Genomic DNA, 139,258 nt, shown 5'->3' on the forward strand with positions numbered 1-139,258 from the left:
CGTGATCAGTCTCAAATCAAATGAAAGAATATTTAGAAAAAGTTCTTAGCACTGTTCCTGGCCCAGAGTAGGAAACGTGTTTCCTTTCCATCACACAGCAGCCAACAACCCGAATGTCTGACTTCCACAGTCCACTGCTAACTCATCCTAAGGGTAGGCACCTGTTCCCTGAAGAGCTGACAAGAAATCCCTCTGAGGTGCAAGGTAAGGGGGAATGCATTCTTTATGCATGCTTATATTTCTGATCGCATTCTAAGTTCTCATAATTTGTGACCCTTTAAGGGAAATTTCTGAACCATTTCAGTTCCCATGGAGATATTTTGTATCTTGTTCTTTAAAAAAAATTCTCTACTAGGTGTTTTTAATTGATTTTTCTAAAGTTTTCTAAATACATGATTACATCTTCAAATAGAAATCATTTTTTGTTGTCTTGGCAGACATTTATTATCTCAGTTTCCTTTTAAAAAATTTATCACTATATATTGGATTGTTTGCCGTCTGGGGAAGGGGGTGGAGGTAAGGGGGGGAGTTGGAACACAAGGTTTTGCAAGGATCAATGTTGAAAAATTGTCCGTGCATATGTTTTGAAAATAAAAAAAACTTTAATAAAAATTTATTGCTGTGCAAAGAAGGGAATTCAACCGAATGAATGAATTAAATCACCCCACCCTATTTAAATTTACATCTTAATGAGGAGAGAATGGCTCAAAATAATAACCAATTAGTCAAAGTCTTTAGCATAAATCTGAAATTAATCTTTGATAAATAAGTGATATACTGAGTGTTCTAATTGGCTGAGGAAACAATCAAATCCCAGAGGTTTTCTATAAAATCCCAGTTTCAGACTGAGAATTGAGAGTGAGCTCAAATCAGAAGGAATGGTTTGGGGATAGGATGGTTTGGATAAGTGTGTAAAGGGAAACAGGTAAGGAAAACAAGACAGAGGGGAAGCTCTGTCAGTAACTTAGCTGAGATCACCTTCTATTCCACACAATTAAAAAATAATCCACAATCTACAAGAGGGCTTGAGTACCCTCCGTATTCCTTTTAGAATATTAGTGACGTCCCTGGAACACCTGGCAAAAGTATGTGCTTTGAGAAAGGAGAACAAATTTCCAGAAGTTGTGATACTTGTGTTTGTTTTGTAATACTTGTCTAGACCTGAATTCATTTTCCCCAGGATTCTGTATTTACTGGTGAGATGGTGTTGGATAGTGGTAGATACTGAGATAGTTTGGAGAAGAATTTTTTAAATCAAGAGAACCTACTATACAAGCTTAGTAAATACCTCTTTCTAAAAGCTAATTATGCATTAGTGACTAATTGAGAATCAACCTATAATCATAAAGGGAAAGCATAGAAGTGGAGCCTCTAAGTCATATGATATTAGAAAATTACTCCAAGCTTTCAGAATTATCCCTGAAGCTTTTAAGAGAGATATAGAAACTTGCTCTGAGACTTAGCTTGTCATTATGAGGGAGAATCAGAGTAGATATCTTAGCATAGGGGTCCTCAAACGTTTTAAATAGGGGGCCAGTTCACTGTCCCTCAGACTGTTGGAGGGGCAGACTAGAGTAAAAACAAAAACTTTGTTTTGTGGGCCTTTAAATAAACTTCATAGCCCTCTGTGAGGGGGATAAACATCCTCAGCTGCTGCATCTGGCCCACGGGCCGTAGTTTGAGGACCCCTGTTTAGAATATGTGCCATATCTATAATAAACATTTCTAGTATCATGGCCAAATATTTAGTCTCCAGGTATCTCCTGTCTTCTTCACTGGAATAGGAGGCTAAAAATGGGTAAGGAGGGATAGGGCAGCAATGTGGAAGAACAGAGAGCTGAGTCAAGAGCTGGAAGACCTGGCTTGGGTTTCTCTCAAGATGGAAGTCTTAATTAATGGCTCATTAATCATGCTAGTGTGGAGTTAGTAGATCATGGTTATGTTGGGAAGATTAGGAATTAATGGATGGTTTTGTGGTTAAATGGATGTAATCGGGGACAAGAAACTCACACATATTTTTACTAGGTAAAAAATGGTGTTCGGCAGGTCAGCAACCAGTCTGTGTGACTATTTTGACCACATACTTCTTGTTTCAGTCCACTTCCCCAGTAAGCAGCTTTGGTCAAAAACGTGACTCCTGTTCTATGAAGACTTATGAAGAAAGCCATGGCTCAAACAAATTCTCTGCCCTTTGCTTCCTTCCTTTTCCCTTGGAACACCTGCACCCAAACCAGAGGCGATCAGGTGCTTCGGTGTCCACACTACAACACTTGGCTTAGTCAGCAGGACTCCTGGGAAATGCCCGGGAAGGAAGAAATGCTCCAGGAAGGTGCCCAGTGGCCACCCACAGCAATGGGGGCACCAGTCCATTGAGTGATGGATTTGTGATTTAGGGGGTGGGGGAGGGAGAATACCCCCAACACCCACAAGGGCTGGGTACTATTCTAGCCGAGGGGAAATCACCCCAAGGTGGAAAAGAGGCTAGATCAGCAATGTCAAGGGTAGAACGGTCACTGCTGATTGCCTTGCCATAAATTACCAAGGGAAAATTAGCAGCTGGGACTTCCAAGACAGGTAAGAGTGGAGATCTCTTAACCACTAAGAATTGAGGCCCTGGGACATGAACCCCTTGAGAAAATATATTCAGATGAGAGTGGGAGATTTCAGGAGGAGTTAGAAGGTACAGACCCTCTGCAACCTCATCAAGTTAGACTGGTATTAGCCAGGTAAAGCAGGGGATGATCAAGGCTCTTGACCTCCAGCACAAGCTGTCTTGAGCCTCTACCCCAAGAAGTCCAATAGATTTAGTAGTCAGATTCCCTGAGAAACCAAAGGAGTCTATTCCTGACTGGATAGTTGAATTATGGGATAGTGGAGAAGATGGAATAAAGTCATTTGGTCCAAGGTGGAGGAAAGGAGCCTCATGACAGAAACTACATGGTCCAAGATGAATCCAAGAGGATTGTTTACTTTTAGAATGGATTATTGGGATGCTTGGCTGGACTCTCCTCAGACGCCGGTAGAATGGGCTCCTTGGAGGAATATGGAGGAAGTCTAGGACACAATTAGGGAAGTGATCACATAATCTATTTTGTATATTCCTGACACATCTGGGATGGAGAACAAACTTTTAACATTAGCTCCTGCTCAACGGAAGGTACCTCTGTTAGTTGCTTTAGCATCTCTGGAAGCAACATTAACTAATGATTAGGGAGAAGCACTGGCTGATTTAGCTGAGATCCGAACTCTAAACCCTCATCAGAGTAAGATCCATGAAAAGGAAATCATAAAGGACTTCTACAATCAGAGAGCCAAAGAGGGTTACTGAGAAGCAAACAGGGCTTGATTTGATATTGGCCATGAGAAGAAATAGCCAAACAAATGAAGTTCTATTAATAAGATAAATTATACTGAAACCTTACAAGTTTCATCTTGAAGAAAATAAAGCCCCAGACATGAGTAAGGAAACAAAACCTGTACTTCTCCCCCACTGCCTAGAAGCCAATGAAATCTATAAGGGGTAAAAAGTGGGGAACCTCTCTCCAAAAGTGGGGGGACTGAGGGAGCCCATAGGTCTCACAAAGAAATAATTTTTCATTGGCCAAAGCATAATTGACAATCCTCGCTCTATTCGATACTGGGATTGAAAGCATCCTTTTTTATAGAAATCCACATAGATTCCTGGGTTCCACAGTTACTTTGATGATCCTAGGGATTCTGCAGCTCCAAGATTGTGTTGCAAATCAAGCATTCACCACCAAGAATATTCTGTGCATATCTTACCACTCCCTAAAAACATTAAAAGAATAAATTTATAACTTGGGACATTCTTGCAAAGGGACATTGCAGAAGAAGTCAGCGTGAAGATTATGGGGGTCAAACACAAAGGGATGGCTTGTGGGTTAAGTGGGTGATGATCACAATGGGGAGCACTATGGATAAAATGCATCATGAGTACTGAGAGAAAGTGGAGGAATCCCATTTATGGGTGCGATGGGTAAAAACAACCTTTCGGGGTTTTGTCAAATGTTCCCTTGCTTCTCTCCCCCTCTACCACAGAGGGTAGTGACCATTAAACAATACAGGTTACTAACAGGGCACCATGAAATATCAGAAACCACTCTGGAATTGGCTACAATAAAGAGAAGGAAAACCCAGAGCCCTAGAAAAAATCCAACAGTGACAGTAGATTTATGGTGAATTACAAGGCCCTTCCCTCAGTACATGTTTCTGTCCCAGAATTACTACCTTAGAAAGAATGATCACAAAAGTAGGTCAGTGACACATTGAGCTGGATTTAGCTAATGCCTCTTTTAGTATTCTCTTGGCAGAAGAATCACAAGGGTAGTTAGTGTTCACACGGAGTGGACAACAATGGACTTTCCATGGTCTGGTCGGCCATGATCTAGATGCCATCCCCCTTTTGACTTTACTACTGCCAGTGTTTTGACTCATTTCAAAATATTCTCTTCAAATAAACCCAGGAAAGGCAAGTTCCTAAGTATGATATAGTCAGATATATAAGGTATATAAAGGTGTATACCTATATAAAGCATATAAGATATATAAGGTATACAAATATATATAACATATAATACATGTATTATATATGTATGTAATATATAACATATAATACATATAATAATAATACAATAACATATTGTATATGTGTAAAATGTGTATATTATATATATTTGTGCATATATATATGATATATAAATTATATAAAATAAGCATTATATCCAAGACTGTAATGAGCAAAATTCAAACTTCATTTATTCCTATTAAAAAAAAAAAGATTATAAACCTTTTGGGGAATGTTGGGAGACTGGAAGTGCTTTATCATCTTTCTTTCTCAATGCTCAATATCTGCTGTCTGCCATTATTAAGACAGAGAAAGAGTGGGAAAAGGGCAAAAACTAACAATCTGTCTTCTTTGATAAAGTCCAGGCATTGGTGGAATAGGAAAGTGATCTCCCATAAGAATTAGATGTTGCTACATTTAATTAGGGGTTTGGTTGGGCCCCCAAATCTGAGATATAGTAGCCTTTTAGCTTCTGGTCACTGTAAAGGGATGGATGGGTAATAGTTTGCCAAAATCCACCTCTTCCATGGCACGAAGCCTGATCCTGATTAAATGGCACCCTTACCTGGGAAAAGAAAACTTTCTGTCCAATTACACTTTTATCCATAATACTCTTTTCGCTCCCTGAATATTGAGTTTATAAATCTGATAATTGCATTTATCTGATCCCAGTGGGAACGCAAGGACCGATGCATACATTTGGTGCACTATTTATGTGGCTTTGAGGGGCAGGGCTGCTGCTGAATCTGTATGGCTGTGTCTATCCAAGGAGCATCTTGGTAGATGAAGCTCTGAGAGCTAATGACTCTTGGATCTAGAGATTTTTGTTAATGAAATTAAGGTCATGCAAAGCGCTCTAATTCTTCCTATATGCCATGCATAAGGTGGCATCACCCCCAATGCTTGCTATCCATCCCAAGGTTCTGTTACAGGGGCACCTGTAAGTCAACTCCCTAATAAATCTTGGACGAATCACTCAAGATTTGTGTGATTCCGGCAACAACAAGATTATACGATGATCAATTCTGATGGATGTGGCTCTCTTCAATAATGAGATGATTCAAATCATTTCCAATTGTTTAGTGATGAAATGAGCCATCTACACCCAAAGAAGACTGTGGGAACTGAGTTTAGTTCACAACATACTGTTTTCACTCTTTTTGTTGTTGCTTGCTTGAGTTTTATTTTGCTTCTTTTTCTATTGGGTTGATTTGATTTTTCTTGTGCAGCAAGATACTTGTATAAATATTTATGCATAGGTTGGATTTAATATATATTTCTATCATGTTTAACATGTATTGGACTACTTGCCATCTAGGGGAGGGTGTGGGGGAAGGGGGGGGAAATTGGAGCACAAATTTGTGCAAGGGCTAATATTGAAGAATTATCCATTACATATGTTTGGAAAAACTTATTAAATTTATTATTTAATATATTTTAATTAATAAATTATTTTAATATATAATATTAATATAAATTAATACTGTTTTAATTAATAAATAATAATTTAATAATAATAACATTTATTATTAAAAAGCTTTAATTTAAAAAAAAGATTTGTGTGACTCTTTCCTTGCATTCCTTGCAACAGAAGCAGATGCAATCAGACACTCTTGATTTCCCCATCCACAATAGACAGTTCCCAATTGCCCCATGATAGTTTTGTAGACTCAGACTTGAAATCCTCACAGGAAGTGGGCAATTTCTTATTTTTTTTTTTTTTTACTTTTCTGCATTTGATCATGACAGAATAATAAAACTTCAGTTTCATAAGAGACCACAAAGGCTACCCAGTCCAGTCATTGACCGAGTATCTCCTCAACACCCAAAATAATAATATATATAATATAATATCTAAGTTTTGCTTTGATACTTTGTCCTCCATTTTTTTCTCTCACCTCACCAATCCATAAAGTATTCCTTGTTCTTGATAGAGAAAATAGATTTTTAAAAAGGAGTGGATTTCCCTTCTTTAATTTGTCTATTACTGTCCTCGCATCCCTTCTTTAATTCTCAACATAGATTTATTTGGCCTTTATTGTTGTAATTAGCAGATAAAATTAATTTATTTCTTAAAAAACCTGCTTCAATGACTTCAGCTTGTTCTATGAGTTTCCTTACAGGATCATACTATACATTTGCATTGATCCTTGTGGACTGCAATATAGAGCATAGGATGATGTTTTTTTGCTCCTTTTTTTTCAGCACTTAGCACAGGAATTGGCACATTTTCTTGTTTACTCCCATAAACTTTTTGTGACCTCATTTGAGGTTTTCTTGGTAAAAATACTGAAGTGGTTTGCCATTTCCTTCTCCATTCGCTATTTCCTTAACAAAAAAATCTTCATAAATGTTCCTAAATTAAATCAAGAATACCTAACCGAGTTCAAATTCACGTGACCAAAGGCAAGTCACTTAACCTCAATTTCCCCCTTTGCAAAATGAGGATATTAATATCTATGTTTCCTTTCAGTTTTGTTGTGAAGATCAAGTGAGAGAATAAATGTAAAATGCTTCAGGAAAATTACAGAGCTGTGTAAATAAATATCAATTAGCACTATTATTCATCTGTACTCGCCCTTGCTTCCATCTTGTAACATTAAAAAAACCTTAACTTAATTAATTTAAAACCTTAGCTGGATGATAAGTTCTTTATCCATCTATACCACTTTAGAAAATTCTCGTTTTTCTACCATATAAAATTTGTTTCTCTCTGAATCTTAATTTTTGATAGCTTTCCTTTGCTCAACTTCTTGAATTTTAGGTCATAAATTTCTACCTATCTTGTGCATTTTCTTTCCATATATTTTTTGCGTATGTCACACTATGTCCTATTTTCCTCTCCTATATCATTAATTCTAAACAGAAATAATCACTTCTTCCCAAGTTTCCATAATTTCTACATGAGCAATTAGGTCTTTCTTACTGGCTAATATCTGATCCACAGCAGCAGGTCTCCTTATTACTTCCTTTACCTTTTAAAGATAAAATAATTATTAAGGGAATTAATTAAGGCAAGCAAAAATCATCACCTTGGAAAGAAGTTTCAGAAGAGTGGCAGGAGACAGTTACTTGTGGGAACCTTCTCACAAGGATCCAACCAAACAACTACAAGGGGCTCAAATTATTCATTGGATCCTCAACCAAATGAAATCACCGTTCATGGGCCTCAAGTGATATCTTTCCTTTTACTAGTTTGCTAGAATGTAAGATTAATTCGAAGCAAAAACATTTCATGAAATAATATAGTAAGAAAGTTTCAACTGAAACTCTTTAATCCCTTCCCCTTTACACAACCTGCCACCCAAACCCTAAATATCCACACATTATCAATGAGAAAGTGGATTGCAGAGGAATTACGAGGGGACGGCACACGGTGTGTCACTAGCAGATAAGCATGCAGAGGGGACTCATGATGATTATAATATAAAGCTACCAATATTTTCTAGCGATGTCATTGCATTGGCTGTTTTCCCACTCTTTGAGCTTTGCATTTCTGCTTTTCCACAGTAAGAGGGTGTTGGAATCTTTACAAACTGTTATGGGCCAGAAGAAACAAGGTACTAAGTGGAACTGAGAACAATGCTTTGTACTCACTGGAGTTCACATGTTTGGGAGATTTCGGGGTTTAGTATGAGATATCTGAATTCACACTTCCCTTGAAGCTCTTAGGGCCAGAGAGCACTCTGGGAGATAACCCATAATCCCATTCTCTCAGAGGAGAAGTTAACCTTTGGGAGATCATATATAGAGAGGAAGCTTTTAGAGTTTAGAGAGAGTTACTTCAGAATATTGACTGGGGTTGGAGAGGAGCATTCTGGGAGGAAGCCCACAAACCCTCTCCCCGGGGCAAAAGAAATTCACTGCATCTTCCACCTTGGTGCTGGCTGGCTGAAGAAAGCAGAGGCAAAAGCAAAGGACAAAGCTGCAAGAGCTCTTAGAACCAAACAGAAAAATAGGCCACTAAGAAAGCTAACCGGGCTATATTGGAGACAATAAAAGATCTGAACTTTCAGCACCTGGATGTATTTGGAGTGATTAACTGAAACTAAGGCTGCCTCCCCGAAAACCTCCCCAAGAAACCCTCTCCCCCAGAGAGAACCTTCATCTTATATTATAAAGAAGAAAAATACCATCAAGAGGGACACTTCTATTTCTCCCTGTTTAGTGGGTTATTTATGTTGTTCTCCAGCAAAATGGGAAACAATATCATGCAAAGGCCATAATATTAACAAAAGGACCCCAAAATCATGATTATTTCAATACTTGTAGAAAAAAGCTTTCGATAAAATGTAGTACCCGTGGGGATAAGTAGAACTTCTCTTAAAATTATTATTACAAGTATTCAAAATCAAGATCCAGTATCACCTGATAAACTAGAAAGCTTTCCGATAAAATCAAGTGTAAAGCATTATTATCATTATTATTCAGTATCTAACTAGAAATGCTCGGGATAGCGATTAGACAAAAAAAAAAAAAGAAATGGGAGGAACAGAGATCATGAATAAACAAGGACTATCACTGGTTACTGATATGATAGTGTACTTGGAGAATCCTAAAGAGACAATTTGAAAAACTAATAGGGACAATAATAATTTCAGCCGAGCTACAGGATATGAAATAAACCCGCATAATTCATCAGTATTTCGGAATGCTACCAGCAAAACACAAGAGGAAGAGAAAAGAGAAATTTCAATTAGAATAACTCTAGTTTGCGTAAAATACTTGGGAGTTTACTGCCAAGACACATACAGAAAGTATGTGTGGGTGTATGTGTGAGTATATATATATTTATTTTTTTTTTTAATTTTTAATTTTTTTAATTTTTTATTTATTTTATTATTTATTTATTTATTTTTTTGCTGAGGGAATTGGGGTTGTCACTTGTCCAGGGTCGCACAGACAGGGTCACTTTGTTAAGTGTCTGAGGTCATATTTGAACTCAGGACCTCCTGACTTCAGGGCTGGTGCTCTATCCACTGCGCCCCCTAGCTGCCCCTATATGGATATATCTTAAAAATGCCAATTTATACAAATAAAGCTAGATCTAAATAATTAGAGAAGAATTGCTTACGAGTAAGCAAAGCTGATACAATAAAGATGATACTTCCTAAATTAATTTTATCAGCGCCGTATCAAACCACCAAAACACTATTTTATGGAGCTAGGAAAAACATTCATTAGTAAGAAAAGTCAAGCGGGATTTGAACTCGGCAATTCCCAACTCAAGAAGCGCAGGATTCTCTGCCTCATACCACCCATCCTCCTCTAGGAAAAAAAAAACACTCCATCCGGTGTGACGTCTGGCTGCTTTAAGGCTTTAGGTTTCTAAAAGAAGGGAGGGAAGTGGCGCTGCTAAGTGGCGCAGTGGATGGCGCCCCAGCCCTGAAGCCACGAGTACCCGAGTTCAAAACTGTCCTCAGACACTTCCTGGTTGTGTGTCTCTGGGCAAGTCACTCAACCCTAAATGCGCGCGCTGCCTCAGGGGGAAAGGATGGAGGAAATTGGAAAGGAAGGGATGTATAAAAGAATGATGGTTGAACTTTCTCATGATGTAGAACTAGTCCCGGCTCTCGGATGCTTCCTAGGCCTAGTATGCCTTCCCTGGGCCCAGGGTTCTTTACAGGTTATGTGTGTATATATACATACGGATGGGAACTCTCCCCCTCAGACGTAAGCTTTGGGGGGGGGGGGGTCACGTAAATCTCCTCCCGCCCATTCTCCCATACACCAGGGGTACTTCCGGACGCCCGTTACTTGATTGACACCTGCGCCCCCAGGGAGGGTGAGTAGAACGGGGCGGGGCGCTGTGGGGCGGACGGAGAATCTGGCCTCCCGTCTCCCACCTGCTCGCGGAGGGATTCCAATCTAGCTGCTTCTTCGGGATCCCTGTTTTCCAAGATGGAGCGGCCGGAGCGGGCGGAGGACGGAGGGTGAGACGGGGCCCAGCGAAGCAGAGATTTGGAGACGTAGAGACGGTCAGAGAGGAGGCTGGAGGGCTCGGACACCGACGGAGACTGACCTGTGGGGGGAGGGGCGCCCTAGGTGGGGATCCTGGGACCGGACTTCGGCCTGTGCTCCACCCTCAACTCCCTCAGGGACCTGACTCAACGGGGAAGTTAGCGCAGGTTTATTAAGCACCTACTGTGTCCCGAGGCAGGTGCTGGGGAGACTAATGAGATAAATGAGACGGCCCCGACCGGCTAGAAGTTGGTCAGTTCCTTTTCTCTGGAGTTGTTTGACACCCCCTGTTCTAAGGCCCCTCCCAGCCCTGACACTCCCTGTTCTAGGTCCCCTCCCAGCCCTGACACCCCCTGTTCTAGGAATCTAATCTAGCAGTAGAAGAAGATTCAGGCAAGGATGGGCCAGGGGGCGCAGCGAGGGAAGCACAAAGAAGGGGCTTTCTGCTCTCTGCAGGGTGAGAGCCTGACCTCTGGCCATCTCTCGTTGCAGAAGCGGCCTCTCTGAGCCCCCGAAGCCTCCAGCCTGCGGCCCTGCTCCCCAGACGCTGGCCCTGAGTCAGGTGGGGGCCGGGCCGGTGATGGCGCCGGGATCCCTGCTGCCCCAGCTCCTCCCCGAGGGTCTGGCCGCCCTCACCATCCCCATCCGCCTGGATGCCCTCTCCTACCTGCTCCACAGTGCCCTGCTCGGGGCCTACAGCCTCCGGCCTGGCCCAGCCGTTTGCCCCTGCCACTCTACCCCTTACGGGGTCTGGCCGTCAGCCTCGGGTCAGCCAGCGGCCCAGGACGCCCCCAGGCAGCACTGGCCCAGAAGCCAGAGGCAGAGGGAAGTTAATTGGTCGGAGGAGGGGGAGTTCAAGGGTGGCAGAGAGCTGGAAGCCCCCGTGGGCGCCCCCAAGAGACGGGCGCGCCCTTCCCCCATTCGGCCCGCCCTCAAGGACCAGGGGAGTGAGTCCTGGCGGCGAAGACCCCTCGCGCCCCTGCCCAAGCCCAAGGAGGAGCAGGAGAGCAGGTACCACCATCGCCGAAGCCCCGCGGCCTCCTGTGCGTCAGCGCCGGCCGAGCGGGAGAGGGACTATCAGCACTGCAGGCCTCCTGTCCCTCCTTCCCCGCCCCGGGAAGATTCCGAGGGTGGCCACCACCGTCCGAGGGCCCCAGCTACGGCCAGCCCCCCGCAGGCTGAGGACTGGGAGACCGAGTACTATGGAGCCCCGAGTTCCGGGACCGCGGACCCCCAGGACGCCCCCTTGGGCCGCTCCGAGAGCCTCCTTCTGGATCCCGAGGACAAGGAGAGCAGCCCCGACGCCCGGGGCCGGCAGCTCTGAGCAGCCCCCAGCATCCCGCCGCCTTCGCAGCTCTGTAGGGGGCAGCAACGGTGGAGTCGCCCAGCCCCGGCCACCTCCTCCACCCATTGCCGTCTCCAATCCCCCCACCTCCCATAGCCACAGCCATATAACTTACTGCCCCCCTCCCCCCCCCCCCCCACTCCCATCCTGACTCTGACCCCAGCTGGGCGTCCCCGACCCCGACTCCAGAGACCGGGTCTTCGTCTCCCACTTGTCCAGCAGGTCTGGGCAGCTGGTGTATCTCCTTTGACCCAAGTTTCTCAAAATTTTAGCCGAATGGGGTTCTGATCTCCGGCATTGAGTCCCTCTTCTGGCTCCAGCAAAGGAGGCAGGCATTTCACTCCCTGTCAGTGCCTCCAGCCCCCATCATCCCTGATCCCTTAGTTCATGACCCCTAGGGACCCGAGCATCCCCATCGCTAGTTCACTAATAAAGCTGTTCTGATTGGCCGTTTCTGTGTCCTGGGTGTGTGGGTTGGCAGCAGGGGGCTAAGCAGGTAATTCTGAGGGTCTCCGATTAGTTGAGGGAGATCAAAGGAAGGCAGGGGAGGCCCTGAGGAGCTGGGGCCGGGGCCCACCCTTTCCCCCAAATCAGTCGTCTCAGCAACTCCCATTTATGGCCTTTGCCAACTCAGCAACTCTAGGGACTAGAAGCTGCTGGTAGCTGGGCCTATTGTCCTGAGGGGTTAAGGGATTTGGGGGCACCCGGGGGGGAGGGCATTCAGGAAGGGCTGGGACTGGGCTGGGACTCAGTCTGCACCAGGGGGACGTGATCATCGGAAGGTTCAGCATCGTCTCTGAGACTAAGGTATGGAACTAGGCCCCAGCTCCTGAACCCGGAGCCCCATCTCGGGCCCAAGGATCCTGAATCCCAGCTCCTCAGGGCTTTGTATCCCTAATCCCCACCACCATCATCTTGGGGACCCAAGACTCGACTCTATCCAGTTCTGGGGGGAGGGAGGGAGCTAGCGAGATAACCCATCCTCCTGACAATACGACCCCAAGTCCTTTATGGCTACCCATCATTCCCTCTTTGAAGATCCAGGTGTCTTACATCTTTAGATGTACACAGAGAGACAGAGATAGAAACAAAAACAGAAATAGACAAATGGAGATAAAAGACACAAAGAGAGGAAAGAGAGACAGACATAGAGACAGACAGAAGGGGGAGAGAAGGAAATAGGTGGTAAGGTGAGGAAGGAAAGAAAAAAGGAAAGGGACACAGAGGAAAAGACAAATAGAGAAGGAGATGGGGTGGGGCAGGAAAAACCCTAGGGGAACTGAGATGGAGAGGGAGAGAAAGAGATACTGAGGTACATACCTCAATGACACATCCTAGGGGATCTAGAACCCAGCCAATTTCCCCTCAGAAACCAGGCCCCCTGATTTCCCAGCCTCCACCCCTGACCCTCTAGGGACCCAAGAATACTGGTTCCCCAACTCCCACTCCCTATCCCAGGAGCTAGTTACACCCCTGGGTCCCAGTGCTCTCTAGGACCCAGTGTGTGATGGGATACTCAGATGGCCAGCCCTCCTCTGCCCAGCCCAGGACCATTCAGGACCATTGGCGAATCCAGCATCTCCCCATGTCTTTCATTCTCACCTCTCTAAAGGACCCAGATATCCAACATCTCTGCTGCTGTCAGAGACACAGAATCCATCACCAGCCTTGCCTCCCTCAATCCAGTCTACAAGGACCCCGGCATTTGGGGGCATAAATCCCAGCCCGTCCCAGACCCAGGCGCAGCCTCTGCCCCTCAGATGCTCCCGGCCCCCTGTGCTTTTAAGAGCCAGGGCCCTTAGGTCCCCAGCCTGGGCCCCCCTGCTCTCTGAGGCTCCCTCATTTCCCTTCCTCCTTTCCCCTCTCTCTCCCAGGACACCATGTACAGCTTCATGGGTGGGGGCCTCTTCTGTGCCTGGGTGGGGAACATCCTGCTCGTGGTTGCCACGGCTACGGACCATTGGATGCAGTACCGGCTGTCCGGGGCCTTTGCCCACCAGGGCCTGTGGCGCTATTGCCTCAGCAACAAATGTTACCTGCAGACTGAAAGCATTGGTAAGGGGGCTGGGGCTGGGGGGGGCAGGGCCACAGGCTGCTGGAGCCCCGGGCACTTGGCTATCACCGGGCAGAGCAGCCCGGGCGGGCACCGAAGTGGGGGAACAGGTACAGAATCCAGGGGGATCCGGAGGTTGGCAGAGCCGGAGATACTCAGAGAAGGCCAGAGTGAGGAGGATTATCCTTAAAATGGAGAATGGCGGGGATGTCAGGACCCTTAAAACAGGGAATGGCAGAGCTGGGGGGGCAGAGAACAGACAGCGAAAGTTCTAAGTGAGAAGAGTTGCAGAGATGAACAAGAAGGAGAAAGAGAGGCAGGAGGCGTGAAAGAAAAAGAGAAGGAGAAATCAAGATGGAATGTAACAAAAAGGAAGAGACTGAGAGGGGCAGGAGCCAGGACACTGAGGCAGAGATGGGGAAACACATATGGGGAAACAGACAGGAGGAAGGCAGGATGGGGAGACAGAGAGAGGGAGGAGGAGGAAGGGAAGCAGAAAGAAACCAAGATGGATTATGGGGGAAAACAGAGAAATCAACAGAGACAGAGACAGAAAAGAAACAGAGACATATGAAGAGAGGCAAAGACAGATACAGAGAAAGAGGAGAGAAACAGAGAAAGACAGAGACACAGAGACATGAACAAAGCTACCTGAGAGACGCGAAAGAGGGAAAGATCCACAGAGACAGAGACAAACTCAGACAAAGAGACACAGAGAGAAACAAAAACAAATAGAGGCAGAAAGAGGAAGATGAAAGACACAAAGAGAGGCAGAGAGGAAGGAGAGACAGAGACATAGAGAAAGAGACAGACAGAAGGGGAGAGAAGGAAACAGCAGGTGGTAAGGTGAGGAAGGAAAGGAAAAAAGGAAAGGGACACAGAGGAAAAGACAAATAGAGACGGAGATGGTGCAGGACAGGAAAAACCCTAGGGGAACTGAGATGGAGATGGAGAGAGAGGAAAATGAACAGAGACAGAGAAACAGAAAAGGTGAAATGGCTCACGGGAGAGGAGAGCAATCGAGACCAGGTCAGGGTCTGGGAGACTAAGCCTGCACGCTGCCAGGCACTCTGCCAAACACAAGAAGTACAAGGGCAGGCAAGAACCAGCCCCTTCCCTAACTCAGGAGATCTGTGGGAGACCCTGTGCCAACAATCAGGTGCCAACAAGGCACCAAGAGGTAACCTGAGGGGATGCCCTGAGGAAGGCAGTAGCATCAAGGGAGATGGGAACGGCTTCTTACAGAAGACACAGGCTGGGGCAGCCTGGAAGTAACCTCAGAACGCAGATCACTGCCCCAAGAAGCCACGGCCTGCAGTACATCCCAGAGGAGAAGAGCTAGCCTCCGTTCTCCGCCTCTGCTTCCAGCTTCAGAAGCCTCCCCGGGCTGCAGTTTCCCTGGTTGCCAAATAAGGGATTTTCTCTAAAATCTTGATCCCAAAGGTCCCTCCCTGCTACTTCACCTGTCAAAATGTAGCTTCTCCATATGGAGAACAAGCCCAACTTCATGGGGCACAAAGTGGGGATATTTGTACTAACATTTGATGATCAGAGGAGGCTCCACGTGTAAGGAGAATCAGATGAGCTATTGGAAAAGGGCTCCGTAAATGTCTGTTTTATTATTACCAAGTATTCTTAACCCAGTTTCTATGAAATGTGATGGTGGGTTCATTTGTTGCTTTATTCATGACATCACATTTCCTGTTTGAACAAGTCTGAGACAAAGGGGAGGAAGAATTAGACTCAGGGTCGAGAACTGAGTTCAAATCCTGCTTCAGACTCTTGTGTAGCCATCACTTTTCTTGGTCACAACCTCAAGTTTGTTCATCTGTTAGGTGACTTTTGGGAGCATCAAACCTAATACATTGTGGTGTCCAAGCTTTAAGTGCTACATAAGCATCGTTATTATTATCACTTTGCAAAAGAAATAGATGCGTGGGGAAGGGAGGAGAATTCTCAGAATCACAGCATCTCAGAAGTGGAAGAGAATTAGAGCTATCTCTTTCAAGCAGCATATAAAAAAAAATAATCTTCCCTTAGAGCATTCTCAGTCAGAGGTCTCTAGCTTCTTCTGAATTATGTCAGAGTGTCAGGGGACTCACTACTCCTAAAGTAATCTCACCTACAACATACCTAATAAGGGGTTCTCTAATTTATTTTTGAATACCCCCGGGGGTCGGGGGACTCACTACTCCCAAAAGAGCCCATTTTCCCCTGACCTTAAGCTTAAATCTGCCTCTTTATGCTTTTTGCCCATGACTGCTGCCTTCTGGTATCAATTAAAGCAAGTGGGCTCTTCAGACACTTGATAGCTAGTAGGGCTGCCCTGAATTTTCTCTTCTTTAGATTAAATGTTCTTAGTTCCTTTAACTGCTCTTCATATACCATGAACTCAAATTTCTCTACCCCCCCTAGCTGACCTCCTCTTGGACACTGTCCAGCTTATTGATGAGCTTTCCCTGGGGTACCCAGTACCAAACACAGCGCACCGAGTGGTTCTTACTAGAGCACGGTATATTGTCAGCTCCCTAGTTCTGGACATGAGGTCTCCCTTGCTAAACCTAAGGAAGCACTGAATTGCTTTTCCAACTGCTGAATCCTATTGTTGATGCATTCTAAGCATGCAGTCCACTAAAACCAAAACCAAAATAAAAATAAAAAGCAACCAACAATCTGGATTCTTCTCAAACAAAATGTTGTTCAGTAAAACCTCTTTTATCTTCCACTGGGGAAGTTAATTTCTTGAATCCAAATATAAAACTTTAAATATTCACTCATTCATTTCTCCTGATGAAATTCAGCCCCATTGGTCTAGTGGGCCACTATAGGACTATCTTCCACTGATGAAGTTGATTTCTTGAGCCCAAGTGTAAAACTTTACATTTATCCCTCATTTGTTTCTTCTCATGAAATTCTCTGAGACTGTGTCAGGGGATTAAAACAAATCCAACCAGTCCTGCCAAGCTGGGAAAACCTTCTGCCAAGTCCAACTAACCTTGCTGAGCCTTGGATAGGTTTGTCACCAAAAGGTTGGCCAGAAGGGGCCAGGTTCTACAGGAAAACAGGGAGAGGAAGAGAACACTGTGATTCTGGAGGATTGGGGAGGGTTTTCCCATAGACTGTGTCTATCCTGAGCCTGGGAGGAAGAGGAAGATTCTCCAGGGCAGAGACAAGGAGAGAGGGCTTTTCCAGACACGGGGAATGACCTGTGGGTTTGCAATGAACCAGAGGAGGTAAGGCTGAAGATGAGAAAGCCCTCCTCACCCAAGCAAACTAGAAATGTGGGAGGGGAATCGGGGGGGAAAGGCAGAAAAGGCCAGTCCTCCTAGCTGGCTCCATAGAGAAGCAATTGGATCTGAAGCTACAGACCGGATTGTGTAACCTCTCGTAAAACTTGGGGCTCTTAAAAGAACCCAGAATCTAGAGTCGGAGGTCTTGGGATTGAGTTCCAGGTCTGCCATTTAATGACATGACACTTAACCTCTCTGGGCTTCAGTTTCTCATCTGTAAAATGAAGCCCTCCGAGGTCCATTCCTAGGCCTGCTGCCATCAAGTGATATTGTGTATGGAGAGCTCTTTGTGAACCTTCAGGTTATAACTTTTTATTCTCTTTATTAAACCCTGGGCTGCTAGTCTGTGCTTTAGCCTCTGGGGGAGAGGGAGCCACCAGAGGATTATGCGCAGGGGAGGGAAGAGCAGGAGGATTCCTTTGACCAATGTTACTGGTATCCATGAAAAAAGGCAGTTGCAGGAGACTGGAGGAACCAGGGAGATGGCTGATGACAGAGGGAGCTGAGATTTGTATTGGAGGGGGGATGGAGGGTGGGGAGTTCATGTAGGGAAGGAGAAAGGGTATGAGGGCTAAGAAAGGCCATTAATGGGCAATGGTGGTGAGGTCAATGGCTGAAGAGCTCCGTGGTACGTTGGGGAGTGGGGAATAGAGCAAGTCCAAAGGTGGGCGTAGGTTATGGAAATGGGGGAGTGGGGTGTCTGGACCCTGCACCCCAGAAATACCCCAGCACCCTATGGCCGACACGTGAGAATGGAAGAAGTGAGCAGCTGTTGCCCCTTCAATAGCATATTGGAACGCGACACGAGCCTTCATGATCCTGGCCGCTCTCTGCTGCTTTGTGGGGATTGTCATTGGGATCCTGGCCTTTGCCCAGCTGCCCACCTTCCACCGGCTCACGCGCCCCTTCTCAGCGGGCATTATGTTCTTTATCTCCAGTAAGTGACCCCCGTCTTTCCTCTCTGCTGACCTTCACCCTCCCCTAGCTCTGTCCGGACCCTTCCCAAGGACAGCTGTGACCCACTCCCCGTCCTCAGTCCTGTGCTCGAGCCCATCCCCAGCTCTCGCCCCAGTCCGTCCCTGACTCTAGAACCAGAAATCCTACTTTTAGTCCTAAATCTAGCACCATCTCCTCCCCTCCATCCCATGTCCATTCCCATTTTTAATCATCTCACCACCCCCTCCTCCCATGCTTCTCTCTGAGGGGAGGGTCAGGGCTCTCCCAGCCCCATTCCCCTCCCCTACCGCACCCCCCATCCCAGCACCCCGGCCCCCCTTCCCACCCCAGTTTCTAGCCTTCCCCGCCCCCGTGGGGCTCTGTCTCTGTCCAGCTCTGTTCGTCCTCCTCGCCATGGCCATCTACACCGGAGTCACCGTCAGCTTCCTGGGCCGCCGCTTCGGGGACTGGCGCTTCTCCTGGTCCTACATTCTGGGTTGGGTGTCCTTGCTCATGACCTTCTTTGCAGGTAACTATAGCCCAGGTGAGAGGCGGGGGCTTGGGGCCCCTCTGAGAGGGCCTGGACTCTTGGCTTGGGTCCCCTCAGACCGTCCCTCTTTGTAGGGATATTTTACATGTGCGCCTACCGAATGCATGAATGTCGCCGCCTTTCCGGACCTCGCTGAGCCCTGGTGCCGTCCAGGGGGCCCTGGAGCTTTCCTGTCCCCGACCCCGGCCCCCTCCCCATCCACGCTTGGAGCTGACTTCAGTGAAGAAGCAGCAGGAAGTCCGGGTCTCCGAGGGGCTGGGGTAGGGTGGTCTGGCGGCTTGAGTCTCTGAGGGGAGTAGAGCTGGGCTGGCAGAATCAGGACGCCTGGATCTGGGGGAGGGGAGAGTGGGCTCCGACATCGGAGCCCCGGGGGCCAGTCACAGCAGCCACGTATCGGGGCTCCCCAAGAATCTGGGGACAGGACTCTGAATGTCTGGGAGCTAGACTGAGGCAGGGGAGGGAAGGATGGAAAGGCTTGTTCTGACCTCTAATAAAACTACTGCGAAGCCCACTTGTGGTCTCTAAGTCAACATTTGTCCCAGCGGTTATTGGGCCCCCCAAGGGCCTGGGGACCCCTGAAACGAGTCAGGAAACCTGGCTGCCCGACCGGCCAGATGTGAGGTTCGGGGGCTGGGGATCACAGTGTCTGTGCCTCTGGTGGGAGTGTGGGGGATGGAGGACCGACGTCCAGGTCCCTCAAAGGGTGGGGGCTGGGGAAAAGAGTTCCGTGGCAGTTGAGGGAGTCTTCCAGGAGCTGTGGAGTCATAATCATCAAGGCCACACTAGACTGGCCAAGATGCGTTTCAACCTCATCTCCATCATCCCGGCGTTACTTTTCATCAAAAGCATCAGCATCCTGGTCGTCGTTTTCTTTAACCCCTCCTGGGCTCTCTTCTATAACTATGAATACGAGGCCTTGGTGATGGCCAACCCATGGATCATATGTGTGAGGAAGCAGTGTAAGATCATCAAGAGCATAGGTAAGGCCCCCAGTCCCCGTCCTCACCTCCCTCGCCGCGTTCTGGGCTTCCTTCTCACCCCCACCCAAATCCCAGCCTGTGACCTCTCTCCTCCCTTCTCCCCCATGTGTCAGTGATCTCTGGGCCTGGACGCTTTAACTCGTCATGGATGTGTTCCAGTTTTCAACATCGTCCCTGTGATGGGGACTTGGAACCTGCAAACACAGGTGTCATGGGATAAGGGCTAATCCCTGCCCTTCCAAAGGGACCCTTCCCTTTCCTACCTGACACCTACCTGAACTCCTCGCTCCTGATTCCTGACCTTTGATTCCCTTCCCTTTCAGCATCCCCAGAACCGATCCCTTGGTCGGGCCCCCCTTTATTAATCATCAACTCCCACCCATCACCTTTAGTTTTACTCAGTAAGATTAACCTTTATCTCTTCCCTAACCCCTCGTTGATTCTCATCAACTCTGGGCAAAGAACAGACCAGGATATAACCTTTTGGCAACCTGGCTTGTTTGTAAAAGATAGAGACATTAAGGACAATTCAATTCCACACACATTTATTGAGTGCTTATTATGTTGGTATGTTTGTACTTGTTCTAATTAACATATTATGTCAATAATAGCTCACATTAATATAGTATTTTAAGGTATCCAAAGGGCTTTCCACATATGACCTCTTTTATTCTCAAAACATGAGGTTATTTTTATTCCCATTTTACAGATGAGGAATGTATGAAACAAGTTTCCAATTCAGTTCTTCCTAACTCCAAGACTTTGCACTCTAACCACCAATTGAGAGCTTTTATTTTCTCACTAGAGTCTTTTGAGGAACCCTGGGTTATCTCCTTGCCATGACGAGGTTGAAATCTAAATGAGGGAAGCAAACATTGATTAAGCACCAACTGTGTGCCAGGCACTATGCTTAGTGCTTTCCAGGTATTATCTCATTTGATTTTCACAACAACTTTGAAGGGAATTGTTATTATTATCCCCCATTTTATAGTTGGGAAAACTGAAGGTGGAAAGAGGTTAAGTGACAAAGTCACACAGCCAATGAGTGTTGTACAAATCTGATTCAGGTTGTCAAACAAAACATATATCCATATTGGTTATGTTTGTGAAAGAAAACACAGATTGAAAAATATGAAACATAAAAAAACTAAAGCGAAAAATAGTATGCTTTGATCTTCACACACAAGTTCTTATTCTGGATATGGATAGCATTTTTCATCATGGATATTTTAGAATTGTTTTGGCTCATTGTTTTGCTGAGAAAAGCAAAGTCAATTATAGTTAGTGTTACTGTTAGTATGCATAATGTTCTCTTAGTTTTGCTTAATTTACTTTGTATGAGTTCATCTAAGTCTTCCTAGGTTTTTCTGAAATCATTTCATTTACCATTTCCTATAGCAGAATAATATTCCATTACAAACACATATAAAAACTTGTTCAGTCATTACCCGATTTACAATTCTTTGTCACCACAAAAAGAGCTTCTATAAATTTTTTTGTATAAATTGGTTCTTTTCCCTTTAAAAAATATCTTTGGGGAATATGAACAGACAGTTTTGCGAAGAAATTAAATGAAAAAGTGCTCTAAATCACTATTGATTAGAGAAATGCAAATTAAAACAACTCTGAGCTATCACTTCACACCTTTCAGATTGGCTAAAGAAAAGGTAACGATAAAAGTTGGAGGGGATGTCAGAAAATTGGGACACTAATGCATTGTTGGTGGAGTTGTGAAAGGATACAACCATTCTGGAGAGCAATTTGGAGCTCTCCAAAGGGCTCTAAAACTCAAAGGTCTATAAAACTGCGCATACCCTTTGACCCAGCAGTGTCATTACTGGGTCTCTATCCCAAGGAAATCATAAAAGAGGGAAAAGGATCCACATGTGCAAGGATGAGTGTTGAAAATTATCTTTGAATGTAGTAGGAAAAACAAAATAATATTTATTTTATTTTTACAAAATAATATTTAAAAATATCTTTGGCATATAGAATTTCTACTGCTATTGCTGGTCAAAGGGAATGTACAATTTTATAGTCCTTTGCACCTAGTTCCAAATTGATCTTCAGAATAGTTGGATCAGTTCACAATTCTAACAATGGTGTATTAGTGTTCCAATTTTCCTGCATCCCCTCCAATATTTATCAGTTTGTTTTTCTGTCACATTAGTCTACTTGATAGATGTGAGGTACTTGGAGTTGTTTTAACATGTATTTTTCTAATCATCATTGATTTGGATTTCTTCATCTGAAAACTGCCTGTGTGTATTATTTGACCACTTATCATTTGAGGAATGACTTATTTTCTTATATATTTGATTCTGTTCTCTTAAGTATTCGAGAAATGAGGCCTATATCAGAGATATTTGCTATAAATTCCCCCACCTCCAGCTTTCAGCTTTTCTTCTAATTTTGGCTGTACTGATTTTGTTTGTGCAAACCCCTTTAGATTTAATATTAACATTATTCATTTTACATCTCATAATTCTATCTCTTGTTTAGTCATAAGTTCTTTCCTTGTCCATAGATCTGATAAGTAAACTATTCCATGCTCCCCTAATTTTCCTATGATATCACCTTTTCTGTCTAAGCCCTATACCAATTTTGACCTTATCTTGGGACACGGTGTAACATGTTGGTCTATACCTAGTTTCTGTCAAATTACTTAACAATTTTCCCTGAAGTTTTTATCAAATAGAGAATTCTTGCCCCCAAAGCTTGGATCTTTCTGTTTTTCGAACACTACATTATTGTGATAATTGACTACTGTGTATTCTGAACCTGATCTATGCCACTGATTCACCCCTCTATTTGTTAGTCTTTACCAAATTGTTTTGATGGTTACTAGTATGGATAGAACATCTTCTTTCACATTTCCCCCATTGATTTCCTTGATATTCTTCACCTTTTGTCTTTCCAGATGAATTTTATTATGTAGTTTGATTGGCATGGCACTGAATACGTAATTTAATTTGAGTAAAATTGTTATTTTTATTATACTGACTCAACCCCATCCATAAGATATTTTTTTCTGATTGTTTAGATCTGATTTTATCTGTATGAAAAATACTCTGTAATTGTGTTTTTATAGTCCCTGGATTTATCTTGGCAGGTAGATACCCAAGTATTTTATATTGTCTACTGTTAAGGGACAGATCAGTTCTCCGAGAGCCTCCACAGCTGTGGATCATAGCATCTGAAGGAGTCGGAGGGCAGCCTTTGCTGACACAGGTGTTGCAGATTGGGAATGAGATAAATTGGAGGCCAAGGGAAGAGGAGAGAGGTCAGATACTGCAAAGGCCTCTCAGTCAGAGAGGTCAGCCACTGTCAGGTGGTTCCTGTGTATTCCAACAGATTTTCCATGTATTTGAACAGTCTACCTCTACTTAAAATGGAATTTCTCTTTGTATTTCTTGCTGATGGACTCTGTTGTCAATATAATGTTCATTTATGTGAGTTTTCTTTATATCCTGAAACTTGGCAAAGTTGTTAATTATTTCAACTAGTTTTTTAGTTGATTCTCTGTTAAGTTTACCATCATATATATCATTTGCAAAAAGTCATGTTTTGCTCAAAAGTTTTGTTTGTTCACTGCCTATTTTAATTCCTTCAATTCCCTTGTTATTATGGTTAACATTTATAGTAACAATATTGAATAATTGTGGAAATAATGGGCATCCTTGTTTCAATCCTGCTCTGATTGAGAAGGCTTTTTAGCTTATCCCCATTACAGGTAATTCTTGCTGGTGGTTTTAGATATATGTTACTTTAAAGAAGCTCCATTAGTTCATATGATCTCTAGGGTTTTTCTTTAATAGCAATGGGAGTTGTATTTTGTCTAAAACTTTTGCATCTCTTGAGATGATCACATAATTGCTATTGGTTTTGTTATTGATGTAGTCAACTATGCTGATAGTTTTTCTAATATTGAATCAGCCCCGAATTCCTGGCATAAATCCTATCAGGTCATGGATTCTTGTGATATTTTGCTGTAATTCCTTGGCTAGCAATTTATTAAAAAAAATTTTGTACCAATATTCATTAGGGAAATTGGTCTATAGTTTTCTTTCTCTGTTTTGGCTCTTTGGGTCTTAGGTATTTTTAGTTCCATGTTTGTATTTTTAAAATAATTTGGTAGGCTCCTTCTTTGCCTATTTTTATTTTTTTTCAAAGATTCTCTTTTTGGTTACATTTTAAGTTCTGAACTACCTGTTTCCTTCCCCAACTAGAGAAAGCTACCACTTGGCACACACATTATATATAAATACATAAAGGTAGATAGAGAGGTATATGTGTGTGTGTGTGTGTGTGTGTATAAAACCTGTTCAGAGGACTTCTTAAAAAAACCATTCTCTGCATGCTTCTATTTATTAGATTCTTCTCTGGAGGTGAATAGCATCTTTCTTCATAGCTCCTTTGTGGTTGATTTGAGTATTATAATATGCAGAATAGCTTAGTAATTCATAAACTTTCTTTGAACAATATTGTATACAATTTTCTCTTGGGTTCTGCTTCTGTAGTTTCTCCTTTGCCTGCTCATTAAAAAAAAAATAGCTTGTTAGTGTAATCATCTCTAGTGCTGGGGTGAAGAGTGGGGATGGTGCCTCTGGCTTCAGGTGTTCCTTCAGTTCAGCCCTTTGGCTTGGAATCCAAAACCAAGAACTCTACCCTCCTGTAAGTATCCCTGCCCCTACTATGACTCCACTCACCAGGCATGTGCTGAGCCCTTCTCCCCCAGAGCCTATTCCTTATCAGCAGAGGTTCTTCAATCTTCCCAGACTCTGACCTGCAACTCCCTACATTGTCTGGGAGATAAAAGTTCCTGTGGTTGGGGCTGAGGATACCTCCCAACCCAGCTAGCCCCAAAGCTCTTTGCTTGCTGTTTCAGCAGAACTAGATGGAGATATTTACTTGTTTAGTGAAATTCACTTGTACATCCAAATGGTCCTGACACTTCTGTTTTCTCTTGTGTTAATCTAAATGGTTTATCATTTTCATAAGTATTTTTCCATTTCACTTTAAATGTTTATAACTGGGCAAAGCAACTAATAATTGCTTTGCTGTCATCTTTATTAGTGGTATAGTCAACCTTCTCATACTTGATACTAGAGATTTGGTTTCTTTCTCCTTTTAAATCATATTAACCAATGGTTTATTTTATAAAATGTATTCCTACTTTTATTTATTCAATGATTTTTATACTCAATTTTATTAATTTCACTTTTGATTTTTATCCATTTCCAATTCGGTGTTTAGTTGGGGATTTAACTTTGTCCTTTTTCTTTAAAAAAATTTTTTTACACTTAATTTGTTCTTTTTGAACTTTATTTTTTTAATGTTGCACATATAACTCGTTAGTCTGCTCTTTTTACATTTTATTGATGCAAGCATTTAGAGATATGTTTTCCTTTGATTAGTGCTTTTGTTGCATTCCATTGGTTTTGCTATTTTGTTTCATTTTCTTTATTGTTCTATGACTTGTTCTTTTACATTTTTTTAATTGAAGCTTTTTATTTTCAAAACATATGCAAGGATAATTTTTCAACATCGACTCTTTCAAAACCTTGTGTTCCAATCCCCCACCTCCCCTTCCACCCTCTCCTCTCCTCTACATGGCAAATAACCCAATATATGTTAAATATGGTAAAAATATATGTAAATTAGGCAGCTAGATGGTGAAGTAGATAGTGCACCAGCCTTAAAGTCTCCTGATTTGAGTTCAAGTCTGGCCTTGACTTGAACTTGACCTTGAAGTTAAGTGACACTTAACACTTCCTAGCTGTGTGACTCTGAATAAGTCACTTAATCCCAATTGCCTCAGGAGGAAATTTTATATATATATATATATTCAATATAGGCAACATTTATACAATAATTGCACAAGAAAAATCAGATAAAATGAGAAAGGGTTGGTGAATTTTATTTTCTTTCTCCAGTTGATAAATGGTCAAAGGATATGAATTTTCAGATGAAGAAATTAAAACTATTTCTAATCATATGAGAAGGTGTTCCAAATCACTATTGATTAGAGAAATGCAAATTAAGACAACTCTGAGATACCAGTACACACCTGTCAGTTTTGGCTAAGATGACAGGGAAAGAAAGTGACGGATGTTGGAGGGGATGTGGGAAAACTGGGACACTGGTGCATTGTTGGTAGAATTGTGAAGTGATTCAGCCATTCTGGAGAGCAGTTTGGAACTATGCTCAAAAAATTATCAAACTGTGCATACCCTTTGATCCAGCAGTGTTACTACTGGGCTTATATCCCAAAGAGATCTTAAAGGAGAGAAAGGGATTCATATGTGCAAAAACGTTTGGGGCAGCCCTCTGTAGTGGCAAGAACCTGGAAACTGAGTGGATGCTCATTCAGGTGGAGAATGGCTGGATAAGTTATGGTATATGAATGTAATGGGATATTATTGTTCGGTAAGAAATGATCAGCAGGATGATTTCAGAAAGGCCTGGAGAGACTGATAGGAACTGATGCTGAGTGAAATGAGCAGAACCGGGAGATCATTGTACATGGCAACAGTAAGATTACATGATGATCAATTCTGATGAATGTGGCTCTTTCCAACAATGAGATGATTGATGCCAGTTCCAATGGTCTTTGTGATGGAGAGAGCCATCTGTGCCCAGAGAGAGGATTTGGGGAATGTGGATCCCAACATAGCATTGGCACTCTTTTTGTTGTTGTTCATGTGCATTTTATTTTCTTACTCATTTACTTTTTATAACCTGATTTCTCTTGTGCAGCAAGAGAATTGTATAAATATGTTTATTATATTGGGTTTAACATATATTGGATTACTTGCCATCTAGGGAAGGGGAAGGAGGAGGAAATGTGAAACACAAGGCTATGCAAGGGTCAAGGTTGTCAAATTATCCTTGCATATGTTTTGAAAATAAAAAGCTTTTTATACACACACACACACACACACACACATACACACACACACACACACACAAGATTCAAGCAAACAACAAGAAGAGAAAATGCCATGTTGATCCATACTCAGTTCTCACAGGCCTCTCTCTGGGTGTAGATGGCTCTCTTCACCACAAGGTCATTGGAACTGGCCTGAATAATCTCATGGTTGAGAAGAGCCAGGTATGATTTCTTCTTCAATCCACTCATTCTTTCAGATTAATTTAGTCCCCAATTAATTTTAATGTATTTTCACGATTTCTTATTTTATTGCAGCATCTGGAACGGATGCATTTAATATTTTATTAACATTATATAAGCATTTAGAGATACACGTTTTCCTCTGATTACTTACTGCTCTTGGTGCATTCCAGGTTTTGTCTCATTTTTTGTTTTTATCACTTTCTTTATTTTTTTTACAAGTTGTTCTTTGGCCCCTTCATTCTTTCAGATTAGTTCATTTAGTCCCCACTCACTCTTTCCGATTAGTTTAGTCCCCGATTAATTTGAATGTTTCCATGGTTTCTTATTTTATTGCATTATGATCTGAAAAGGCTGCGTAGAATATTTCTGCTTTTCTGCACTTTGACAAGGTTTTGAACGTCCTAATAGACGCCAATGTTTGTAACGCAACCTACCATCCGGGTTCCTTTCTCCATTCGGTTTTCTCCGGAGATGTAGCCTTCTGTCTTTTCTACAGCTCCCTTCACCTCCTTATTTTGAAGTGTGTCTGGCTCTGGGAGGGGAAAGTTGAGTCTCCCATGAGCAGTTTTACTTTTGCCCTCGGGGAACTCATTTAACTTTTAAAACAGGAAGCCTTCTTTCCGGGCTCTCTCCTCCTGCCTCACTTTCCCTGCTTTTCATGCCGTTTTCACCTCTAGAAATGCAGCCTCCAAGGCGGCCCCCGCCCCTTGGCCCCACCCCTGCTCCTTTTCGTCTCGGGTCCCGCCCCCTCTTCTCCCTCCTCCGGGGTTTCGGGGTCCCGGCCCCCCCTCCTGAGGCTCTCTCCGCCTGCCGCCTTCCCCTCCCGTCCAGGACAAGCCGAAATCTGTCGCGTGTGTCTGGTGATATCCCTGATCCTGTCTTTGCCTCTGGGCATTAGCGTGCTGGCCCACATCTTCGGCCTGCTGTCCAGCTCGCTGCCAGAGACCATGCCCTTCTTCACGAGCATCCTCTGTCTGACAAACGGTGCGCCCCGGCCCGGGGAGACCGCGGCTCCGCCAGCCCTTGGGGATGTGGGCGGCGCCGCGGCCCCCTCCCCTTTTCCCTCCCCCCTTCTCCGCCAGGGTGCTTCCAGCCCGGCACCTCCACACCCCGCTGCCCCTCCCGAGCCCGTACCACCCACCCCGCTGCCCCTCCCGAGCCCTTAGCACCCACCCCGCTGCCCCTCCCGAGCCCTTAGCACCCACCGCGCTGCTCCTCCCACCCCGCTTCCCCTCCCGAGCCTGTAGCACCCACCCCGCTGCCCCTCCCGAGCCCGTAGCACCCACCCCGCTGCCCCTCCCGAGCCCGTAGCACCCACCCCGCTGCCCCTCCCGAGCCTGTAGCACCCACCGCGCTGCTCCTCCCACCCCGCTTCCCCTCCCGAGCCCTTAGCACCCACCGCGCCGCCTCCCCCGCCCTGACTTCCCATCCCGCTGCTCCGCAGGTGTGATCATGTTTCTCGGCTTCATCTTCTTCCACCTCCTGGTGACTCAACTTAAGTTCCTACTGAGGATGTTCGACATGTGGCTCAACTGGCCCTCCTACTTGATCCTGGTGTCCTCGGTGATCTACATCGTGGTCGGTGCGGCCCGGGAGCGGGAGCCGGGGCAGGAGGGGAGGGACGCGGATGGGGCAGGAGAAGAGAGGAAGGGGAACGGAGGAGGAGAAGCGGCAGAGGGAAGAAGGAAGAGGGAAGGCGAGCTTGTTGAGGCAGAGAAAAGGAAGAGTTGCAGCGGCAGGAGACCGCTGCGGAGGAGGGGACCACGCAGAAAAGGGGAGGATGGCAAACAGGGAGTGGAGAAGGTAAAGGGGATGACTGAGGAGCAATGACAGGGAAGGCCACGAAGTGGGAGAAACTGTAGAAAGATGAAAGAATGAGGTGTGAAGGCTTTGACCCAGGCTGCTGTTGGGAGGTAGGGAAGACACCTAGATGGGATATAAAGGGGGAAGGGAGGCAGCAAGGTGGCCCCGTGGATAGAGCACCAGTTCTGAAAGCAGGAGGACCCGAGGTCAAATCGGGCCTCAGACACTTAACACATCCTGGCTGTGTGACCCTGGGCAAGTCACTTAACCTTAATTGCCTCAGCCAAAAAATAGAGGGAGGGAGGAGGGAGCTGTCAGAGAAAGAATTAGTGAGCAGGAGGAAGTAGAGAAGGTAGAAGGGATAGGTGTGGACCATGCAGAGGCAGCTAAAGGGTGACTGAAGTGAAAGGGTCTTGAGTTCAGATTTCACCCATCACTTTTAAACGGTGTGAGCCTGGGGAAGCCATTCAACTTGTTTCCTTGTCTGTAAAATGGGGATAACAGCCCTCCCTCCCAGGGTTCTGTGGGTCAAATAAGATATTTGTAAACTGCTTTACAAACCTTTTAGTACTATGTAGATGCCATTATCTAGGGCAGAAGGCAGCAAAAAAAAAAAAAAAAAAAAAAAAAAAGGGGGGGGGGACAGCATATTGAGGCAAGGGGTTTGAGAGTATAGACCGGGGTGGAAGAAGCAGGCAGGTAATGTTGGTGGAGAGCAAGAGAGATGGGCAGGGAATATTATGACCATGATGAATGCAAGTAGATCTTGGGGTGGAGCAGCGAGGCCAGGGCAAGAAAATAAGGGAAATGAGTTGCCTCCTTCTCCTGGGGAGCACAACTGTTACCTCTCTCTTCCCTAGGGTCCATCATATTCCATTATCACCTTCATCTCCTCACTTCCAAGAAACAGCCTTTAGAGAAGGAGGAGGTTTCCCAAAACACAATTGTCTCGAAGAGTTTGAAAAGTTTCTTTGCCTCCAAAATGACTGAAAAATCTGTTGCCACAAAGACCAAAGCAACCATCACCAGAGGTCTTGATGTCTTCTGGCACCCAAAGTTCAAAAGATCTCGAACTTCAACTCATGGGAAGTTCCAACTCTTTAAAAGAGCTTCTATTTCCCAGCTGTCTAACAGATCCTGGATCTCTGAGCAGCCTTGGGTCTCCCAAAACCCTAAAACCTCTTCCTACCCCATGGGCTTTAAGGTTCAGCCGATCATTATGAATCCCCTTCCCTCTGTGGTTTCTGATATTCAAAGTACTTCAAGTCACACAAAACCCTAAAGTCTTGCTCCCAAGAGCTTAGACACCTCTCATCGTTGCTCTCTCCCTACGGTCACGATTCTCCTTCTGGAGGAGTCCTTCCCCCCATCCTGATGCTGGTGGAGGTGTCTAACCTTTGTCCTTTCCCACATACCTCCCCTTCCCTGAGCAAGCCAAGATTTGCCCTCTCTGTGAGATCCATCTCTACCCTGTTGAGGTCCTTGTGTAGACAGGAGCATGGATCTTGACTGTGGTGAAGCCAGGTGGAGCAGAAAATAAGGAAGATGTGTGAAGACAGAAGGATAAAAAGAGATGGATGTCTATTTCCTACAACGTGTTGTCATTAAAGAAAGCCTGAGGCTTCTTCCTGAGCCACTGTTTCACCATCTCCATTATGTTCCCCATCTACATGTCTAACTCCGCTCGCCACCTGGACCCCTCCTCTATCACATCCCTATCTTTAAGTCCAGTCCCAGTTTGATCATTATTAACTCCAACCTGATGTCCACCCTAACCCCACTTCCTGTAGCCCCCAACCCATATTCTATTTTTCCCCTCATGCCTAGCTCCCACTCCACTATCCTCCCCAAGCCGTAGCCAACTCGCCACACCCCCAAATTCACACCTAGTTCCTACCTTTTACTCCATTTCTACCTCCAAGCCCCACATAACCTCCCATCCTCTGCCATACACTGGGGTGAGGGTGATGATGTCAGCCTTGTGTATCTTGGAAGGTTCTGTGACAGTTGAGGCCCTGGAGGGAGTGGGGAAGATCGGAAAAGCCTGGAAGGGGGAGCACAACTGTTGTACCTGAGGAAAAATCTGAGGGGACTAAGAGGGACCTGAAGGGATAAGAAGAGATCCAGACCTGGGAAGGAGCTAAAGAGATGGGAGATAACTATGACAGAAATAAAAGAAACTAAAGACCAATGTTAGGGCCTGAATAAAGAGAGGAAGCAAAACCAGATAAGGGCAGACCCGATGGATGGTCCGGGCTCCCGGTCCTGGGCTGGGTTTTGCCTGCCTTGTACCCAGCAGCCTCTCGGCCTTTAGTGGAAAATGAAGAAAAAGCATTCATTAAGCCAAAAAGATGAATTGGTGCCCTTCAAAATGGCCCTAAACACCCTTTGCCTTGTACTTCTCCTCCTCACTGTGTTCTTGCCCTATTGGCTGAAGATACAAAATTCTCAAGAGCATTTCCACATGGGCATATGGAAATCCTGTGAGAATAAAATATGTGAGAAACTTATGAAGTCAGGTACATGGGGACGGGGAGAAGAATGGAGGGCAGGAAGTGGGGACGAGGATTTCGAAGGAGGTAGGGAAGATGGATGGGGTCAAGCATCAAGGTGGAGATGGGAATAAAGACAGAGAATGGGAGTCAAAAGGACCCTCGGGCTTACAGGATGTGATTTAAATGTGTGTTCCGTTAGTCTAAGAAAGTTTCTTTCCATGGGTGGGCAAATAGGCACAGGAAGCTGATTGTGGGGACTTAAGGGGTGTGTGAGTGAGTGAGTGTGTGTGTGAGAATGTGTGTGTGTATGGCTATTGCCATCACTCCCTCTCTCCAGTCTTACTTAAGGCAGTTCAAGCGCTGATGGGCTCAGCCATTTTAACTGGCATCTTGGCTCTTGTGAACATTTTCCTGCTGCTGATCAGTGCAGTGAATGATAGGACCTTCTTCTTCCTTTCCTCTGCCCTGTGCAGCTTTGTCACTGGTAAGATTCGGGGCCCGTGGGTCTTGGTCGCGAGGTGCTGGGAGGCTGATCGCGTGCTGATTCTGGGGCGGTGACCGCATCTGATTCTCCCCGCAGCCTTACTGGGCCTTTTTGGTCAAAGCATCTTCATGGTGATCACCAACACTTCAACTCTGGCTAACATTGATTTCCTTTATTTTGACTGGGCCTTCTACCTAGGCTGGTGCACGTACGTCCTCTACCTCCTGAATGGTGAGGCTGGGATAGGGGATGAAAGGGGCTGGGGACGAGGAACGGGATTGGGAAGGAGGCAGAAGAGGGGAGTGGGCAGAAGATGGAGAGAGGGTTGGAAAGGGCCACAAAGGTGAGTTTGAAGACGGGTGTGGGGATGGGGCTGGGCTGGGCATTGAGGTAATCTGGAGATGGGGATGAGAATGGAAATTTAGGGGCCTCCTCTCTCAAAGGGTCCCTGATCCTGGTGAGGAAGCACTCCACCAGGGTGAAGCCAGCAAGGCAATCTACAGACAAGTCGATGCAAGAGTGCAAGTCGATGTCCACATGAAGGCAGCTCAACTCCTCTGTCCTGGGATGGACCGTGTGTGTGTGTGTGTGTGTGTGTGTGTGTGTGTGTGTGTGTGTGTGTGTAGACTCTGGGGCTCTTGAGTTTGTCTCCATTCTAACAGTTTTTTGCCTCCAGGACCCCTTCCTCCTCATTGCCATTCTTCCCAAGAATCTGCTGGGCTCTCTGTGCATGGTGGGGAAGGGAAGAAGGAAAAGAAGTGGCTGAAGCAGCCTCCAAGCCCCACTGGGGATCTGCTTTTCCAGCTAAGAAGTCATTTATATAAATAAAAACAGTCAATAGCCACGTCCACAGACAGTCTCACCCGTAGTGTCTTTGGGAAACAAACTGAACCTCTGATGGTTGTCCTGGATGTTTCAGGTCAGGTCCCAAAGCTACCCAGTCCCCTTGGGGCCTAGATGTCTATCCCACAATGCCTTTGGCCCCCAGATCCTAGCCCCCTGTGAATCTGCCCCACATTGTCGTAGGCTTCTCTGTACCCAACCCTTTTGGGGACCCAAGTGTCTGCCTCTAACCTCCCTTCACTTAAGGGACCTTGGCATCTAGTCAGCCCATCCCCTCCCCAGGACAGAAAGGAAAGGGGCTCCGTGAGTCAGTTCTGCCGAGCCTCTGCTGTTACTAGCCACATCCCCTCCTACCCACATCCTGGCCAGAAGGCCACTGTTGTAAGCTGCTCATACCTCCTTCGGGTGCCTCCTTGCCTTTCAGGGAACAGGAGGGAGAGGCCTCTGCCCTCAGCTCCTGACCTTCAGTACCTGGCGGAATGGTCCATCCCTGCCTTTTGCCTCACCCCGCCCCCACCAGCCCCAGGCAGAGTGAAGTGAAGTTTGGGGGAAGGAGTATAAAGATGATCTGAGTCATCAATCTGGTGTGAAAGCCCCCACCGCTTCCCCTTCCGGGACCCAGGCCTGGATCCCCCAACCTCCTGCGGGCTTGGCCAGGTCTCAGTCCCCTCCTCGCCTCCCAAAACCCAAGCATTTGGGCTCTGATCCTCCGACTTCTCGGGTCCCAGCTCCCGGCCCCCCGACCTCCCAGGAATTCGGGCTGTCATCCCAAACCTTGGTTGTCCAAAGTCCCTTTTCCTCTCTGACTTCCGCTGCCTAAAGCCCCGGGCACCTAGTCTCCCGGTTACTGCCCTCTCGTGAGAACAAGGCACCTCCAGTCCCCGAGGACCAGGTCAAGGATGCAGCTCTGCGGGGTGCTGGCCCTGCTCTCTGGGAGTCTTGCTCTGGCCCTGCTGCTGGTCGCCCTGAGCACTGATAACTGGATCGCTGCCGAAAGCTCTTACTACTGGGCTCACTCCGGCCTCTGGCATCCCGACGGGGATTCTGTGAAAGGTAAGAGGGGGCGGCCTCTGGCCGGTGGGACTGGCCGACGGGAACACTGGCTGAGGTCCGAACCCCCGTTGCAGATTTCATCCTGGCCACCAGAGTCTTCATGATCCTGGCTGCTCTGGAGGGTCTGCTGTCCATCTGCTGTCTGATCCTCTTCCTCACTCCAACCCTCTGCAACTCCAGCTTCAGCCACTTGGCCTCTCTGATCTTTTGCATCACAGCCTTTGCTGCAGGTGAGGTGGCAGGGGAGGGAGACGCCAGGGGGAGGGGGGGGACTGGCAGGTTGGGGGGAGGAAAGGGCCTCACGGCTCCCATCCACAGTCCTCTGCAGCACCGTGGGAATGACTATTTACACCGGAGAGCGATGGAAAGAGTCTGGTCAGAATCCCAAGATTCAGACGACCTTTGCCTGGTCCTTCTACATGGGATGGATTTCTGTCATCTTCTTCCTTTTCACCGGTGAGGGGGAGAAGTCAGATATGGGGAATGGGTGGAGGACCAGAGGCCTCCCATCCTGGGAAGGTGGAGACTGGGCAGAGCGGTCCTCGTCTCGTGGGCCTCTGAAGGGAGGCCTCGGATGGGGAGGATGGAGAGCGTGACATGAATGGGGGAAGGGGGCACGAGGCGGCCTGGGGCCGCTGGGGAGATCAGCGGCGTGAACTTCCTCTGAAACCCGCCTCCCTCCGTCACAACAGGGGTCCTGAGCCTTGTGGTGCACTGGAGCGCTCCCCGGCCCAACTACGAGATAACAGCTTGAGAACCAGTCCTAGATTCGATGAATAAACCAAAAGTTGCTCATTGGATTGATGGGTGTCTCATTACTCCCAACCCTAACCCTGATGTTCCCTCTGCCTGGGTGCTGGGGTCTCTGAATGCAGCGTGTCTCGATCTTTTCCCTCTTCAGTCGTTCTCCCCTCTCCCAGCCGCATGTCCTTTCCCACTCTCCCTCCACTCCTTTGGGGTGTCTCCCGGAACACTCTAGTTTAGGATTCACAAGTACTTTCCCTCCTTTTTCTCTTCTCCACCACGTGGTCTTTACTTTCAGCCAGTGTCCCAACGTCCCCTTCTCCCCCTCTCCCAATACTCCGTAGCTCTCAGTGTCTTCTCCCCGGGAGTCCTTTGTCTCCCATCTCTGGCCTTTGCCATCCTCCCGTTCTGCTGCTGCTCCCCTCCCAATTTCCCCGGTCTCTGCCCAGCCCCTGTCGCCCTGCTCCTGCCTTTGCTCCCGTCCTCCATAACCCCGGCCGGTGGGTCACTAAGCCCAGGGCTCCCTCTCCCAGGGAAAATGCCGTGTGTGTGTCTTTAATGAGGTAGAGGGGGGGTTCTGGAATCGCTTCCTCATAGAGACCCGGGCCCCCTCCCCCACTCACCCTCCATCCCCCCAGCCCGGGCGGGAGGACCCCTGAGCCGTGTGGGGCTTCCCTCCAATGAAGGGACTCGTCCCGAGGAGCAGGCTAGCGGAGCTGGGCGGGAGCCTCGCAGGTGGGGGCTCCCCTCGAAGGGCCGGCCGCGGGAGCCGGGCGGGTGGGGGCCGGGGTGGGGGGAGGGTTCCCCGCCAAGGGGAGGGCCCCAGGGGTTCCGGGAAGAAGGGGGTGGGCGGCGAGGGCCCCTTCCCGCGCCTGGAGTCCCAGCCCTGCCGCTCCCCCCCCCCCCGCCTGCAGCGGCCCCTGGATGGGGGTGAAGAGAAGCCTGCAGAGCGCCGGCCTGTGCCTGGGCATCTTGGCCAACGTCCTGGTCGTGCTGGCCACCTCCACCGACTTCTGGAGCCGCTTCTCCGACGGCCACAACGGGCTGTGGAGACTCTGCCGAAGAAGGAACTGCACCAACTCCCCCTGCGAGAGTGAGGGCCCCTCCCCCCGGGGCACAGGCGGGGGAGGGGGGGGTCACTCCGTCCTGCCGGCCTCGGGCCTGGGTCTCCCGAGTCCCTCCCACAGCGAGTAGTGGTTTCAGCTGCTCCACATCATCACCGCCGGGTCCCGCTACACGCGGCCTCCAGTCCTCCTGTAGCCTCCCAGGCACAGAGCGGGCCGAGGGCGACCTCTGGGGGGTGGGGTGGGGGAGGCGGGGCCCAGGAGGGGTTCCGCGGCCACCTCCCCTCTCCCCTCTTTCCCCAGCCATGCTGGCGGCCACAGCGGCCTGTGTGGTGCTGGCCGCCGGCTCGGGCCTCTTGGCCTCCACGCTGGCCGTCAGGGTCCTGCTCGCCTCCAGGACCGGGAACCTCATCCCCCCGCGTGGGCGGAACGCCTGCCTGGTGTTCTTTCTGAGCGGTGAGAGGCTCCGAGCCCGAGGGGGGCGGGGCCGGGCCCAGGGGGCGGGCCCGGGCCCAGGGGGCGGGGCTCGGGCCGGGAAGGCCGGACTCAGCCTCCCTTTGCGAAGGGGCGAAGGGGAAGGGGAGGCTCGGGTTGAGTGAAGGGCCCAGCCGGGCTGACAAAGCCGGAGGCCGGCTGGGTTGGGAGCGCATCCTCCGAATGACGGGTTCCGAGCGAACGGAGCTCGCCGCTAAAATGGGAGGGACCGGCCCAGCCCGGGCCCAGGGAGGGGGCGGAGCCAGACCAAGCAAAGTGGGGGGGCGGGGCCAGACCAAGCAAAGCAGGGGAGGGGGCCGCAGCCGTCGGGAGGAGTCGCGGGGTGCCTCGGCCCCCCAGCTCCGCTCACGCAGGGCTCGGGGTGGGGGCAGCGCTGCTGCTGCTGGCAGGCATGGTGGGCTACACTGCGCGGGACGCGTGGAAGGCGGACAGCTTCTTCTCCTGGTCCTACTTCATCGCCTGGCTGGCCCTGCCCTTCTCCATCCTCGCAGGTAGCGAGGTGCAGGTGGAGACACGCCCTTCCGCCCGCCTCAGGGACGCCCACTTTCCTCTCTTAGATTCATCAAGCGGCCCCGCCCCCACACACTTCGGCTGCCAGGGACTCCCAGTCCTACCCTCCGGTCATTTGGATCGCTCCTCCACAGACACGTAGTGCTAGGAACTCCAGCCCTGCATGGGATTCCCCAGGATCCTCAGCCCTCCCAGCCCCCTCCCCGGGACCCCCTCCCTCAGGACCCTCCGTCGCCTTCCCAGAGGGACCTATCCCCTCCCCTAGGCTTCTGCTTCCTCTTCGCGGACATGATCCTGCAGAGCACAGACGCCATCAGCGGTTTCCCTGTGTGCTTGTGAGCTGCTGGGAGGACCTAGACTAATAAAGGCGCTTCCCTCCCCTTGTCTTGCTGGATTTCCCTGCTCCGGGAAGCCTTCCCGGATAACCCCTGATGGGGGAGTGGGGGAAAGGGATGGAAGGACTTAAATTGTGGAAGGGGAGGGGAAAAGGGAAAACACTGATCCTCCCCCTCCTCTCCTCTCCATGTGGCCCCGCCTTCCCCCCCCCCCCCCCCCCCCCCCCCCCCCCCCCCCCCCCCCCCCCCCCCCCCCCCCCCCCCCCCCCCCCCCCCCCCCCCCCCCCCCCCCCCCCCCCCCCCCCCCCCCCCCCCCCCCCCCCCCCCCCCCCCCCCCCCCCCCCCCCCCCCCCCCCCCCCCCCCCCCCCCCCCCCCCCCCCCCCCCCCCCCCCCCCCCCCCCCCCCCCCCCCCCCCCCCCCCCCCCCCCCCCCCCCCCCCCCCCCCCCCCCCCCCCCCCCCCCCCATGCGCAACGAATGCGGAGTCTGGCGAAAAGAAGGGAGGGGCTCCAGGAGGTCCACTCTACCGACTGCGTGCCCTTTGCCCGCTTTTGGCGTCCAAACCTCGCCTCTGCACACACCTCCTCCCTTCATTGGTCCGTGGTCGCGCGGCCCTCCCCAAGCCTCCAAGATATTCGATCGCTGATTGGATAACGGGCTGAGAGGGGGCGTAACGAGATCATGATGCCGTTTCTGATTGGGGCGGGGCGGTGTAGGAGTAGGTGTAGGTGTTGGGGAAGAGGCAGAGCAGTTTTGGAGGCGGGAGAGAAGAGAGGCGGATGAATTAATGGTTACTGATTGGTGAAGGCCGAAATCAAGGGGCGGAGCCTAGGGACAGCCTCAGTCTCTGGTTGGTGAACAGCTGTAAGGGCGGAGCGCTCGAGAACCTGAGCTGGTACTGGCCCAGCGGTCACAGAGTTAGGCCCGACGGCGACGGAAACGTCAACATGGCGGAGTTGCGCGCGCTGGTGGGAGTCAAGAGGGTCATAGACTATGCGGTGAAGGTGAGCGCGACCTCTGACCTCGCTGCCGCATCTCCCCTTCCTCCCCTCCCCTCGACCGCGCCTGCCTGACCCAGGAGCGTGAACGTGCGGGGTGACCTCACGGCCGAGCGAGGGCAAAGGTCGGGGGGGCTGACTTTTAACTTCGACGTCTCCCCACCCCGCTCGCTCTCCCAAGCTGTCCCCCGATTTCGGATTAGAGTGAGAGGAGGGGGCCTGTTCCCTGCCACAGGCCGGGACAGAGACTATGCGTGGGCGAGCCACGCGTGCGAGAATCCCCGCCCCTCCCCCACAGGGGCGCCGGGAGGGGCGGGGTTCCAGAGGGGTGTGCTTAGAGCTCACTCGGTCCGACCCGGGCCCGGAGGCAACTGAGGCCTCGAGAAGGCACCTGCCGGGAAAGGGTCTCCCTGGGAGGGACGCCCTGCGGAGGACGTTCTGGGGGGCTGGGGAGGGGGCTCACACTCCCTGCAGAGGACATTCTGGGGAGGGGACTCACAACGAGGGGTGAATATTCTGGGGTTCGGGGGAGGGAGTCCCTCCTGGAGTGATCTCTCCCCTGTACCCCAAAATATTCTCTACGAGTGAGTCTCCTCCCCAGAATATTCTGGGGTACAGGGGAGAGGTCACACCGAGAGGGACTCCCTGCAGAGAACATTGTGGGGTGTGGGGGAGGGGGCTCATTTCAGAGGGACTCCCTGCAGAGAACATTGTGGGGTATGGGGGTGAGGTCACCCCGGGAGGTGCTTTTCTGGGGTGCAAGGGAGGGGGTATTCTGGGGTACAGGGGAAAGGGGTCTCCCTGGGAGGGACTCCCTGCAGAGGACATTCTGGGGTGCGGGGGGAGGAGGCTCTCACTCCATGCAGAGAACATTCTGGGGAGGAGACTCACTCCGAGGGGGACTCCTTGTAGAGAATATTCTGGGGTACAGGGGAGAGGTCACACCGAGAGGGACTCCCTGCAGAGAACATTGTGGGGTGTGGGGGAGGGGGCTCATTTCAGAGGGACTCCCTGCAGAGAACATTGTGGGGTATGGGGGTGAGGTCACCCCGGGAGGGACTCCCCTCCCCGCTGAGCAGGAGACAGATAAGGGGTGGTGGGGAGGCTTCCTGGAGAAGTGGCCCCCAGTGGGGATCAGAAGCGGGTGGCTGGGGCTGCCGACCTCCTGACCCTGCCACCCCCAGATCCGAGTGAAGCCGGACAAGAGCGGCGTGGTGACAGATGGGGTGAAGCACTCTATGAACCCCTTCTGCGAGATCGCGGTGGAGGAGGCCGTGCGCCTGAAGGAGAAGAAGCTGCTGAAGGAGGTGATTGCCGTCAGCTGCGGCCCCAAGCAGTGCCAGGTGAGCATCTGGGGCCCGGGGAGGCAGGGCCGGGCCGGGAAGCGGGAGGGCGGCTGGCGGTGACCTGGGCCCTCTCTCCGCCCCCAGGAGACCCTGCGCACAGCTCTGGCCATGGGTGCCGACCGCGGCATCCACGTGGAGGTGCCCGAAGGCGAGGTGGAGAAGCTGGGACCCCTCCAGGTCTCCCGGGTGCTGGCTGCCCTGGCCCAGAAAGAGAAAGTGGGGCTCGTGCTGCTGGGGAAACAGGTGGGAGAGTGGCGACCTTTGCCTTCCCGCGCCGCTTCTGCTCCTCAGCTTTGCCCCACTTCCTTCCCCCCTCCTCAGGCCCCCCTTTCCTAGGTCTCCAGTTAGGGATCTTCTTGCAGCCTCGGTCTGAGGGACGGCCCAGGACAGGCCGGACCAGTGGGAGCCTCAGGCTTGGCGCCCCAGGGAGCCCCTCCTCCACCCCTCTCTGTGAAAGGAAGGTGACTCCTGAAGCTCCTTCCAGCCCTCAGCTTCCACCCTCTCCATTTCCCTGGCAATTCCCTACATCTCCCCTCCTCCTAGGCCATCGATGATGACTGTAATCAGACCGGACAGATGACGGCCGCCATGCTGGACTGGCCTCAGGTGAGCAGATGTGGGAGAGGGCGTCCATTCCCAGAAATCCCCCTGAACATCCCTTACTCCTGTGTGCTGCTCCCCAACTTCAGGGGCCCCGAGGCCTCCTCGGGGCTCTCTGCTCCCTCTCCTGTCTCAGGCAGCTTCTGGATATATGGAACTGCTTTCCCTCCCTCTAGACACTCTCCAGACAGCCTGTGTCCCCCCAAACTCCCTCCAGACAGCCTGTAACCCCCCAGGCTCCCTCCAGACAGCCTGTATCCCCCCAAACAGCCTGTAACCCCCCCAGACTCCCTCCAGACAGTCTGTAACCCCCCAAGCTCCCTCCAGTCTGTAAATTGCTTCCTCCTTCCTCCCCCTTCCCCCAGGGCTCTTGTAACTCATGTCTTGCCTCCTGCTCTCCAGGGCACATTTGCCTCAAAGCTTTCACTAGAGGGGGACAAGTTGACAGTAGAGCGAGAGATCGACGGTGGCCTTGAGACAGTGCGCCTCAAGCTGCCTGCCGTGGTGACGGCCGACCTGCGGCTGAACGAGCCCCGATACGCCACCCTGCCCAACATTATGGTAAGCAGGGGCCGGCGACTCCCAGATACTGGGGCCGGGCCAGCGCCAGCCCACGCCCTTCTGGGTCCCTGCAGATCTGCTTGCAAACACACCCATTCCCCCATACACAGTCTCACACACAGACACACCCACACACACACACTCACACACTTCCTCCCCCCCTTTCCTCCTCAGCCTCCTCCTGAAACAGTCCTGAGGGCTGAGGAGGCCATCGTCACCCCCAGGCTGTGATCATCAAGCTTCCTCCAGCCTCCCAGGGGATAGCGCTTATGGTTGGAACATGTCCTGAACCCTGGCGAACCCCCCCCTTTTAGGCACCCCCTCTGCTGCCCTTCCCTGCGTTTAGCAGTAACTCATATTTTTAGGCCTAATGAGAGCTCTAACGGTTACAGAACACTTGTTGGTGTCCCAGAGCAGCTCTCTGGGGTAGGTGCTATTTGTCTTCCCATTTTACAGATGAGCAAATTGAGTCCCAGAAGCCAAGGGCCAATCACTAAGAAAAGTCTGGAATACAGTTTGAATTTGGGTTCTGGACTTTCCGTGTCCACCAAGCCATCTGCTTAAAGTCAACCCCCCCTCCCTGTTCTCCTCCCCTCCCCTTTCCTACCACACCCCACTGTGAGTTGGGTCCATCTCTGCCAGAGGCCTGATTGACCTTTGCAGGTCAATTTTGAGGAATGCGATGTGGAAAAAATGGCTGGCTGGGGGCCCTGGCAACGGCATCAGGAAGTGGCCCCGGAGCTCTGGTCGGGGCTCCCCCAAGCCATTGGGCCGTTCCTCTCATCCATGTGAGGACCTTGAAGTGGGGATCACTGGTTCCCCCCATTGGCCAAGGCTCTTTCAGGAGCCCCTGTATTGATTGCTCCTAGTGTACCAGTGCTCTTCTTCCCTCCCCCTCCCTTGCCAGTTGGAAAGGGTCCCTGAGAGCTGGGAGCCATGTGGAGGAGGGGCTTTTGCCCCCCTTGCCCCTTCCGGAATGGCGAGGCCTCGACTTTGCCTCTCCCTCTCCCTCCAGAAAGCCAAAAAGAAGAAGATTGAAATGATGAAGCCGGCGGACCTGGGGGTGGACACCTCCTCCCGGGTTGCTGTGCTCAGTGTGGAGGACCCGCCCCAGCGCACCGCAGGGCTCAAGGTGGAGAGCGTCGAGGACCTCGTGGCCAAACTGAAAGAGGCAGGGCACGTCTGACCCCCTTCCCCCAATAAATTTGTTGCACCCTCCCCTTTCCCTCCTCGGCCTTGTTGTTGAGCTGTCTGCTTGGTGAACTTTGGGATCCCCCCGGAACTCCACTGGAGCCCATCCTTTCCACCATCTTGGTGCTGCTTCCCTGGAGTCCGAGGGGTGCAGACTCCCTGAGGACTTTGAGCCAAGCTCTAGGGCTTGTTCAGGAGCTGGAGAATGCCCAAAGCCAAGGCGGCTTCCCCTTCCAAGGCCGGACCCCACTTTGGTCAAGCTTATTCTGCGTTGCCGATGCCTTTAAGCATAGCATTCAGATGGGAGAGAATAGCGTAGAGGGGAGGGTGCCAGGGAGGGGAGGGTGGCAGCCACAGTCCTGTCACAGGTCTATTCATAAATCCATGGGCTGCGTCCCTGTCTCCTTGAGGGCTCCCCACCCAGGAAGCCGCTTGTCTCGTCAGACCCGTCTTGGCTCTGGGAGGGTTGGGAAGCCGGACTTACCTCTGGCTTTTTGCCTTTGACAATATGGCCACCCAGGGTCCTCGGGCTCTCCAGCAGCTGCTACTACTATTTCTGGGTGAGCACCCCCTCCCCCAATACCCACCTCAGCCCCATGTTAAACGGAAAAGCCTTTAGCTAGACCCCTGTGGGTGACCCTTTTTGGTTCTTCTCTGTGGGAGACAAGGTATCCTCGTGACCTCGGTGTTGGGAGGATTGTCTCAAGGGCTCTTGTCAGTAAGAGACATCCTGGCATGGGACCTACTCGCTGCATCTGGGACTTTGGCCACCTTTCTCCTGGAGATCCCCTAACAGTCCTTAGCTTTCTTCCCCATCTGTTGGGAAGGGGGTGAGGGAGGCAGGAAGGGGTGCCTTGGGATATTGAAGCCCTGGTGCGTTTTTCTCTTTTGCCTTTGAAAGATCTTTCTTTCTCAGCTCCCTTCTCTACACTTAACAATTGGGGGGAGCATCTCTCAAAGTCTCTTTGGACCCACTCCAGAGGATCTGTCCATCAGAGGAGCTTCTCTCCGTGGGATAGACTCCGTAACTCAGCAGGGCTCCCACTTACTCCCCTCACCCAGCTTTCCCACTGTCCTCTCTCGCAAATAAAATCCAGTTTCAGGCGCCGGAACGTCACCTCCTGCAGCTCTTGGCAGAATGTCACCTTCCGTGCCCCCTCTTGGTCAAGGACAGCCCATCTCCCGTCTTAGCGCAGCCCCCAGCATGAGAGTCTCCTCTCCCAGCGCCTTTCGTGGGAGTGAAAAAGTCGTTCCGAGTGAGATAGCCGCGCCCCCCGCGGGGAGCACCCCCTCTCCTGGCGCTCCGACAGTTCAGGACTTGAGAGTCCCTCCCGGAGGGCCCAGCCCGCGGCTTGCTGGGGATCCCTTGTCGGTGCTCGTGGGTTCTCCCATCTCCTTACGATTAATCCCGGCTCCAGCCCTGGGCCCACCCAGTCCGCTGGTAATTTGGCGTCGGGGACCCACGGTGCTGGCCGCTGGGACTTTGGGGAGCGCAGCCGCCCCGCCCGGCCTGGCCCAGGGCTACCGGGCCCGGCTCAGCTTTGACCAGGTCTCGGGGACTCTGGAGCTGGAGTCGGCAGAACCGGCAGACAGCGGGCGCTACACCGCGGAGGTGATTCACGCGGGGCGCGAGCGGGAGCTCCAGGAGGTCACGGTCCGCGTCTATGGTGAGGAGGCCGAGGGGGCGTCGGGAGCGCGCAACAGCAGGGGCCGGGGGTTATGGGCAGGCGGGCTGTGATGGTTACGGGAGTTAAGGGGAGCTGACCTCGGTCCTTCCCAGCTCCGGCGAGTCCCAGCTCATTGGAAATGAGAGAGCCGGCGACAAAGGCTTCCCCAACGGATAACAGCCGGCTCTCCGGCTGATAAAGCTCTCTCGCACGCCCCTGGGAGGGCGGCTGCTCTGAGCCGGACTCTCCAGCTGCGCTTGGCGCTAGTGCAGACGCGCTCGGGCAGGAGCTCAAATTTTCCTCTTCTCCACAATCACACTGTCGTCCTGTGGCAGGCGCCGGGCTAGGGTTAGTCCTTCGGGGCGACCCCCTGGAGCAGGGATAGGCGACCCCAGGGAGGGGGACAGTGGGCGATCGCGATCGGGCGCCTGAATCCGATCAGCTCCTGCCCTCTCTCTTCCGCAGAGCCCGTGCCACAGTTAGCGGTGGCCCCCGCGGACCCAGTGCTGGAGGAGGGGGCGTCGGAGCTGCGGCTGCGCTGTGTGGGGGCCGGGCCGGGCCAGGGCCGACTCAGCTGGAGTCGGGGAGGGCGGCCCCTGGAAGCGCCAAGCGGAGACGGTGAGGGTCCCGCTCGCCTGAGGATCGAAGGAGTCGACCTGGTCATCGCACGTCTAAAGCGCACAGATCAGGCCAACTACACGTGCCGCATTCAGAGCCCCTTCGGGGCCAGCGAAGCCACGGCAGCTGTCACCGTCCTGTGTAAGCCTGGAGCACACCTGGGGGGGGGGAGGGGCGGGATCCTCAAAGCGGGGAAGGCAGAGCGGAGGGCAGGGGCGGGGCAAAGACGATCCCCAGGGGCAGCTGGGAGCCCGGGTCCCGAGTCTGGGGCGGGGCGGAGCTCTAGGGGAGAACACTTGAGCGGACCTCGGGTGGGCAGGCGAGACGCCTGGGTCGGGGAGAAAGGCTCCATAGCCCCCAAATGACTGGGCTCCGGGGAGGCGGGGTAGGGGGCGCTGCGGAGGACGCTGACGCTTCTCCGACCGCCCGCAGACGGCCCCGATCCCCCGGTGATCACCGTCTCCTCCGACCGCGACGCAAGCCCAGCCCGCTACGTCTCGGTGGGCAGCAACGTGACTCTGCGCTGCGCTGCCGCTTCCAGACCCCCCGCCGAGCTGTCCTGGAGCCTGGCCGACCCACGAGAGGCCGCCGTGCCCGCGGGGCCGCGCCTCCTCTTGCCCGGCGTGGGGCCGGCCCACGCAGGAGCCTATGCCTGCCTCGCGGCCAATCCACGCACAGGACTCCGGCGCCGCGGGCTGCTCAACCTCACCGTGGCCGGTGCGGGGCGGGTCCCAGGGGGGCCGGGAAGGGGAGCGGGATTTCAGTCAGAGGAGACCAGGAAAGGGTGAAAGCCGGGAGGTCCGAGAGCTGGAAGACGGGAGGGGCAGGGCAAAGAGGAAACGGGGCGGGGCAAAGAGGAAACGGGGCGGAGCCTCGGCGGGGGACGCTGCTGAGAGCGCAGGCGGTAGGGGAGAAGCGGGCACGCGGGGCGGGACTCTGACCACGCCCCTCCCGCAGCCCCGCCCCCCGGCTCCCCGCGCTGCTCCCTGCAAGGCTCCCCGGCTAACCGGGCTCTGCTCTTGGCCTGCGCGTGGCCAGGAGGCGTCCCCGGAGCCTCGGTGCAGTGGAGCGGGCTGCCTCCGGACGTCCCCGCGAGCCCCGAGCTCTCCTCGACGCTCGTCTCGGTTCCCGTGCGGCCACAGCTCAGCGGAGTCACCTTCACGTGCCTCGGGCGTCACCTAGCGGCCGCGAGAAGCTGTAGCATCACCCTTAGTGAGCGGGGGCGGGACTTCTGCGGCAGGGAACCCGGGAGGGGCGGGACTTCACCTCCCCCTCCCCAGAGAGGGGCCGGGCTCTTCCCGGCAGAGCCAAATGGGGTCTGTCCCCAGGGAAAGTAAAAAAAATGTGTCAAATCTTTGTCTCAGAGGAGAATTTCCTCTAAATTCTTGGAAATTTCCCCGTTGCTCACGATGGGGGTGGGACTTCCTCTTACGGCTAAGAGAGGCCTGAGTTCGAGGTTAGGAATATTCTTTCCCCAGGAACAAGGAGTTAAATCCCCCCTCCCCCCATTGTTCTAGAACTAAGGAGTCCTTTTCTGTTTACCGGGGACAGGGCGGCACTTGCGGGTTTGATGTCTCGAGACTTCCTGTCTCTGGGATGGGGCGGCCTAGGGGTGACCCAGGGGCCGCCCCGATGACCCAGCTTGCTTCAGGTTCCCCAGGGGGCTGACGGGATAAGAGCCCTCGCCTCCCCGGGCAAGCCCCGAAGCGGGGGGGAGGGGACGGGGTTGCTGCCTCAGCTTTTAGCAGAGCAGTGTCCTGACCGCCCTTCTCCCCAGAGGCCCCCCAGGAAGTGCTGCTGAGGCTGGAGACCGGGGCGTCCGGGCCCGAGGCGCCCGCGGTGGCCCTGGAGGCCACAGGCTGCCCCCCGCCGGCCAGGCTGGCCTGGGCGCGAGAGGGCCGGCCGCTGGCCCCCGGGGGCGGGGGTCGCCTGAAGCTGAGTCCCGACGGCCACAGGCTTCTCTTCGGCAACTTCAGCTTGGAGCATGACGTGGGCAACTACTCTGTGCTCTGCAGCGGGCCCCTTGGGGCTGCCGGGGACCGCATCACGCTCATCGGTCAGTCCCCGAAGAGTCCGGATCCCGAATTACAGCCCCTCCTGTCCGGGGCCCAGGGGAATACAGTGTCCTGCCCCCGGGGCCCCGCCTCCTGCCCCCGGGGCCCCGCCTCCTGCCCCCGGGGACCCCACAGGACCCCGCCTCCTGCCCCTCGGAGACCCGCTTTCCTTCCGTCACAGGGCCCTCCGTCTCCTCTTGGCGCCTGCAGCCTGCTGATGGGGCGGCCGTCTTGACGTGGGACGTGGAACGTGGGTGTGTGGTCAGCGGCTTCGAGGTCCAGGCGCGGACAGAGAAACCGGAACCAGGGGCCACGGGCCTGACCGGAGGGGCCTGGACGTCCTTGCTGCTCCTGGGGCCCGGGGAACGCTCTGCTGTGGTGCTGCTGCCCTCCCAGCCCCCGGGGCCCTGGAGACTGCGAGTCCTGCCCACTCTGGGCGGCCAGCCTGGGACCCCTTCGTCCAGCCGGAGCTATCGAGCTGGTGAGGTGGGGGGCTGCGCGCCCCTGTCTGAGGGGAACACCTGCCCCGGGGCCCCTGCTCAGTCCTGTCTCCTCTGCACCAGGTCCCGTCCTGGGCCCTGGGGCCATTGCCGGCATAGTGCTGGGCTCCCTGCTGGGCTCGGCTCTCCTTGCGGCGCTGCTGGTCCTGCTTGGATGCTGCGCCTGTCGCCTCTGGGGTGAGCGCTCAGAGTGAGAAGGAAAGAGCTGCAAGAGGAGATGAGGACCCTGAGCACAGGGAGAAAGGCCAGCTTAGTGAAGGGGCCAGAGCCACAGTCAGTGGGGACCGAAGGGAAGCTGGCCAGGGGCACAAGCAGGCTACGACTGGTCAATGAGAAGGGGAACCCGGGAAGGAGCAGAGCCCACTCAGGCCCACTGCAGGTGGATTAGATCATGTCATTGACAGGCAGATCGAGGAAGAATTTGGGAGATAAAAAGGGGTCTGGGATTCCAGCAAAGGAAAAAGGGAACGGACGCCTTATGGCCTGGGAAACGGCAGCCAGTTAGCCCTAAAAGGACACGTTGAAGAAGCTCATTCTTCCCTTGGCCAAGATAAGGCCACACGGACCCCTGGGCAGAGAAGGGAAGGTGTGGAAGGTCCGGCCAGCCCGGCAAACACTTTTTCCTTTCGCCATTGCTATGTAGGAAGCAGAAAGAAGAAGCCGCTGATCTCCCCCCCAGCATCTTCCACCCCAGAGAAGACCCGGAGCGTAACCTCTGTGGGTGCCCTGCACCCTTCCCCCCAAGGTTTCGCCACAGAACCCAGTCCATCCTGGGCTTGTCCAGTGAGTAGACGTACAGTGAGAAGTGACTGATTGTTCAGAAGGGGCAGTGAGAGTAACCCACCCCCCCATCAAAGTATGTTAAGGTGGGAGATGTCTGGCATAAAGAAAAGGGGGGTGACATTGTCGTTGATGGGGCTTGGATTCGAATGGCAGCTCTGCCACTCTGTTACTTAGGAGATCTTGGTCCAGTCACTTATCCTGGGCTTCAAGGGTTGAACTATTGAGCCCATGTGGTTCTAAGGTTCCCTTAAAATGCACAGCAGTATTAGGTGTAACTTTGATTCTTCCCAGGGTAGGAAAGGACTTCCTTTTCCATTCAGAGCAAGGGGTGGTGCGGTTTTATTTATTATTTTTTCACAAGATGAGGCAAGCTCTACTTTAACAGGATAGGGAAAGACTTTTTCCTTCTGGGCGGCTGCAGTCCTTCCAGTTTCCCCCTTTTTTACACGTACGCAGTGAGAATTCCTATTTGGCTTCCCCTCCATGGGGCTGCCAGCAGCCAGGGCACACTTCAGGCCTTCTTTCCTTCCAGGTGGTGGCCCCCAGCCAGGCCGCCTCCGCCAGCCCCAAGGGAGTCCCCCGAACAGTGCGGTCGGCCACACAGGTGTGAACGAGAGCGGCCGGCGGGGGCCCTGAGAACACGAAGCTGCCCGGGGGCTCACCCCAGCAGAACACGAAGGACCGTAGCCTTGCACAGAGCTCAGCACGCTGATTTGCACAATGGCAGCCCGGGGTCTCAAGTATCCCAAGAGGGAGACTGCCCATCCTTTCCCACCTGGAGAATGGAGCTTAGAAATCGGCCAGGGAAGACTTCCTCTCGGGCAGTGCACGTTCTAGGGCAAGCGAAGGACTGGTTGCCCGTGGGGGGCGGGGGGGAACTTTCTGATCCGGGGTGGTGGAGGGCAGGACGTCCCACACAGCTGCTTGTGAGTCGGTGGCTATTTATGTGTGAGAGGGAACCTTGGTGGACAGCAGCGAGGAATAAAACAGCTGTGTGGACCTCTGGATGTGTGTGGGAAAAGTCGGGGACAAGGATATTGGGATTCCCATCCAAGAGCAAGGGTGGGAGGCCAGAAGCCAAGGTCTCTGGGAAAGAGTGCCCCAGAACAGGCTTGCTACAGGCGGGGTTTTGGAAAAAGGTGTTTATTGGTGTGGCGGTTTCAACACTCCCCATGGTTTGGGACACACTGGGTCCCAGGGTCCTTCTTCCCCACCCACACCCGAGTTCCCCTCCCCTCCCCACCCTCCTCAGGACCCTGGGAATGGAAGACAATGTGGATGGGGCCCATGCCCCCTTCTGAGGTACAGTCCCTGTCCCTCCCTGATCCAGCCCACCCCCGACCCTCCTTAACCCTGGCCAGCTCTGAGCACTATGAACATCGAGGAAGTTTTTATGTAGTGGAAGGTGGTGACAAGTATCTAGGACTGGGCCCAGGACTCGCCCTCCCTCTGTCTGAGTGGCGGGTTTGGGGGGTCTCTCGTGGGACTAGTTAGCAGCAGGCCTTCTGTTAGGTTCTCTCTGTCCCTTTGCAAAATCCCCTCCTCTGGGGCAGAAGCTACAGTTGGACCCGGGGGCCAAACCCAGAGCAGAAGATAGTTAGAGCCGGGGTGGGGATGGGGGGACTATTGCTGATCACAGTCGCTGGTGGGTGCAGGTACATGTAGGTGAGGTACGGTCGGCTGACTGGCGTCAGGACAAGACAGGAGCGAGGGCTCAGACGGCCGGCAGCCAGGAGACGGGCCGGGGACACGGGCAAGCAGCTAAGGTGGCGGAGGGATGGGGGCAGCACTGCGGCAGATAGCTGGAGCGGGGGAGGCCGCAGCCACCGGCCTGACAGTGGGATGGAAGCACCAGTCGGCCTGGGGGGAAGGCCGGAAGGGGGGAGGGGAGGGGACACCCAGAAATGGGGCAGGCAGCCTCGGTGGTTGGGAGAGGCCCGGAGATGCCGGTGCCTCCCCCAACTTTTCCCAAGATCCAACACAAGGGGGGATGGGGCTCCTGACAGGTGGGAAAGCTAAAGCTAAGCCTGGTGGGGGTGGGGTGGGGTCCAGGGACCCCTGCAGCCAGTGCAGCCACCGAAAGCTGGCATGCAGAGGTGACGGGCAGCCTGTGGCTGGCAGGGGTGACGGGGTACCCAGAGTGGATCAAGGCCAGGGCCAAGGGGGTCGGGGGTAACCGGGGTACAGTCGGACACGTGAAGGGGTGACAACGATGGCTGTAGAAACGATGCATAATTTTGCGTTTATCCCTCACAGTGATGGGTTCTCTAAGGATCTCTCCTCTTCCTCCTCTGCCTGGGACTCGGGGCCTTCCTTGCTGGCTCTCGCTCTCTCCAGGCTGCTGGCTCACTCCCTTGCTAGGGCTCGATCTCTGTCAGCCTTACATGCCTCCCCACCACAGCCAGCCCAGGGCAGAGAGGAGGGCCAGAGGCCCGGGGGGCCGGGAGGCCGCATTCTCCAGAGAGCCTGGGCCTGAGGGAGGGAAGGGCGAGGGGCGTGGTGAGGGGGAGGAGGAGGAGGGCGGCCCCTTCAGCCTCCACCTGGGCTGAGGCTCCCTCCCCGGGGCTGCTGTCTACAAGTCCGGGGCTTTCCCCTCTAAGTGATGGGAGCTGGCTCCTCTCTTACCCATCTCCAGAAGGGGAATTCTCAGTATCTGTCTCTGCTTCCTGCTCTCTCTATCCCCTTCCCTGTCTCTCCCACAGTCTCTGATTTTTTAGTCCTTGCTTTGACCCTCTGCCACTTGCCCTCTGCCTGATCCCCATTGGCCCGATTCTGGACCTTGGCCTCCCTTGGTCTGTGCCCGTCTCTCCCAGTCTCGCCTTTTTTGTCACTCCCTCATTTTTTTCTCCAGGTGTGGTTCTTCATCTCTGTCTCTGTCTCTCCCTCTTCCTCAGGGCTCCTCAGCCTGTCCTCTCTTCCCTCTTCCTCAGTGTTCCTCAGCCTGTCCTCTCCCTTCCCTCTTCCTCAGTCCTATTTTGTCCCTTCCCTTTCCCTCTCCCTTGCCCTGCCTGTCCCTCCCCTTCCCTCCTCCCTTGGTGCCCTCCCCGTCCTCCCCCTTTTCCCTTTTTCCCAAGTGGCTTCCTCACCTGTCCTCCCCTTCCCTTCCTCAGGGCCCCAGCCTGTCCTCTCCCTTCCCTCCTTCCTCAATTCTTCCCCAATTCCTCCCCTTCCTTCCCTCCTGCCCCTCAGCCTGTCCCTCTCCCCCTTCCCCCTCCTTCCTCCCAATACTCCTCAGCCTGTCCCTCCCTTCCCCTCCTCCCTCCAGGCTCCCAGCCTGTCCTCCCCTTCCTCCTTCCCTCCTTTTCCCTTCCTGTCCCTCCCTTCCCTTCCCTCCTCCTCAGTGCCCCCAGCCTGTCCTCTCCCTTCCCTCCCCTTGTGGCTCCCCCTGGTCCTTTCCTTTTTTTAATTTGGTTTTAAAAGGGTTTTTTGTTCTTCCCTTCCCCTCCCTCCTCAGTGCCCTCAGCCCTGTCCCTCCTTCCCTCCTCCTCAGTGCTCCCCAGCCTGTCCTCCCTTCCCTCCTCCTCAGGGCTCCTCAGCCTGTCCTCCCCCCTCCCTCCCTCAGTGCCCTCAGCCTGTCCCTCCTTCCCTTCCCCTCCCCTCCAATTGCCTCAGCCCATCCTCCCCTTCCTCCTCCTCAGTGCTCCCTCAGCCTGTCCTCTCTTCCCTCTTCCTCAGTGTTCCTCAGCCTGTCCTCTCCCTTCCCTCTTCCTCAGTGCTCCTCAGCCTGTCCTCTCCCTTCCCTCTTCCTCAATGCTCCTCAGCCTGTCCTCCCTTCCCTCCTCCTCGGTGCTCCTCAGCCTGTCCTCTCCCCCTGTCCTCTCCCTTCCCTCCTCCTCAGTGCTCCTCAGCCTGTCCTCTCCCTTCCCTCCTCCTCAGTGCTCCTCAGCCTATCCTCTCCCTTCCCTTCTCCTCGGTGCTCCTCAGCCTGTCCTCTCTTCCCTCTTCCTCGGTGTTCCTCAGCCTGTCCTCTCCCTTCCCTCCTCCTCAGTGCTCTCCAGCCTGTCCTCTCCCTTCCCTCCTCCTCAGTGCTCCTCAGCCTGTCCTCCCTTCCCTCCTCCTCGGTGCTCCTCAGCCTGCCCTGGGTCTCCCTGCTAATATTCCCCTGTGTCCCCCGTCCCTCTCTCGGCCCCGCGCCTCCCCTCCCTGCTCCTGTGCGGGCCGTTCCCGGGCCCAGCCCCCGCGGCCGCACTCACGCAGAAGGCGCATGGAGGCGCTGGCAGCCCCGAGCCTGTTGGCCGCTCGGCACGTGTAGTTCCCGTAGTGGCGGCCGCTCACGTTGGCGAAGAGCAGCATGGAGCGGGTCCTCTCCGTCTGCACCTTCAGGCCCTCGGCCGCGCCGCCCCCCAGCCTGCGGGCAGACTTGTCAGTCCCTCCCCCCTTCCCCCCGGGCCCCCCCCCCCCCAGACCCTCCCAGGCTTCCAGCCTCCTGTGCTGCAGGTCCCTATGGCTGCGTGCGCGTCAGTGTGTGAGAGAGAGGAGGAAGGAGGGAGGGAGGGAGAGGGGAGAGAGACAGAGAGAGACACACACAGAGAGACAGACAGAGAGAGAGAGGAGAGACAAAGAGAGACAGATCGAGAGGAGAGACAAAGAGAGATACAGAGACAGAGAGAGAGAGGAGAGACAAAGAGAGATACAGAGAGAGAGGGAGGAGAGACAGAGAGAGAGAGGAGAGACAAAGAGAGACAGAGCGAGAGGAGAGACAAAGAGAGATACAGAGACAGAGAGAGGAGAGACAGAGACAGAGAGAGAGAGGAGAGACAAAGAGAGATACAGAGACAGAGAGAGGAGAGACAAAGAGAGACAGAGCGAGAGGAGAGACAAAGAGAACAAGAGACAGAGGGAGAAGAGAGGGAGAACAAAAGAGAGATACAGAGAGAGAGGGAGGAGAGACAGAGAGAGAGAGGAGAGACAAAGAGAGACAGAGCGAGAGGAGAGACAAAGAGAGATACAGAGACAGAGAGAGGAGAGACAGAGACAGAGAGAGAGGAGAGACAAAGAGAGACAGAGCGAGAGGAGAGACAGAGATACAGAGAGAGGGGGAGGAGAGACAGAGACAGAGAGACAAACAGACACGGTCACCGAGACCACAGCCCTTCCAAACTGTGGACAGTTTGTGGGCACTGCCCACAGTGCCAAGGGGCCTCCTGCTCCTCTCCAGCTCGACCTCCATGGCCCTGCCCCGCCCCTCCTGGTGATTTCAGTTCTTGGAGAATGCCCTTCCACAAACCCAGGGTGCTCCCTCCCCCCCACTTCGGCACCCTCGCGGAGGGGATGGAGTGAAGGGACTGGCGCCCTCATCTTTAATCTCCCCGGGTCTGCGGAAGGACTCGCAGAAAAAAGGCAGTTCCCAGCTCCTCTCTCCCGGCCCTGCCCACAGGAGCGCTCCCTCCCTCCTCCTGTCCCGTCCCGGGGCCATTCCTCAGCTCGGAGGGAAAAGCCCTCGGCACCGCCTCCCGCCCCGCCCCGCCCCGCCCCCTCTCGGCGACCCGCCCCCTGGAAGGCCCCACCCCTTTCGTCCCCCCTTACTGTTTGTCGTCTTTGAACCACTGGAAGTCTGCGGGCGGCACCGCCATAGCTTCACAGCGGAGCAGCGCGGTGCGCCCCACGGCCGTCCGGGCGCTCGTCACGTCGGTGATGGTCGGAGGGTCTGGCAGAGAGGGGGCCCCGCCTGCATGAGCCGGCCTGACCTCGCACGCCCCCTCCTCAGCCTGGCCGTTCTCGCCCCCCGCCCCAGCTGCCAGTTCAGGGGCCCAGGCGTCCCTCCCTGGAGCCCACGTCCCCGGGGACCCGGACGCCAGCCCTCCCCTGCGGGGCGCAGGCGTGTGGCCCGTAGGCTAGGGCGAGACCAGGGCGACCGGGGCTCACAGTTGACAGTGACTGGCACGCGGCGGCTGTCGGGGGCCGATGCCACGCCGTTGTGGGTCACGCACTCGTAGTCCCCCGCCTGACTCCGCCGGATATCCGAGATTTCCAGGATCTCGCCCTCGGAGGTGAAGCCGTCTGAGGGAGGAGGGGCGGGGCGGACACAAACACACTTCAACACGGGGACGACACGGGCACAACACAGACACACATCAGCAGGGGCGCAGCCAGGAGCGGGCAAGCAGGGGCTGGGGACCCTGGGTCAGGGAGTGGCCGAGGAGAGGGGACTGCGGTCCCACACTCGGGAATCGCCTCGGGGGAGGAGACACGGGATTCCAAGCCGGGGGGGGGCCATCCGGGAACCTGGGCATGTGCTGAGGGGGAGTGGGCCCCAAGGCGGCAAGGCTCCCAGAGGATCCAAGAGGGATCCCCTAGGAAGCAGCCGGAGCCCCAAGTCTCCGGAGGTAGCTCGGGCAATAGGTGCCGAGCACCCTCTGCAAAATGATCCTCCCAGCTCCATCATGCTGTGGGCTGAGTTCTCCTAGATCTCCTAGATCTCCCAGCCTTTCCTCCCAACTCTTCCTGCTCTGATACTTTACACTCTAAGGCGGCTCTTTCTGACGTCCCGTGTTCTAGGGAACTTTCTGGTTCTGACAGTCTCCGTTCTCAGCTCCCTCCCAGCTGAGACATTCTCTAAGAGTCAAATAGGAGAAAGCTGGTACAGTATCTTACAAATCGGAGGGTTTCATGGAGGTGCCCTACGTTATAGTGAATAGAGAGTCATCTCCATCCAGTCAGCCTTGCCTCCATCCAGCCTAGCCATACACGTGTCACTTAACCTTTGGAGCCCCTGGGTGGTACATGGAGAGAGTGGTGGAATTGGAATTAGGAAGAGCTGGAGTTAAATAGAGCCCCAGATACTTCTTAACTGTGTGACCCTAGGCAAGTCCCTTCACCACTGCCTGCCTCAATTTCCTCATCTGGAAAATGGGGATAATAACAGCACCCACCCACCCACCCAAGTTGTCAGGGTCACACTTATAAATTGCTTTAAAAAGGCAATACAAAGCTAGCTATTATTAGATTGACAATCCTAGCCAGCCCGAGTGAAATCATCGATTCCTGTGCTGTCAGAACAGTTATCCATCCACAGGGTTTATTCTCTCTTCCCCCACCAGGATTCCTCCATGGTTTGATATTCTAACTTTTATAGCCCTTCCATTTTTTTTTTTTTCTATTTTCTGTCATTATTTCTAGTCCTGACGCTTTGTTCTGTAGTTCTTTCCATCTCAGGAAAATGGAGCCATATTCTAAGACTCTAGAATTCTGTGTTTTAAGGAACAAAGAAACAAATCCTGACAATTACCTTGAGCTATTAGATTATAATCTCCTTGAAAGAAGAGCTTATGTTAAACCTCTCTTTTCTCTGCCATTGTGGATCACATAGGACAGGTTCTACTTAATATAATTTTGCTGAATTGCATCCAAGGCTTGGTTCCCTGAGGTCTCTCCTCCCATAGGTGGTCCCCCCATAGCAGAGACTGAATTTTGGCTCAATATAAGAATATATTTCCTACCGATCAGAGGTCTCCCAAAGGGAGTGGGATGCCTGGTGCAGTAAGTTCCCCATCAGTGGAGGTCTTTGAATGAAGAATGGACGGTCACAATTCAACAAAAACAATTACGTGCCTATCCAAGTGCAGGGCACCCCCCAGACCCCAGGCTTTTTGTTGGGCACTGGCTGGATGTGGACAGAGGGATTTGTGTTCAGGTGAGATGGGATGTCTTCTAAACTTCCCAGTGGCTCAGAGGTTCTGTTATTCCACGATCCTAGCTGGTAAATATTTACGCTTGACTGATGGAATCGAGAAGGCTACAGCTAGTTTTCCCTAGAATCATACTCGGTTAGATCTGGGAAGGCCCTTAGATAATGAACTTGAGATCCACAGGGAGGGATGGGAATTATCCAGTAGACAATATCAGGGATGCTGCAGAAGCAATCCCTTTTCAAGTATATGTTGAATTAAATGCCCTTTTGAGGTCCTTTCCAACTCTGGATATTTGTGATAGTTCTTTCTTCAGGCACCCCATTCTCCTGTTCTCCAAGATGAAAACCACGGGGTCAACCTTCCTCTTCCTTGACTTCCCATATCCGATCAGTTGCCAAGTATTGGCCATCCTGCCACAATCACATCACTTGGATTTGCATTTGTCCTTTTGTCTCCATTTACCTGGTCACCATCCTATAGGTGAAGGCCCTCTTTGCCTCTTGTTTAAATTTCTGTAATAGCATGCAGAGCTATCTTCCTGCATCCAGCCCCCCCTTCCATCCTTCCTCTACATCAGTGCTGACTCATCTTCCTAATTTCTGTGGAAAATCCCATTGCTTCTCTACTCAAAAGTTTTCAGGGATTCCTACTACCTGTTGAGCAAATTCTCAGTATTGGCATTCAAGGTGCCCTCCACAATAACGGTTGCAACCACATCTTCTCTACTTGATCTCATCCCACTCCCTTCATGTACTTCCTCCATATCTGAAAAGTCTCTCAGTTCCACACTCACTTATCTGTTAAAGTGTTTTCCTTCCTTAAAGGCCATAGGAAGTTAAGTGATTGACTATAGTCATAAGATAGTGCCAGAGATGGGATTTAAACGCTTTTCTAGCTTTGACATGTTATGTTTTCTAAGATCTCTCCGAGTTGACGTATTTCATGATCTCTCCAATCTCTGATTTCCAAGACTATTAGAATGATGAACAATATTTGGGATAGTATTGCAATAAATTCTCCATCATTTGAAATCTCCAAGCAAAGGTGGGATGACCACTTGCTGGGGATATTGGAGAGAGATTCCCATTCAGTGGTGGGTTAGATTAGATGGGGAGGAAAGAGAACTGAATGAGTACTTATATAGTGCCTACTATGTGTCATATACTGAGCTAAGACCTCTTATAGATAGTATCTCATTTGATTCTCACCACCATTTACAGATAGTTCTCATTTGATTCTCACCATCACTCTTTGAGATAGGTGCTATTATTATCCCATTTTATAGTTGAGGAAACTGAGGACAATAGAAGTCATATGTCTTAGTATGAAGTATCTGAGGCCAAATTTAAATCTATTCCATTCCCAGTACTCTCTCTAGTCCCCAAGGTGGACTCTGAGATCCCTTTTAACTCTGAAATTCTGATACCGAGAGAAGGTGGAGTTACAAGAGTTGACCATCGGTCTTCTCCCCTGTCCACCCCCTCCACATCTTGTCCATATCCCTGCACAGGCAATGGTTGGATAGGGTGTCTTCTGAGATTCAACAGGTCCTGACTCTGGGAGTCTTGGCGTAAAAGATAAATCCCCCACATTTGTGTGATTTGGCCCGATGGGAATTTTCATGGTCTGGGGGAAGTTAGGATTTAGGGAATTTAGGGAGGGCCTGGAGTGAAGTAAGTGCAGCGGGGTCTGGGAAGAGAGGTTGGGGGTTGAGAGGGGAACACAGGGCTCGAGGGAATCAGGCAGGGGGGCCCTCACCTCGGAGCTGTCTCCAGGTGACTGTGGGCTCTGGCCTCCCCACAGCCAGACATAGCAGGTTCACGTTCCCACCCTCATTCACCGTCACCGCAGAGGAGATGTTCACGATTCGGGCAGGGACTAAAGAGAGAAGGGGGAAAAGGATGGGGCAGAAGGTGATCCAGAGATCAGAATCCTTCAGCTTTTTTTTTTTTCTGAGGGTCCCAGGTTTCCTGATACCACTTTGGACAGCCTGATTCTCACCTCTACCCGGAGGATTCTGGGAATCTTGGACTCCCAACCCCTTTCCACCCCCACCAGGGACTTAGACATTTTCATCTTCCAATCTCTTCTCCCTTCCGTAACCCAGGCACCTGGCCAAGCCCCCTCATCCTCCTGCCTTGTTCCCCTCAAGAACTCCAAGCCTCAGTTTTTAATCCCTGCCCCTAAGAGACCCAGATGTCTTTCTCCCTAGTCTCATGCCTCAGGGGCTGGCATTAGGTCTTTCTAATCCCTGCCAAGGGCACACTAGCCCATGGTAGTAGCTGCCCCAGGGCCGTGAGAGGGCAGGGAGAGGCAGAAAAGCCCCCTCAGCTTTTGCTTTGCTCATCTGTCTTTGACTCCGTCTCTGCTCTCTGGCTGCCTCTGCTTTTCTCTCCGTATGTTTCTGATTATCATACCCTTCCCCTGGCTCCCCTTCATATGTTCTCCGCTGCCTCTGTTCCTGGTCTGTGCTCCTCCCTTCTCCACAGCAGCTTCAGAACCAGGACAGCGCTGGCCTTCCTTAGATCTGCCTCTGGGAGCCAGGAATCACTCCTTTCACTCCTGCATTGCTATGGCTGTCTGAGTCCTGGTGTCTTTCTCTGTGTTTGGGCCTCTATCTCTCCACCCCCTCCAATTACTGCCTGAGCCTCTTTGCCTCCTCTCTCTGTTTCTTTCTCTGTCTCTGTTTCTCTCCCTCCCCCTCCTTCTCTTTCCCTCTTTCCTCTTCCTCCCTCTCTCTCTTTCCTCTCATTTTTCCTCCCTTCCCTCGGTTTCCCTCCCATAGCCCCCTCCCTCCCCTCTCTTTTCATCTCTCCCCTCCCTCCCACCCTCTTCATCTCTCCCCTCCCTCCCCCTCCCTCTTCCCCCTCCCTCCCCCTCTTCATCTCTCCCCTCCCTCCCACCCTCTTCATCTCTCCCCTTCACCCCCCCTCCCTCCTCCTTTCCCCGCCCCTCCCTCCCCCCTTCCCCTCCCCACCCCGGCTCTCACCGTGCACGATGAGGTAGACCTGGGCCGTGTGCGGCTGCTGCCGGGTCTGGAAGGAGCAGGTGTAGAGACCCTCGTCGCCCAGGCCCACGCGGGTGATGAGAATGGAGAACTCGGCGGGAGAGTTGGTGAGCAGCCGCACGCGCGGGTCGCTGGTCCAGCGGTCATTGCCCGCGTACAGGATGTTGGAGCGGTTCAGCCAAGCCACGCGGGTCACGTGCTCGTCGATGGAGCAGCTGCGGCCACGGGGGAGGCTCGGGCTGGCACCGGCCTGGGCCCCGGGCCCGGGGGGAGGGGGGTGGGGACCCCGGGGGAAGGGAGTGGCGCACCTACCTTGAGCCAGCTGGAAGGGGGGCTTTGGGGAGGACCCCAAGGAGAGGGGGAGGCGCACAGGAGGATGTCGGCTGCCGGCGTGGCGTTGTCTCCCTCGCACACGGTGTAGTTGTCTGCCAGAGAGCTGAACTCCAGGCTCTGGGACAGCAGCCCTGCGGAGAGGGGGGGGGAGCAGGGGGGGCGCGTGATCTCCATCCCGTCCCCCCCCAGCACAGACCCTGGGGCCGGGCTGCCATGTCACTCACACAGCCCGGCCCCCGTGACATTGTAAACACGAGCACAAGCCACCCCTTGTCATCCCTCTTTCCAGCGGGTTACAGCTGGCCAGCTCCCCCGGCACGGAAAGCTCAGAGAGACAGAGACGCCAAGAGAGACAGAGATAGAGACGCTGAGAGACAAGAGTGTCGGGGCGAGGAGGGACCCATGGCCCGGGCCCTAGTGATGGGAGCCAGTGAGACTCGGGCCAAGCCTCCCGGCAGCCACGTGGGCCGGGCGCAGAAGCAGGAGCCAATTAACCCAGAAGCCCGGTTAGCCTGGGTAATTGCTGCCAGCCTGCTCCAAGCCCGGATGCGTATGTACGGCCGGGCAGGGGCTAAATGGAGAGCGGAGCCCCTCCCAGAGGCTGAGATCGCATTCTTCCCTGCCTCTGAGCCCGCTCCCCCCGCCCCCCAATCTTTCCTGTATTTAGGGAGCACCAGGGAAGGAAATGTAGCAGAGAAGTTCCTGAGCTACACAAGCAAACCTCTGCCGGATAACGGGGCGCTCCCGCTCGCCCACTGGGGACAGGCAGCTTTTACCTACCTCCTCCCTGCCCTCTCTGTTCTTTATTTAATAATAACACCTTCTTTATTAGTCATACTAATACTTTAGCAAGATAGACGCAGCCTCTGGGAGAGGGAGACTGAGGATGAGGAGCCGCTTTTGTCAGTGACACAGGAAGCTACAGGTGCAGCCACACACTGTCTCCAATACCTCCACTCTAAGCTCCCCCTCTTCCCTCCCCCGCCCCCCTCCCGGCTCTCGCAGGGGCTCAGACCATGAGGTGAAGCTTAGAACCCAACAGGGCTTTGATTTCTACGCGCTGCTCCTCACACTAAAAAGCAGGACGGGAAACACCCAGGCCGGGGCACTCTCAAGGACACACAGACATCAAACACAGGCAGAGACACACTGGAAAAAAACAGGCGTCTAGAGACAATGGCAAGGACAAAAGTCTCAGAAACAGGGATAGACGGGCATAGGCAGGCAGGCACATGGTCCCTGGGAAGGGGGGGGGGCGAGGAAGAGAGACAGAGACAGAGACAGAGACAGAGACAGAGACAGAGACAGAGACAGAGACAGAGACAGAGACAGAGTCACACACTTCCAGAGACACACACAGAGATAAGACAAGGATGTCCTAAGAAGCAAATACACAAATAATAAAGCTAGAGCCTCACAGCCAAGCCCGGAGATATATGCACAGGCAGACAATCAGAAAGATGGACTGTCATACAAAAACCCGCAGAAATAAGAACAGACATATAGACACGGTCACAAAGATGTACTGTCTCACATATAGACACACGGATCTATAAATGCATATACATGGGAATTGGTAAGCACAGGCTATTTGAAGTGAAGCTTTCTTCTCTCTGTGTCTTTGTTTCTGTCTCTGTCTCTTTATGTGTCTCAGTCTCAGTTTCTCTATCTCTTTCTCTCTGTCTCTGTCTGTCTCTGTCTCTGTCTCTCTCTCTCCTCACACACACACAACACCCCTGATTGAGAGTCCCACTTCCATCACCAAGTATAATCATCAAACGTCTCCCTTGGGGAAGGTTACCACAATGCAATAAGATGGAGAGAAGGAAGGACAACTACAGGGAGGACTACAGTGAAGAAACTGAGATGGAGAAATGAAAGTCTCCCTTCCTGCCTGCAGGAAGATGATTGGAGAGAACCACTAAGAAAGGCTGTAAGGGGTAGGAGAGAGGGCGAGAGCTTGAATTAAAGAGGCTTAATGTGCCTCCTAACTCTACCATTCTATGCCCCTACTCTCAGTTTTATGAACCACAAACTGGCCTCAGACACTTACTAGTTGTATGACCTTGGATAAATCCTTTATCTTCTATTTTTATCTCAGTTTCTCATCCATAAAATGGGAATACACAGGAGAAGGAAATGGCAAACCATTCCAGTACGTTTACCAAGAAAACCCCATGAGGGGCAGCTAGATGGCAACAAAGGATAGAGCACCAGCCCTGAAGTCAGGAGGATCTGAGTTCAAATCTAGCTTCAGACACTTAACCCGTCCTAGCTGTGTGACCCTGGGCAAGTCACTTAACCCTAATTGCCTCAGCATAAAAAGAAAACCCCATGGCAAAAGTCCACAGAGTCGTGATCGAACAAGAGCAACAAAAATAGAAAAAGCATTTTACAAGAATTTGGCCGGAATTATCACAAGGGAATGAGAGGAGAGGAGGGGGTACTAAACACACACACTCTTATCTCTCTGGGACCCCCAGAAAACCCCTTTCTGATCCGGAGGTAACTGTAGGGACCCATTTGTACAGACTATCCAGAGCCTGACTCATGGATTAATTACTGGCTGGAATTATTAGATAAGAATGGAAATTATTCTACAGGATATATGAGATGAAGGTTATTACATGGGAGAATGGGAAAGAGATTGTGTTTTTAATCCTGAATGGGGAAAATGATTATTCAGGCTACCAAGTTCAGAATTGATCTACCAAGTCAATGTGAACCTGGGCCTTGTTTAGGTGAAGGTCAGCCCATTTATCCCTCTTCATCAAGTACAAAGCAAGTGGATGCTGCAGGGCCGACTCCCAACAGCCCCAGAAGCTCAGATGTCTACTTGGGCCAATTAGCTTTCACAAGGAAATGCTGCCCTTTCACCACTTACCCTGACTGCCCCCAAACAGGCAAGGAAACAGACTGCCACAAAAAGTTATCACTTCAGTGGTGCCTGTCAAGAGAGATGAGTCAGGTCATCTTTTGCAGATCTCTGTCCTGTCTCCACTTACCCCAGAGAGAAGTGAGTTTCTCTAGAGGGAAACCTCTAGAGGGTGGGAGAAGTGTGAGAAGGGGCTTCTTGCTGCTGGGGCTGCTGCTGCTTGGATAGGAGCTCAGGATGTGGGAAAGGAGCAGGAAGGTTCTGAGAATCACTGAGCTGTAAAACCACTGGAACTAAGAACATCTAAAATTAGAGCTGGAAAGGTTCTTAAAAATAAAGAATATAAAGTGCCCGAGCACGTCCTCACCCCAGGGGTAACGCCAATGTCCCGTCCTCCACGCCTCCTCCAAGAACAGAATTAAAGGAAGAATTGGCCTAAAAACAGAGAATGATAAAACTGAGAGAGACCTCAGAATAGAACATTAAAGCTGGGGAGGTCCTCAGAACTTAGAACAGAGAATATCAGAATAGAAAGGGAGAATGGAGAAGGTAAAGTTGGGAGATGCTCTAGAATCTAGAATAGAATAGAATCTAGAATGAAAGGAGGAGATGGTTACAGAACAGAATGGCAGGACTTTGAGGAGTCTTAAAATGTAGAATGTCAGAGCTGGAAGAGACTTTAAAACTCTTTATAAGGAGTCTGAGAATGTCAAAGTTGGAACAGATTTTATAATGGAGAATGTCAGAAGGCACTTTTGAACCCAGAACAGAGAGTGTAAGAGTAGAACTGATCTAGGAAAACAGAATGGAGAATGTCAGAACATCAGAAGGAAATTTTGAACCCAGAACAGAAAATGTAAGGGGAGAACTGATCTAAGAAAATAGAATGAAGAATATTAGAGCCAGAAGGAACATTAAAACAAAATATCAGAACTAGAAAGTTTCTTCAGTATAAAAGATTAAAGGTAAAAGCACCCTGATAATTTAGAATAGAAAATGATATAATCTTTTTACTGGAAGGGAAAAACATAGACTGTCAAACTCTAAAGTAACTCTAGAACCTAAAAGAGAGCTTAAGGGTGAATGGGATCTTAAAACACAAAATGTAGAATTTCAGAGTTGAGTGATCTTGAAAACCTAGAACAAAAATGCCAGTACTGGGAGAGATATTAAAGATCACCTAGTTTATTCTCCCATTTTACAGTTTCAAGACAGATTTTTTAAATGAAAATGACTTTTCCAAGGTCACATGAATGAGTGACAAAGCTAAGACAATGACTAAGTCAATGACTCCCAGTCTATTTGCTAAGAGTTTCATTATCCTGATTAATGGACTGAACAGTGGGGAAGCAAAGCAAAGACCAAGAGAAATAGGGAAGCCGATCAGAAGACAGGTATGGAAAAATACTGAAACAGAAGCAAATAAAAGAGACCCAGATATAGAAAGAATAACAAAAAGAGAAAAATTTAGAAACTCAAAGACGAGGTAGGAATAAAGTTTTTTAAAAAAGAGAGAAAAAGATGGATTTTGAGGTGGAGAATATACAAGGAGGGGCTTAGGATTGGCAGTGATGGCCAGAGGAAGGAAGGATGCTGAGGGTAATAGGAACAGAAATACAAACATTCAGAGAGAAACAGAAAAAACATAGATAGAGAAAGCATGAAGAAAACTTAGTAAGAGAGAGATAAAGACCTGGAGAGATTTTTAGAAACAGAGGCAAATGACAAAAGGAGAGAAAAAGAAACATGAAAGAGACACACAGAGAAAGACAGGCAGACATAGAGAAAAGACAGACACACAGAGAGAAAGAGATAGGAAAGAGACAGACAGAAATAGACAGAGAGGGATAGAGACAGACACACACTGATATAGGGGGAGAGACGAGGAGGAGAGAGATGAAATGCACAGAAACAAGACAAGGAGAGAGAGAGAGAGAGAGAGAGAGAGAGAGAGAGAGAGAGAGAGCTGTAGAGAGATGGGAAGAGACAGACAGAAATAGATAGACAGAGAGGGATAGAGACAGACACACACTGATATAGGGGGAGAGACGAGGGGGAGAGAGATGAAATGCACAGAAACAAGACAAGGAGAGAGAGAGAGAGAGAGAGAGAGAGAGAGAGAGAGAGCTGTAGAGAGATGGGAAGAGACAGACACAAAAAGAGAGATGAAGCGATATGGGGGGAGAGAGAGGGATAGAAAGAAAGACAGAGATCCAGACTGGGAAAGGGGGAGAGAGACAAAGAGAGGGAGGGAAGGAAAGAAAAAGATAGAGACAGAAAAACAGAGAGACAGAGAGGGCAGCAGGGAGGAAAAAAACAGTGAGACAAAGAAAAAAAGACAGACACAGAGACATACAGAGAAAGAGAAAAAAGAAGAAAAAGTAAGAGGAAGAGGAGGAGGAGAACGAAGGAGGTGGAGGTGGAGGTGGAGGAGGAGGAGGAGGAGGAGGAGGAGGAGGAGGAGGAAGAAGAAGAAGAAGAAGAAGAAGAAGAAGAAGAAGAAGAAGAAGAAGAAGAAGAAGAAGAAGAAGAGGAAGAGGAGGAGGAGACATGCATGAGAAGACAGAGACACAAAGATGGAAAGAGAATGGAGAGAGAGAGACAGAAGCGGACACAGGTAGAGATAGAAAGACAGAGACAGAGAGAGGTAGAGAAAGAAACACAGGATAAGGAGAGAGAAGTGGGGGAGGGGGGAGAGACACACAGAGACAGAACAGAGAGAGACTCAGAGACAGAAGAGACAAAAAGACAGAGAGAGACACAGAGACAGAGAAGAGACAGAAAGACAGAGAGAGACCCAGAGACAGAAGAGATAAAAAGAAACAGAGACACACAGAGACAGAGGAGAGACAGAAAGCCAGACAAAGTGACAGGGAGAGTAAACACAGAGAGAGGTAGAGAGACAAGAGATAAAAGAGAGGGAGACAGAGCTATGAAGACAATTAAAGAGAAGAGAGCAGACAGAAACTTACATAAATATTAGGGCGACATGAAGAGACACGGAGGGACCTTCTAGAGGCGAGAGAATGAGAAACATAATAAGTGGAGAAGAACAAAAGAGCAAGATAAATGGAAAAGTAGGAAACGCAGGCAACAGAAGTCAAGAGAGATGAAGGGGAGAAGGTTCCAAGAGGGCCAGAGACAGTCAGGTCAAAGCGAGAGCCAGAGACGCAGAGAGAGCCCGAGACAAAGCCGGGAGACATGGGGAGGGGAAGCGAGAGAGCCGGGCTCGGGCAGGCGGGCAGTGAGAAGCCCCGGCTCTTTCCGCCCCCCGCCCCCTCCCCCTGCCCTCCAGCCCGGCCGCAGGGGACGGCCCGATCCCTGACTGTGGGAAAATCTCCTCTGGGAGTCAGAGGTCGGCCTGGGTCTAGGCCCCCTTCACCCATTTCTTGCTGGAAGAAGCCCCCGTCCCAGGTGGGCCCGGGCCAGCGAAACTTAATTAATCCAGCATCTCTTCAGCCCATTAACCTTTCCGCCGGGAGCCCTGCTCCTCCTTCCCATCCCCCTTCTTCCCCATCCTTCAGACACCCGGGTGACCCGGCGTCCTGCCCCTGCGCCCTATCCCGGGCACCTCAGTCTCTCGCGCCCCCTCGATGACCCAGACGACGGCCGAGCCCACGGCTCGGCCCCCACCCTCCTCCGGGCCCGGGCACCTGAGCCTCCGGCACCGCTGCCTCCCCCTCCCCCCATCCGAGCCGCGGTCCGGCCTCAAGCCCCCCGGGCCCCCAGAAACGGCTCTAAATGACCTGCTTCACCTTCTCCCCTCTCCACCCCACCCGCACACTCTGTGCCCCCCCGCCCTCCCTGCCCCAGGCCGATGAAGCCTTTTTTCTCCAGCCTCCTGCTCCCACCCCCCTCTCTCCGACCAGCTAGCTTCGGGACTCAGGTTCCTGCCCACCCCGGCCCCCCGCGCCTCCCCGCCAGTCCCCTCCTTTGCTCTCATCCGGCCGGGATCCAGGCGGGCGAGCGAGGCCCCGGGACCCCTGGGGACTGTCCCTCCCCGCCCAGGCTCCGGGACCCCCCGAGACTCATCTGTGCCCCGCGCCCCCCCGCCGCTATCCTAGCGCCCAGCCTTCAGCCCCGGGGGACCCTAGCGCCCCGATCCCCCGAGCACCCCCCCCCCCGCCCGGGCACCCAAACCCGCTTCCTCCCAGCCACATCACTAAGGTCACTCCCGACTCCCCAGCCCAGCGATAACCTCCCGGCCGCCGAGGACCCAGGCGTCCCGATCCCTCGCCCCCCGCGGGGACCCAAGCTTCCATCCTCCCCGCCCCCCGGCCCCAGCGCTGCAGTACCTCGGCTGATGACGGCCAGCCCGGCCAGGGCGGCGGCGGCGAGGAGCCGGAGCCGGGCCCGGGGGGCGGGGGGGGGCATGGCGGCGCGCAGGGGGCGGGAGGGGGAGAGGGGGGGCCGGTCCGGGGCGCGGCCTGGGGAAGGGGAGGGGAGGGGCCCCGCCGCGGCACCGGGCGGGGGGGGGGGCGCGAGGAGCCGGCGAGAGCCCTGCTGCAGACCCGGGGAGGGGGCGGCGCTGACGGGCAGGGGGACCGGCCAATCAGGGGATGCGGGGGGCCGCGGGGCGGGGCAGAGGGGGGGGGGCGCCGCCTGACGGATGGAGAGGCCTTTGTTACTGCGGTTCTGCCCACCCCCCTCCCGAATCCCCAGTTCCCTCACCCCCGCCCCCGCCGGGACCCAGGCATCTTGCCCACCAGCCGCCCCCGCCCGCGCCAGAAGGCAAACATCCCGGCCCCTCTAGCACGCTACGCAGGGACCCAAGCGTCCTGCCCCTTTCTTCCAACCGGGACGCAGGTGTCCTGACCCGCAGGCCCCGCGCTCACAAGGACCCGGGAGTCGCGACCCGCGGACCCAGCCCCGGCCAGGGGTCGGGTGTCCCAGGCCCCGCGTTGGCAGGGTTCCAAACTCCGGGTCTCCAAGGACCCAAGCGTCCCGACCCCCTCCCTGCCCCTGCCCCGCCCCACTCCGGAGTCTGGCGCCTCCCACGCGGACCCAGGCGGGAAGCCTTCCCCAAAGCTCCCGGGAACGACTTTCCTGAACCCATCAGCCTCCCGGGGACCCAGGGTGACCCCCCGCCCCAGCCCTCACTTTCTGGAGCACCCCGGCCACTGGCTCCCCGGGCGCTTCGGGAATTGTTGGCAGTGAAACGGAGGCAGGAATCCTCCTCCCGGAGTCCCCGGCCCTTGCAGCCCAGGGCGGCTGGCTCTCCACCGGGCCCCAGGGCAAGGCCCTCCGGCCCCAAGGGCCCACTGGCAAGCCCGGCTGAAGCCGTGGGCTGGTCCCTCTGGCCGTACCTCCCACAGCCTCGATGGAGCTCGGCGCCATTTACTTGTTCAAGGGCTGCTGGGAAGATCCCAGCTTGGAATTCTCTACCAGTCTGAGATGCTGTGAACGGGGAAGGGACGCCCTGCCCAAAGTCTGCAGGGGATAAAAGGTTCATTTAGGAACTTCCTGGGGTACAACCGGGCAGGACGCCCTGGCGCCTGGAAACTGATGTAGCTGCTCGACTGGCTTTCTCAGGCCTCTCTAGGAATAGCTCTAGCATTTATATGATGCTATTATTATTTCCATTTTCCAGATGAGGAAACTGAGGCTAAACTGCTGGCAAGTGTCTTAGATCAGAATTGAACTCAGGTGTTCCTGATTCTGAGACCCAGCACTTTATTCCACCGAGGCGCCTTTCTGCCCAGCACAGCCCTGGTAGGGGCTGAAGAAATGCTTTTCGATGTAAAGACACATAGGCATGGAGAAAACTTGACGGTTCTAAAGAGGTCCTGATAAAGAATCCCCTTCTCGTAATGAAAATCTCAATTATCTATGAGTTAGTAGCTAACCCCTAGGAAACCGCCTGCGGTCAGGAGAAGTTAAGATACTTGTCCAGGGTCACCCACAAAACTTGTAAGTGCCCAAGTAAGAATGTCTAACATCAGCCTCAGTACCTTAGCAATTGTATTATATGGTCTATCTACATTTATTTTCATCTCTGGCTCTGTATTGGAGTTAGGAAAGGGCCACCTCAAAAACTTATTGGCTGTGAGGCTACGGACAAATAATGATAATAATAACAACAATAATAAAAGCTAACAGTTATATAGCAGTTACTACATGCCAGATACTGTACTAATTGCTTAAAAAAATATTTTCTCATTTGATCCTCATAATAATCCTAAGAAAAACGAGCTATTATCATTCCCATTTTACAGTTGAGGAGACTAACAACACAAGTTACGTGACTTACCCAAGGTCATACTGCTAGAACATCTCAGAGTTTGTTTTTGAAAGGCTCTATCCACTAAGCCACTTAGTTGGGTCCTTTAATGCCCCAGTAACTTTTTAAGGATATGAAAGTTAGCACAGTGGCTGGTCAGCTTTGATACTTAATCAGGAAGCTTGCTACACAGATAAAATCACAGGATTTGGACCCAATAATCTAGCTCTATCATCTCTACTTTTATCTCTAGTTCTAGCTTTGTATCTCTGAATAGCTAAATCCATCTCTTTATGTCTAAAACTATATATTTGTATCTTTATCTACATATGTATCTCTATCTACATCCCTCCTTCTTTTTTCTCCTTTCTTTCTTCTCCTCTTTTCCTTCCCTTCTTCTCTCCCTCCTTTTTCTCCCTTCTTTTCTGCCTCCTGTCTCTCTCTACTTCTCTGTCTCTGTCTCTGATTCTGTGTCCATGTCCTTTCCCCCTCCTATTCCTACTTTGAATTCAGACAGTTTTGAGAAAATCATATGACCTTTTTTTACTTTTTAATTTTTTTTAATAGCCCTTTTATTTACAGGTTATATGTATGGGTAACTTAACAGCATTGACAATTGCTAAACCTCTTGTTCCAGTTTTTCCCCTCTTTCCCCCACTCCCTCCCCCAGATGGCAGGATGACCAGTAGATGTTAAATATATTAAAATATAAATTAGATACACAATAAGTCTACATGACCAAACCGTTATTTTGCTGTACAAAAAGAATCAGACTCTGAAATATTGTACAATTAGCTTGGGAAGGAAATCAAAAATGCAGGTGGGCATAAATAGAGGGATGGGGAATTCAATGTAATGGTTCTTAGTCATCTCCCAGAGTTCTTTCTCTGGGCGTAGCTGGTTCAGTTCATTACTGCCCCATTGGAAATGATTTGGTTGATCTCGTTGCTGAGGATGGCCAAGTCCATCAGAACTGGTCATCATATAGTCTTGTTGTTGAAGTATATAATGATCTCCTGGTTCTGCTTATTTCACTCAGCATCAGTTCATGCAAGTCTCTCCAGGCCTTTCTGAAATCATGCTGTTGGTCATTTTTTACAGAACAAGAATATTCCATAATGTTCATGTACCACAATTTATTCAGCCATTCTCCAACTGATGGGCATCCACTCAGTTTCCAGTTTCTGGCCATTAAAAGAGGGCTGCCACAAACATTGGTGCACATACAGGTCCCTTTCCCTTCTTTATCACATGACCTTTCTAATGCTCAGTTTTTCTATCTGTTAATGGGGAAATAACACCCCACTAGCCAAGGCAAAGGCACTGCAAAGAAATGTTTTGTTAACCTTAAAGAGAAATTATTATTGTTACTATTGTTGAGGTCAGGAACCAAATGTTGAGGTGTAGACCACATGTTGAGGTCTACATTTGGGGTACCTAAATGAAATTAGGGTTTAGTTAAGGTCTAGTGGCAGGTTTGGGGTACAGGGAGTCAAACAGAGTTCCCCTGCAACCCCCTTAGATTCGGCGCAAGGATACGGCGGTATATGAGGTCTAGTAGCGGCACGGATTCCCAATAAAAGCATTTATTGGCCCAGAGAGCTAGATTAATAAAAGAGGTTTATTACTGAGTTTAGAAGTAGGAGATAGGTGAAGGTAGAGATAAGGAGGGCACTGGACAGAGGGTCCAGTGGACAGAGGGTCCTCACATGGCGACCATGTTTGGAATCTCTGCAAAGAGGGGTTCCCAGTGTGGTCCTTTTAAGTCGGAGACTTAGCTCGAGGGGCTTTGGGGTGTAGCCCCAAAGTTGGCTCAGATCCGGGTGGGGCTGGGACAGGTCCGGACCTTCTATTGGAATTCAAAGGGACCAGGATTTGTGAGTCAAAGGGTAATTTACATTAGCTAGGGGGGTTGGGAATCAAAGATTGGAATCTTTCCCGCATCATTATTACCACAACTATACAAATCCTCCTTTGCTAAATTTCTGGGTAGCTAAAACTTTCCTTCAGTGGTTATTTAAGGCAATCAAGATTAAATGACTTGCCCACTAGTCTTATAACTTGTAAGTGCCAAAGGTCAGATTTGAACTCAGGTTGTCCTGACTCCAGGGCCATTACTCCACCTTGGTTTCCCTTGTTACTGTGGTTCTTATTTCAGCAATGGCTGATATTTCCAGCTGTGAGTACCTCTTGGAACAGTCTTCTATGTTTCTGTTAACTGGTCAAATGCTATGAAGAACACGGTCATGATTCATGAGGGTTATAGCAGATGTCAGCTTTGAAAAAAAATCATCACTTTTCATATGATGGATTAGATCATCAAATTCAAGAATGGCTTTGGGAAATTCCAGTCTAAGTAGACCTATCCCCCTTCCAAAACAACTTGAAAGCTGTTAGAATTTCTGGACTTTGTCTTCAGCCAAGATTTTCAGGGACTTGGGGTTCTTTAGCTTCCCCTCTCCCAATTTTTGTAGCTGTTTGATTTTAATTTATAATTTTGTCTAGGAATGAAATAGATTCCCCCCCCCCCCAATTTTTTATATGATTGCCCTTCACTGGCTGTTGTGTAAATGAGGGCTCAAGATACTGTTGACAAAAAGTAGTTTGAAGCCCTTGGCTACAGCTGATAAAATCAGCTTTCAATTGTGTCATAAGTCTGTACTAGCACATACTAAAACATCATGAAGTACAATCATAACCCTATATATATAATATAATAAGTATATAATAATACTTAAAAATAATAATAATAATAGCCACCTATATGGTGCTTGATACATCATAATCATCATCCATTATATGCCAGGCACTGTGCTAAATAAATGCTTTGCCATGTCTCATTGCTAGGAGAGAGGTGCTATTATTATCCCCATTTTACAGTTAAGGAAACTGAGGCAGACAGAGATGAAATAACTTGCCCAAGGTCACAAAACTAGTGAGTATCTGAGGCTAGATTTGAACTCAGGTCTTTCTGACTCTATTTACTGTACCAACTTTCCCCAGTGTATATTAAATACAGAAAATGAGGGGGCACCATTCCTCCATTCTCTGCGCCAAGATGACTGGTATGGCAGGTCTGAGTAGAACCAGCCTATTTCCCTGACTTTTAGGATCACTTGCATCCCTCTGACCCACATGTCAATATGTAAGTTGTATTGCTAGAGGGTAATTTGCCTTATTTTTTTCAAAGCATTCCTGCCAGGCCTTCAGAGCTGCTGTAGTTACCTCAAGGCTCAAGACACCCCTGATAGATATCACTTAGATCGACATCCACCAATTGGCCATTGCCAACATCCTCATGACATGGACGATGAGCTTTGAGGGTTTGGTGTTTTTATTACCCTTGTTAATGGCATTATCATTACTTAAAATTGATTTAACATAGAAACAATTCTAAGGGCAAGTCGCCATCATGCTATTATACTTTAATACTTAGTGAATAAATTTTTTTCGGTCGTTGAATAAGTGCATGAAGAAATAAACTCATTTTCTGCAGGCTCACTAAAAGCATTCTCTACCCAATCCCAGTTACAGATATGATGGCAAAGATAATATGGACCTTGTGTTGTTCCTACATCGTTTTGATTTCTTTTGTTAAGTCTCAATATTTTGAAGGCTTTTCGTTCTAGAAAGCTTTGTGGTTATGAGTATTTGGTATGGCACTACCTATTTAAAATGCGGTTCTTAAGTGTTTATAGATCAATGTTATATTTGGGATAATGGTCTGGTTCAGTACTAGAGTTCTTATTGATATTCTGAGGTCTGCATTTATAGTATGGGAATTTGATGTCCGTCAATCCATGAAAAATGAGTAAGCTTTTGATGCTCAATTCGTGCCGGCAGGTCATATGTTTGTAGGAGCTCAGGAGGCACTAAAGTTGTATAACCTATGTTAATGTGTTGTACAGTTTCTACTACTTTATATAATTTACAGTGATCACTAAGACAAGGCTGCTTAAGGGTAACACTTTTAAAATTGGTGGTAGCAACAGCCTATTACTGAATTGGAATTGTCATATGAACTTTTACACTTCCTACCCCTTCTTTCTCTGTCTCTGTCTCTCTCTGTCTGTCTGTCTATCTCTTTCTCTCTGTCTCTCTGTTTCTCTCTCTCTCTTCCTTCCTTCCTTTCTTTCTTTCTTTCTTTCTTTCTTTCTTTCTTTCTTTCTTTCTTTCTTTCTTTCTTTCTTTCTTTCTTTCTTTCTTTCTTTCCTTCCTTCCTTCCTTCCTTCTTTCTGCCTTTCTTTCTTTCTTTCTCTTTCTCTCTGTCTCTCTATCTCTCTCTCTGTCCCTCTATTTCTCTCTCTCTCTCTCTCTGTCCCTCTATTTCTCTCTCTCTCTCTCTCTCTCTCTCTCTCTCTCTCTCTCTCTCTCACACACACACACACACACACACACCTCATCTATTTTTTGATAGTTTTTTTTGGTTCCATGTTGACTGAATTTATGTGAGTGTTGCCAATAGACGGCTTTTTGACTCCATTCTTGGATCCTAACCATCAAAATTTCTATTCATAAGCAAACCACTTGAGCTACATTAAATAAAACTGGTGGCACACATCTTTTATTCCTCTCTTTTGCTTGGGGAAGTGATGTCTGTTTGTTCCAAAAGTATTTCTATAGTTTTTTACCCTGTGCATTAAGAATAATTATTAATCTTTTTGCCCTTTTGGGAATATGATGTGTTACCCTTTCTATAGTTACCTATAGAAATTGGGTTTCTATGGGTTTGTAGCTCTGTGTTTCATCAATATTATGTAAGTTTTTATTAAAATACTTTCAAAATCTCCATCTACCAGTTCCCAAAATATATATGATGACTGACATTTTATAGGTATTAATTTCTTCATAGTCAGTGGTTTTCTTCCAGAAAAAATCATTTATCAAATCAATTATGTTTAATGGTAAATGTAATATTCCATTCCTAAGTTCCCATTCAATTTTGATTTCAGGATGCCAGCAAGGCTCTTAACACAATGAACCACAACTTTCTTCTTGACATCTTTATGTTCAACATGTCTTGACTGAAAAAGGCCGAAATATGAAAAGATATTGCCATTTTTCATTAGTTTAATGAGATTCTAGATTCAGTCTTGAAGCCTTCAGTCTCTATCTTTCTTTGGCATGAATTAAAATGTTATGCTTATGATTACATTTATTATTATTAATTAACCTTATAAATATATAATTGCCATTATTGTTGTCATATCTCATTCTTTTTTTTTTTGTTTTTTTATAAAGCTTTTTATTTTCAAAACATATGCACAGATAATATTGCTATAGTTATTGATTATTGTGTTCTCTCATCCTTATTCCATTGATCAGCTACTCTGTTTCTTAGCCAATACCAAGTGGTTTTGATAACCACTGCTTTATAATATAGTTTTAGATCTTGCACATCTTCATTAGCATTTTTTTTCATTAATTCCCTTGAAGCTCTTGACCTTTTATTCTTCCAGATGAACTTTGTTACTATTTTTCTAGCTCTATAAAATAATTTCTTGGGAGTTTGATTGGTATGGCACTAAATAAGTAGATTAATTCAGGTAGTATTGTCATTTTTATTATATCTGTTGGCCTACCCATGAGCACTTACATCTCATTTTTTTCAACTTTTTTAATGAGCTTCAGATAGGAATAACCATGAGAATGTCTCTATCTTGCTGTTTTTTATATGTTCTGAAGGCTATTTTATAGGTGAATAAAAGGCCTGATTTTTGTAATCAAGTGAATGTTGAAATGTAAGCTCATCCTCTATAGACTTCTTGTTGGCATCTTTCAGAACATCTCCAACATTGTTCTATCTTGTCTTTCTGATACACTATATTTTGAAAACTCTTCATTTTATGTATTTTGGAGAAAATGTATAGGGAAACCTCTGATTAAAACATTGTCCTTAGATTTGGATGGGTCCATGCTATATTTGACTGGTCATGGGTAACACATTACTCAATAATACTTTCTTAGGGATGTTTTGATGCTTATATTGTGAATACTTGTCATCAGGTGTGACCCTGGGCAAGTCACTTAACCCTGTCTGCTTTAGTTTCCTCATTTGTGAAAATGAATTGAAGAAGGAAATGGCAAAACTCTTCAATATGTTTGCCAAGAAAATCCCAGATGGGATCACAAAGAATTAGACAGGACTGAAATGACTGAATAACAACCACAAAAATTTCTAAGGAGTAGCTAGCCTAAAGTACATACACTATAATACTATAGTATAGTATAGTATAGTATAGTATAGTATAGTAATATAGCTAGCCACTTGGACTTGTCTATTTTGCAACATGAAATAATATGTTGCCATTTCCAATGTATCAACGCATAATCTACACTGTTAAAACCCATCTATTTACTTTTAGACCTGGATTCTTAATTGACTGAAGAAAACAAGTGTCCCTGTTTTTCTTATTGGAGAATAAGTACAAGGACTCTAAGATGCTGTCCTTAGTCCTGAATAATCAATAAACAACCGAGATTCTCATGTACTTGAACACCGTCATTTTTAATGTTTTTCCCCACTCCTTTCCCTCACCAGAGTGAGCAGAAAGAAAAAGAAAATTTAAAAAACTGATGTTAAAATAAGTTGTCATGTAAATGCTATTCTTTGGAGGTATTTATTGAAGAAGTTATACATATTTTATGGATAAGGGAACTGATCAGAGAAATGATGTGACTTGCATCTAGGGAGTATCCAGAGTGAGACCAGAGTTCAGATCTACCTCACTCCAGGTCTATTAATAAGTCTTAGGAAACTCAGCCTCTCTAGAACAGGATTAAGCCCAGACAGTATGCTTTACTAATGAAAAAGCAAAGTGTGGAGGTAATTTTCTAGCAGAGAAAGAGTGACTGACTCTTTGAGCTTTTGTCTCATCTACAAAATAAAATATTGAACTAGATGATCTCTAAGATCACTTCCACCTATAAGAACTATTGAATCCAGTTTAATTCAATAAACATTTATTAAGAACCTACTATGTGCTAGGCAAAAATAAGAATTCATGCCCTCAAGTAATTTCTATCTTATGGTAAGTGATCATAATGGACATATAACACAGTGCAAAAAAATAACAACTGGGAAGCTCAGAAAATGCCTTCCTTATGAGGTATCTCTTGATTTCTTCTTCAGAGAAGTTCAAGATCCTCTGAGATAATGGTCAGAAATTTCATTTCCTATGTAAGAGGCTGTTTGTACAAAGGGATAGTGATGGAGGAAGAGCTTACAAGCCAATTTGGAAAAAATGGACAATGTTTCAAAGGAAACAACATGAGATAAAGTAAGAGACAGATTGGAGTACTTGAAATGAAAGGTTAAGATGTCTATATTCTATATTAGAGGGAGAAGGAACTAGGGAAAATTTTTGAGCAGTAGAATAGTATAGTCAGTTCTGTCTTAGGAATATCAAGTTGGCTCGCGTGTGTGTGTGAAATGAATTGGAGAGGAAAGAAACTCAAAAAGAGACATCAGTTAGGAGGCTATTATATCCATCTAGGCAAGAGAAGCAGGTGTCTGAATTAAGGTAGAGATCATGTGAAGGAAGAGCAGGGAACAGATGTAAGAAATGTGGGAATAAAATGGATAAGATTTGGCAACTGATTGAATTTTTAGTGGGAATTGGGGAGGAAAAAGGAGAGGGAAGAGTCAGTGATGGCTCCAAAACTGTTAACCTGTGTGATCTAGCAAATTAGGTAAGATTGAAGGAAAGATGGGTTTGGGGAGGGGCAGGGAATAGATAATTATCTTTTTATTCATGCTGAGTTCGAGATGTCTAAGCAATACCGAAGTGTAGATGTCCAAGTGTGAGATTGAAATAAGAAGAAAGATCAGAATTAGATATATATGTGGCCCATGACCTAAAGCCTTTCAACTTTGACATTCTATAATCTTTGTTCTCTCATTAATTTTTTTAATCTATTCATTTTGTAAGATCAAGGAAGACTATGCCTTATCCTTTTCTTATATCCCCCCCCAACAGTGTCCAAGATGGATATATGTCAACTGGGGGATTCAATAGATCTTTTGCTAGTCATCTTTTCCAAATCATAGCTACAGATTATCTTTATTCCCAAACACTTTTCATCATCCCCTTCACCCCTTCTTCCAGTCTCCTTAATGAAACTTGATCTCTGAGTACTCATTGTTGATGTCTTCTGATTTGCAGATCTCTTGCGACTTTTGGACTTGGAAGGAGATAGAGGCGTATTGTACCTGGTCCTCCCCTTTCTGTGAGAAGGAGTTCAGCACAATTTGTGGAGGGAGCTCTAAGTTGCTGTGTTGCTTAGAATTCTCTTGTTGATCCTGTGAGACAACAAAGATAAAGGAGTTTGGGGAAGGGATGGTGGCTCTAGGAGGGATCTACAATCTAACTCTCTCTGTTCTCTCATTACCTTTCAGCTCTGCTGAATAGAATAGTTTCTATTCTATTCTATTCTAGGTTTCATGTCCTAATATTTTTCCCCTGCACTAATCTTCCATACCCTATGTTCTACTAGGTCTCCTAGTGGGTACTGTAGCCCCCCTTCCCTAGTCTTAACTTGTGGGTGAATTAGTTTAAGATTATCCTCTAATCTAAAGTCTTTTAGCCTTTTATCCCATTGGTAATCTCATCCTTGAATTACTCTCACCACCTGCCTCTTTTAGTTCTACTCATTTCTACTCAAGGGCTATTGAATAGAGCAGGAGCAAGTCAAAGAACCAAGTTGACTGGACCCACTGCAAATTTGTGTTGCATAATTTCAATTGGGCCTTCACCATAGCAATTCCTTTCTAATTTAGTCATCATTCCTCTCATAACTGCAGTGAAAAGATGGAGACTTTTTCACTTCCTCCACAAGAAAAGTTGTGTTCCTATAGAACTTGCCTCCAAAATATTTTGGGGATACTGTTTTCTAGAGCTAAAGCCCAGCAAGCAGACTGTACTCTTAACTTAGTATAATAATAATCTTTGTGTTTTGGGTTAATATCATCCTTTGGTAAGGTGTATTGCTTAGACCAGTACCAGGAGTTCTCTGGGGGAGTTAGCTCCTGCTATTTTCCAGGGCTATCCATCATACGATCATAATGCTTGTTCCTTGTCACTGACAGGTACTGTACTTCTAATCGTGTCATAGAGCTCTTGTTCCATACCGTTCCAAAGGTGGTCTTTACTTCCCAAGACTTGAGACAATGACTATTCTCATAGAACATAATAATGCTTCTGAAATGCCAGTCATGAAAACTGTCTCCAGACCTAAGCATGATTGCGTTGTGGGCCAAGCCCTCTCATGTACATAAGTGGCCCCAGCATGGGCAAGATTAAGTCCTCTGTCTTAGGAGGGGGAGGGCTTCTGCTACAGGTACCATTTTCCTCCCTCTGAAATTAAACTTCAGTTTGTGTCCTGATCCTCTGTTTCTAGCCTCCTCTATTTCAGTTTCAGCCACCCACAGGTTAGAGGCCGGGTCCAATCCAGTTGACATAGCTGATGACCTCATCTCATCTTTCAGTAAAGAAATTGAAGTCATTTGTCAAGATCTCCCTCTTCTTCCCTCCTCATCTCGCCTGACTCAGATGCTTTCTTCCCATTCTCTCACCTTTGTCTTACATAAAGAGTTGGTTTTTTTTTTGCCAAAGCAAATTCTTTCTATATGCACAAGAGATCCTATTCCATCTTGTCTTCTCCAATAGATTACAACCTTTATAATCCCCTCCCTTCATTAATTTTCAATCTTTTCTTGTCTGCTTGCCTATTTTCCTATTGCCTACAAACATGTCACCCTCATTCTTACAAAACTCTCACTTGATTCAATTTCCATTTATCAAGATATAGTAGAAAGAATAATTTAGAATCAAGAGGATCTGTCTTATTAACTGTGTGACTGTAGGTAAATTAATTTCATTCTCTGAACCTCAGTTTCTTTAGCTATCAAATGAGATGATTGAATAGAAAACATCTAAGACTTCTTCTAGCTCCAATTCCTCTGATCCTATTTTTTTTTAGGGAGGACTCTCTGTTTTGATTTTGAGACCCTCTCATTTAATTGCCAACTACCTTTCTGGATGAATCTTACCATTCCCTTCCCTTCCTCTTTGAGATACTTTGCTATAATAATTTTAAAAAATTGATTTCAAAACAGAAATCTTTTAAATTCTGTTTTTTTACAATGGTGGTAAAATCACTTTGCCCCTGTTTTCTTCTCTGTCAAATAAAGGGATCAGGTGAGATGAGGTCTGCATGCTCTGACAATTTTTTTTTCAGAAAAAGACCTAGGTGTCTTAATGAATCACAAGCTCGGCAACATGCTATAATAGGCAAGAAAACTATCACATTTTGGGCTGCACTAAGAAAGCTATAGTTTCTATGAGTAAGTATGCAATAGTTCCTTGTTACAGTGGTTGGGTATGACCCCACCTTGTGTTTACTTCTGGACATCACAGTTTAGGAAATTCATTGACAAAAAATAGACCATCACTGGATGAAGGACAACCATTTTAGTGACTGTCCTTGGTTTCCTGCCATGTGAGGATTGGTTGAAGGAGGTGGGGATGTTTTAGCTTTTAGAAGAGGACTGGAAGCAGGGGGTAACTCAGCACATGAGCGCTGAATTCAGGTTTTGGACAAGGTTGTTACTTGGAAGACAGATTAGTCCCAGAGGGCAGAACCAGGAAGAATGAATGAAGTTGCACAGAGGCCAACTGAAACTCAGTGTTGGGGAATCAAGCAGTCCTCCATCCTGTGCCAGAATGCACCAGTAAGAGGAAATCCATCTCCCAAAGGAGCCCATCGAACTTTTAGATAACTCTAAATGTTGGGATGATTTCCCCAACATTGGGAGTGCTATACAGAGTAGCATAATACCTTGGAACTGCACTAAGAATTTTAGAATGCCTTGTATTGAAATTTCCAGTTGAACCAGACAGCCACTGAAATCTCTGTTAAACTCTAGAGTTTATAATTCTGCCAATTATTGTTGATGTCTACCAGATCTTGTAGCCTTGGCTCTTTCTCTCCCTCCAACTCATCCTCTACAGACTATCATGATAATCTTCCCTTATATATAGACTTGGACATGTCACTATCTTGCTGAACAAGCTTTCTTCACTAGCTCCCTGTGGTCTCTCCAGTAAAGTTCAGTCTGGAGTTCTAGGTTATCCATAGTCTAGTACTATTTTATTTTCCGCTTCCAAATGCCATTATTTTCTTTAAAAAAAAAATCTAAGTTCCCGGCCGACTTCACGATTTTTTCTCCTTATTACATAACCTGTCGTCTTTGCTTCTTCATCTTGTTCTCAGATCATTCCTTATCTTTTTTCTTCTCCCCCCTTCCATTCTCACCCTGATCGCCATCATGAGTTTCTATTCCATTTTTAAGCTCACTCTAATGCCAAATCCTCTAGGATTCTTTCTGGCCAACACTGCTTGGCAACAACCTTTACCTTCCCATCTCACATAGTCCCATGTCCATATATTTAAAGTAGAATTTGATATATATAGAAATATTACTTCCTCCTGCCCCGGTTAGACTGTAAGTATCAGAAGGACAGATATTAAGGCTCATGTAAACTTTGCAGCTCTTCTAGCACTGGGCCAAAGAGCTCTGCACATGTGGTAATAAATATTTGAGGAATAAAATCTTTGTCCCAGGCAAAGTCATCTCTTTAGGGCCCATTTCCATGTCTTGCACAAACTCTAACTTCACAATACTCTCTGCCTTTCACAATCTGGTTTCCATATGAGAAATTGCCCCCATATAGAAAAACTCCAGGGATGAGTTAGGGTCGGCTTAGTGGGGCCACTTATCAATACATCATGACCATTCATATGTTTTTGGGCAATGGCTGAAATGTGCTATATTGTCAACTAGATTTAAATATTCAAGGTTGGGAAGTTTATAATCTCCATCATCCTGGAAGTTCACCATGTTGGTGTGGAAGAGGATGAGAACTTTTTCTTCCCAATCCTTTCTAGTTGCTATAGGGTGATGTCATTTGAGGGATGGGATAACTCACCAATGGAATTTCATTGGAGACCAGGTCGATGCTGCTTCCAAACTCTGTAGTCCCCACATCCCCCTCTGACTGTTTCCTTTTCAGCAGTTTCGCTCTGAGAAAAGACAGCTATGTTTGGTTATGAACATTTACATGACCTTCCAGCTATGACCTTCTAGGCTTATTTTTATATTTCACTTTCTCTGTTCAATGGTCTATATGAGACAACTCAGTGGTACAGTGGATAGAGCACAGGACCTCTACTCAGAATGTCCTGATTGCAAATCCGACTTTAGCCACTTCCTTGTTGTGTTACCCTTCACAAGTCATTTAACCTGTCTCAGTTCCCTTAACTGTAAAATGGGATGACAATAATGACACCTACTCCTCTGTCCCATTTGTTAGGAGAATCAGATGAGATAATATTTATAAAGAATTTAGCACAGTGCCTTCCATATCATAGACAATAAATACTTTCTCCCTTTTCTTCTAAACTTAAATGGTCCATGACAACATTCTGCCTAAGTTTGATAATTTTCTATTCTAAGGACTTTCTCAGCTCTTATATTCTGTGTTCTAAGATTACTATTAGGTGGGATATTCCAGATTTCACCCAGGTCTGATATTCTCTGTTCTAGACAACCTCCCTCAACCCTGATACTTTATATTTCATATTCTAAGGTTCCCCACTCAGGTTTCTGAGCTGAAAACTCACAGGCAAATCACCAGGCAAGTGAGGAGCGTGACAGCTATGATGAATACAACCACAGCTCCTTGAAACACCGTTTCCAAATACAGACTGGAACTCCATTGTCTTTTATCTGAGGAGATATAAAATATATAAAATAAAATATAAAATCTGAGGATATATATATAAAAAGGATCTAGATTCTCCACCATTCTTTCTTCAGCTTATTCCCTCCCCCTCTCCACCTTCCTCACTTTCTAAAGAACCAAGGAAAAATGATAATTCATCTTGCACCTCACTCTCCACCATGCTCTCCATCCAATGACTTCTGCTTTCTGAACAAGACAGTCCATCTCTCCATTCTGGGCAACTTCAATCAGTGTCCCCCATTCTAGGACTCTCTTCTTCCTCATTTCCACCCACTGACTTTCTTGGGTTCCTTCAAGTCCCACTTAAATTCCCATCTTCTACAAGGAGCTTTTCTCAATCCTCAGTGTTTTTACTTTTATCCTACAGGTTAGCTCCAATAACATGTTTCATTTATACATAATGGTTAGCATGTTGTATCTCCCCTTCAACTATCAGTTCCTTGAAGGCAGGGTCTTTTTTTTTGGCTTGTTTTTGTATCTCAAGAGCTTAGCACAGCATAAGCATAGAAATTAGGCCTTTAACAAATACAAACTGACCTGGCCTGACAGGTGGAGCTAGGGTCAGGGATAGAGTCAAGAGGTACCTGCATTTAGGTTAGGCTGTTGTGGTCCAGAATATGAATGAGACTGGGATCTTTGATACTAGAACTCAGAACAGGAAATGGGGGATCTTTCAAGAATCATCTTTTGGGACTCAGCTTTCTCTATAGTCTCATGACTGAGAACCTAGTTCACTGATTCCAGCCTTTCTTTCTAACTTTCTTTCCCCTGAGCAAGCCAGGTATCTAGTTACTACCCTCTTCCCAAACTCACCGGTAATCATGATCTGGGCAGTTCTCTTTCTGCTTCCTGTAGCTTTTGGGAATATCACCCAACAGGTGAAGCTAGTGCCATTGTCCTGTGGCTGGGGGGTGAGTGGGAGTTTGGAGGAATTGGTATTTGCTGACGCCAGTCCCTTGGAAGAGAGGGCAGTCCCATTCAAGGTCACCTGGTGACTTGGTTCCAAGATCTCTGGCTTCTGGGTCATATCTGGAGAAGGAGAAAGGGTGTGATCCAGGGGGAAAGAAGAGAGGTCCTCCCCAAAATGTACAGTCAGGTGATGGCCTTGGGATGGTTTATTTTGTCATTAACAAGTCCTTTCCTTATATTTTCCCTCATATTTCCTGACAACTCCATTTCCAATGGCTACATAGCATACCCATAGTGTTTCAGGACCACAAGAGAGGTACTAGTGTGTCCGTCTCTTTGATACACCTGTGAAGATCTCTTCCCCACCTCTGTCCTTGACGCCCAGATTCTGAAGTCATGTTTCTTTACAGAAAGTATCATAGTATATCCTTCCAGTCAAGGTTTAGTGTGTCACTAGCATGTCCTTACCTGGCTTCCAAACTGGCTCCTGCTCTGGTCTTTTCATCACCCCAAACAATTCCCCGAGATAGAGAACTCACCCTTCACTTTGATGAATATTCGATAATTGCTGTAACTGTAATTCAGGTTTCTCTTTTCTATATGGAACTTATAATTTCCCTGATCACATTTCTTGGCCCCAGAAATTTTCAGGAAGCAGTTGCTCATTTGGGGGTTCCCAATAAAGTAGAACTGGTCCTTGGCCCCAGGTTGGGTAGCCCTTTGGGAATCATTGGTGGCTACCAGTTTGTCTAAGGATTCTCCCTGGTACAAGCATTCAAGGTTTGTGTTGTTATTCTCGTATTTTGATGTATAGTAGAAAGAGCAGGGGATGGAGACACACAGTCCCTCCTGCACAGTCACATTCTCCTGGATGTCAACCTTAAAGTCTTGAGTCTGTTGAGAAAAAGACCCTACAAGAAAAGAGAAAGACTCAGCCCAAGACCTCCTTTGTATGTCCATCATATCTCACCCCCAGACTCCCCACAAGCAATTTATTTCCCAGGACCTCCCATCTCTCTTCAGATCCATTCTGCCCCTACTTACCATTCCAGAATTGGAGCAACAGTAACACCAGTAGCAGTAGGAGGTTCATGGCGAGATAAAAGGATCAGGGAGATTAGAGCTATCCAGGGGGAAGCCTCAGACTAATTCACACAGCCTTCTAGAAGGAACAATCCCAAGCAGAGGGGAAGAGGCAAAGAAGAGAGGGCTCCCTGAGAACATCAGGAAGTCCAATCCTACCAGCTTTTCCCTTCTGCTCATCCTCAGTGCAAGGGTCTTGAAGAAAACCACTAGCCTGATAGCAGGGAAGTCAGACATGTAGAAAAGGAAGATGGTCTGAGGTATGGAGATGGGGGATGGGAGTAACCAGAACTTCCTCCTTCTCTGGTTCTTAATTCTCTGTGGACTATTGATCAAGGGATTCCTTTCTCAACAATAACCAAGAGGCCCTTTTCTACTTCCATGTCTCTCCATGGCTCCAACTCTGTTTCCTAACTTATTACTGTTCAATCAATTTTTTAGTCATGTCTGAACTCTTTAAGACCTCTTTAAAGGTTTTCTGGGTAAAGCTATTGGAGTGATTTGTTATTTCCTTGTCTTGTTCATTTTATAAATGATGAAGCTGAGGCAAACAAGATTAGGTGACTTTCCCAGGCTCACATTGTTAAGAAATGCTTGAGACTGAATTTGAACTCAGATATTCCCAATTGCGTGTTTGGGATTCAACCCATCAAGCCCACTAGTTTCCTTTTGATCCCTAACTGCACCCTCCTAATTCCATCACATGTCCTTTTTACTCACTTCCTCTCCCCTGGCATGTCCCTACTAATTAAGCTCTATTTTGAAATGAGGGTCTCAATCCTCCTTGATGTCCCCAAAGTCTCATTATTATCTCTTTATGAGAAAATATGTTTTTATGTTTCTTTAAAAAATATTTTGGGTAGCTTTTGTTTTTATATTGGTCCCAGTTTCCTTCTATATCCCTCCTCTTCCCCCTCCTAGATCCATTCCATAGAATAAGGGATTGTTCTTTTGAAAAAAAAAGCAAAGAAAGCAAAGGAGCAAAAAAAAATTAATAAAATCAATTTTAAAAATCAGACAATATGATGATATATTTGGAAACACTCAACTAAAAAGTTAGTTGAAACAATAATTTTAGCAAATAAACAGGATATGAAATAAATTTACATGAATCATCAGCACTGTGACAACAAACAAAACACTGCAAGAAGAAATAGTTAAAAAAAATACCCCATTTAAAATAACTCTAGACAGTATAAAATACCTGGGAAAATACTTTCTAAAATGAACCCAGGAACTATATAAGCAGAATCATAAAAACCTTTTTATAATAAAATCAAATTAAAATAATTGGAGAAATAGTAATTGTTCATGGTAGGCAAGGCCAATATAATAAAAATGACAATTTTACTCAGACTAATTTGTGCATTCAATGCCATGCCGATTAAATTTACTGAATTTGAAAAAATACTAACAAAATTCATTTGGGAGAATAAAAAAGGTAAGAATATCAAAGGAAATTTAGCAGATTAGCAGGGCCCAGATCTTAAACTATATTATGTTAGTAATTATTCAAACTATCTGGTACTGGCTAAGAAATAGAAAGGCACACCAATCAAATAGAGTAGATATACAATTTACAGAAGCAAATAAACAGAATAATCTTATTTTTGATAAGTATAAATGCTTAAGATTTTGTTATTTAGTAAAAATTATTGGGAAAGCTGGAAAGTTATATGGTAGAAACTAGACATAGATCAATATCTTACACCATTTACCAAGACAAGGTCAAAATGGATACCTAACCTAGATATAAAGAGAGATTACAAGAAAATTAGAAGAACTCAGAACCTATTACTTATCAGACTTATGGAGAGGTGAACAATATATAAATTATCAAGAGACAGAAAGCAAAGTTAGATGTAAAATAGATAATTTCAACTATACTAAATTAAAAGGTTTTGTGCAAATAAAATAAATGTTGCCAAGATAAGAAGGAAAGCAGTATATTGGGGAAATTTTTTTTATAGACAGTTTGTTAGATAAAAGTCTCATATAAAAATGTATAAAGAATTTTGTCAAATCTATAAGAATACATTCTTCAATTGATAAATGGTCAAAAGATCTGAAACGATAGTTTTTCAGTGAAGAAATAAAACAATTTATAATTATATGAAAATGCTCTAAATCATTATTGATTAGAGAATGCAAATCAAGACAACCCTGAGATATATATTATACCTATAGATTAGCAAAAATGAGAGGAGAAAGTAAAAAATGTTGGAAGGGATGTGGAAAAATTAGAACACTACTTCACTGTTGATGGAATTGTGAACTGATTCAATCTTTTTGGAGAGTAATCTGGAATTATGTCCAAAGAGTTATTAAACGCCCTATGCCCTTTGATCCAGCAATAGCACGACTTTGTCTGTTTCCAAACATAATTAAGGGAAAAGGAAAAAAAAAACCATATATATTCTAAAATGTTCTCTTTGTTGTGGCAAAGAATTGGACATTGCAGAGATGCCCAACAATTGGGGGATTGGGGAATGGCTGAACAAGTTAGGGTATACGATTTTGACGATTATGCCCAAATTAACTATTAAGGACATATGAAGAAAGACACTACCTGCATCCAGAGAAAGAACTGACAAATAAAAGTATATGTAGAAGAATTTTACATCTATATAGGTATTTATATCTAATGATAGCTATCTCTAGGATGTGGGGGAACAGGAAGAAAAAATTTTCATGCTCATTTTGTTATATATTTGAAAGGAATAGTAAGATATGCATAACAGATTTGTAGTTTCAGGTGCAATAATCTTTTTATTATACTATGTGACAGAAATTCTTTAATTCGACAAATTAAAAATTAAATTAAATTTAAAAAAACAATCAATCAATTCATTAAAAAAAAAATCTGCCATTCTGTGTACTGATGTGGATAACCTACTTTTTTTTTTTTTTTTTTTTTTGCTGATGCAATTGGGGTTAAGTGACTCACTCAGGGTCACACAGTCAGGAAGTATTAAGTGTCTGAGGTCAGATTTTCTTGACTTCAGAGCTGGTGATCTATCCACTACACCAAGTAGCTGTCCCCAGATAACCTACTTTTGCAAGAATGGGAACAAATGTATCTCTCCTGTCATTTCTTCAGGGTCCTTGCTTGCTCTCAGACATTGCATAAAATGCAGTTTTTAATTATTTAGTGGGGGTTCTTTCCATGTCATCTTTGCAGTCATTCTTCACAAAACATTTCCAAAAGCTCAAATCTTCACTAAGACCTTTGAAACACCCTACACATTATTTCCCGACTTTTCTTAACTTTACATCATTTTGTATCAGTTCATGCAAGTCTTCTCATTTTTTCAGTATTCATCATTTTCTTTATTTCTTACAATCCAACAGTATTCCCTTATATCCATGTACTACCATTTCTTTAGCCTTTCAATGCACTATCTCTTTCTCTTTTTCTTTCCCCTCCCCCAGTATTTTGTTAACACAAAATATGTTGCTATCAATATTTTATACATGTGGGGCTTCTCTTTTTTTATCAATGCCTTCCTTGAGTCCTGTGCCTATTAGGAGAATGTCTGTGTCGAAAGACATGGATATTTTAGCTTCTTAATTTATGCATGATTCCAAATTGCTTTCCAGAAGTAATTTAATTTGTTGTTCTATAATAGGATGTATTAGTTAACAAATCCACCTCAATTTTACAACTGTTGCCAAAGGCAATTCCCACTTTGTGAGGGAATCTTCATTACCAATGGACTGAGCATGGGAATAACTCATTTCTATAGTTCTTTGAGGTCTAAAAACTGTGTGTGGCTTTGAAGCTTTTCTCACAGGTATAATTATGCCTACATAACAGAGTAGAGAAGTGAGCTTTTGATAGAGTAAAAGTGGTTGAACTAAAATAAAGTTGTCCAATGTGTAAGTATCAGAGCCCAGACGTGGATCCATATCTCCTGACTGCTTCTACTCCTTCCACTTTGCCAGTTGGTTCTTGCCCCTCCAGTTGTGTCCAGTGTAGGTACCATGTAATTCAGACCCCAGTGGTGACAGAACATTCTATGAGTGGGAGCTCGTTGCAGACAAAGCTCATCCTCACCAATGGAATGGAAAAAGTCTGTTTCAGGCCTTCTTAAAGATAGGGTCTTCCATATGATCTTATTTCCTGTATGTACCCTGTTTGGATATTGTTGATCAATTAGGTCTTTACCATTAGATTTTGAGCTACTTGAAAATAGGGATTTTTTTCCTTACCTTCCCCATGTTTTTTTTTTATTCCCAGCTCTGAGCCAACTTCTTGGCAAATAATAGGTGCTTAATAAATGATTCTTGACTTTTCCTCTATGGGCTTCTCATTTTCCTTGTTACCGATTGAGAAAAGATAGAATGGCAATAAATGACTTTGATTCAGAAATGTCTTTAAATCAATTTGACTGATGAATGAAAAAAGCATGGATTTTTAGGGAACATAGTAAGACCTATATGTGAGCTACCCTTTTTATTCAGTTTAACAGAAAGCTGTCTTGTTTGTTTATCATAGTCGGGGATTTAAGAAGCTGTTGTTGAATCATTTTTCAATCATGTCATATTCTTTGTGACCCCATTTGGGATCTTCCTGGGAAAAATACTGGAGTGGTTTACCATTTCTTTCTTCAATTTATTTTTACAGATGAGAAAACTGAGGCAAACAGGTTTAAGTTTGTTGCTCAGGATCACATAATTATTACTGTGTCTGAAACCAGTCTTCCTGATTCTATTCTTGGCATGCTATCCTTTGTACCACTTAGCCGTGCCAAGATGGGCCAGTTTCAATATAAGAATTTAGCCACAGGGAATCCTGGGCCAAAAAGGCTGGCAACCACAAGACTGGATTGTGTTACAGAATTATAGGATGTCTAAGTTGTAAGAAAACTCAGCAGCCATCTTGGTCAACCCATTGCTGGTTTAAAAAAAAACAAAAACCAGAATATGTTTTACTTATTTCGTTAACAATTTCCCAATTACATATAAAATTTTGACATTTAAAAAATATTTGAATTTGAAATTTTCTCCTTCCCTCCCCTCTCCAAACCCTTTGATAAGCCAAGCAATATGATATTGATTGTTCATATGAAATCATGCAAAATATTTCTATATTAGACATATTATACAACATACACATATAAAACCAAGAAAAATAAAGTTTATTAAAAAATCTTTAAAAATCTGAATAGTTTATCAGTTCTGTCACTGGGAGTGGATAGTGGTTTTTATTATGGTTCTTTGGAATTATCTTGGATCACTGTCTTAATCAGGGAAGCTAAGTTTTTCAAAGTCGATCACATCCTTACAATATTGTTACTGCATACAGTGTTCTCCTGGTTCTTCTCACTTCATTGCATCAATTCATATAATTCTTTTTTGGCTTTTCTGAAATCATCCTGCTTCTCATTTCTTCTAGCACATTATTCCAACATAATCATAAAGTGCAATTTGTTCAGCCATTCCTCAATTGAGCATACCTTCAATTTTTTAAGTACCATAAAAAGAACTACTATGAATATTTTTATACTAATATGACCTTTCCCCCTTTTCTCTTATCTCTTTGAGATACAGACTTAGTTGTGATGTTGCTTGATCAAAGGATATGAATAGTTTTATAGCCCTTTGGGCATAGTTCCACATTATTCTTCAGAATAGACCAATTTACCATGTCAATAATAGTGGATTTTTGTCTCAATTTTTCCACATCCCCTCAACGTTTCTCAGTGTCCCTTTCAGTCATATTAACCAATCTGACAGATGTAAGGTGGTGCCTCAGAGTTGTTTTACTTTATATTTCTCTACTTAATTGTAATTTAGATAATTTTTTCTTGTCCCTATTGATAACTTTAATTTCTTCTTCTGAAAATTGCCTGTTTATATCCTTTGACCATTTATCCATTGGGAATGGCTCAACATTTTTACAAAATTGTCTCAATAGTGTATATATTTGAGAAATGATTTGGTCAATCCATTATTTTCTATTTGGAATTTTTTTTCAATTATATGGAAAAATAGTTTTCAACATTCCTATTTAATTTGAATTTCACATATTTTCTCCCTCCCGCCTTACCATCTTGCCTCCCCAAGACGGCAAACAGTCTGATATGTTACATATGTGCAATCATGTAAACATTTGTGAAAGAAGAAACAGAACAAAATGGAAAAGCTACAACCTGCCCCCAAAGTGAAAATGGAAAAGCTACAACCCCCACAAAGTGAAAATGGAAAAACTACAACCCCCCCTCCCCAAAGTGAAAATGGAAAAGCTACAACCCCCCTCCCCAAAGTGAAAATGAAAAAGCTACAACCCCCCTCCCCAAAGTGCAAATGAAAAAGCTACAACCCCCCTCCCCAAAGTGCAAATGAAAAAGCTACAACCCTCCCTCCCCAAAGTGAAAATGCCATGCTTCCATCTGCATTCGGACTCCATAGCTCTTTCTCTGGATGTGGACAGTATTTTCCATCACGAGTCTTGGAATTGTCTTGGATTGTTGTATTGCTGAGAAGAGCTCAGTTTATCAGAGTTGATCATTTTACAATGTTGCTACTACTGTGTACACTATTCTCCTAGTTCAGTTCATTTTACTCAGTATCAGTTCATGTAAGTCTTTCCAAGCTTTTCTGAAATCTGCCAATCCATTCTTGACAAAGGTTCCCCCTCACTACAACATACCAGAGATGAAGCCATGCTTCTTTTTAACTGTGAAACAAAGTTGATAGTGGAGATAACTAGAATTTATTGAGTAGAGGAAGTCACATAGTCAAAATCATCTTTTAGGAAAATCACTCTGGCAACTATTAGAAAGACAGGTTGTAAGAAAAAGGAACTTGAGTCAAGAGACCAAAAATAAGATTTTGCGATTATCTAGGTGAGAGGGATAAAAAGCTTGAATTAGATCAGTAGTTGTGAGTAGAGATGAGTAAAAATGTGTTTGGGAGAAATTATTGCAAAGCATAAATTTGACAACTGATTGGTTATGTAGGGTGACTGAAATTGAGAAATAGAGAGTGCCTTTGAAGTAATTGGAAAATTCAAATGGGAAAATTTGTGGGAAAAGATCGAGTTCTCTTTGGCTCATATTGAATTTCAGAGGTCAATGGGACATCTGGTCTAAAATACCCAACAGATTGTTAGTGATTTGAGACTGGAGACCAGGAGAGGGACTGGAACTGTGTAGATTGATTTGGGACTCCTCTTTATAAAGATGACAATTGAAATCAAGGGAGCTTTAAAAATCTCTAAATGAGACAGTTCAGAGAGAAAAGGGCTGAGGTCCAAGGACAAAACCTTAAGTAGCACATGCAGTAAGGGAGACTGTGGGAGATCTGCAGAAAGACAGCAGGAAAACCAGCATAGACCAGGCTCCCCAAACACCCAGAAAGGAGAGTGTATCCAGGAGAAGGGGATTAATAGTGCCAGATATTGCAGAGCAGACAGAAAGATGGGGAGTAAGAAAAAGCTCATTAGTAACTTTGGGGAGTCTCCCATTTTCCCAATCCATCATCCAAAAAGCTCCTTAAATGCTTTTCCTTTAAATGCTGTTCTGACTTAGTAAAGAGTGTCCCTTTCCCACTAAATAGATTCCAAGGAATATCTACAACCTCAAGAATCAAATACAAATTGCTTTGTTTGACACTAAACAATGCGGGGCAGCTGGGGGTAACAGTGCATAGAGTGTTGGCTTTGGAGGCAGGAAGATTCATTTTCTTGCATTCAAATCCAGCCTGACACTCCTAGCTATATGACCCTGGGTAAGTCACTTAACCTCGTTTGTCTCAGTTTCCTCATCTGCAAGATGAGCTGAAGAAGAAAAAGACAAATCCATTTAGTATCTCTGCCAAGAAAACCCCAAATGGGGCCATGAAGAGTCAGATTGCACTGAAACAAGTGCACACAACCTAGCCCCAAGCAACCTTTCTAGTCTGATTGCACTTCCTGCTCTCTACGCACTCTGCCATCAAGTCTAAAAAGCCTTGTGGCTTTTCCTATGCCCTTTCAGTCCCTCAAGCCTAGAATACATGCTTTTCTCACTCTCAATCATTTAGAAGCCTGAATTTTCTTTCAAGGCTGAGCACAGATCCTCCTTTTGTGTTTGTTATGAATTCATTTTCCCCAACTCCAGCTGGATATTGTTGCATGACAATATTTTAAAAGCTTGGATTATTTTTCTCTCTATTATGATCCCCACAGTGGCTACTGAAGATCTGTCTTTCTCCTTTGAGAAACCAGAAATAGTCATCCAATTGGATTATGACATAGCCTGAAGGGAAGCTGTAAGCATGTAGTTAGGGCTTCAAAAAGGAATACTCTGATCAATGGAGCCTTCCCCAGCCCTGGATGAGATTACAGAATGTAAGGGGCAGGAAACAGGGATAATGAAGTATTCAAATTTGGTTCCTTTCAGGCTTGAATGGTTGTTTTCATTGTGAGCATGAAACCTTGAGTTGCTTCTATTCTGAATGACCTGATTGTTACTATTATGAAAGGTTAAAAAAAAAAAAAGGGGGGGGGGAGTTATTCATTCACATCTTGAAAAGACTTTATCCATTTGGGCAGTATAAAAGAAGTGCTTAACCACCTTTTTTTCCTTCTAGGGATTTCCTCTATAAGTCTGATTGATCTGCAGAGTGGTGAGCCATTTACTGGCCAGAGCAATTCAGCCATACCCCTGGTTACTCTTAAGAGCAAACCCTAGGAAGAATCAACTTTGGCAGAAATGAGTGCGATAACAATAATAGTTAGCATCGATAATGTGGAAGAACCTAGATAAGGGTCATAAGTTCATAAGATCAAAGATTTAGAGCTATTCAGAATTCTAGAACCATGTGCCCCAATTCCTACTTCTTGGGTTCTCCCATACTACACCATGGACCTGGAGTTATAGTTACTGCTGCTGTTTCTGCTTTGGAGTGAGGGGGTGTAAGTAGAGCCAGAGGTAAAATTGAGGATGACAAGAGAGAAGTAAGATGGTCAAGGTAAAAAAGTGGCTATGAAAGGTCTAAAAGGTCCAAGTGAGATAAAGGGATTGAAGGGAGAGCAGAACTGTCCTTGGAGCTGATTGATTGGTTGGTTAGTTAGTTGGTAATGAGGTTGAAATATCCATCGCCAGAGCTAGCTCAGTATTTGGGAGGCTTTGAAAGAAAGTATGGGAGAGGAGCAGTATTAGACTATCACATTGAAGGTCTACAGAACTGTTGTACTGACCTCATTGGTATATTCCTGGGAAACCTGGATAGTATACGATTGCCACAGAATCGATTCCATTTGAATTGTCTTAGGAAGATTCAGAAGATCACTTGGAAGCATGAGATCTGAGACACTGAGATTCTTTCTTGAACTAAACTGCCAATGATTCCAACTCTACTGCAAAGAGCTCAACTCTGTTGGACTGGCCACATTGTTTGATCGTCAAATGCATACTTATCAAAAAGATTCTTTTATAGAGAACTCACACAAGGCGAGCGCTCACAAGGTAATCAGAGAAAGACTCTCAAGGTCTCTCTTAAGAACTTTAGAATTGATTGCACGACATGGGAGACACTGGCACAGGACCGCCCAGCATGGTGTGCCCTCATCAGAGAGGGTGCTGTGGAAAAAAGCTCTTTGAGCAAAACAAAATTAAATTAGCTCAGAAGAAATACAAGATGCACAAAATTAGAGGATCCATCCCAAATGTTCATATGGACTATTTGTGTCCAATCTGTGGCAAAGCATTCTGAGCTCACATGGGGCTGATCAGCCACAGTTGGACACATTGGAACTTGATTCTAACAAAGGGATGTCATTTTGGTCCTTTTTGAGAACAAAGGACAATAACCAACCAACCAACCAACCAACTAGTGAGAACCAAAGAGAGATACAGGAATGAGAGGGAAGGCAAATAAAAGAGATAAAAATTTTCAGAAAACCAGGTAACCCAAGTGCACGTATTCTTCCCTTCTAATGGGTCTCAGAGGAAAGGCCCTCAAGAGAATTTCCCAGTCTAATAGGGAGGAAGTCAGATATGTAGAAATGGAAGATGATCTGGAGATAAATGTGAAAGGGGGAAGTGACCAGTACTTCCTCTTTGCCTATTTCTTTATGTTTGGTGACCAATGACTTAGAGACTCCTTCTCTGGGGAAAATTGGGGCCTGTGGATCCTACACTGGATAAGGGGGTCCTTTTCAATTCCCATTCCTTGTCCCTGTTCCCATTAATAGACAACTGCATCATTCTTCCCCCCTGACATGTCTCTATTATATACATATTCCCCCTAATCAGTCTCTATCTTTTGATGATGACTGAAGTCCTCCTTCCTGAAAATTCTTGGTGTTTTCAAATCCTCAATTCTTGTTAACTTTATGATTATGCTGATAGTGAATCACACTTATTCATTCATTCATTCATTTACTTATTTATTCATTCATTTATTTATTTATTTATTTGTCTAGCTATCTAGCTATCTGTTTGTTTATTTTTGCTGAGGCAATTGAGGTTAAGTGACTTGTCCAGGGTCACACAATTAGGAAGTATTAAGTATCTGAGACCACATTTGAACTCAGGTCCTCCTGACTTCAGAGCTGATGCTCTGAATGAGCATCCTCATGAGCATGAGAGAGGGAGTAGAAAGAATGAGTATTCACTGCACCACTTAGCTGCCCCAATCACATTTATTTCAAAAATAAATTTTATTGATGTCTTTTGTTTTTCTATTGATTCAATTTTCTATGTCATTTGTCCTTCTCCCAGAATTATGCCTTAGAGTTTCAGAGACAGAAAGAAAAAGACACACATACCCAGAGACAGAGAGCCACACAGAGAGGAGAAGACAGTGGCGATGACCTTGTCTTTTCTTCATTACAGAACTCTGTAACTTCTCCCCCCTCCCAACTTCTGCCAGCTTCTTATCTCCTTTCTCTGAGTAAGTGCTCATCCTTGAGTAGGACCTGCAGTGGGGCTAGCTCTGGGCTGGCTCTTTGGGGCCATCCTCTGAAATCGTCAGTTGTAGAAGCCAGGATAGCAAATGGAAGATCATAAGCATTTGTCAGTTGAAGACTATGTGCCATGTGCTGCGCTAAGTGCTTTGCAAATATCTTATTTAACCCACACAAAACAAAGCATAGAAGCAAGTGCTTTTATTATCTCTTATTTTACATTTGAGAAAACTGAAACAGAAAGAAATGAAGTGACTTGCTCAAGGTAAACACAGCAGGAAGTGTCTGAGGTGAGATTTGGATCCAGACTCAGCTGACCCAGACCCAGCTGACCCAGACCCACCTCTCTATTGTACTGTGCTATCTATCTGTCTCTAAGAAATAACTATACAGGGTAGAGTGACTCCAGAATGTCTGCAATCAGGATCGCTAGCTGTTACATTAAATCTGGGGGAGAAAAGTTGAATAAACCAACAATATATACCTTCAGATAATGGCCTTGGGTTTTTGCCTTAGATATCACAGCAAGTTCTCTCCTTGGGGGTCACCTATCATGTCCTGACTCTTTTCTTTGGTGGGCCCCACCATCTCCTTGGATCTTCCAACTTATCTTTTTCCTTAAGCAGAGAACCTCACAGTATGTCCTTTCAGCTAATAACCTCAGGATCATTCCCCTTAGCTTTCTGTCCCTTGATACCTCCCAAGAATACTCTTGGTTCTGGTATCTACTGCTGTCTAAGGACCTTGAAGTTCTTATCCTTGCTTAAAGTCATGTTTCTTTTTTCTTTCTTTTTTTACAATAACTTTTTATTTTCAAAATACATGCAAAGATAGTCTTCAACATTTACTCTTGCAAAACCAATTTTTTCCAAAATTTTCTCCCTCTTTTCCCCCTAGGCAGCAAGTAATCCAATATATGTTAAACATATGCAATTCTTCTATACACATTTCCACATTAATCATGTTGCACAAGAAAAATCAGCTCAAAAAGAAAAAATGAGAAAGAAAAATGTTGTGATATGGGAGCCACCTGCCAGTGGCTGCTGGAGGTCTAACTCAGACCTGTAGAATGGATCTCTTTATGTGAGAGGATGATGATGATGATACAAGGAGACTGAGAGGCCGTTGCATTGTTTGTCCTCTCTCCTCTTTCCTCTGCCTCCAATTTCTCTCATTCCCAGTCAACAACACCTGGGTCAAAAAAGGCTGCGCTGCAACTCCTTCAGATGCCGTGATCCACAGCTGGGGAGGCTCTCGGAGAATTGACCTGCCCTTTCACCTGGGCATGGGCCTTAACAGAAAAAAAAATCAAGCAAACAACAACAAAAAAGGTGAAAATGCTATGTTGTGATCCACATTCAATCTCCGTAGTCCTATCTCTGGGTGCACATGGCTCTCTCCATCCCAATTGGAATTGGCCTGAATCATCTCATTGTTGAAAAGAGACAAGTCCAGCATAGTTGATCATCACATAATCTTGTTGTTGCTGTGTACTTTGTTCTCTTGGTTCTACTTGCTTCACTCAGCATCAGTTCCTGTCAGTCTCTCCAGGCCTCTCTGAAATCATCTTGCTGATAGTTTCTTACAGAACAATAGTATTCCATAACATTCATAGACCATAACTTACGCAGTCATTCTCCAGTTGATGGGCATCCACTCAGTTTCCAGTTGTTTGCCACTACAAAAAAGGCTGTCATAAACATTTTTGCACATACGAATTTTTCCTCCTTTCTTTATGATCTCTTTGGAATACAGAACCACTAGAGACATTGCTGGATCAAAGAGAATGCAAAGTTTGATAGTTTTTTGGGCATAGGTTCCAAATTGTTTTTTATAATGGTTAAATCAGTTCACAACTCCACCAACAATGTATCAGTGTTTCAGTTTTCCCACATTCCCTCCAACATTCGTCATTATTTTTTCCTGTCATCTTAGCCAATCTGACAGGTGTGTAGTGATATCTCAGAATTGTCTTAATTTGCATTTCTCTGAATAATAGTGATTTAGAACATTTTTTCATATGACTAGAAATGACTTTAATTTCTTTGTCTGAAAATGGTCTGTTTTTTAATATAAAAGACCATAATAGGTTTTCCTATCTAAAAAATCTGATACTATTCTCTGTCTCTAATGCTGAGTCTTGCCAAAGGCTTCCCATAACTTCCAAACAGAATTCTCACCCTCTATATGGACAAATACCATTTTACAGGAGTAACTATTTCAGATTTTCTTTTTCCACAACAAACCCAGGAGTTTCCATAATCTTATTTTTGGACACCAGTGATACTCAGGGAGCACTTGTCCATCTGTAAGTCCCCAACAGTCAATTTAGAATTTTGGATACAAGATTGGATGTCCCTTTGATAGCCAACAGTTTATCCCATGATGTATTTTATATTTGTTTTGTTCAGGGTAGAGAAGGAGCAGAAAACAGAGACAGACAGCCCCTCCTGCATGGTTACTATCTTTTGGTCATGAATCCCAAAGTCTGAATTTTAAAAAAGAGACCCTGTGGAAAAGAGTTGACTGGGGAGAGGGAGAGAGAAGGAGGGAGAAAGGAAGGGAGAAAGAGAAGGAGAGATGAAAAGAAGAAGAAAGAGGGAGAGAGGGAGAAAAAGAGGGAGGAGAGAGAAGGGGGAAGAAAGAAAGAGGGAGGGAGAGGGGAAGAGAAAGGGACAGAGACAAAGATAGAGACAGAGGCAAAGGGAGAGACAGAGACACACAACCAACAGCAGAAAGACAAAGGAAAACAGAGACAAGAGACACAGAGAGACATGGACAAACAGAGACAGAAAAACAAAGAGAGGCAAAGAGAGAGACAGACAGACACACACCACAAAGACAGATATGGAGGGAGACACACAGAGAGAAATAGAGACACAGAGACAAAGGGAGAAAGACAGAAACAAAGAAAAAGAATTATGGAGACAGAGAGAGAGAGACTGAAAAAGAAAGACGGAAACAGAGAGACAGAGACAGAAAGAAACAGAGAGACAGGAAAAGAATAGAGATAGACAAACATATACACAGAGAGACAGACAAAGACAGAAACAGAGAGACAGAGATAGAGGGAGAGACAGTAAGAGAGACCAGAGAGAGTGAGATACAGGAAGACAGACAGACAGAGATAGAGGCAAAAAGAGTGAGAGGGATAGGGATAGAAAGAGACATAGACAAATACGTAGAGAGACAATGTCAGAGACAGAGGAACAGAGATAGAGGGAAAGAGAGACAGAGAAACAAGAGAGATAGAAAGAGAGACAGAGAGATAGAGGTAGAAAGGGAGACAGAAGAGAGATAGAAAAAGAGATGAGAGACACTCAGAGAGAGTGAGACAGAGACAGATAGAGACAGAAACACACACACATAGAGACAGAGACAGAGAGACAGGGAAAGAGCCTTTTTCTAGTTCTTCCTGAAGCAGTTTTCCCCAAGTCCCCCCTCCCTTTCTCCAGGTATCTTCAGCTTTGGCTCTGGTCCCCATGTCCCTTCAGGGCAAGAACAACAAGAGCAATTGTAAGTTCATGGTGAAATCCAGAGGTCATGAGAGAGTGTCTCCTGAGTTTGGTCATACAGCCATCTAGGAGGAAGCAACCTATGCAGAAGGGAAGAGACCAACCAGAATAAGAGGTGTGGGAAGGAGCTGAAAGAAGGTTTTACAGCAATCTTGATCCCTCTAGCCCTTTTCTTCCCTTTCACTCAAGAGAAAAAATAAGCCAAGTTGAGGTCTGGCATGTGGACTGAGTGCAAAAGCCACAGTACTTCCTCCTTCATTGGCTACACGATCTCTTCTTTGTCCAGCTCGCCTCCCACTTGATCTGACTTTCCATCCCTGCTTCTGGACACATTCCCATTGCCTTTTCCTTCTCCGATAATTTCTGTCCATCCATGAGCTTCTTAATCCTCCTGAAATCCCCATGCTTCATCCTCATCCCTTTATGAAAGTGACTGTACCTCACATATCAGTAGCACGTTGACACATACAAACATGCTCGTGCCTCGTAGCCTTTGTAAGTTTGGAGGATTCCAATCCCACCTTCTATTCCCTCTGATGAGTCAGATCCTCAGATCTTGGCCACATCTCCCTCAGAATTCTGAGCATACAACTAAGAAATCAGGAGGCTTTCTAGTGCCATCAACTCAAGCCTTCACTGTGTACTTTCCCCCCAGATAATCAGGTGAAAAATCAACTTAGCAAGTCAGCCTTAAGGAGCTTTTAAAACCTTTTTCTTCCCTTCCCTTCCTTTCCCTTCCCTTGCCTCCCTTTGTCTTGCCTTGCTTTCCCTTATTTCCCCTTGCTTTCCCTTTGCCTAGTCTTCCTTTCTCCTTTTTCTTTTATCTTTTCTTATTCAATATATGTCCTAATAATACAATGAGTTAAAATTAAAATGGTGTCCACTTTAAATCCTATGCTTTTCATGTATTGGAAAAAAAGAAACTCTTCATTCCTTCCCAATAGCAGTAGTATCAGTAGCAGCACTAATTAGTGCTAAGGAACTAATTAGTTAGTAATTAGTTCCTTAAATCACAATATGACTCAGGGTATTTTCACCATCTTTCTTTGGCAACGTGGTTCAGTACTTAAACATCAATGCATAGAAATTTTTTTATTGAAATAAATGTCACATATTATGTGAAATATAAATCTCATGGTTGAAATGTGTTTCTTTTCTTCAACTCCATTTTGTGACCTAAGGTCCGTTCTGTAACATTGTATGAAACAGTTTTAATTTTCTTTGGAAATTTATTAGCTGGCTTGATGAATACTACGCTCTTTACCCCCATCTCCTATCCCATTCTTGATCACCTTAACTATATATCTTGATAAAAGATTATCTCCTGCCCCGTTTCTCAGCATAAGATCAAGAGACTGATATGACCAAGTTTAGAACGCTGGGTTACTTTCAATTATTCTTCACTTGGTAGATGGAGTCTACTACTTGAAACAGTCAAAATCAAAGCATTGGGTGGACTTTCATTTTCCCTACGTTGGGAAACAGGCAATCAAACAATAACCACAAAAGGTGAAAATGTTGTGATCAACATCCAGTTCTCACATCCCTATTTCTGGATGCAGATGGCTCGCTCCATCCAAGTCTATTGGAATTGGCCTAAATCGCCTCATTGTTGAAAAGAACCAAGTACACCACAGTTAATTATCACATAATCTTATTGTTCCATTGGTTCTACTCACATCACTCAGCAACAATTCATGTAAGTTTCTCTGGGCTTTTCTGAAATCATCCCACTGTTCATTTCCTAATCTTTCGATCTATCTATGCCAAAACTTATCCATCCATTCCCCAACTGATGGGCATCCACCCAATTGCCAATTCCTTGCCACTACAAAAAGGGGTACTACATTTTTGCACACGTGAGTCCTTAGATTCTTGTTTTAAATCCCATGATTCTATGACCTTGTGATAAGTTCTTTAATTATGAAAAAATATTGGATTTGGACCAAGGAACCTCAGAATCAAATTCTGATTCTACTACTTCCTAGCTGGGAGTTTTTAGACAAGTCCCTTCCTCTTTCACTGAAGTTGACTACAAAAGAAGGGAATCAAGCAAGAGATTCCTAAGATTCCTTGTAGTTCTTTATCCTTTGACCCTTTGTGTGTGGGATTCTTAAATAAACTTTTTTTTACTATCATCTTAGGATCTCCAAATCTGTCTCTAAGGTACCTCTTCTACCATACTTCACACTCTTCCACTTTTGTTGTGTCCCTGACTACTCTGAAGGAGTATGGTACTTATCAGATTTAAATCAGAAGAGCTGTGGTTGAATCTTGACTTTGCCCCCTAGGCTACTGTGTTAGCCAGCCATCATTTGGTAGACCAGGGAGCTCTTTGGGGGTAGGACTTCTCTTCTGCCTTTTTTTGTACCCTTAGTATTTAGTACAGAGGGTCTGGTACATAATGCTTCATTTTCATCGTTTGGCCTTCATTCCTGAAGAGGAGCAATAACATCAAGAGAATAAAGTCTTGACTTGCAAGTAAATTGGATTTTTAAGCTAATGTCTTTCTCAAGTCTCATTTTTGACTGAGGCAACAACCATTCAATGATTTAAGCCTAGGCAAGAAATGATGCAAAAATGGCCTAGTTAGCTTACTGAAAAAATTTAAAAAATCAAGCTGAGAGGGGAAGACCCTCAGGGTTTCGAGCAGAAACTCAAAAATGTGGTCAATTGGTTGAGTGTGGGGGCAGAATAGATCAACTCTTTTGCCTTTGATGGCAGTGTATCTTACCAAAGGCCAGGACTTTGGGTGGGCCACAAGCTCAAGTTGAGTCCTTAGGGGTAGGAATAGCTAACAAAGCTGATGCATATTGAGCTGCATTAAGAGGGTCCCATTCATTAAGAGTTGGCTTCCAAAAAGAGAAAGGTGGTGATCCTTCTTCCCATGGCCCTGATCAGACTAAATCTCTGCTATTTGATTTAGGACATTGCTAAGCTGGAGGGTATAAAGGGAGGAGAACTGAGCTTTGGAGAATGTTCTATGAGGACTGGATGAAGGAATGGGACATTTGTAGCCTAGAGAAGACAAGACTGCTGGTGACCCTGAGACACAATAATGATGTTCAAGGACGGTCACATGGGTCAGGGTTTACCTGGCTTTTTGAGGGACTCGAGAATTCAGAATCAGGAGCAATGACTGGTAATGACATAAGGTTCAATGTAGGTTGGGTATTGAGGAGATCTCCCCAACAGAGCTGTCCACTGTAGAAGGTGCTGTGGGGCAATGGTTGATTCTCCTTACAGTCTTTAAGTAGAAACTGGAGGACCACTTATCAGGTATGAAAGCTAGGAAAGGTTTAGTGAATTGAATGGAGTGGGGAAAACTTACTCTAGACAAGAGGGACCCCATTTCCTGTCTTGACCAGTTATTTCTTCCCCATTAATCCTTCCCCATCTTTCACATGGACATCACAGACCATATGTGGCCATCAGCCCCTACCTAGAAAATCTGCAGGGCTGGGTTTTTATGTGGCTCATCTCCAACATAATTACAGTATTTACATTTTTACACACCTGAGCAAGAGGTGAGGTATCCTGTCTCATTGACTGGAGGCTAGAGACTTTCTGAGTTCAGAGATTTTAATGTTCCCAATCATCCTGGACACTCTGTGGGGGATGGGGGGAAAGAAGAGAATTCTCTTGTCCCAGTGTTTCATAAGGGGGGGGGGGTCCAGATGATTGGCTCACTCACCAGTGTGATATCATTAGATTCTGTCTTGGTGTTGGCGGTAGACCTGGGAGTCTTCAAGTCTTTCTTAGACTGTTTTCCCCTAAACATCTTCACTCTAAGACAAGAACAGTTGTGCTTAGTTGAAAATTCTGCTCCTTAATTTTGTATGACCCTTCCAGCCCTGCCATTTTGTGTTCTAAGTTTCTTCTTCCTACATGAAGCCTTTCCTTATCTCCCCAGTGCTGGTGATCACCCTTCTTTGACTCTCTTATCTATTTCTACAAATTCTCTTGATAATGATTCTGTGTATATTTGTGCATACATGCAGATTTGTTATCCAATCTGGTAGAGTCTCACCTCAGAGGGAGGAGAGATTACTTTTTGCATTTTATTTGTGTCTTCATTGCCTATTTCCAAGAAAAACCTGCAGCTACTGCTTCAGGATTCAATACTTCCAAGATCCTATTCAACTATTCAGTGTTCTAAGAGCCCTCCCAGCTGTGACATTCCCTGTTCTAAGGTCACTTCTAGCTCTGCTATTCCCTGTTCTTAAGTCCTTTCCAGCCCTAATTTTCCTTGTTATAAAGTCCTTTCTAGATCTAACATTCTATGTTCTAAGGTCCCTCCCAGCTCTGTCATTCCCTGATATAAGATCTCTTCCAGCTCTGACATTTTATGTTTTAGGATGCCTTCCAACTATGATACTTCCTTTTCTAAGAAATCTGACATTCTCTCTCTCAATATTTCCCTAAGTCTTAACATCCTCTTAATGTTTCTTTAAGAGCTGATATTCTGTGTACTGAGATCCCCCTTCACCACTACTGACCTTCATAGACTTTATTCTAAAGACCCTCCCACATCAAACAGTCTATATTCCATACTTAAAGTTGGGTATTCCTGTCCCTAATCAGGAAACTCACAAGCAGTCTGGCAGACATGTGAAGAACAGAGCACTCATGATGCTTCCACACAGAACTCCCTTAATTAGCCAATTCAAGTAGTTCCATGAACTGGAGGAGGTACCTGAAGAGAGATGCAGTCTCAGAGGAGCTATTTCCTTTGCCATCCTTCCTTCCCCTTACCCAGCTCTGAGGATCCCAGGAATAAGAGGGTTCCCTGAATAGGAAGGTGCTTCCTGGTTTCCAAAGGGCTCCACAGAACCAACCAGTGACCTGGCTAGTATCGATCGGACAGTTCCCAAGCAATGAGTAAAACACAGAATTTTAACTGTGTTCTTTGCAAATCATTTTGAGTTGAGCCAGGCCTGTAAGTAGCATCCAGGGAGAACTTTGTACACCTTTGTGTGGCTTTATCTTTGGGGATGAATGCAATCTCTAGACCCAGAAGTCACAGCAAGTCTGGACAATTGCAGAGGAAAGAAGGAAATCAATACTTATTGAATACCTTCCAGGTATTTTGTTAGGCACCTTATAAATATTATCTCATTTGATCGGGTCAACAACTCTGGGAGGTAGAGGCTATTATCATTCACATTTTACCTTTGAAGAAACTAAAACAGGCAGAGCTTAAGTGACTTATTCATTCGAACTTAGGTTTTTCCAGGCTCAGCATTCTCTCTCCATTGCATCATCTAGTTGTGCTAGAGTGTGTAAGCACAACTTCCCTCAATCCTCCTTTCTTTCTACCTCCCTTCTTTCCTTCTTACCTCTCTTCCTCCTCCCTCCCTTCCTTCTCTCTCTCTTCCTTCCTTCCCTATCTACGTCCTTTCCTCCCTTCCTCTCTGTTTCTCCCTTTCTTCTTTCCTCCATCCTTCCCTCGCTCCCTCCTTCTGTATCTTTCTCTCTTCCTTCCTTCCTTTGTTCCCTTTTTCTTTTCTTCCTTTTTCCCTCCTTCTTTCCTCTCTTCCTCTTTATCTTCTTCCCTTCCTCTTTCCCTCCCTGCCTTTCTTCCTCTTTTCTTCCCTCTCTCCCCTCTCTTTCCCTCCCTTTCTTGCTCTCTCCCTCCCTCACTTCCTCCCTTTCTCTCTCCCTTTCTTTCTCCTCCTTCTGTTCCTCCCTCCCTTCCTGCTTCCCTCCTTCCCTTCCTTCCTTCCTTCTTTTTTTTAATCCCTTGAATTTTATCTCCAGGTAAAGCAACTGAAATAAAAATGAATATAGTGTTTTTCCTAGCATCTCATAAATACTGTGTGACTGGGTACCAGGTCTTATGAGTTAAAGATTTTGTTCCCTCCTCTCAGACTTTCCTCTCTCCTGTACCTTTCTTTGAACCCAGTCCCCTCAGAATTTTCTTCCCTTCCGTCCAGGAACCCCACTTCCTTTACCTGGTATCAGTAGCAGGACACTGACAATTTGGATCCCATGCAAGTCCCTCCCTTCACAGCGAATGCTAAGACCAGGGCCCGGTTTCAGGGTTAGACTGCTGTTGATCTGATTCTCAGAGGTATTATACACAGCCTGAAGGATGAGGTCAGTGCTGTTTCCATCCACCATACTCTCTCCCACCCACCAGCGCAAGGAGGAAATCTTCTTTCCCAGGATGGAACAAGTGCAGAATAATCTTTCCTCTGTCCACAAGCAAGAGTGGTTAAGTATCCTTAGGGAGTCTGTGAGAAGGGAAGGAAGATGAATTAATGGAGGGTCCTCTCTCCCACTTCTGGGGCCCCAAGTATTCTGTCCCTAGCCCATCCCTAGTAATAGTATAGTATGAGTTTCAGGGAGATATTTGGAGTGACTAGCGGGCCCTACATGTAGCAGATGAATTCCATCTACCCTCTTTCTCCAAAAAAGAGCAGTTGGAGGCCCAAGAGGTCAATGCCCAATGACTGAAAGGAAGTCAGGTCTTGCTCCTCTGTGGCCAAGGGACTGTTATTTATACCATAGCCCAAGTAGGAGGACTTACTCTTTAGGAACAGGAGGGATAATGTTTCCCTTTAATTCTGAGATTGGAGAAAGAGCAGAAGACACAACTGATGATCCTGTATCTTCTTTACTACAGACCACCCTTCTACCTATACCTGCTTCCTGGCAACTTATCTGTCCTATCTTTTCTGAGAAAACTTGATGTTCCTATTCTGAAGAAGGTCTACAAAGGGAGGATGTAATTGATTCTAGATTGGAGTCTCAAATTCTGTCCTCAGGGATGGGATGAATTGGGAACTTCAATGCCAGAACTTTCAACAGAAATAGGGAGGAAGCAAGAATTCACTTCCATAGACTCTACTTTTCCCTATTGTCTCAGGTCCCAAGGTCATCTCCATGGGCCTAACTTTTCTCCTATACCCCTCCTTCCTCTGTAGCATTGGGGAATCATGTTCACTCCCTCCCAGTACTCACAGGCAATCCTGAGCTGGACAGTTGTCTTGGTGGTCACCTTGGCCACTGGGAATGTCACCTGACAGGTGAGATCTGTGCCATTATCCTGTAATTTGGGGGTAAAGAGGAGTTTGGGGGACTGAAGATCTTGGGAGATAAATCCGTGTGATGAGAGAGCAGAGCCAGTCCAGAGGAAGTTAGGTGATGTTCCCTCTTTACAGTTTCCAGGAGCTATACAGGTTAGGGTCACTTGGCACCCAGAGTCTAGAATGTCTGGAATAAGGATCTCTGGCTTCTGTGTCAAATCTGAAGGAGAAAATTTGAATGTGGGGAACAGAAAGAAAACACTGTTGAGGAGGGACTGAGTGAAGGGAGATTAAAAAATAAAAAGGGGGAGGGAAATAGGATAGATGGAAATACACAGTTACAAACATAACTGTGAATGTGAATGGGAAGAACTTTCACATAAAATGGAAGTGAATGGGAGAGAGGATTAAAAAACAGAATCCTACAATATGTTTTTAGAAGCAGCACATTTAAGGTAGAGAAATACACATAGAATAAAGGTAAAAGTTTAGAACAGAACATATTATGCTTCAACTGAAGTAAAAAAAAAAAAAGCAAGAATAGGAATCCTGATTTCAGACCAAGCAAAGGCATAAGATCTAAGTCAAAGACATAAGAAAAGAAACTCCAGCTTATAAATGAGTTACAGGAAGAAAGACAGTAAAACTATATTAGTGGGGGGTTTCAATCTCTCTCTCAGTATTAGATAAATCTAGCCAAAACTAGACAAGAAATAAGCTAATAACATCAATAGGATATTAGAAAAGATAGATATGATAGACCTCTGGAGAAAATTGAATGGGAATAGAAAGGAATATGCCTTTTTTTTCAATGGCACATGGCATCTACACATAAATTGTCCATGTATTAGGGCACCAAAACCTCACAATCAAATGCAGAAAGGCAGAAATATTAATTGCATCTTTTTCAGATCATGATGCAATAAACATTATTAGTAGGAATGGGTCAAGGAAAAATTAAACTAAATTGGAAGCTAAATAATCTAATCCTGAGGAATGAATGGATTAACAAAGAAATCATAGAAACAATCAGTAATCTTATCCAAGAGAATGACAGTAATGAGACAGTATACAAAAACTTAGGGGATGCAGACAAAGCAGTTCTTAGGGATAATTTTATATTTTTAAATGCTCAGATGAATAAAACACAAAAAGAGAAAATCGATATATTGGGCATGTAACTGACAAAACTAAGAAAAGAACACATTAAAAATCCCTAATTAAATTCTAAATTAGAGATTCTGAAGATCAAGAGAGATTAATAAAATTGTAAATAAGATAACTATTTAACTAATAAATAAAACTGAGAGCTGGTTTTATGAAAAAAAAAAGACCCAATAAAATAGATAAATCTGTGGTTAATTTGATTTAAAAAAGGAAGAAAACCAATTGCTAGCATCAACAATGAATAAGGTGGGTGTAGAGGGCCACAGATAATGGGGGAACTCTGGGTAAGGTATAAGAGCCTTCATCCTAGAGGGAACCTGCTGATAATGTTTGTTTGACTCCCCACCTCCTTTTGGTGCTCTCACTTTTCCTGAGAAGTCAGGGAGGTGTGACCATCTGTGTTCTACTTGAAGTAAGGAATACTTACAGTAAAGAGAGGCATTTATATATCAATAGCAGGGTGTTTATAGTTAGCACTTGCACAGTGTGCTGTGGTGATGTAATGCTACTACAATTAGCACTTGCTCAATGTGATGTGATGATATAATGGTTCTGTAGTTGGCACATGCTTAGTGTGCTTTAATGATGTAATCATACTAGGGTATTTAAGGGCAGAGAGGACTTGAAATAAGAGACTCCATCTTTGACCATCCTTGTAGGTCTCCTGCCTCCTTCACTTCTCCACTAACACCAAAGACTCGGGCTGGCTCCAAGATCTTCTAGAGGGTTAGTCTGGATGGTATATTTTGGCATCCAAGCATGGGGGCTCTAGAAATCATAGTATATTTTGGCACCCCAATTTGGGAGCTCTAGAAAGCACACTACAGGTGGGCAGCTAGATGGTATAGTGGATAGAGCACAAACCCTGAAGTCAGGAAGACCTGAGTTCAAATCCAACCTCAGACACTTAATGCTTCCTAGTTTTGTGACTCTGGGCAAGTCACTTAACCCCAATTGCTTCAGCAAAAAAAAAAAAAAAATGAAAAAGGTCAATTCACCACCAATTAAAGGGAAGTTACAAAAATAATTAGGGTCTATTTTGCCCAACTGTGTACCAAATAAATCTGATAAACTAAATGAAATGGATGAATATTTACCAAAAAAAAATTTAGATGGATCATATTAATAGAAGAGGAATTAAAATAATTAAATAATCCCATTTTAGAAAAAAGAGATTGAACAACCCATCAACAAACTCTCTAACTAAAAAAAAAAATCTTCAGAGCCAGAATTAAATTCTACCAAACATTTAAAGGCCAATTAATTTCAATATCATGTTAACTATTTGGAAAGATAAGCAAAAAAAGGCATCCTTTTCTCTTTTTATGATCTCTACAGACAGACCCAGTGGTGGTATTGCTGGATCAAAGAATGTGCATAGTTTTATAGCTCTTTGGGCATAGTTCCCAGTTGTTCTCTAGAATGGTTACATCCATTCACAATCCACAAGAAGCATATTAATGTCCTAGTTTTCCCACATCCCTTCTAACATTTTCAAAGTCGTTTTATGACACTAATATGTTGCTGATACCTAAATCAGAAAGAGTCAAAACAGAGAAAGAAAGTTTGTAAATCACATTAGGAAAGAGATTATAGCAATTTATCATCAGGATAATGCACTATGATCAGCTGGGATTTATATCAGGAATGAGGGCTGCTTTAATATTAGGGAAGTATCAAAGTAATTGACCATATCAATAATATTAGATGCAGAAAAATCTTTTGACAAAACATAGTGTCTATCCCTGTTTCAAAGATATCACTAGAAAACATAGGACTAAATGGAATTTTCCTTAAAATGATAAGCAGCATCTTTCTAAAATCATTAGCAAACATTATATATAATGGGTATAAGCTAGAAGAAATTAGATGGATACATTTACAAAGCAGTTTTTACACAAATAAAGTCAGATTTAAACAATAGGAAAAATATACATTGTTTATGGGTAGGCAAGGCTAATATAACAAAAATGATAATTCTACCTAAATTAACCTACTTATTCAATGCCATACCACTCAAGCTACCAACAACTGTTTTATATAGCTAGAAAAAATAATATCCAAATTCATCTGGAAGAAGAAAAGATCAAAAATATCAAGGGAATTAATGAAAAAATTCAAAGGAAGTTGACCTAATCATACCAAGTCTAAAGCCTTATTATAGAATGATAATCATCAAAACTGTTTGCTACTAGATAAGAAATCGAGAGGTACATCCATTAAATTTGTTAGATACCTAAAACACAATAGTCAATGACTAGTAATCCACTGTTTCTTAAACTCAAATATTTCAGCTTCTGGGATAAGGACTCACTATTTGACAAAAACTACTAGGAGAACTGGAAAATAGTATGCAGTAGTTAGACATAAACCAGCTTCTCACACCCTACACCAGGATAGAGTCAAAATCGGATAAATGATTTAGGAAGAAAAGGTGATATTTTAAGCAAACTCAAAATCTTATAAAAATGAATGTTGAACTATTGTAAAGGACTTGTGATGAAAAATCTTATCCATATACAGAGAAGGAACTGATCGAGTCTAAATATAGATTAAGACTTCTCTATTTCTCTCTCTATCTCTCTTTTTATTTTTACCTTTTTTTCTTGAGGGTTTTTATTTTCTTAGGGTGGAAGATCTCTGTTTTCTTTCACAACTTGCCTTTTTTGAAAATGTTTTTACATAACTTCAAATATTATTTCTTAATTGTGGGTGAAGATAAGGGAGAGAATCTAGAACTCAAAAATCTTAAAAACAAATGAAAAAATTGTGTTGAATGTAACTGGAGAAAAACAATAAAAATTCATTGAAGAAAAAAATGCATGCTAAAATTTATCTATCATGTAATTGGAAAAGAATAAAATATAATTAAGAGGAAAAAAGTTGAATGAACCAGGTAGCAAGGGGAGTAGGCATAATGTGTACTCTCAGGTGATGGTCTGGGAATTTTGTCTTAGATGTTCCAGTAAGTCTTTTTCTTAGGTGTCTCCTATTCTCTATCCTTTGGAATCCCCACCATCCCCAGAACCTGAGTCTGTCACCTCAGCTGGAAGTCCAATTTCCTCAAGCAGAGGTCCCCATAGTGTGTCCACTCAGCTAAATGCATGAGTGTTTTTCCTCTTATCTTACTATTATGGCTATCCTTTGATACCTCCCATGAATACTTCCACCTTTGTCCCAGATATTCAAGAATCTATTATCTCCAGGCCCTGAAATGCCCTCTTGGCTGGGGTCTTGCTTCTTTATCATCCTAGTCAAGAGCTCTCCCTGAGGAATTATCAGAATATCCTTCCCTGACTTTCATCCCTCTTTCTGGGCTTCCCATCACTCCCACACACTTCTCTGGACACACTCCTCACCTTCCACACGGACAGACAGCATTTTAGATGAAGAAAGCTCTCCTTTTTTCACCTGAAACAAGTAATTTCCATGATCCTTTTTTGTGACTCCAGTAATGCTCAAGGAGCAGTTGTTCCTCTGAAGGTCCCCAATGAGCTGGAATTGGCCTCCATCAGAGGGTTGAACATCCTTTCCGGGGTCATTGGTGGCCACGAGTTTTTCCTTGCCTACCTTCTGGAACCAGTATACATAGGTTTGGTTGTTATCAGTGTGTTGGGTAGAATCACGGAAAGAACAAGGGATGGAAACACACAGCCCCTCCTGAACAGTCACAGACTCTTGGACGTGAATGTCAAAATATGGACGCTGGTGAGAAAAGGACTCTGCAGGGATAAAGAAAAAAACAAGATGGGGAAGACGAGGAGAGGAGAGGAGAAAGACAGAAAGAGAAACAGACAGAGAGAAAGAGAGAGATACAGTGACAGAGAGACAAAAAGAGAAAGACAGAGACAGTGAGATAGAGGCGGAGAGAGACAGAGATGAAGGCAAAGAGAAGAAATAGAGACAGAGACACATGGAGAGAAAGAGACAGACAGAGAGTCAATCTGGGATCTTCCCATGTTTTTACATCCTACCCTCCAGTTCTTTTAGCATCAATTTCTATCCCCTTTCCCCCAACCAAGTTTCCCATCTCTTCTAGGCTCTCTCAGCTCTAACTTCTGACCCCACTTACTGTCCAAGAAGGACAGGAGCAAATACAGCAGAAACAGCAGGTCCATGGTGAGATCCAGGGTTGATGAGAGACCACAATCCTTTTCCAAGATCAGCTCAGATTGGATAAGCCAGACCCCTGGGGGGAAGGAGCTTATGAAATGCAGAAAAGGGGGAGCAGAAAAGGTGATGAGTAAAGGACAGGAGAATTCTCAGACTATTGAAGCTGGTCCTCTAACTCTTCCCTTGTCCTGAACTCTACTGTGAATGCCAAGCCTGATGAAAGGGAAGTCAGGTGTATTGGAAAAAGAAACACAACCTGGAAGACAGAGGAGGGGGTGGGATGGGAATGGGGAAAGAGAGTTGACAGCACTTCCCTTTTCTCTAGATCCTTTTTCTCAGTGACTTTTTGATGTAGGTCTTCCTTCTCCAAGAGGAACTGGGGCCTGAGGAACCAAAAACTGTAAAAAGACTCTTTTCTGACACCATGATCTCTCCATTCTCTCTTTGCCCTCCTTCACAAAATAATTAACTGCACCATTCCTTTCTCCTAACATTACTCTATTAGCAGCTCACCCTAATGTGGGAGAAGCTCAGGCCCTGGGGATGGTGGAGTTAGGGTTAGGTGTTGCATGTTGTGAGATGGATATTCTGCATTCCACATACTATCAAATGCCATGAGCTTTGAACCTCCCAGGAGACAATTTAATCACCTGTCTCCTTTAACAGACCTTTCTTTAACCACTGATGCTCTATCTTGACTCAGTCTTCAAAGATTACTTGATTTTCATCCCTCATAATATTTCCATATCAATGATGCTTAACTTTCAACTGCTGAAATACAAACTGTGTTGCCCATCTCCAACTCTCACTTTCATTACCTTCAAGTCTACTCTTTCCCTCATATAATATCCTGCTCTTTACTTACTAGCTACTTCTACTGGGCTCTCTGGGATGCCTGCTTTATAATTAACTAATGTGTTTTTCACTTTAAAACTTTTCTTTTCTCATTCCATCTATTTTTTGATACTCAGTAAAACATGGCTCCTTCCTGATGACTTTCCTTGATCATTCTTTTTTAAAAATGCATTTATTTACCTAAAACTTAAAAGAAAATATGGGAAATTGTTAGAATTCTTACAAGGTGCTAAGTCAGTTATCTAATTTAGCCTGGTACTTAACAGTTCTCTAGCTCACTAATGTATTTAGTACTCATTGGAGTTCTACAAGATTCACAAGTCAAAGAGGAGCCCAGGAGATTCACAAGTCAGGAAGAACAAGCTCACTAACCTACAAGCCCACTTTTGGAGGTGGAGTCAGATTCATTCCATATTCCACCTTTCTGCTGGCTGGAGGCTTTGGATTCGGAGAGAGATAGAGGTCGAAGCTAGAAGAGACAAAGGACTAACAACAGGAGCTCTTGGAACCAAGAAGAGAGATAGGCCTCTAAGAAAGCTAACTGGGCCCACGGAAAGAAACAAGACTTGGAAGGAGAAAATAAAGGATTGGACTTTGACAGCTGGCTGCATTTGAGGTGATTATTACACAGAACCTAAACTAAGGCTGCCGTCAGAAACTCCCCAAGAAACCTGCTCCCAGAGAACCATTATACTTTAGAGAAGAGAACATTACAGGAAATAGAAAATAAAGAGAAAAAGAAAAGAAAAACCTTATTGTTAATAGCAGATTATAAAAGATTCAAAATATGTAACGAGACAGCTTATATAATAACAAAACACATCATATTCAGAATTATCCATCTTTTCTTTGCTTCTTTGCTTTCTTGTAGTTTTTCTTTTGTTCTCTGCTGTATGCTTTTGACTTTATTCCTTTTCCCCTTTTCTCCCCCAAGAAGACTATAGTTAAGCATAAAATTATTTATGTGTATATACATATATACGCATATACATATTATATGCAGACATACACATATATACATAAATATGCATAGATATCTATAATCATACACATATATACATCTATATTCATATATATGTCTATATAAGGTTGTACTATGCTTGTTTGTTCTCTATTTCTTTAAAGGTGGATAGCATAATCTTTCTTAGGTCTAAATCTTTCCTTTCAATGTTTTTCTAAATCCATCAATTCATCATTTCCTATTCCACAGCAATATTCCAACCTTATACTACTTAGTTGTTCTGGATAGTCAAAACCAATATTAATATGGTTGACATATGTTGTAGCTTATCCATTATTTCTTTTAATTGAATCTGTTTTACATTTAACTTTGAGATCAATGATAATACTCTTACTCTAATTCTAATATATTCTACTTCTGAATTATTATTGTATTTGTATATATCTCTTGTTTTCTATCCCTGATATCTCTTTAACTTTACTTCTGTGGGCTAGCTTGCCTTTCTATTACTTCACTTCCTTCCTCCATCCACTCAGGCCTGCCAAGGATCCCTCCCTTATCCTCTCCTTTCATATTTTCTCCCTCTTTTATCCCTTTCCCATTAGTCTACACACCTTCCTATATCTCTTCCTTATCCTATTCTCTCCACCTCTCATTTCTTTACAATTTTTGTAGACTTTTATACCTTTCTAAATGTACATCTATTGTTCCTCTTTAACTCAATCCCTATCTTACTAGTTTTTTGAGAGCTACTAGCCCTCCTCCCCCATGGATCATACTTAGCTCTTCTCCAATATTTATTTTGGACTAATCAATTACAATTGACAATCTGAGACATGTGTTTTACATTTCCAGGTATAAAACACTAACAGCTTTGTCCTTATTAAGTCCTTTGAAATTAGTCTTTGATGTTTACTGTATATTTTTATAAGACAAATTTTCTATTAAGTTCAGGAATTTTTTTTGCATCAAAATCCTGAAAATCTGGTAGTTCATTGTATGTCCTTCCCCACCTCCTCCCCCAATTCAGGATTATGGTTAATTTTATTGGATAGGAGATTTTGCACCCAACCCTAGTTCTTTTGATCTTTGATATATTGTATTCTAATACCTGAAGCATTTTATTGTAGCTGCTGATAGGTCTTGTGTGATTCTAATTGTGACTCTAGCATATTGGAATTATTTTTGTTGTTGTTTTATTTTTATTGTTGTTACTTATAAAATTTTCTTTTTTTTTCTGGTTTTGAAATTTAGGAATATTCTTTTTAAAAAATATTTTAAAGCTTTTTATTTTCAAAACAGATGCATGTATAATTTTTCAATACTGATCCTTGCATAGCCTTGTATTTCATATTTTCCACCCTTTCCCCTAGATGACAAGCAATCCAATATATGTTATACATGCTAAAATATATGTTAAATTCAATATGTGTAAACCATATTTTTACAATTCTCTTGCTACACAAGAAAAATCAGATCAAAAAGGAAAGTAAATGAGTAAGAAAATAAAATGCAAGCAAACAACAACAAAAAGAGTGAGAATGTTGTGTTGTGATCCACATTCAGTTCCCACAGTCCTCTCTCTTGGTGTACATGGCTCTCTTCATCCCAAGATCATTGCAAGTGGTATCAATCATCTTATTGTTGGAAAGAGCCACATTCATCAGAATTGATTGTCATATAATATTGATGTTGCTATGTACAATGACCTCCTGGTTCTGTTCATTTCCCCCAGCATCAATTCATGTAAGTGTCTCCAGGCCTCTCTAAAACCATCCTCCTGATCATTTCTTATAGAACAATAATATTCCATAACATTCATATAAAATAACTCATTCAACCACTCTCCAACTAATGGGCATCCACTCAGTTTCCAGTTTCTGGCCACTACAAACAAGGCTGCCACAAACATTCTTGCACATACAGGTCCCTTTCCCTCCTTTAATATCTCTTTGGGATATAAGCCCAGTAGAAACACTGCTGAATCAAAGGGTATGCACAGTTTAATAATTTTTTGAGCATAATTCCAAATTGCACTTCAGAATGGCTGGATTCGTTCACAGTTTCCTCAACAATGTATCAGTGTCCCAGTTTTCCCACATCCCCTCCAACATTTGTCATCTTTTTCTGTCATCTCAGCCAATCTAAGAGATGTGTAGAGGTATCTCAGAGTCATTTTAATTTGCATTTCTCTGATCAATAGTGATTCAGAGCACCTCTTCACATGACTAGAAATGGCTTTAATTTCTTCACCTGAAAATTGTTCATATCCTTTGACCATTTATCAATTGGAGAATGGCTTGAAGCAGTAATATTCTTGTGGGTTTTCCCCATGAGATCTTTTCCGGGTAGTGATTGGTGGATTTTTTTCTATTTCTATTTTTATGTCTTATTCTAACATGTCTGGATAATTTTCTTTAATTATCATATCAAGATTTTTTTTAGATCATAGTTTTCAGGTAGCCTAATTATCTTTACTCTTCTTTATTTGTTCTATAAATCTGTTGTTTTTCTTATGAGATATCTCACATTCTCTTCTATTTTTTCATCTTTTTAATATTTCATTTTATTATTTATTGGTTTTTTTATGCCTTCCCTTTGCCCAATTCTAACTTGCTAAGAGCTATTTTCTTCTTTAAGATTTTAGATCTCCTTTTCTGGTTAGTTAACTTTCTTTTCAAAATCTTATTTTTCTTGGATTGTTCATTTTCTTTAGTTTTTCCTCAATCTCTCTCTCTCTCAATTGATTTTAAAAGTCTTTTTTTTTTAGTTCTATAAATTCTTTTTGGCCAGATAAGTATTTAATTTTACTCTTTAGAGTAGGAGAGACTCTTTTCACCTTCAAGAATTTCTCTCTGAAGATGAACCCTAGTCTTCCCTATTCCTAGAGTAACTTTTTATAGTTTTTTTTTCTCTTTTGCCTGTTAATTTTTTCCCAAATAAAATTTTTTTAGTCTTATCACTTTTAGTGCTGGAGGGTGGGGAATGATGCCTCTGTCTCAGGTCCTCCTTCAGTTCCCCCTCTGACCTGGAACCTGAAACTAAGAACTTCAGCCTCTTGTGAGTGTATGTAGCCAGCAGTATCCCTGCCTCACTGTTTTTGCAGGCACTGGATATACCAGTTCCTTTTCTTCTAAGGCTTCATGTCTGCAGAACAGCTACAGAGGTTCCCTCAATCTTCCTTAACTCAGTCGCCCACTTTCCACATTGTCTTTAAAATGAAAATTCCTGTGGCTGGGACCAAGACACTTCCCAATTCAGTTATCTACAGGACTCCCTGCTTGTTATTTCAGTGGAACTAACTTGGAGGTCCTTCTCTGATTGTCTCAGGAGGAACACTGTTCTGCCCCAACTCCTACTTGTTTTTAACCACTCTATGTTCACCTTGAGTTGCAGTTTTGTCTTGTTTGTGGGGAAAATCTGGAAGGTATGAAATTTTCTGACCAACTCTTTTACATCTTCTTTATGGAGCTGATTTATTCTTTCATCCTCTACAATGGCTATTCCAAAGGAACATCTTTCATCTTTCCTGAAGACTCCTGTGGTCCCCAATCCAGTATGCTCTTAGCTGATGACCTTGCTTCATACTCTACTGAAAAATTGAGACCATTCATCAAGAGTTCCATCTTCTTTTTTCCTCCTCATCTTTCAGCCCATGAAAGTCGTCTCCCACTCTATCCTCCTTCATTCTCCTCTTGTATGAAGAAGTGGTCCTTCTCATTGTCTAGGGCAAACTCTTTATATTCACTTTTGATATTCTCTTCTTTAGTGAATTTTCCTTTTCATCAGACCCACTTTGTCACTTATTTTCAAACACTATCTATTAGATGCTTGTCTATTGCCTAAGATGTGTTTGTATCTACCCCCTTAAAAAACCAACAAACATATCTCAAATGATCCAACCATTCCTGGTGGCTGTCTTCCTGTCTCTCATCTCCTTTGCATAGCTAAATTCCTTTAGAAGACCCTTCACATAGGCCTCCTTTCTCTCTAGTCTAAATTCTGGGCACTTTATCTTGCAATTTCATGATTCAAAAGAAACTCCAAAGTTATCAGTAATCTCACAGTTGCCAAATTTAATGGTCTTTTGCCAATCTTCATCCTCCTTGACCTCGCTGCACTCTTCAACACTATTTGATCAGCCTTTTGTCTGGGCAATTTCCTCTTCAGGTTCTCGATGAGACACTGTTTTGTTGTGGTTCTTCTCCTATCTCTAACTATTTTCTACTCCTTTCCTGTGTGACTGCTTTTTCTCAGTTATTTTTGAGGGATTTTCATTTAGGTTATGTTCACTCCCCATGGGGATCAGGCAATTCTCCTTTTGTTCCTGGATCTTGTCTACTCTATTTACATTAGTTTATTTGTTGATTTCTTTGGTTCCCATAGATTCAATGATCCTGTCTATGCTGATGATTCTCTGGATTATAACTACTGTCATGGCCTCTCCTCTAAGCTCCAGTTTTTTCCAATAGTTTATTATATATTGGAAATGGAGTGTTTGGAGTGTTTCAGAAAGATTAGCACCTCTGGGGGGAAGGTTTTCTGAGCCCCTTACAGAGCTGCTTATCCACCTTTGTCCACATTTCACCCAATTCTCACATGTGGCTCCAAGAAGCTTTCACATGCTCAGTAGCCATATTTTGTTAAACTGCCTTGGCAGATGGACTAATCAGTTTGCTGGAAATCCATGGTCTCAAAACTTGGAATGAGGCAGAGGTATATCTTCCTCAAATTTGTAAAGACTTTCTCTAATGGAAGGGACTTATGAAAACAATTTATTCCAATGATCACAAAGAGGCTAAAGCTCTTAAATCAAAATAGAGCTTGGTCAGACATCCAAGATACCAAGGTCACCCACTGCGTCCTGAGCCATTGCCAGTCCTGAATTTGTTTTGTCACTGGACTCTGATGATCATGGTAACCCATATTTTCTTGCATGTTAATGTCTACAAAATATACCCATGGCTAGGATATAGGTCTTATAAGTATAAATATTCCCATGTAACAGATTGAAAATTGAGGCTTTGATAAAGCTTGAGCATTTTCCCTAAGGCTGCACAGTGCTTAAGTATCAAAGACAAGGCTCAAATTTAGGTCTCCGGTTTCCTGTCTTTCCTTGGTCCAAGGTAAGCAATAGTGGTTCTATTGATCTTGACTCATTCCCATTTCCCCTGGATGTTCATGTGTGCAGGACCATTGAGTCCAATATACAGTGGAGCATTAAGAATTCTCTAAGTGTGTGACCTCAGTACAGTCATTTCCTTTCTTTGGACTTCAGTTTCTCAATCTGTAAATCAGAGGTTTATAATCTACCCTCAATTGGTGGCTCTCAATCTTGTAAACTCTTTGAATTCTATTTTAATATCTGAAAATTTCCCAGATGCCCATGTAATTATAGTTAGAAAGCTCATGTGAATTTTTAAATGTCTTAATGTGTTAATTGATCGAGCAGAACATTTGTTATTTATCTCCAATTATCTATTTAACAGAAGTCCCATCCACACTGATGGCTTCTCTCCCAGCTTTCTCATTTTTCACCTTCCACTTCCCTGTGAATACCAGCACTTCCTCATGCTCATCTTGTATTTCCCTTTTATGTGTTGACTTCCTTCATTAGAAACAATACTTCTTGCAATGCACAAAGGGCTATCAGACTATACATACCCTTTGATCCAAAAGTATCTTTACTGGTTTTGTATCCTGAAGTAATCATAAAAGGGGAAAAAGGACCCACATGCTTAACCCTTTTTGTAGTGGCAAGGAAGTGGAAACTGAGTGGATGCCCCTTAATTGGGGAATGGCTAAATAAATTATGGTATATGAATGTAATGGAATATTATTGTTCTATAAGAAATGATAGGCAAGATGATTTCAGAAAGGCTGGAGTGACTTCCATGAACTGATGCTAAGTAAAGTGAATGGAACCAAGAACACTGTTTACAGCAATAACAAGATTACATGGTGATCAACTGTGATAGACTTGGCTCTTTTCAGCAATGAGATGATTCAGGCCAGTTCCAACAGACTTGTGATGGAGAGAGCCATCTGCATCCAGAGAGAGGCTATGGGGACTGAATATGGATCACAACACAGTTATTTTCACCATTTTTCTTGTCATTTGCTTGCTTTGTTTCTTATTTTTTTCTCTTTGATCTGATTTTTCTTGTGCAGCATGATAAATGTGGAAATATGTTTAGAAGAATTGGACATATTTAACCTATATTGGATTACTTGTTGTCTGGGGAAGGAGATGGAGGAAAGGGAGGGGAAAAATTTGGAATACAAAGCTTTGCAAGGGTGAATGTTGAAAACTATCTTTGCATGTATTTTGAAAATAAAAGACTATTATTAAAAAAAAAAAAGAAAGAAAGAAACAAGTTCCTTGAGTGAGGATCTTTTTTTTTTTTTTTTTTTTTTTTTTTTTTTTTTTTTTTTTTTTTTTGCTTTTGTATCCTCAGCCTTAACACAATACCCCACAGGTAATAAGGACTGAATAAATCATCTATTCAACCATCTATCTCTTCATTTATTTATATCCACTTAAAATGTAACAATATTAGATATGTTATTTTTACAATTTCTTAGGTTATTCAGATTTCTTCTGTACTTCTCCCTACATAGCCATGTGTGTCACTTCACTCCCATATTCTATGAGATTATCATCAGTCTGCCAGTTGAAATTGAGCATCTACTTGGCACTTCAAACTCCTTTATAGGATGGCGGTGCAGGGTCAGAAGACCTGTGGGACATGACCTTGGTCACAATGGGATAACTGTTTTTAGGGGCAAAGTCTGTTTCCGTATCAGGAACCATTGATCCACACTGAACCAGTTGGGGAGCCTCTGCTTTTTCCAACTAGAAGAAGGGATTGACTTTTACCTCTTGCATTGCTTGCTCCAGCAGGGTGCCATGAAGTCTTTCCTTGTAAGGAGGCATGGTTAAGGGCATTGCTAAAGCAATTGTCAATGAATATATATGAGGTAGTTGAGCCACAAATAGGGGACTCGGTGACAGTTATTAAAACCCCTGCAAGTGTGAGATGACAAGATCTTTGAGCTCTTCACTCCTTCTCCAGCCCTTCTCTCCTTTCATCTGTAGAGGTAAGATATATTGACTATCATGATGGACACGAGATTGATGTGTTACTTTGTAATGTTTGTATTTTTATATGACTCAGTGTTCTTAAAACACGATAGTAATAATGCTAATTATTTGACATGTTATGCATAAACTACCATCTTTTTAACTGTATTGCATGTAATCCTTTTCATGTTTCTGTTTTGTTTGATGAAGCAGATATGGATAAAGAGCAATAAACTATTAACAAAAAGAAATGGGTGGTCTATTTGTTTAATAAATTAGGTGAGTGAGATGGTGAAGACTTTGTGACTAAGTTCAAGGACTGGTTTGATAAGGTAAGCCATTTCTTGACATCATTCCAAGACAGACCCATCTCCCTCTAAAGGGCACCAGTTTGATCCAGCAACCAGAAATAGCTCAGCCCCAAATAATCTTGACAACACTACAGGCTTTGAGCTGCCTAGGTATAAATATCTTGGTCCTTTTAAAGGCTTGGAGAAAGGGAAGTTGTCAATAAGGTGGATTCTGAGGTAAGGGAGCATGACCTCAAATGCAACCAGCATTTGAAGGATGGCATTAATGGTACAGATCAAACACTGCTAGATAACTTCCAAAGAGACTTCAGTGTTGGGGACAATTTGGCCAAAGCTGTCTTTCACACAAAAAAGAAGTTTCTAGCCATATGTAATTATATGAAAAAGTGCTCTAAATCACTTTTGATTAAAGAAATGAAAATTAAAACAACTTTGAGGTACCACCTCACACCTCTCAGTTTGCCTAAAATTACAGGAGAAGATAATGATAAATGTTGGGGGGAACGTGGGAAAAGTGGGACACAAATGAATTATGGGTGGAGTTGTCAATTGATCCAACCGGTTCTGAAGAGCAATTTGAAACTATGCCCAAAGGGCTTTCAAACTGTGCAGCAATGCCAATACTGGGTCTGTATTGCAAGGAAATCATAAAAGAAGGAAAAAGACCCACATGTGCAAAAATATTTGCAGCAGCTCTTTTGATGATAACAAAGGATTGGAAAATGAGTGGTTGCCCATCAACTGGGGAGTGGCTGAATAAGTTGTGGTATATGAAGGTAATAGAATGTTATTGTTCTGTAAAAAATTATGAACAAGCTGATTTCAGAAAGACCTGGAAAGATTTATGTGAACTGCTGCCGAATGAAACAAGTAGAATAAGAAATACATTATGTACAGTAATAGAAAGATTGTGCGAAGATCAACTATGAAAGGCTTGGTTGTTCTCAATGATTCAGTGATTCAAGGCAATCTCAATAAACTTTGGATAGATAACGCCATCTGCATCCAGAAAGAGAACTATGGAGAATGAATGTAAATCAACATATTTTATGTTTACTTCTTTTTTTCTGTTTTTTTCCCCTTTCCTGTGTTTTTTTCTCTTTTGTTCTGATTTTTCTCTCTCAATATGATTCATAAAGAAATGTGTATTTAAAAAGTTAATATACATGTATAACCATGAAAAATCATTTTTTAAAAGAGGCTTTTAGAACTCTTGGGATTTACCAATGACTTCCAGCCAAAACACAAATGGCACTGAAACAGTCTTCAACCCTGAATACCCACTTCTGTTGAAGATTACAAAAACTACAGGGAGGGGGACTCACTGGGGAAACTAGAATGTCTGGTGGGAATAATGGACAGGTTGAAATCAGAGTTGGACCAGATCAAGGAGTTGATGAGTCCTCAGGAAACTGTTATTGCAATATGACTTGGAAAGAAGTGGAGTAACAATCAGAAACACACACACACACACACACACACACACACACACACACAAGTCCTTTCATTCTATGACAACCATCTCTATAAAGATACATCAGGTTTTAGTGATGCAAACTCAGCCTTCTTTGGCTACAACATACAATTTCCATGTCTCGGGCCCTAGAGACTACCAGTGCCTCATCAACAATTACCAGGGCCTTCTCCAGAAAGTGATACACGTCAAAGTCTATCCAAATGAAAGAAGTCATGGAACAAAATGAGAGCTATCATCTCAACAATTCAAGTCTTTGCGGACAAGGACTATCAATTGCCCTCTCTCCTAGGCAACCCAAACGGAGGGTTGTCTTGCACTGTTCCCAGTATCAGAGTTTATGTAGTCCCAAGTATGGGTAGTGCACTGCCCATACGAAGGCGAACAAGACCAAAGCTACATTTTGCTCTGCTTTCCATTGCCAGTAATGGTAATAGAATCATAATAGCTTCAAATATGGATCCCCCCTTGTGCACTTACTTTGCTTCCTCCCAGTAGTTAACCCATCTGTCCAGTCCCTTAGTGGATTAACTAAGGATGATGATGCGAAGGTCTGGCAGGAAGAAATGATGGGAAATTTGAATTTGAATGATGCCTGAAATAGAAGTGCCATCATCAGAAGGGGAGTGGCTGCAGCACACATGACACTTTTGTCATAAGGCATTTGGTATTCTCCAAGTGGAACATACCTCTAAGAGCATCCTCGGAAACATGAATCACAATGAAAAGGCCCCCAAGCAATTCAAACAAAATACATAGTTTATTGACATCACCATCACAATATACCAGTTTTCATGACCATTACAAATGTTTTGTCAGACACCTTGTGCCAATAGACCTCACAGTAGGATTATAATTGCCATTAGCATTCACACAGAAATCGATTCTCCTAGAGCTCACCCTTGTATGCATTATATTACTGGATTCCATCTCTTCGAATTTTCAGACTGCAGCTCCCAGTCTATCTCCATGGTTATCTGTGCTGTCCAGTACTGACTAAGAAAGGAATTAATAATAGATGTTTCCAAAATTGAATAAGGGGGTTACTGAGAATTGCAGTGTTCTTTATGAGAATCATAGGTGGGGGCTTAGGCAACCAAAGTCCTCAATATCGGGTTTGGAGTGGAAATGTCCATCCACGTCTGGAATCTTAGACCAGATGGGGCCCTGAAGGTAAACGGCTCAGTCCATTCATACATTCCCAGGTTGTGCCCAGTGTAATTGAGGGTGACCTTGTCAGGTGCCATCACATTCGATGCCTGGTGAGTGATGATCTGCCCAAGGCTGTAGCTCAATGTCGACTGGACCATAATCTCGTAGAATTCGGGAGTGATGTGCATGGCTGTGTAATTGGTATAGCTCTGAGCATTTATGGTTTCTGAGGTTGCTCTTGCAGGCATTAAGGCATGCTAAGTCTTGCCCACTAGTGGTTAAGGTGGAAAGGATTGGCAGGAAGAAATGGAAGGAAATTTAAATTGGAATGATGCCCGAAATGGAAATGACATCATAAGGAGGGGGAATGGCCACAGCATGCATGATAGAGATGCCCTTTCCCACTTCCTTAGTTAAATCTCCAAGTATCAGTTATGATATTAGGATGGTAGTTGTGATAGAGTCCCTGTATTTTTCCTGTCTTGACATATCCCAACTTTTAGAATAAATCTCCATTGCACTCATGTCTAACCCTTTTCTTTTGGCTTTCCTCCATCCCAGTTCTTTGTCAAGGTTAACACAAGACAAGTAGGATTTCCCCCTTTTGGGACCAATAAGAAAGCCCCAGACTGGGAAGGAATCTTTCTCCAGCAGGGAGAACTTTGAAAACTACAGATTGAATTTGTCATAGACAGGATGTCCCCAAAGTCTAAGTGGCTAAAGTTCACTTGGATCCAACCTTTCAATTAAATTAAGTTAAAGATTTAACCTTTAACAAGGACAGGTGTGTGATGCAGTGAAGAGAGTGATGACTCTAGAGTCAGGAGGACCTGAGATCAAATTAATCCTTTAATACTTACCAGCTTGGTGACTCTGGGCAAGCTGTTTAACTTTGTTTGCCTCAGTTTCCTCATCTGCAAAATAAGTCTTTCTGACTCCAGACACTCTGTCCACTGCATTGAGTAGTAGAAGCTATAAACAAACTTTTAAAAAAACTGATGAAAGTTTATTGTCCAAGTAGTATGAAGAACACTGGTCTAGGACACTGGACTTTCCCATGGTCACAGAGGTAGCACATGTCAGGGGTCAGCCAGCTCAAGCCAAGGTATTTCTCAATATTTAATTGAAAATATTTAATTGAAATCTGCCTCCTTGAAGAGTACATCCACTCCTTCTAGTCCTCTGAATTACCCCCAAATGAAAACTTATATTTGTAATATGACACTTAAAGGAGAGTTATAAAACTTTAAAACCCTATTGGAAGGGCAGAGTGGGAAGTCGGAATGTGAACAGATCACCTGGATCCTGGAAGAGCCTTGTTGTTATTGTTGTTGTTGAGTTGTGTTTGACCCCATTTGGGGTTTTCTTGGCAAAGATACTGGAGTGGTTGATCATTTCCTTCTCCAGATCATTTTACAGATGAGAAACTGAGGTAGACAGGGTGAATGACTCTTATAGGGTCATATAATCAAGAAGTGTCTGAAACCAGATTTGAATTCAGGAAGATGAGTTTTCCTGTCTCCAGGCTCTCTCTCTGCTCTATCCATTGCCAATCAGGCTTTACTCATGGGGCCAGATTGCCCAGGTTGCTCAGAGGAAACACCTCCTTCACCCTAAACATCACATCCCTTTTTTTTCTTCTCTGTGTATTAATGTTCTCATGAAACCCAGAACTGCAGCCCTTGCTCTGTCTACTACAATCTTTGCCAAGGGTGGTTCTGAGACTGTGCTCCAGCTCTGGACCTCCCCATCTCTGCTTTCCTCAGTTCAAGGTACAGAAATCTATTTCTGCTCTGGCATTTTATGGTCCTTCGAAGTCAGGCCGTTTGCACAGAGAGCCCATCAAGTCACTCTGGTCTCCCAGCCACAGGAAAGCATTACACAACTACAAGTAGCAGAATAGGTTTTGGTAAGAGGGGTGGGTTTGGGACTGGCAGATCTGGGTTTGACTTATGCTCCAATAACTGTGTCAGTAAAATAGTTGTACTAGATGATCTCTGAGTTTTCTTCAACCAATAAATACTATTCCATTCAAATTAATTTATGAGGATTTATTAGGAACTTTCTTTGTGCCCAGAGGAGGGAGATACACAGTTGAAAATGGAACAATTCTTACCTTCAAAAAGTTTATAGTCTAATTGAGGTACAGAATGAATGCACATGTTAAGTAATATATACATATATACATATATGATAATACAAAATAATTTCAAAAGGAACAGATTGCTATTTACTGAGAAGGGCTCAGGAAGTTTCTTATGAATGAAATAGAGGAAGAAAGAAGGGAGGGAGGGATGCAAGGAAGGAAGGAAGGGAGGGAGAGGGGAGGAAGGAAGGAAGGAAGGAAGGAAGGAAGGAAGGAAGGAAGGAAGGAAGGAAGGAAGGAAGCATCAGAGCTGTGCTTTAAAAGAAGCCTAGAAGTCTATTCAATGAAGCAGAAAAAGATCCCAGACAGTTGAGACTACTCATGTGAAATTAAAATGGTAGGAGAATAGATAGCAGACCAATCTGGTAAAAATACATGAAAGTCATTAAGAACGAGAAAACCCAGTTGCAGTAGGAAGCCTTGGAGGATCTGAGTAATATGCCAACAGAGTCAGACTCTCACTTTGGCAGTGGTATAGAGAAGGGATTGGAGGAGAGGCACAGAAGGGGAGAGACATAGTAAGAGGCCAAGTAGGAGATAATGAGACAGTGTGTGAGTGAAAAGAAAAGAATAAATATGAGTCATGTGGAGTAGATGGAACAGAGCAGATTTAGCATCTTTTAGGTTATGTGGTGGTAGTATTGAGGGATGGGTTGTTGACATGTAGAAGGAGAGGGAAGAGTAAATGAAGATGTCAAGATTTGGAACCTAGTTGTTGAAGGTTGGAGCCCTTAAAAGAAATCAGTATGTTTAGGAAAAGGGTGGACTATGGGGAGAGCATAATGAACTCTGAGTTGGACATGATGAACTTGAGGGGCCTGTGGAAGATTCAAGGGGAGATGTTCAAAAAGAAGTTGATGATAGCTGATTGAAATTCATATGTGTGTGTGTGAGAGAGAGAGAGAGAGAAAAAGAGAGAGAGCGAGAGTGAAAGAGAGAGAGAGAGAGAGAGAGAGAGAGAGAAGAAATCCTAGAGAACACACAAAATACAAATCAAGGCTGGCTCTGAGTTATGATTCATGTACATCCTGAATTCTCTGTCTCTCTGTCTCTGTCCCTCTCTGTCTCTGTCTCTGTCTCTCTCATCTCCCCCAGAGTGGCTAAGCTCAATATATTCCTCCTTATGGATTCATCCTGACAGCATCTTTTTTTCTCAAAGCAGCGCTCCAACTTCACCCTAATCCCAAGTAGTCCCACTCTCCTTGCTCCAGTCTCTTTAATGGAATTTGAGTTCTGAATACTCAGTGTGGGTAGCTTCTGGGTTGACCATATCTTGGGTCTTCTGGGTTTTGAAAGTAAGGGAGGCGTATTGTACCAGGTTCTCTTTCTGTGAGGAGGAATCCAACACAGGTGAGGGAAACTTCTCCGAGGGACTGTACTTCTCAGAATTCTCATATTCAACCTATTAGACATTGAAAGAACAACAGGGTCTTTGAAGTGGAGAGTGTCTGAAGGAACTCAGAAGGGAAAATTGATCTGCAGGGGCCCTTCCAATTTTACCAGTCTCTGTTCTCTACAACCTTTCTCCCCGGACATCCTAGCTTTCAAGGATCTTTGCAGGTCTTTCATTCAACATATGAAGTTATAAGGGGATTTTAATTCCTGATCTTGGATGGTCTATGTTCTAGGATTTCATTCTGCTCTAGAATTAAGTGCTCAGCATTTTCATGGACATCAGCTTCCACTTCCCTTTGTTATGTTTTTGTGGTATTCAGTATGTATTCTATAATCCTTCTGACATTTTGTGTTCTGAGTTTAAGGTCCCTTTTAACTCTACCTTTTTGTGCTTTTTCTTCCCTGGAGGTCTTCTAGAGGAGACTGGATTATCTCTCAGGGAATTCTACTCAAGCCTGGTTGAAACTAGGATTCTTCTAAGGTTTAGAATAACAGAATTTTTGTGAGATTTGACTTTTATACTTTGGTTGAAGAGATGAAGAGGGTTGGGGGCAGATAGTATTTATGCCAGACATTATGCTGATTCTCATAATAATCCTGGGAGGAAGTATTATTATTCTTATTTTTCAGATGAAGAAACTGAGGCAGAAGTGGTTAATGGACCTTCTTAGTATGACACATCAAAGAAGTACCTGAGACTGGATTTTAACTCAAGGCTTCCTGACTTGAGGCCCACTGCACCACCTAACTAAATGTAAAAGTGAAGACTGAGTTGAGATGAGAATGCAGAATCTGGTCCTGATACTGGAACAGAGGCAGAGAGAAGGGAATTTGGTGTCAGAAGGCATGAAGTCATTTTCCAGCTCCTCTTACTGTATGGGGCTTCTGGGTCTCAGTTTCCTCATCCATACATGGAGTTGGATCTTGGATGATTGTGTCTACAGTGTTGATCCTGGCTTTAAATCCCATGATTCTATGACCTTGTGAGAAGTTCTTTAATCATGAAAAAATATTGGATTTGGACTGAGGGACACCAGAATCAAATTCTATTTCTACTACTTCCTAGCTGGGAGTTCTTAGACAAGTCTCTTTCTCTTTTATTGAAGTTGACTTCAAAAGAAGGGAGTTGAGCAAGAGATTCCTAAGGTTCCTTGTTGTTGTATATCCTTTGACCCTATAATATGTGGGATTCTTAGATAAACTTTTTTGCTGGCATTTTAGGGTCTCCAAATCTCTCTCTAAATTCACACTATTCCACTTTTGTTGCGTCCCTGACTACTCTGAAGGAGTATGGTAGCTTATCAGATTTAAATTAGAAGAGCTGTGGATGTATCCTGACTTTGCCCCCTGGGCAACTATGTTAACCATCCATCATTTGGTAGTCCAGGCAACTCTATGGGACATCATCCTCAGTACTTAGTACAGAGGGTCTGGTACATAGTATTTTATAAATGGTATTTATTATTTGGCCTTCATTCTTGAAGAATGGAGAATGCTCCTCTTGAAGAGGAGCAATGATACCAAGAAGGTAAAATCTTGACTTGCAAGTAAATTGGATTTTTAAGCTAAGGTCTTTCTCAAGTCTCATTTTGACTGAGGCAACACTCATTCAATAATTTAAGGCTAGGCAAGAAATGATGCAAAAATGGCCTAGTTTGCCTATTCAAAAAATTAAAAAATCAAGTTAAGAGGGGAAGACCCTCAGGGTTTCTGGTCAGAATAGAAACTCAAAAATGGTTGTCAATTGGTTGAGTGTGGGGGCAGAACAGATCAACTCTTTTGCCTTTGATGGCAGTGTATCTTACCAAAGACCAGAAGTTTTGAGTGGGCCATAAGCTCAACTTGAGTCCTTAGGGGAATAGCCCACAAAGCTGATGTATTTTGAGCTGCATTAAGAGGGTCCCATTCATCGTGAGTTGGCTTCCAGAAAGAGAAAGGCAGTGATCTTTCTTCATATGGCCCTGATCAGATTTGACTTAGGACATTGCTAAGCTGGAGGGTATGAAAGACGGAGAATTGAGCTTTGGAGGATATTCTATGAGGACTGGGTGAAGGAATGAGACATTTGTAGCCTAGAGAAGACAAGGCTGCTGGTGAGACAGACACAATAATGATGTTCAAGGACAGTCATGTGGGTCAGGGTTTACCTGGCTTTTTGAGGGATTCCAGAATTCAGAATCAGGATCAATGACTGGTAATGACATAAGGCTCAATGTAGGTTGGGTATTGAGGAGATCTCCCCAACAGAGCTGTCCAATGTAGAAAGTATTGTGGGGCAATGGGTTGATCCTCCCTACAGTCTTTAAGTAGAAGCTGGAGGACCACTTATCAGGTATGAAAGCTAGGAAAGGTTTGGTGAATTGAATGGGGTTGGGAAAAACTTGATCTAGACAAGAGGGACCCCACTTCCTGTCTTGACCAGTTATTTCTTCCCCATTAATCCTTCCCCATCTTTCACATGGACATCACAGACCATATGTGGCCATCAGCCCCTACCTAGAAAATCTGCAGGGCTGGGTTCTTAAGTGGCTCATCCCCAACATAATTACAGTATTTACATTTTTATACACCTGAGCAAGAGGTGAGGTATCCTGTCTCATTGACTGGAGGCTAGAGACTTTCTGAGTTCAGAGATTTTATGTTCTCAGTCATCCTGGACACTCTGTGAGGGATGGAGGGAAGAAGAGAGTTCTCTTGTCCCAGTGTTTCTTAAGGGGGGGGGTCCAGATGATTGGCTCACTCACCAATGTGATATCATTAGATTCTGTCTTGGTGTTGGCGGTAGACCTGGGAGTCTTCAAGTCTTTCTTAGACTGTTTTCCCCTAAACATCTTCACTCTAAGACAAGAACAGTTGTGCTTAGTTGAAAATTCTGCTCCTTAATTTTGTATGACCCTTCCAGCCCTGCCATTTTGTGTTCTAAGTTTCTTCTTCCTATATGAAGTCTTTCCTTATCTCCTCAATGCTGGTGATCACCCTTCCAAAGCACTTGATGACTTTCTATCTATTTCTACAAGTTCTGTTTATAATGATTCTGTGTATACTTGTGTATACATACAGATTTGTTATCTGACCTGGTAGAGTCTCACCTCAAAAGCAGGAGTCCCTCCTAGCTTCTTAGTCCTTCCCAGCTCTGATATTCTTTGTTATAAAGTCCTTCCCAGATCTAATATTCTATGTTAAGGTCCCTCCCAGCTCTGGCATTTTATGTAATAGGATGCCTCCCAACTGTGATACTTCCTTTTCTAAGGAATCTGACTGTCTCTCTCCCAATATTTCTCTAATTTTTAATATTCTCTATTAATTTTTCTTTATGAGCTGATATTCTGTGTACTGAGGTCCCCCCTTCACCACTGCTGATCCCCACAGACTTTATTCTAAAGACCCTCCCACATCAAACAGTCTATATTCCATATTTAAAGTCTAGTATTCCTGTCCCTAATCTGGAAACTCACAAGCAAACTGCCACGCATGTGAAGAATAGAGCACTTATGATGCTTCCACACAGGGCTCCCTTAATTAGCCAATTCAAGTAGTTCCATGGACTGGAGGAGGCATTACCTGAAGAGAGATGCAGTCTCAGAGGAGCTATTTTCTTTGCCATCCTTCCCTCTCCTTCCCCAGCTCTGAGGATCCCAGGAATAAGAGGGTTCCCTGAATAGAAAGGTGCTTCCTGGTTTACAAAGAGCTCCACAGAACCAACCAGTGACCTGGCTAGTATAGGTCTGACAGCTTCCCAGACAGTGAGTAAAATACAAAATTGTAATGGTCTTCAATGCTAATCATTTTGAGCTGAGCCAGTAGCATCCTGGGAGAACTTTGTATTTGTGGTATTGGTTTCTTATTTGTGGCTTTTTCTTGGGAGATGAATGTCATCTCCAGACCCAGAAGTCATGGCAAATCAGGACACTTGCAGAGGAAAGAAGGAAATCAATACTTATTAAATACCTGCTGTGTTCCAGGTATTTTGTTAGGCAGCTTACAAATATTATCTCATTTGATCGGGTCAACAACTCTGAGAGGTAGATGCTATTGTTATTCACAATTTAGAGTTGGGAAAACTAAAACAGATAGAGGTTAAGTGACTTGCTCATTTGAACTCAGATGCTCCTGATTCCAGGCCCAGCATTCTCTCCACTGCATCATCTAGTTGTGTTTCTTTTCCTCAATCCTCCCTCTTTTCTCCCTCCCTTTCTCCCTTCTTATCTCATTCCCTCCCCCATTGCTTCCTTTCTTCCTTCATTCCTCTCTTCCTCCTTCCATCTCTCCCTCCCCCCCTTCTTCCTCTTTTCCTTCCTTCCTTCCTTTTTTCTCCTTTAAAGATGGATTTAGTGTTTTGCCTAGCAACTCACAAATACTGGGTGACTGGGTACCAGATCTTATGATTTAAAGATTTTGTTCCCCTCCTCTCACACCTCTCCTCTCTCCTGTACTTTTCCTGGAACCCAGTCCCCTCAGAATTTTCTTCCCTTCCATCCAAGAACCCCACTTCCTTTACCTGGTATCAATAGCAGGACACTGACACTTTGGGTCCCATGCAAGTCCCTCCCTTCACAGCGAATGCTAAGACCAGGGTCTGGTTTCAGGGTTAGACTGCTGTTGATCTGACTCTCAGAGGTATTGTACGCAACCTGAAGCATGTCATCAGTGCTGTTTCCATCCACCATACTCTCTCCCACCCACCAGAGCAAGGAGGAAGTCTGCTTTCCCAAAATGGAGCAAGTGCAGAATAATCTTCCCTCTGTCCACAAGCAAGAGTGGTTAAGTATCCTTAGGGAATCTGTGAGAAGGGAAGGAAGATGAATTAGTGGAGGGTCATCTCTCCCACTTCTGGGGCCCCAAGTATTCTGTCCCTAGCCCATCCCTAGTAATAGTATAGTATGAGTTTCAGGGAGATATTTGGAGTGACTAGCGGGCCCTACATGTAGCAGATGAATTCCATCTACCCTCTTCCTCCAAAAAAGAGCAGTTGGAGGCCCAAGAGCTCAATGCCCAATGACTGAAAGGAAGTCAGGTCTTGCTCCTCTGTGGCCAAGGGACTGTTATTTATACCATAGCCCAAGTAGGAGGACTTACTCTTTAGGAACAGGAGGGATAATGTTTCCCTTTAATTCTGAGATTGGAGAAAGAGCAGAAGACATAACTGATGATCCTGTATCTTCTTTACTACAGACCACCCTTCTACCTATACCTGCTTCCTGGCAACTTATCTGTCCTATCTTTTCTGAGAAAACTTGATGTTCCTATTCTGAAGAAGGTCTACAAAGGGAGGATGTAATTGATTCTAGATTGGAGTCTCAAATTCTGTCCTCAGGGATGGGATGAATTGGGAACTTCAATGCCAGAACTTTCAACAGAAATAGGGAGGAACCAAGAATTCACTTCCATAGACTCTACTTTTCCCTATTGTCTCAGGTCCCAAGGTCATCTCCATGGGCCTAACTTTTCTCCTATACCCCTCCTTCCTCTGTAGCATTGGGGAATCATGTTCACTCCCTCCCAGTACTCACAGGCAATCCTGAGCTGGACAGTTGTCTTGGTGGTCACCTTGGCCACTGGGAATGTCACCTGACAGGTGAGATCTGTGCCATTATCCTGTAATTTGGGGGTAAAGAGGAGTTTGGGGGACTGAAGATTTTGGGAGACAAATCCGTGTGATGAGAGAGCAGAGCCAGTCCAGAGGAAGTTAGGTGATGTTCCCTCTTTACAGTTTCCAGGAGCTATACAGGTTAGGGTCACTTGGCACCCAGAGTCTAGAATGTCTGGAATAAGGATCTCTGGCTTCTGTGTCAAATCTGAAGGAGAAAATTTGAATGTGGGGAACAGAAAGAAAACACTGTTGAGGAGGGACTGAGTGAAGGGAGATTAAAAAATAAAAGGGGGGAGGGAAATAGGATAGATGGAAATACACAGTTACAAACATAACTGTGAATGTGAATGGGAAGAACTTTTACATAAAATGGAAGTGAATGGGAGAGAGGATTAAAAAACAGAATCCTACAATATGTTTTTAGAAACAGCACATTTAAGGTAGAGAAATACACACAGAATAAAGGTAAAAGTTTAGAACAGAGCATATTATGCTTCAGCTGAAGTAAAAAAAAAAAAAAAAAAAAAGCAAGAATAGGAATCCTGATTTCAGACCAAGCAAAGGCATAAGATCTAAGTCAAAGACATAAGAAAAGAAACTCCAGCTTATAAATGAGTTACAGGAAGAAAAAGACAGTAAAACTATATTAGTGGGGGGTTTCAATATCTTTCTCAGTATTAGATAAATCTAGCCCAAACTAGACAAGAAATAAGCTAATAACATCAATAGGATATTAGAAAAGTTAGATATGATAGACCTCTGGAGAAAATTGAATGGGAATAGAAAGGAATATGCCTTTTGTTCAATGGCACATGGCATCTACACATAAATTGTCCATGTATTAGGGCACCAAAACCTCACAATCAAATGCAGAAAGGCAGAAATATTAATTGCATCTTTTTCAGATCATGATGCAATAAACACAAGAAAACACTGTTGAGGAGGGACTGAGTGAAGGGAGATTAAAAAATCAAAAGGGGGAGGGAAATAGGATAGGTGGAAATACACAGTTACAAATCATAAGTGTGAATGTGAATGGGAAGAGCTTTCACATAAAATGGAAGTGAATAGGAGAGAGGATTGAAAAACAGAATGCTACAATATGTTTTTAGAAGCAGCACATTTAAGGTAGAGAAATACACACAGAATAAAGATAAAAGTTTGGAACAGAACATATTATGCTTCAGCTGAAGTTAAAAAAAAAAAAGCAAGAATAACAATCCTGATTTCAGACCAAGCAAAAGCAAATATGGATCAAAGTTAGAGATAAGGAAGGAAACTACATCTTGTAAATGAGTTACAGGAAGAAATAGACAGTAAAATGATATTAGTGGGAGACCTCAATCTCTCTCTCTCAGTATTAGATAAATCTAACCAAAAGTACAAGAAAGAGGCTAATAACATCAATAGCATATTAGAAAAGTTAGATATGATAGGCCTGTGGAGAAAACTTAATGGGAATAGAAAGGAATTTGCCTTTTTTTAGTGACACATGGCACCTATAAAAAAATTGCTCATGTGTTAGGGCATGAAAGTCTCACATCAAATGCAGAAAGGCAGAAATATTAACTGTACCTTTTTCAGATCATGATGCAATAAAAATTATCAGTAGTAATAGGCCAAGGACAAATCAAGCTAAACTAAATTGGAAGCTAAATAATACAATCCTAAAGAATGAGTGGATTAACAAAGAAATCATAGAAACAATCAATAATTCAATCCAAGAGAATGACAGTAATGAGACTATACAAAAATTTAAGAGATGCAGACAAAATAAGTAGTTCTTAGGGGGAATTTATATCACTAAATGTTAAGATGAATAAAACACAGAAAGGAAATCAATGTATTGTGGATAGAGGGCTGAAACTCTTGAGTCATTGCACTGAGGTCAGTTCAAGGACTTAGGGCTAATAACTGATTGGACAATAATCTATGAGCATATGCTTGGAAAATGGTCCTTCCCACTATCCTGTGATGGCTCAATGATTGGTGTATACAGAGGATTGTAGGAGGGACTAGGGGGTGGAGTAAGACGAGCCAGAGTCACTTAGGCCATAGACAAGGGAGAAGGCAGTGGGGGGATTCTGCTTCCATTCTGTTTAATCCTGCATCTAAAGACTAAGAATAAAGACAAAGGACTTTTGCTTATCCTGACTCCCACTGATTCTGAGGTATCCTGGGTGCCAGCGCGGTCATTACAATTGGGCACATAACTGACAAAGCTAGGAAAAGAACAAATTAAAAGTCCCTAATTAAGTTCCAAATTAGAAATTCTGAAGATCAAGAGAGATTAATAAAATTGAAAGTAAGAAAATTATTAAACTAATAAATAAAACTGAGAATTAGTTTTATAAAAAAAGATGCAATAAAATGGATAAACCTGTGGTAAATTTGATTTTAAAAAGGAAGAAAACCAAATTACCAGTATCAAAAATGAAAAAAGTGGGAAGCTAGATGGCATAATGGATAGAGCACAACCCCTGATGTCAGGAGGACCTGAGTTCAAATCCAGTCTCAGATACTTAATTCTTCCTAGTTTTGTGACTCTGGACATGCCACTGAACCCCAATTGCTTCACACACAAAAAAAGATGTCAATTGGCCACCTATTAAAGGAAATTTACAGTAATAATAATTAGGGACTATTTTGCCCAATGGTGTACCAATAAATCTGATAAACTAAGTGCAATGGATGAATATTTACATCAATGGATGATTTTTTTAAAAAAAAGAAGAGGAATTAAAATAATTAAATAATCTCACTTTATAAAAAGAAATTGAATAACCCATCAACAAACCTCAAAGTAAAAAAAAAGTCTTCAGAGCCAGAATTAAATTCCACTAAACATTTAAAGGCCAATTAATTTCAATACTATGTTAACTATTTGGAAAAATAAGCAAAAAGGGGGTCATTTTGTATGTTCTCTACAGACAGACTTAGTAGTGGTATTGCTGTATCAAAGAATATACATAGTTTTATAGCCCTTTGGGTATAGTTCCCAGTTGCTCTATAGAATGGTTGCATCCATTCACTACTCCACCAGAAGCATATTAATGAACCATTTTACCCACATCCCCTCTAACATTTATCAAATTTGTATCATGACACTAATATGTTGCTGATACCTAAACCAGAAAGAGTCAAAATAGAGAAAGAGAATTATAGATCATATTAGCAAATGATTATAGCAATTTGTCATCAGGAAATACACAATGATCAGCTGGGATTTATACCAGGAATGCAAGACTAATTTAATAATAAGAAAACTATCAGCATAATTGATCATATGAATAACACAACTAACAGAAACCATTTGATTATCTCATTAGATAGAGAAAAAGCTTTTGTCAAACTATAATACCCATTCTTGTTAAAAAAAAATACTAGAGAACCTAGGAATAAATGGAATTTTCCTTAAAATGATAAACAACTTCTATCTAAAATCATCAGGAAACATCATATAGAAGGGGCATAAGCTAGAAGTTTCCAGTAAGTACAGAAGTGAAACAAGGATGCCTGTTATCACCACTATAATTCAAAATTATATTTAAAATGTTAGCTTCAGCAGTAAAAGAAGAAAAAGAAATTGAAGAAATTAGAATAAGAAAAGAGAAAACAAAATTATCATTCTTTGCAGATGATATGGTGGAAAACTTGGAGAATCTGAAGGAACCAACTAAAAAACTACTTGATACAATAAACAATTTTAGTAAAGTTGCAGGATATGAAATAAACCCACATAAATCATCAGCATTTCTATATATTGTCAATATAACTCAGCAGCAAGATATAGACAGAGAAATTCCATTTATAATAACTATAGACATGATAAAATATTTAGGACTCTACCTGCCAAGAGAAACCCAAGAATTCTATGAAGACAATTACAAAACAATTTTTACACAAATAAAGTCAGAGCTAAACAATATTGAAAAGATATCAATTGCTTTTGGATAGGCAGAGTTAAAATAACAAAAATGGTAATTCTACCTAAATTAATCTACTTATTCAGTGCCATACCAATCAAACTACCAACAATTGCTTTATAGAACTAGAAAAAAATAACCAAATTAATCTGTTAGAAGAAAAAATCAAGAATATCAAGGGAATTAGTGAAAAAAAAATCAAAGGAAGTTGGCCTGATCATATCAGATTTAAAACTATATTACAAAGTGGTAATCATCAAAACTATTTGTATTGGATAAGAAATAAAATGATGGATCAGTGGAATGGGTTAGGTATACAAAACACAGTAGTCATTGACTGTAGTAATCTACTGTTTGAAAAACCTAAAGATTCTAGCCTCTGGGATAAGAACTCACTATTTGACAAAAACTACTGGGAGAACTGGAAACTAATATGGCAGAAACTAATTATAAACCAGTTTCTCACACCCTGTACCAAAATAAGGTTAAAATGGATACATGATTTAGACAAAAAGGGTGATACTATATGCAGATTAGGAGAGCAAGAAATAGTTTACCTATCAAGAGCTTTGGAGAAAAGAGTAATTTATGACCAAGCAAGAAATAGAAAACATTATAAAATGCAAATGGATAATTTTGATTACATTGAATTAAAAAGGTATTATGAAAAGAAAACTTATGCAAGCAAGATTAGAAGGAAAGCAGAAAACTGGAAACAATTTTTATTGCCAATGTTTCTGATAAAAACCTCATTTTAAAAATATTTAGAGAACTGATTCAAATTTATAAGGATACACATCATTCTCCAATTGATAAATGGTGAAAGGATATGAACAGGTAATTTTCCGATTAAGAAATTAAAGCTATGTATAGTCGCTTAGAATTGCTCTAAATCACTATTGATTAGAGAAATACAAATAAAGCAACTCTAAGATACTATCTCACAGCTATCAGATTGGCTTATTTGATGAAAAAAGAAAATGATAAATGTTAGAGGGGATGTGGGAAAATTGGGACATTAATGTGCTGCTGGTGGAGTTGTGGATGGATTCAATCATTCTGGAGAGCAATTTGGAACTATGTCCAAAGAGTATAAAACTATACATGCCCTTTGATCCAGCAATACCACTGGTAGATCTGTCCATAGAGATCCTTTAAAAAGTGAAAAGGATCCACATGTACAAAAATATTTGTAGCAGTTCTTTTTATGTTGGCAAAGAATTAGAAATTGAAAAGATGCCCATCATTTGGGAAATGGCAGAACAAGTTGTGGTATATAATCATAATGGAATACTATCGTGCTATAAGAAATTATGAGTAGTCTGATTTCACCAAAAACATGGGGAAACTTACATGAACCGATGCTGAGTAAAATGAGCAGAACCAGGTGAACAATGTATACAATAATAGTTGGATTGTGTGATGATCAACTATCATAGATAGCTCTTCTCAGCAATATCAAAGAAAATTCCAACAGACTTGGGATGGAAAATGCTGTCCACATCCAGAGAAAGAACTATGGGGTCTGAATGCAGATTAAAGCATATAATTTTCACTTTTTTTGTTTTTTTTTTCTGTCTTGTAATTTTTCCTTTTTGTTGTGATCTTCTTTCACAATATGACTAACATGGAAATGTTTAACACAATTTTATAGGAATAGCGTGTTTCAGATTGCTTATTGTCTTGGGGAGCAGGAAGGAAGGGAGGGAGAAAGAGAAAATTTTGGAACTCAAAATCTTGCAAAAAATAAATGTTGAGCTACTCTAAAGGACTTGTGATGAAAACATCCTTTCCATACCCAGAGAAGGAAATGATCAAGTTTGAATACAGATTGAAGCATTCTCTATTTCTCTCTCTGTCTCTCTTTATTTTTACTTTATTTTTTTCTTGAGGGTTTTTATTTTCATTAGAGTGGGAGAACTTTGTTTTCTTTCACAACTTGACTTTTATGGAATTGTTTTACATAATTTCACATGTGGTTTCTTAATTGCGTGGGTGGGGAGAAGAAAGAGAACCTCGAACTCAAACATCTTAAAAACAAATAAAAAAATTGTTTTGAATATAGTTGGGGAAAAATTAAATAAAAAATAAATGTTGAAATTATCTTTCATATAATTGGAAAAGAATAAAATATTATTAAGAGAAAAAAAAGTTGAATGCACCAAGTGGCAAGGGGAATGGTCCCTATAATGTGTACTCTCAGGTAATAGTCTTGGGATTTTGCTTTACATGTCCCAATGAGTCTCTTCCTTTAGTGTCCCCTCCCATGCTCTGACTCTCCATCCTTTGGAATCCCCACTATCTCAGAGCCTGATCCTATCACCTCACCTAGAAGTTCAGGTTCCTTAAGCGGAGATCCCCACAATGTGTCCACTCAGCTGAAGGCATCAGGGCCATCCCTCCTACCTCACTAATGTGGCTATTCCTTGATGCCTCCCATGAATACTTCCAGCTCTATGCCTGTTACCTAGCATCTACTGTTATCACCAGGCCCTGGAGTGCTCCCTTGCCTGGGGACTTGCTTCTTTACAGAAAGGACTACCGTGTGTCCTCTCTGCCAAGAGAGCCTTGTGAATCAGGTATTATCAGAATATCCTCTCTTGATTTTCATTCCCCTCCCAAACATTTCCCTGGGACATGCTCCTCACCTTCCACATGGACAGACAGCATTTTAGATGAGGAAAGTTCTCCTTTTTTCACCTCGAACAAGTAATTTCCATGATCCTTTTTTGTGACTCCAGTAATGCTCAAGGAGCAGTTGTTCCTCTGAAGGTCCCCAATGAGCTGGAATTGGCCTCCAGACGAGGATTGAACATCCTTTCTGGGGTCATTGGTGGCCACGAGTTTTTCCTTGCCTACCTTCTGGAACCAGTATACATAGGTTTGGTTGTCATCAGTGTGTTGGGTGGAATCATTGAAAGAGCAAGGGATGGAAACACACAGCCCCTCCTGAACAGTCACAGACTCTTGGACGCAAATGTCAAAATATGGAGACTGTTGAGAAAAGGACTCTGTAGGGATAAAGAAAAAAAAGGAGAGGGAAGATGAGGAGAGGAAAGGAGAGAGACATATAGAGAAAAACAGACAGAGACAGAGAGACAGAAAGACAGAGAGAAAGAGATACATATACACAGAGATAGAGACAGAGAGAGACAGAAAGTCAGGGAGACAGAAAGAAATAGGGACAGAGACAGAGGCAGAGGCAGATACAGAGAGGGATGTACACAGAGAGACAGAAAGAAAGAACAAAGAGACAGAGACAAACAGACAGAGACAGAGAGACAGAAAGACAGAAAGAGATACATATACACAGAGATAGAGACAGAGAGAGACAGAGAGTCAGGGAGACAGAGAGAAATAGGGACAGAGACAGAGGCAGAGGCAGATACAGAGAGGGATATACACAGAGAGACAGAAAGAAAGAAAAAAGAGACAGAGACAAACAGAAAGAGACAGATAGAAAGAGATAGAGACAGAGAGAGACACATACCGAGAGAGTCAGAAAAAGACAGAGAGGGAGAGAGAGCCAGATAGCAGAGACACACACAGAGAGAAAGAGACAGAGATACACAGAGAGACACAGAAACAGAAAGACAGAGGCAGAGAGACAGAGACAGAAACAGAGACTCAATCCAGGATCTTCCCATGTTTTTACATCCTACCCTCTATCCCTTTTAGAGCCAATTCTCATCCCCCTTCCCCCAACCAAGCCTCCCACCTCCTTCAGACACTCTCAGCTCTATCTCTGACCCCACTTACTGTCCAAGAAGGACAGGAATAAATGCAGCAGAAACACCAGGTCCATGGTGAGATCCAGGGCTAAAGAGAGACAGTCCTCAGATTGGATAACCCAGCCCCCAGGAGGAAAGAGCTTATGAAGTGCAGAAAAGGGGAAGCAAAAAAGATGAGAGGTAAAGGACAGGAGAATTATCAGATTATTGAGGCTAACTCAACATTAACTCTAACTCTTCCCTTCTCCTGAGCCCTACTGTATGCTGAGCCTGATGAAAAAGACGTCAGATATGTGGGGAAAAGGAACATGACCTGGGAGGTAGAGGAGGGGGTAGGATGGGAGTGGGGGAAGAGAGTTGACAGTACTTCCCCCTTCTCTAGATCCTTCTTCTCAGTGACCTATTGACCTAGGTCTTCCTTCTCCAAGAGGAACTGGGGCCTGGGGAACCAAAAACTGTAAAAAGACCCCTTTCTGACACCATGATCTCTCTGTTCCCTTTTAACTGCATATTTAACTGCAATGTTTTTTTCTAACATTATCCTACTAAGAACTCCCTCTTGGGAGCTGGGAATTTAGACGCTGAGGTTAGATGTTGGGGGGGGGTCAGATCAGGACCACTTTTTCTTGTTGTAAGCTGCCTCCTTCTTGGAGTCTCTTGGATCAAACCTCCACTTGCTTCTGTATGTTATGAGACAGGTATTCTGGACTCCACAGAGCACTATACTATCAAATGCTATGAGGCTGGACCTCCCAAGAGGACCCTGAATAGTCTAATCACCTGCCTCCTTTAACTCATCTTTCTTTAACCACTGACTCTACCTTGACTCAGTATTCAGGGATAAGTTTATTCTCAACCTCTTATTTTCTCCCCATGTCAATGATGCCGAACTCTCAGCTGCTGAAATACAAACTGTGTTGCTCATTCGCAGCCATCTGTTCTCTCACTCCCATCACACTCAAGTCTGTTCTTTCCCTCGGACAATATCCTGCTCCTTATCTACTTGCTGGTTTTACTGTGCTCTCTGGGATGCCTGCTCCATAATTAACAAATGTGCTTCCATCTTAAAACTTTTCCTTTCTCACTCTTTCTATCTTTTGATACTAAAACATGGCTCCCTTCTGATGACTGTTTCCCTGGCCACCTCTTTTTTGCTGCTTGACTCTGGTTCTACCATCCTCGCTCATAAAGCTTCCCTCCTTTGAGTTTTAGGCTATTCAAATTTATTATCCAAGCTACATTTGGGTAGTCATTATCTATCAATCCAACACATTCTCCGGCCTTCTTCAATGAATGCAGTCTTTCCTCCCCAACTCCTCCCTCATATCTGGGAACGTAACATATGTACTGATGCTCCCTCAAATGCCCCAACATCCTCGTTACTCAGTCTAGCCCAATTCCTGTGATGTATTCTTCCATTTCATTTAACATATACAGAGATGTTCATATCTTTGCTCTCATCGGATCCACCATTGTTCCACTTCCATGTTCATCAATTGCACAATTCTTTTATCAGATCGTAATTTCCTTTCATTCATTATTTCCCTCTCCTTTATGGCCCCTCATTCTATTCCTTTTTTATCATGACTTCTAATATCTCCACTCCTTAGTTCCTTCCTGGCCTAAATTACCCTTGCACTGACTGGATTCTTTTCTCTTCTTCCTTACAATGAATTAATTAGTTCAACTCTATATTCTCCTCTAAGCTTGAGTCCTTAGCACTTCTGCGTGCTATTGCTGATCATTCTGTGCAAATCACAGAATTGGATTATACTCACCATCTACTAACTTTTCAAGTACAAGTTCTTTTTTCCCCAAGGCCATTGGGGTTAAGTGACTTGCCCAGGGTCACAGAGCTAGGAAGTGTTAAGTATCTAAGGCTGAATTTGAACTTGAGACCTTCTGACTCCAAGACCGGTGCTCTAAACATGGTGCCCTCTAGCTGTCCCCCAAGTACAAGTCCTGATCAGAAAAAAAGAAAGCTTCTGACTCGATCAGCAACAAATTTATATTAAAATGTAATCCCAACTAGGCCCTTTGATGGGAAGGGAACACTTTTATATCTCCC

The 139,258-nt window shown here is 45.1% G+C and overlaps 10 protein-coding genes across 16 annotated transcripts; 8 read left to right on the forward strand and 2 right to left on the reverse strand.

The window, feature by feature from the left end:
- Positions 1–10,351: 10,351 nt before the first annotated feature.
- C3H19orf84 (chromosome 3 C19orf84 homolog) lies at positions 10,352–12,334 on the forward strand. Its single transcript, XM_031963288.1, has 2 exons — positions 10,352–10,518; positions 11,039–12,334. Exons 1-2 carry the CDS (start codon positions 10,487–10,489, stop codon positions 11,868–11,870), a joined length of 864 nt encoding a protein of 287 aa, XP_031819148.1. The 5' UTR covers positions 10,352–10,486; the 3' UTR covers positions 11,871–12,334.
- A 1,437-nt stretch (positions 12,335–13,771) lies between these two features.
- LIM2 (lens intrinsic membrane protein 2) lies at positions 13,772–19,381 on the forward strand. The gene is made up of 4 exons (XM_012546911.2): positions 13,772–13,946; positions 18,022–18,171; positions 18,565–18,699; positions 18,795–19,381. Exons 1-4 carry the CDS (start codon positions 13,772–13,774, stop codon positions 18,854–18,856), a joined length of 522 nt encoding a protein of 173 aa, XP_012402365.1. The 3' UTR covers positions 18,857–19,381.
- A 53-nt stretch (positions 19,382–19,434) lies between these two features.
- LOC100920296 lies at positions 19,435–30,270 on the forward strand. Of its 2 annotated transcripts, XM_023501095.2 has the most exons (4): positions 19,436–19,700; positions 27,667–27,819; positions 28,280–28,417; positions 29,499–30,270. In XM_023501095.2, exons 1-4 carry the CDS (start codon positions 19,517–19,519, stop codon positions 29,918–29,920), a joined length of 897 nt encoding a protein of 298 aa, XP_023356863.1. In that variant the 5' UTR covers positions 19,436–19,516; the 3' UTR covers positions 29,921–30,270. The 2 variants fall into 2 exon arrangements, with proteins under 2 accessions (XP_023356864.1, XP_023356863.1); XM_023501096.2 differs by lacking the exon at positions 27,667–27,819 and having other exon boundaries at positions 19,435–19,700.
- Positions 30,271–30,483: 213 nt separating this feature from the next.
- On the forward strand, positions 30,484–32,465 carry LOC111720158 (protein NKG7). 3 transcript variants are annotated; one of them, XM_031963289.1, is made up of 4 exons: positions 30,484–31,157; positions 31,471–31,617; positions 31,714–31,848; positions 32,061–32,465. In XM_031963289.1, exons 1-4 carry the CDS (start codon positions 30,959–30,961, stop codon positions 32,156–32,158), a joined length of 579 nt encoding a protein of 192 aa, XP_031819149.1. In that variant the 5' UTR covers positions 30,484–30,958; the 3' UTR covers positions 32,159–32,465. The 3 variants fall into 3 exon arrangements, with proteins under 3 accessions (XP_031819149.1, XP_031819150.1, XP_031819151.1); XM_031963290.1 differs by having other exon boundaries at positions 30,484–31,136; XM_031963291.1 differs by having other exon boundaries at positions 30,484–31,121.
- A 163-nt stretch (positions 32,466–32,628) lies between these two features.
- Positions 32,629–34,313, forward strand: NKG7 (natural killer cell granule protein 7). The gene is made up of 4 exons (XM_012546914.3): positions 32,629–33,513; positions 33,588–33,743; positions 33,832–33,969; positions 34,206–34,313. The coding sequence occupies exons 1-4, from the start codon at positions 33,360–33,362 to the stop codon at positions 34,265–34,267; spliced, it is 510 nt and encodes a 169-aa protein (XP_012402368.1). The 5' UTR covers positions 32,629–33,359; the 3' UTR covers positions 34,268–34,313.
- A 539-nt stretch (positions 34,314–34,852) lies between these two features.
- CLDND2 (claudin domain containing 2) lies at positions 34,853–36,816 on the forward strand. 2 transcript variants are annotated; one of them, XM_031963293.1, is made up of 5 exons: positions 34,853–34,992; positions 35,172–35,350; positions 35,625–35,777; positions 36,188–36,321; positions 36,592–36,816. In XM_031963293.1, the coding sequence occupies exons 2-5, from the start codon at positions 35,182–35,184 to the stop codon at positions 36,616–36,618; spliced, it is 483 nt and encodes a 160-aa protein (XP_031819153.1). In that variant the 5' UTR covers positions 34,853–34,992; positions 35,172–35,181; the 3' UTR covers positions 36,619–36,816. The 2 variants fall into 2 exon arrangements, with proteins under 2 accessions (XP_031819153.1, XP_031819152.1); XM_031963292.1 differs by having other exon boundaries at positions 34,858–34,992; positions 36,188–36,307; positions 36,592–36,705.
- Positions 36,817–37,401: 585 nt separating this feature from the next.
- On the forward strand, positions 37,402–41,386 carry ETFB (electron transfer flavoprotein subunit beta). The gene is made up of 6 exons (XM_003766517.3): positions 37,402–37,664; positions 38,843–39,001; positions 39,089–39,247; positions 39,548–39,610; positions 40,007–40,165; positions 41,181–41,386. The coding sequence occupies exons 1-6, from the start codon at positions 37,608–37,610 to the stop codon at positions 41,349–41,351; spliced, it is 768 nt and encodes a 255-aa protein (XP_003766565.1). The 5' UTR covers positions 37,402–37,607; the 3' UTR covers positions 41,352–41,386.
- An 87-nt stretch (positions 41,387–41,473) lies between these two features.
- On the forward strand, positions 41,474–48,102 carry VSIG10L (V-set and immunoglobulin domain containing 10 like). Of its 3 annotated transcripts, none has more exons than XM_031963294.1 (10): positions 41,474–41,916; positions 42,454–43,023; positions 43,489–43,782; positions 44,074–44,358; positions 44,599–44,853; positions 45,419–45,697; positions 45,877–46,176; positions 46,259–46,372; positions 46,839–46,978; positions 47,511–48,102. In XM_031963294.1, exons 1-10 carry the CDS (start codon positions 41,865–41,867, stop codon positions 47,586–47,588), a joined length of 2,367 nt encoding a protein of 788 aa, XP_031819154.1. In that variant the 5' UTR covers positions 41,474–41,864; the 3' UTR covers positions 47,589–48,102. The 3 variants fall into 3 exon arrangements, with proteins under 3 accessions (XP_031819154.1, XP_031819155.1, XP_031819156.1); XM_031963295.1 differs by having other exon boundaries at positions 44,680–44,853; XM_031963296.1 differs by lacking the exon at positions 46,259–46,372.
- Positions 48,103–48,105: 3 nt separating this feature from the next.
- IGLON5 (IgLON family member 5) lies at positions 48,106–65,216 on the reverse strand. Its single transcript, XM_031963297.1, has 8 exons — positions 65,120–65,216; positions 58,007–58,080; positions 57,599–57,836; positions 56,368–56,487; positions 52,844–52,978; positions 52,505–52,625; positions 51,172–51,326; positions 48,106–49,450 (listed from the first exon to the last, which is right to left on the reverse strand). Exons 1-8 carry the CDS (start codon positions 65,196–65,198, stop codon positions 49,359–49,361), a joined length of 1,014 nt encoding a protein of 337 aa, XP_031819157.1. The 5' UTR covers positions 65,199–65,216; the 3' UTR covers positions 48,106–49,358.
- A 57,547-nt stretch (positions 65,217–122,763) lies between these two features.
- LOC105750113 (sialic acid-binding Ig-like lectin 8) lies at positions 122,764–137,264 on the reverse strand. The gene is made up of 8 exons (XM_031961688.1): positions 137,219–137,264; positions 136,108–136,470; positions 135,783–135,787; positions 129,454–129,793; positions 128,442–128,723; positions 127,399–127,504; positions 126,688–126,781; positions 122,764–123,950 (listed from the first exon to the last, which is right to left on the reverse strand). Exons 1-8 carry the CDS (start codon positions 137,262–137,264, stop codon positions 123,765–123,767), a joined length of 1,422 nt encoding a protein of 473 aa, XP_031817548.1. The 3' UTR covers positions 122,764–123,764.
- Positions 137,265–139,258: the final 1,994 nt, after the last annotated feature.

Source organism: Sarcophilus harrisii, chromosome 3, assembly GCF_902635505.1.
Source record: "Sarcophilus harrisii chromosome 3, mSarHar1.11, whole genome shotgun sequence".
NCBI lineage: Eukaryota > Metazoa > Chordata > Mammalia > Dasyuromorphia > Dasyuridae > Sarcophilus > Sarcophilus harrisii.

Bases quoted from the DNA above. Each gene is read 5' to 3' on its own strand.
- C3H19orf84 (XM_031963288.1), top strand. From the start codon at position 10,487: ATGGAGCGGCCGGAGCGGGCGGAGGACGGAGG. The intron at 10,519-11,038 runs GTGAGACGGGGC...CTCTCGTTGCAG, and splicing joins GAGCGGGCGGAGGACGGAGG to AAGCGGCCTCTCTGAGCCCC.
- LIM2 (XM_012546911.2), top strand. From the start codon at position 13,772: ATGTACAGCTTCATGGGTGGGGGCCTCTTCTGTGCCTGGGTGGGGAAC. The intron at 13,947-18,021 runs GTAAGGGGGCTG...CCCCTTCAATAG, and splicing joins CCTGCAGACTGAAAGCATTG to CATATTGGAACGCGACACGA. The intron at 18,172-18,564 runs GTAAGTGACCCC...GTCTCTGTCCAG, and splicing joins CATTATGTTCTTTATCTCCA to CTCTGTTCGTCCTCCTCGCC.
- LOC100920296 (XM_023501095.2), top strand. From the start codon at position 19,517: ATGCGTTTCAACCTCATCTCCATCATCCCGGCGTTACTTTTCATCAAA. The intron at 19,701-27,666 runs GTAAGGCCCCCA...CCTCCCGTCCAG, and splicing joins TAAGATCATCAAGAGCATAG to GACAAGCCGAAATCTGTCGC. The intron at 27,820-28,279 runs GTGCGCCCCGGC...GCTGCTCCGCAG, and splicing joins CATCCTCTGTCTGACAAACG to GTGTGATCATGTTTCTCGGC.
- LOC111720158 (XM_031963289.1), top strand. From the start codon at position 30,959: ATGAAGAAAAAGCATTCATTAAGCCAAAAAGATGAATTGGTGCCCTTC. The intron at 31,618-31,713 runs GTAAGATTCGGG...TTCTCCCCGCAG, and splicing joins CCTGTGCAGCTTTGTCACTG to CCTTACTGGGCCTTTTTGGT. The intron at 31,849-32,060 runs GTGAGGCTGGGA...CCTCTCTCAAAG, and splicing joins CGTCCTCTACCTCCTGAATG to GGTCCCTGATCCTGGTGAGG.
- NKG7 (XM_012546914.3), top strand. From the start codon at position 33,360: ATGCAGCTCTGCGGGGTGCTGGCCCTGCTCTCTGGGAGTCTTGCTCTG. The intron at 33,514-33,587 runs GTAAGAGGGGGC...CCCCCGTTGCAG, and splicing joins CGACGGGGATTCTGTGAAAG to ATTTCATCCTGGCCACCAGA. The intron at 33,744-33,831 runs GTGAGGTGGCAG...TCCCATCCACAG, and splicing joins CATCACAGCCTTTGCTGCAG to TCCTCTGCAGCACCGTGGGA.
- CLDND2 (XM_031963292.1), top strand. From the start codon at position 35,182: ATGGGGGTGAAGAGAAGCCTGCAGAGCGCCGGCCTGTGCCTGGGCATC. The intron at 35,351-35,624 runs GTGAGGGCCCCT...CTCTTTCCCCAG, and splicing joins CACCAACTCCCCCTGCGAGA to CCATGCTGGCGGCCACAGCG. The intron at 35,778-36,187 runs GTGAGAGGCTCC...GGGTGGGGGCAG, and splicing joins CCTGGTGTTCTTTCTGAGCG to CGCTGCTGCTGCTGGCAGGC.
- ETFB (XM_003766517.3), top strand. From the start codon at position 37,608: ATGGCGGAGTTGCGCGCGCTGGTGGGAGTCAAGAGGGTCATAGACTAT. The intron at 37,665-38,842 runs GTGAGCGCGACC...TGCCACCCCCAG, and splicing joins TCATAGACTATGCGGTGAAG to ATCCGAGTGAAGCCGGACAA. The intron at 39,248-39,547 runs GTGGGAGAGTGG...CCCTCCTCCTAG, and splicing joins TCGTGCTGCTGGGGAAACAG to GCCATCGATGATGACTGTAA.
- VSIG10L (XM_031963294.1), top strand. From the start codon at position 41,865: ATGGCCACCCAGGGTCCTCGGGCTCTCCAGCAGCTGCTACTACTATTT. The intron at 46,177-46,258 runs GTGAGGTGGGGG...CCTCTGCACCAG, and splicing joins CAGCCGGAGCTATCGAGCTG to GTCCCGTCCTGGGCCCTGGG. The intron at 46,979-47,510 runs GTGAGTAGACGT...CTTTCCTTCCAG, and splicing joins GTCCATCCTGGGCTTGTCCA to GTGGTGGCCCCCAGCCAGGC.
- IGLON5 (XM_031963297.1), bottom strand. From the start codon at position 65,198: ATGCCCCCCCCCGCCCCCCGGGCCCGGCTCCGGCTCCTCGCCGCCGCC. The intron at 57,837-58,006 runs CCGGCAGCCGAC...CTCCCCCGTGGC, and splicing joins GCGAGGGAGACAACGCCACG to CGCAGCTGCTCCATCGACGA. The intron at 52,626-52,843 runs GTGAGCCCCGGT...CCTCTCTGCCAG, and splicing joins CGTGCCAGTCACTGTCAACT to ACCCTCCGACCATCACCGAC.
- LOC105750113 (XM_031961688.1), bottom strand. From the start codon at position 137,264: ATGGACCTGGTGTTTCTGCTGCATTTATTCCTGTCCTTCTTGGACA. The intron at 128,724-129,453 runs GTGAGTACTGGG...CCCTTCTCACAG, and splicing joins TGTCCAGCTCAGGATTGCCT to ATTCCCTAAGGATACTTAAC. The intron at 127,505-128,441 runs GTAAAGGAAGTG...ATCTCTCTTCAG, and splicing joins TGTCCTGCTATTGATACCAG to GTAATGCCTCCTCCAGTCCA.